This window comes from Lissotriton helveticus, chromosome 7 (assembly GCF_964261635.1).
Source record: "Lissotriton helveticus chromosome 7, aLisHel1.1, whole genome shotgun sequence".
NCBI lineage: Eukaryota > Metazoa > Chordata > Amphibia > Caudata > Salamandridae > Lissotriton > Lissotriton helveticus.
The window spans coordinates 1,468,443,409-1,468,587,587 of NC_136068.1; the positions used below are offsets into that span (position 1 = coordinate 1,468,443,409).

The window sequence follows — 144,179 nt, forward strand, 5'->3', positions numbered from 1 at the left end:
ACTTGAGTGGACTAGGATGGGTTCGGATGTAGGCAGTGGAGTTCTTTTTTGAGATAGTCCAGTGAAGTTCCTTGACTGAGGGAGACATTACTAATATAGAAGAGGGGTTAAGGACATCTCCTCAAAGAGATGTCATGATGGTTGATAGAAGGATGATGTCTTCGTAGAATTTGGCCTTGACGCATCAACGATATCAGTTATATTAGCAAACATGAGTAGGATAAAGACTGACCACTCAAGGATAGAATTTTGTGGGATACCAGGTAATGAAATGTCTTTTGTTAATATTTATTTTCCTGCTGAAGAAAGAATTTGTTGGTGATGCATTTGTTGAATAAGTTTCAGTCTATAGGGTCAGAGTCTGGGTTGATGCACAGCGTTGAGACCCTTGAAGAACGTTTTGCGTATGTTGAATGCTTCCTTGATGGTAGTTACGTAGAAGGTGGCCTTAAACAAGTGGATAAGGTATATGCAAGCTAAGTGAAGTGCTTTATATTGGACTAGGTCATCCAGGACATACATTCATCCCCATTTCTTCTCTGTTTTTCATATAGTGTTTGTTCCCAGTGAATTTCTACTAAGGAGAAGAGCTTTTAGACATGGAAGATTATGTTTGTCGTGTTTTGTTGAGTTAAATACATTTTTCATAGCCATATTGTGTAGGATTTGTAGAGTAGTGTGTTGACATCTGATGAAAATCATTTACAATTGGAGAGGCCAAGGACTGCATTCCTGACTGCTGACCTCTGTGTTTGAATGACCTCCTCCCCTAGTTCAGCCCACTGCTCTCCATGTGGCATTTACATACGCAAATCTGGTTGAGCATTTGTGAAGCCTGCCCACCTCTCAATGATATCTAGACCAGCAAAGCTCAGACTTGACATAATAGGCTTCTCATCCAAGCAAATGTTTTACTCAGAAAACACTTTTCTAAGCAGTATCGACTCACCTTGGCTTGTCACATACTTTATGTGTATATGTGTTAGCACAATTGCCATAAGTATATGAGGCCTCTAATATGCTGATATTACATATAAAAATCCTTTTAACTCTTTTGACATAATCACGTCACCATCCCCAGTTTAATATTTTTTTCTGACATCAAAAAGCACGTGGGTAGGTTGAATAAAATAGTCATAATATCCTCCTTGGTAAAGAAAATATATTTTATTTTACGCAAATAATTTTTATGCTTAGCATAATTTTTGGTTCTGTAATGCACAAGCAAATAATATGTAGACAAAAAAATGTACCATTCCAAATCTAACTGAAAAGGCAACAATCAAACATTTATGCTTACCTACTTTTACGTTATCATTTTTCCATTATTAAAGGAAAGGCATATTTTATGAAAAGGCTACAAATCATTTTAGAGCTACGCAATGCCGAAGATATTAAAGGAACGTCTTAATGTTATTGCAGAAAACAGTTGTATGCTCTAAGCGCTAGCTCCATAAAATGTCTTCATCCAATTTAACTTAAAGAACAATACCTTTTAGCCCTGATTCACAAAGGTAAACTTACACTTTGGTGTAAGTTTACACTTTCTATAGTAACTTTACTTCTGTTTTGATAAGTGTAATTTTTCCTACTTGTAATTTTAATAATAGTAACATTACACTCGCAGTTTGTGAACACCAAAATGATGTAATGTAGAGTTACGACAGCACGTTTAAACTTACACAAAATTGTACGGTTACTTTTGCAAGCCAGGCCTTTTATCAGTACTGGGCAGAGTACTGCAAGAATGAACACAACACCGTGGCCAGTATTGAACTTTGCAGTACCAGAAGATCCTCGACCATCACCAGGATTCAGCAAAGAACATTTAAGGATTGTGAGCAAAGGAATACAATTAACAACGGGAAAACTGTAGCTCTGACAACAATCCTGTAACTTTCGGGACTTCTTCACATAGTTCCTGACACTGGAGCTCGAGCTGAAATATATAGGAGTAATTTGTCATATTATTGGCAACTCCATGAGGACAAAAACATCAATAGGCTAATAATCATTTTAAATACTGCCAGAAAATACCCTTATACATTTATACAAACATAGGAAAAAATATATTTTATGTTAGTTAAAGCAGCTCCTTTTGTGTTCCAGCATGTATAAAAGTCGAATAGTGCTAGCCTGTTCACCCCCTAGTGCAGTAAGGCTTTCCTGAAAGTACATGCATGTTACATACAAACCAGGATTAACTGTATGCCAATATGAGGGACAACGTGAAGGTTAAGGCCTAGAAAACGAATATTCTGAAGATCCCCATATTATTGGAGCAGCAGGTTGATATCAGCCATGCTAAGAAAAATAAAACAAAACACAGCAGAGAGGAATCTTCCGTTCTGGTGTCCGGAGATCTACACGGAGTGATTAATAGTGTAAGGCTATCCAGAGTTTTCAAAGGAGGAATCAGAATTGCTTACATTTTCAAGCCTTTCAAATGCGTCAGACAGACACATTGTTTGGGATTTACAGTGCAGATATGACAGACTACGCAGCACCTCACCCGCCATATAATTGTAGAATTATTGGAAGATACACATAAAAAGACCCAGTAATTTAGAAGGAGCATACACAAAGACTGCTTCCTTGAGTTGACATGCAGGGCCCCATTGTAAGAGTGGTCAGCCTGACAGTTTTCCAAGACTGTGGAGATAATTACTTGGCTTTGCACCAAGTAGTTAGGGAACGTACTAATAGTTCAGCCAATATAATAATCATGGAGCAGATAGCACATAATAATTTCCATCATTCTGATACACAAGATTCATGTGCTGATTCTACATAATAATCTCTTATTTTTAAATACCATCAGCTGTGTCTGTATACTGTTTGCGAGGTCTGCGGTGAAGGTTCGCGCATATGCACATAACCACCTGCATTTACGTGTTTCTGTCAACGGATTTTCTAACTCATAACACTTTGAATCTGGATGAGCCTAACTCGTCATGAGAAGACTTTGAGACACCTGTCTCCTCTTCTTTTCTACGAAGGGTTGCCATACACATTATTCCCATGGGCCTAAGAAGATCTAGCACAGTGTTCCCCTAAATTGGGAAATTCATGACACCATCAGCTGAGTAATTGTGAAGTGGCTTTCAGAGAATGTCTCTCTGGGAAGAACAAAGGATCTCTGGTAGCAGGATACCTACCACTAATTATCTAGGAAAGCGGGAGTGGGGACTGTACTAGGCCTGACATTATGCCTGGTGAAATTTAAATTAAGTCAGCATAATTTGCATAATTTGGGGAATTTCAAGTTAAGCGTGTTACGTGAAATTCCAGAAATGACACCATTACGCCACTATGCGTAATTACTCTCCATCCACAGTAAAAGTTTACTGCAAAATGTGCCTTTGACTATAAACATTTACCTCAAATACACGCGAACAACAGAACGCAGCGGCTGATGTTCACAGTGCTATTGTGACATGCACTCCTGCACCAAAACATTGTATTTCACACTAAAATATAGCAAAAAGTGACAGATTTGCCATTTGCACAATTTGCCCAAAATTTCACATTATTACGCAAAAACAAATTAAGCGATTTTGCACTCCCTTTGAATGCACAGCTACCCAAAACAGGCAAGGAGCCTCATAACTGATTTCTATGCCCCTCATCCCTCTTTTATATGACTTAGGTTCTCAGCGTTTGGAGGACATGGCCCGTTACAGATCAGTGGCATACTGGAGGAGATTGTGGGTTACGCCTGATCTCTCCCAGTATGCACGGGCATTCCTCAAGGTTAGAAATGCCGATAAAGCACATCGAATTCCCTGGATGAGGTAGTCAAAAGCAATTTATACAGCAATGGGTCTATCCACTTTGTGGGAAGATCCAACAGCCCATACCTTCCCACCCAGGAATACATTCAGAGCACTCGATTGGAGTATGGTATCCCTAAAAAGATTTGGCAGTTGTGTTGGTCCGTCCTTGACCGCGGACTTTTTGGAACTTAAAAATTCTGCAGCAATAGAGGAATACTGGGATTGTATTACTGTTCCTGAGGACAGAAAGAGATACCACCAATTTAGGGTGGGTACTTTACCCATTAATTCCTTCACAGCCAAATGGAAAAGTGGCAATGATACTAGTTGCCCCTTTTGCCAGACCCAACGAGAAAGTATCGGGCATATTCTATTCATTTGTCCTGAATACAAAGCTCCCAGGCACAAGTGGTTAAAACCCATTTGCTGACAGCAGGGACTTAACACAGGGGCTGAGGCCTTAAGGATCCTAAAAACTAATAGTACTCAACCAGTGGTTATTGCTGTAGCTAAATTTATTCACTGGATGTGGATCATTCGAGCTCATAAATTACGTTTTTAATGAGTAATTTTTACAATCTGCCACCTTAAACCTGCATTAGGATATATATATGTATTGTACATAGAATTTAGCGTATTAACCATTTGTAAAACTTGTTTTAAAATCTGATTTTAATTAATCCTTTTAATGTGTAAATGGATGGTGTTGATTGGGTTGTGCCACACTGCTTGAAGATTATATTGGCTCGGCGCCAGATTTTAAACTGTATATTATATTACTTTGAGGGTTTCTTTTTGTGTATGAAGAAAACCCCGGTATTGCCTTTTTTTTTTTAAACTATTGTCTTTTATGATTTTTATTATCGAAATAAAGACTTCAAAAGTGAAGTGATAGATGAAGTTTTCCTTCTCCATGGACAGCCTGTTATCATTACCTGCATCAGGTGACCTGGGCCCAGAACCAATATGAGGGGGTTTCAGGCTGTGAGGGAAGAGGAGTATGACAATTTTATATACAAGCACCTTGGAGAACTGTGAGGAGCATTGCAAAGTGTGTCTGAAGTCCTGCCTTCTTGAAAGTCCGTTAGAACAGGGGTTTCTGGGTTGGTGTCCAGTAAAACAACAAGAACTGCTATAAAAATGAGGGTTAATTTGAAGTGTGGGAACCTTCTGAGGATATATTGATATCATTCAGCCGATCAGTAGGCAATGGGCACTATAAGAAATGGTCCTAAACAAGAAACTTTATAACACAACTGCACCAGGAGTAGAACAGCAGAACAAAAACATGTTTGTCTAGCCCAACCTAAGAATTAGATTGAGGCCTGGCCTGCTCTCCTCGTGCTGGTCAAAAGTCAGACCAGGTGACCTTCTGTGGTGCCAAGGGTGTAAAAGACATGAAGGAGATTTGTACATAAGAACCTGCATACCAATGCGAACCGGGACCAGTGCTTGAGCCCCAGCTGAAGAGATGGGTTGAGCCTGTCTCAAACTCCTATCCGTGCCCTGGTATCCATGAAGCTGTCCCTTGAAGTGTGAGATCTTTAAGAGTGACCAAGACTACAACTTAAAATTTTGGGAGATTTTTTGTGCACCAGCCAGCAATGTAACTAACACCGCTTTTCCGGAGACCCATCTTGTAGTCGCTGCTGCTGCAGATAAGAGCGGTGAGCTGGTGGGGCTGGCTGGGGGGATTTTGAGAGACGACTATGAGAGAAAATGAATTATTTATTTAATTTTCCCCTCATGGTCATCTCTCGAAATCCCCCCACCGCTCTTACCTGCAGGGGCCGCGGCTGCCCTCTTGTGAGTAAACATGGGGTCAGTTTCTAGTGCCTTCTTAACTGAGGGAAGACAACTGATGTCAATTTGTTTGGGAAAGGGTGAGAGTGTAAGAACTGATGACCCCTTACAAAGAACACTGTGTTGCTTAGTAATTGTGCTTACTACTCGTGTCTAATTCTCACACAGTATTACGTGATTTTGCCTTGAATAGCAAGATGTTGAATAAATACTAGGGCCCAAATGTACAAAAGAATCATGGAACACAGTGCAGCAGCCAAACATGCTGCACTGCATTGTGTGGCAGGGAGGGAGTAGGAGAGCGCTATATCTGCAGAGAAAAAGCTGTCTCCTCCCCTATCCTTAGTGCCTGCGCTGATTTTAGCTGCCCTGCGCCAGGCAGACACGTTAGAACCATAGTGCTAGTGTGCATATCTGAGCCTACCATAGGTTTTGTGCTGGAAAACTACCCCTCCACTGCAAAATACTATCAGGGCTTATTTTCAAGCCCCTTGCCCCACCGGTGCATCACCTTTTTCTTTACGCATGCGGGACGCAGTGTACTGGCCCATATTTACAAGCCCACGCAAAGCCACCCTGTGTAGCTTTTCATGGCCTTGAAAATATGGCCCCTTTTCATGCATCACTTTGTGTGAAATGGGCTTCGCCATGGGTGTTCCCATGCAACACCCATGGATTCTGCCACATTCTCGGATTTACAACATTTTGTAAACCTGGGAAGGCGTCGGAATTCCAAGCCTCCCCAAGGATGGCATAAGGAAGCGCAATGAGGAGAAATACTTTCATTTCTCCTTGTTTTTTCCACTTTCTATGCATGTTGCATTCTGGAGTACACATAGAAGGAGGAAAACACCATCAATGATTGCTTTTGTCCAGGAAGGTGTCCTTTCCTGCACAAAAACAATCATGCCCACAATGCTGGCACCCTTGCACCATAGTGCAAGGGTGCCTCATTGGCGCATGGCAGTCAATTGTGCGTCAGCGCACAGGGAAAGCACAGGGATGCATCATAGTGTTGTAAATGAGGCCTTATATGTAGAAACGCTTTAAAACTTTTCCTACTTAGCATGTGGGCTGCACAATGCAGCCGACATGCAAAGTCGGAAAAGAAATGAGGAAATAAAAACATTTCTCCTCTTTGAAATGGTATTAACTTTTGGCGCTAAACCCTGTCTACTATTGTTTGTCAATAGGGTTTTGTGTCAACAGCTATAGGTGGTAGCATGGGAATGGCCATGTACCACCTATGGAGCGCCCCCTTTGCGCTAAGTAATGCAAATCAATTAATCAATGGCAAGCGCGACTACTCACCCGTAAGGGTCTCAAGTTGCTGGGGAAGGGAGAGAGAGGCAGGACTGCCGAAGGCACTGTGGTTCAGTCGAAGAGCCGGGTCTTGAGGTCTTTCCTGAATTGAGGTAGTGACGGTGAGTGCTTCGCGCTGCTTTGCGTATGTTTAGGGTACTTTCCAGTGCAAAACAAGTTTTGCATTGAAAATTAAATTAGGAAAAAAACATTTTGTGCTGGTTAGCATCACAAATTGTGATGCTAACGCAGCGCAAAAAGTAAGTAAATCTACTCTGGAGACTCGAACCTGGTTCCGCAGTTCCAAAGTCGTCAACTTTGGCTATAATGCCCCATCCTCTTCCATGCCTTTATCCTCAAGCACTGCGAAATCACGCTTCCTGACATCACAAAGAGGCTCATTTCTGGGGCAGACTGTCCACTTCCCTCTCTTTGCATTATCGAAGGTAAACATGTCCCTAAATCTTCCCTGTGTGTTCCACCATTTGTGATACACCTTTTGAGCTCACCGGCCACCAAGTCTCCCATGTAAACAAATGCTGACACCTCAGAGGCGCTTTAACACAGCTCATGATGACAGTGTGCAGGACTAGGTGAGGGACATCCTGTTGAGACCAGAGCTTAATTGGAGCTGGTGGTTGACGGAGGGGCCCACCACACTCACTTTTGGGGGCCAGCGCATATTTAGTCATGTTAGACTTTGAACACACAACTGGGGCAGAAGTAGGAAGGGAAAGATGGAAAAACCTTGTCAAATGGAGAAAGCCGGGAATGGATAGAACCTGCAAAAGTGACATAAAGTGGCAGGAAGTGTCTGGTGGAGGAAGAAAGAGGCATGAGGTAGATTCAAGACTAAGCAGCCTTGGTATTTGGAACACCAACATTTAACATGACTGCTCCGGGCTGTCGGCTTCTGAGCAAAACTTTGGGCCCTACATTTATTCTTTTACAGATTAAGCACTGTTAGGAAGTATTAGTATACCTGAGCATGTAATAGAAACATCCTCCTTGTGGGTACAGTCATGGTAACCCCATGTGCGATGCTTGCAGTATTCCAAAGATAGCTCATCTCCTCTGCAATTAACATCATCTAGCCAGATGCGACCCTGTGCCTTGCCGGACGTGGGCCATAGTCGTTTATGTTGATGACGTTTATGTTGATGAGGGCCTTCACATGCCAGTTCTCTGCACACCACCTCTGCATCTCTGAAGTCCCAGTCATCATTGCAGACCGTGCCCCACTCATGTTTGTAGTACACCTCCAGCCTCCCAGAGCAGGCATCAGGTCCATCCACCAGCCTCACCTTCACGGGTTCTAGACAAAAAAAGATGTGAGAACTCCAAAAGACGAGGTGTTAGGCAATGTCTTCAAGCATCACTGCCAGCAAAAACAATTGCATGTATATTTAAATATTGACGGTGATGATCTCACAATGCTAACTGATTACAATTAAGTCAAATAAGGGGTAAGGATTTGATGTTGCGCCTTAAAAAATAATCACACATATCAGTGTAGATCTAGGGAATGAGAACTTTCATGATTTTAGAACAGTAAATGGCCGTCTAGTGTTCATCCAGTCCTGCATCTCTAAAAACCACCAACTAATAATATACTAAAATGTTTAATTATATATATATATTGCAGTCTTTTCATCCGTGAATCCACTCACACAGGAAAGATGAAGTACACCCTGCATCGCCGCCACGACGCGTTTCAGCCCCACCTGGGCCTTGATCACATGACGTGTTGCGTGTGTGTGAGAGAACATCTAAAGTGCTAGTGCAGTTTACAATTGTAATCAGCTGATCAGTGCAAAAGAGACAGGGAAGAAAGACTTTCTTTCTCAAATGCCAGCATGGTACACAGGCAAAAAGACTCTAGAAAAGAGTACACTCATAAATAACTGCATAAATGCATTAATGTTAAGCAATGACATTATTATACACTATAATATATATATATATATATATAATAACAGGGTAAAACATTAAGCATTTAAAATCTATAAAAACATTAAAAAACGTAAAAATGCCGATTTAAATACCACAATAGTATAAATAAATCTGTTGTACCCTGAATGTCCAATTAAAAACATTATTGAGTGCAAATAACGCTAGAGTAAACATGTACGTTTGAAAAAAAAAGAGAAAAAAAGGGACATATTGATTTTCCTCCCATGAAATACAACCCAAGTGGGCATATGTATATATTTCTAATCATGTTACACAGCTGATATTTTCAAAAATGACGAACAAAACATGTACAATCCTTGAGCCAGCCGGTCCAAGGAGTGTGCTAGTATGTGTGAAGTGTCATAAAGTTCAGTACACCAATAACCATAATAAAATGTGATGAATAAATATGTACATACAAAAGAAAGATTCAGGAGAACTCAGCGCCATATATATTAAAAATTTCATTCAGATTATGGAGGATCAAATTTAAAAGAAAGGACATCCCACATGTTGAAGGGAAGTGTATAAATCCTCGCTATCGTTGCGCCCCATCGGTGACTTTTTATTTAGCTCCAGTATGTGGCGTGTTTCTAAAAGGCGGAGGGTGCCTTCACGGTTACCACCCCTCCAAAGTGGCGTTACACAGTCAATTGCAAAGTAACTAAGATGTATTGGGTTACTTGCATGGGCCACCTCGAAATGCCTTGCCAAAGGATATGCCTGATCTTTGTTAGTAATGGCTCGTATGTGCTGGAGTATTCTTTTATGTGCTGGTAGTTTAGTGCTACCGATGTACCTTAAAGCACAGGAACACCCCAGCACATACACAGCATGATCTGTTTTGCAATTGAGTCTTTTATTACTACATACTGGATTTGGCTTGAAAGGTGTGGTATAAACCTTTCTGTTCTTGGCAAATTTACAAGCATTACAGGATACACACTTCGTAAAGCCATTCTGTGTTGACAACCCATTGGTGGGTGCTCTTATTTCTTGACTATTTTTTACCAGGCAGTTGCCCATAGATCTGGCCTTTCTGAAAGTCAATTGAGGTGTATGACATTGTCTAGACAGATCCACACCAATTACAGGGTCATTCAGTACCAGGTTCCAGTTTTTGTTTAGGATTTTCCTGATTGCTCTGTGTTGTTTGTTATATGTGAGTATGACCCTGCTACAAGGTTCTAATTTATTGAGTGGTATCTGTATGTCATCCTTTTTGGCAAGCGCCTGGTCCCTGGTGAGCAATTGTGTTTTGTTGATTGCTCTGTCTACAACCAACGGGGCATAACCTCCCGCTAGAAACCTTTGTTTGCTATTTTCCTGAGCTACTTGGCAATCAATGTCGCTGCTACATAGTGCCGTACCCAGAGCATCTCCCTGTAGGGGATGCTTTGAATTAGGTGTTGCGGGTGATGGCTCGTGGCATGTAGCAAAGAGTTACCCGCAGTAGGTTTACGATATATTTTAGTGGAGATAACTTTATCGTTTATAAATACCTCCACATCTAGAAAGACTTCTGAGGATATAGTCATGTTTGCAGTAAACTCAAGGTTAATCGGGTTTCTATTTATCTGATCAACAAAGTCTATGGCAAGTGACTCGGGACCCCTCCAAATTAAAAAAAGGTCATCAATATACCGTAGCCAAAGGGATACATGTTGGTCTATGATGTGTTTAAAGTGCCCCATGAGGACCTGCTCCTCCCACAGCCCTATATGCAAACAAGCATAGCTGGGTGAGAAGCATGCCCCCATCGCAACTCCCCTGATTTGTTGATAGATATGGTTGTCGAACGAGAAGAAATTTTGCTCCAAACAGGTAGTGACCATATTGACTAGCATTTTGTTATGCAGTAAGAGATATGCCGGCCTGCGATTTAGATAATGTTGTACTGCCTTGATGCCATCTTGATGGCGTATAGATGTAAATAATGAAGTGACGTTCATAGTTACTAAAATTAAATCATCACTCCATTGTATTCCCTGAATTTTTCTTAGGAAATCAGAAGTAACTTGGAGGTAGGATGGTAAACCTTGAACCCATTCTTGAAGAAAATAGCCTATGTATTTTGTGGTGTTTTCCATAATACTACCTATGGCCAAAATAATGGGCCTACCAGAGGGTTTGGTTTCATTTTTGTGTATTTTTGGAATTAAATATATTGAGGGGATTACTGGATGGTCATTTCTCAAAAAACGATATTCATCTTCACACAGTAACCCCCCACTTTTCCAAGCAATTAATTTACCATAATAATCATTCCAAGAAGCCTTGACAATAATGATGTTACTTTTTTTATAACATGCAATTTCATTCAACTGGAGGTGGGCTTCCTCCATATACAGCGTCCGTGGCCACAGGAAAATATCCCCCCCCTTGTCAGATTGTATCACAATCAGGTTATCATTGTCCTGCAGCTTCTTCATAAGCTGTACATAGCACTGTTGTTGATGGCTATATTTGTGCCCGGCAAAGTTTGTAGATTTATAGAGTTTTTTTTAAAATCGAGTACTACCTGCTCATGGTAAACATCAATATTGTCATGGAGCATAACTGGTTGAAACACAGATTTGGGCTTGAATGATGCTTTGACAGTCCCACCTATATTCATAGTTTCCAACCCCAAATCACTTGTGGTGGCTGTTTGCTCATTTTGGAGTGTCACCAAATCATGAAACAGGTGTACATCGCCAGCTGTAAACAAAGAAGGACTACATGTGTTTTGTTGATCAGAATCCGGTAGTTTTTTAGCCCGCAGTTTGTGATATTTCTGCAACTTAAGTTTCCTGATGAACCTAAATACATCCATCCGGGTTTCTGAATAGTTGTAGCTGCTTTCGGGGCTATAAGAAAGTCCTAGGGCCAGAATCTGGGTTTCCGCTTTCGTTAAAGTGATGTCAGTTAAATGTATTACCGTGTTTGTGGCAGCATCTGGATCTATTTTGCTTTGTGATTCCACCTTCCCCTCGCAGCATTTTTGTATGGCTGCTTTATGTTGCTGGCAGCACTTTCTTCTTTCGCTGCGCTTTTGGTTTGCTCTCCTGTTGTCTTTGGGGTTTTATGCGCACGGGGTCCCAATGTATCTCTCCTGTCCTGGCACAGGCAGTCGACCTCCTGTGCCAGGGATAGTTTTGTAAACCCCACTGTTGAAGATCTTGCCCCTTCCCCCTCCGTTTCACTCTCAGGAGCCGAACTTAAGTCGGAGGCAGAGGTAGACAGCACAATTGTTTCCCCAGTGTCATGCATGTTGCTTCCTTGCCGAGCGGCACTCACTTTCGCTTTAACAACATCATATTTACAGGCAAAGGTGAACACATTGCCATTTTGATAGTCCAGCTTATCGCGATTAAATTTGTATGCTTTGCGTCTTTTAATAGTTTCTTCATCTTTTTGCAGCCTAATTTGCATTTCATCTCTCATTTTTTAAATATTGTCAGTTACTTCCAGTTTAGCGATTTCAATGTTTAATTCTTCAACTTTGGCTTGCAATTTAATTCTATCGCTTTCAGCGTATTTAACCAGAATTCGAACCAACCTACTGGAGGACTCTAGATTACACTCAGCCCATTCAGCCAGCATGTCGGGGTCTGGGTTTTCGTAACTTGGTGCCAAAGTAATTCTCAGGCCTCTCGGAATTCTACCTACCTCCAAATAACGTGATAGAGACTTCTGCTCCCACCACTTCGCTTGCTCTGAGCGCATAAGTTTCTCCAATTTCTTAAACAAATCACATGCATTCGTGCTTCCTTGTGGCTCAATGTACTGTTGCACCACCGTACCAGACCCCCCAGCCAGGGAATCATTGAACAGTTGGTCTGCCGCTGCCTCATGGCTACGCAACGCGTCTGCAGCCATGATGCACTCATGTGGGTGAAAATGTCTTTACAACGATGTTTACGCTGAAACAATGCTCGCATCCGCACCGGGCACACTCCTCAACTGGACAATCAATGTAGCCCCCTATCTTCGCTGGATATCATCCGGCTGTAGTGCGTTACACGCACGTGCGCAAGGCCGCTGGCGCTGCGCATACAAACAGACCCGGGACACTTGTGTACTCGTCCACGTGGTCCGAACTACCTTCGGGCCACGCCTCCTTTATTCTTATATCCTACGCGGTGTGATGTCACACGCCCGCATATACGCACGTCTACGTGCGTGATAAACTAGACTGCAGATAGACAGTCTACGGACATTACATTCCTTTTAACCTTTCATTAAACAAAACTAGAAATATCACACAGGATACATTCTGCAAAAAGTTCTGCTGATGATATGAAACAAAAATGGCCGTATGGCCTGTTACCAATCCGGTGGCCGGTCACTCGGGCTTCAGTCCACAGCAAAGTCAGCCAGTTGCGAAGTGGGGGCCGGATTCCTTCTCAGTCCATAGCCGGACGCCTCTCCACGGAACAGTGCCCTCCGCGGGGCCTCCTGTTGGGGTGTCCCAGCCGGTTGGGGCTCCACCGGGTGTCGGGGGCTAGCAGTTGTTGGTGTCCCCATGGTCCGGGGGCCCGCTGGTGGGCTAATCACTTGGGTTCCGTGTTCGCTTCCTGGCATATCGTGGCGTCCCTCTGTTGAACAGGGTGGATCTTGATCTGATTCTTGATATGGGTGGTCCCCTGGTTGAGGGGTGACTCTCTTGAAGAATGATACGTTTTGTGTGAAGGTTTCACCACCCCTGTGAGCTGTCACCATTGTGCCGGTTCGACGTGTGACTGTCCAGGGCCTCGGTTCGAAGGGGAGCCTGAATTTGCTCCCAGGATATCTGTCTTTCACATAGACTTGATCTCTTTCCCGAATGGAGGGTTCCTTGGCCCTGCGTCGGAAACTAGCATAGTCATTAGATCGCCTCCTGTTGGTCAGAGCCCGTCGGGGGTTTATTCTGGCAGGAGTCCAGGTGTGGTGGTTGGGGAGCGTGTCTCGGACTATCCTTCCCATTGCTGACGGGCCTGGGGCGGCTTCAGTGGTGCGATGAGGTGTGAGCCGATACTCTCTCAGGAACGTGTAGATCGCTTTCTCCAACAGGGCTTCCTCAGCGTGGGCGATTCGGATGACTTTGTTTAGAGTGCGCGTAAACCTCTCGACTTCCCATTGGATTGAGGCCACCTGGGGGTCACTTTCCTGTGCTGGATTCCCCACTCTTCGAGGTAAGCGGCAAACTCTTGTCCCTGGAAGGGTGGCCCGTTGTCCGTCTTAACTCTTTCGAAGATGCCATGGGTGGCAATGACCTTCTCGAATTTGGTTACGACCTCTTTGGCGGTAAGTGTTGTTATTATTTCCACCTCTGGGTACTTAGTGAAGTCGTCCATTATGACTAGCATGTATCTGCCAGCTGGAAGGTGTCCGAAGTCAGCACTGACTTGTTCCCATGGCCTCTGCGGATTGTCCTCTGTGATTACCGGGGGCGGGCAGTCGGGTTGCCCGGCAGCTTGGCACCATTGACACTCTTTGATGGCTTGTTCCACTCAGGTGTCCATGTTCGGAAACCACACCTTCGCTCGGAATCTGCTCTTGGTCTTTACCACTCCTTGGTGCCCACGGTGAGCCAGTTCAATCGCTTGTTGGGTCAGGCTCGCTGGCATGACAATCCGAGGTCCTCATAGTAGACATCCTTGACTGTCCACGGACAGTTCGTCCTTTACCTTTAGAATGGTCTCTAGGGCACTCTTTGCTTGGGGCGTCCTCCTGTTCAATGATGATTGGAGGGTCTTCCATTTGTTCGCCTGCACTGCAGGGACCACCAGTTGGAGGACTCCATCGCTGCGGGTGGCTTCGATGATCATGTCCATGCTCATGGGGAGTGGTCTTGATCTTTCCAGTATCACCTGTACGTACTCTTCTGTCTCGTCAGCGTCTTCTTTTTCTTTGGTGGTTGCTGCCCTGGGATGCCTAGAGAGGTAGTCCGCCGGGTTGGTCGCTCCCGGTTTGAATTCTAGCTGGTAGTCATACTGCTGGAGCTGTAGGATCCATTTCTCTATCCTGGGTGGTGGTTTGGAGACCGACCCTCGGAATAGGGGGAGAAGGGGCTTGTGGTCTGTAGAGACGGTGAAAGGATGCCCGTATACATACACATGGAAATGTCTGCACGCCCAGTGTATGGCGATCGCCTCCCTCTCAATTTGGGAGTATCTCTGTTCGGTCTCCGTTAACGACCGGCTGGCGTAGGCGATGGGCACCCAGTCGTCGCTCCCTCTGCGTTGGGTCAGCACCGCTCCCAGACCGTAGGGGCTGGCATCCACGGCGATGTTTGTAGGTTTGGCTGGGTCAAAATATGACAAAGTCTGTTCGGCCGACAGGGCTGTTTTGGTGTTCTGGAACGCTACTTCTTGTTCCTCTCCCCATTGCCAGGGGGTGGTGGATTTGGTGAGGTCTCGGAGGGGTCTGGTGAGATTGGACAGGTCTGGGATGAACCGCCCACAGAAGTTCACCATGCCGAGGAAGCTCCGTACTTCCGATATGTTCGTCGGCGCTGGTGTCTCTTGCACATCCTTCACCTTGTCTGGGTCCGGAGCAATCCCTTGGTCCGAGAACGTGTATCCGAAGAAACTGATTCTATTCTGGAGGAACTGGCACTTCTCGCGGTGCAACGTGAGACCAGAGTCTTTGATTCTCTGCAGCACGCCCCTCAGTCTTTTGTGATGTTCCTCGACTGTGTTTGCACAGATGAGCAGATCATCGCTGACATTTAGGACTCCCGGGAGCCCGCTCAGGACCTCTCTGATAGTGTTTTGAAAGACTTCCGCGGCGCTCTAGATCCCAAAGTTGAGACGTCGGTATCGCCGGAGCTCCACATGGGTAGAGAAAGTGGTGATGTATCGGGAGTCCGGATGCAGGGGCAGCTGATGGTAGCCTGACCGGAGGTCCATTTTGGAGAACCACTTCGCTCCGTTCAGCTCACCCAGGATGTCGTCGATGGTGGGCGTCAAATGTCGTTCCCTTTTCACTGCCGCGTTGGGTAGGCGCATGTCGACACAGATGCGGACCTGTCCGGGCTGCTTGGGTTTTCGCGCCACCACGATTGGCGATACCCACGGTGTGGGCCCACTGACTTTCTCGATGATTCCTTGGTGCTCAAGAGCTTCCAGTTCTTGTTCCACTTTCTTCCTCAGGTGGAATGCTATTCTCCGGTGCCTGAGGGCTACCGGCTAGATGGATGGGTCAATGTGAAGGGCCACTTCTTTGTCTTTTAGACACCCTATGCCTTGGAACGTGTCTTCGAATTCTTCGAGGATGGTGTTGAGTTCTTCTTCCAGCACCGCCATCGCAAATGAGATCAGTTGGAGTTCTTCGGCCGCCTGTCCACTGAGAAGCATGCCACTGCCCTCTTTGGTGACAGATAGTTGTGGCGACCTTCTGGTCTTGGTGGTGTACTTCCGTTTGGAAACATCCAATCAGGGGGATCGGGGTCTTTTGTCCATATGCGAAGACTCGGGTCTTGGCTGTCTTTAGGGTCGGCTTGTCTCGTAATTGGTTGTAGACATTTGCTGCCATAAGTTCAATCGAGGCTCCCGTGTCTATCGTGGCTCTCACCTCTTGGTTGTGAATTCTTATTCGGCACTTTGGGAGGCGCCTCTTTTTCCGCAGGGGTTGGTCGATGGCGAAGACGTAGTGGACCGGGTAGTTGTTGGAGTCGTCGTCCATATCTTCACTGTCCGGACTGTCTCTGATGGCATGTGCTGCTTCGGGCTTTTGTTTGGATGACCGGCTGACTGACGCGAAATGGTTCATTCGCCCACATGAGCCACATTTCTTTCCTTGTGGTGGACAGTGTTGGGTGCGATGAGGCACGCCGCCACAGTATCCACATTCCTTTCTGCGCTCTGGTGGTCTTCTTCGTCCAAACTGGCGTTGTTTCGGTCGGACAACGTTGACCTGTTCTGCTGAGTTCACCTGTTCTACCTTGACTGGTCTATGGAGCGCCGCTTCCATGTGTGACGCTCTCGCTTGTGACAGCTCCTTGGATCGTCCAAGCTTCAAAATGTCCGCCAACGGTTTTCCATCTTCTTGGAGGATCTTCACCCTTAGATTGGAGGAGTAGCAGCCTTGTATTATCTGGCCCCGTATCTCCTCTTGCTCGTCGTGGAAACCGCAGGTGCTGGCAAGTTCTTTGAGCCTGCCATGGAAGGCGTCGAGCGATTCTTCCGCCTCTTGTCGCGCTTGCCTGAAAATAAACCGTTCATAGTCCTTACTGGCCATTGGCTCGAAGTGAGCGTTGAGCGCGTTGAGGAGCGTGACGTAGGTGTGCGGTGTGGCCTCCGCCAGAGTCTTGTAGATCATGTGTATGTCCTTCCCACCGAGATGAAGGAGAAGAGCCCTGCGCCGTTCTCTCGCCGTCCCGGCCCCTTCGAAGTAAAACTGCAGGCGCTCCGTCCAGTCCTTCCATCGCGGCGCTAGGGACGCCGGTGCGCCGTCGACCAGAAACGGCTCAATGGGGGGAATCGCCGCCATTCTCGGCACTTGGGGCCTTCCCCTGCCGTGCAGAGGTTGGTGGAGCAGTGACGCAGGCGGCGGCGACAGTCCTGACTCGCCCGTTGGTGGTCACGCAAAACGCCCTGGGACCGGAGCGGGTAGGCAGAGGCTGGGTGTCAAGGTGGGCCAACGAGCACTAGGGGGGGCAGGCCGGGTGTCAGGGTGTCTCAGGCCAGCTGCAGGCCACACGTGTTCCTACCCGGTGTCTCTGCGACGGGCAGTGACTGCCTCCAGCTCGCCTGTCTTCTGGCCCTCTGTGCTGCAACTTCAAAATCGGGCGGGAGCAGTACCGGGAGCCGCCAATGCAGAGCGCTGCCAGGCGCTACCGTCCGTGACTGGGGCAGACGGGCTGGATCAGGCCTCTCGCACACGGGCTTCCGTTGTGGTCCGCCTCCCAGCGCACTGCCGTAGGGGAGAGCGAAAACGGCAGGCGGGGCTGCGCATGGGTTCTTAAATTACCCTCGCCGCCATTGTAGTGCATTACACGCACGTGCGCAAGGCCGCTGGCGCTGCGCATACAAACGGACCCGGGACACTTGTGTACTCGTCCGCGTGGTCCGAACTACCTTCGGGCCACGCCTCCTTTATTCTTATACCCTACGCGGTGTGATGTCAGACGCCCGCATATGCGCACGTCTACGTGCGTGATAAACTAGACTGCAGACAGACAGTCTACGGACATTACACCGGCAGTCCGGTTTTAGATCTCCGGTCGCCTCGATTCCAGTCCCTCAGGCAGAAGGAAATACCCAGCGTCCAGGGGCTTCCGTGTGGTACGCTCCTCACCGGAGCATAGAGATTACAGTTCCGTAAACTAAACCAGCTGTTTCCTTCCACAACGCCCAAAACAGAGGAGGGGTTACCGCCAGTGCCGCTGAAGCAACTCGGCACCATAGAATTGCAGTCTTTTCATATATATATATATATATATAAACACATGTGATTGTTTTTACTACAGTCCCGCCGGACTGCCGCACTGTCCACCCACCAGACCACGATTTCACTCATAATTTGGCGGGTGGCGGGTGGGAGGCAGCCCTGTTTGGAAGTGTGAGAGCGGGGCCATGGCATGGCAGCCAGCTCCCGCACCGCCACTCTCGTAATCGGGCCCTTTGTGTTGTTTTACATCACTTTGCACTTAGTAATTCTGGGTTCCCATAGTTTCCAAAGGTGTAGAACATCACAAAGATGTGTGTCATTGGGCCCGACCTGCAACCACCAGCTCAAATTACTGTTAACATATATGTGAACGCGTATGTGGCCATCATGTTGCATAAATAGTAATTGTAAATAACAATTACAATTTCCTATTTCTGTATTTTGTAAGTTCTTGCCTGTGCAGTCCAACCCCTTGATTACAAAGCACATTTTTGAAGCACTTTTGCAAATGCACTTGCTCCTTACTCTGGGATTGTAATTTATTCTCAAAATCTCTATCATGAAATTAGTTGATATGATGGATCCTTTCATGACTTTGAAGCAGTTCCCTCCCCAATCCTGTTACTGAGATTGTAGGTTTTATGAAGTAACAATACAGTTAAAATGAAATGTTATGTTCCATGAAAATAACAAGTCAACAAAGACATAGGGTTACAAAGGTATACTTATTTACCCATGCATTCAATCCCGACATCCTCTCGATGTGTACAGTCGTGTACACCAAGTGCATTGGCTTTGCACTTTTCTAGACTCGTTTCCCTTCCAGTGCAGCTCACTTCGTCCAACCAGATTGGTCCAGAACCCTCTCCGAAGACTTCACACTTGTTGGCAGAGACAGGTCTTCTGCACCCCAGTTGCTTGCATGCAACCCTGGTGTCCCGCATGTCCCACTGGTCATTGCACACGGTTCCCCATTGGCCTTTGTGCTCCACCTCCAGCCGACCACTGCAGTTATTAGGGCCATTCACCATCCTGATGGAGAGCAGGGCTATTGGATCCGAAAGAGAACGTACAACAATCTGATACACATTACACATGTAAACATGCTACAACTCAAATAATACAAAGAGAAATATCCAGACCAATATTTTAAAAGATCATATGTCCACCATTACTATTTTTCCCTTTGGACAACTTTCTCTTCCTAGATTAAAGTCAGAACACTTGGAGCTACTTGGAATGTATAATACACTTTTTTATAGAATGGGTAATGAAAGGTTTCTGATTGTTGGCCAGTGTCCTAATGCTGTAAATACTCAAATAAACAAAGGCTTGAATTGATTATTTTCAAACAGTGTGACAATGTTTTGGCAAATTTGAAAGAAGTTTAAAAACTATGCACATATGTGTATTTAAAAGTACAGACAAAGAATGAACTTTATGCCTAATTGGTTTCTGGCTTGACTTGTGATCAATCAGGACGACTGATTACCGATGACCCATAACAGGTAACTCGCACCAGTAGTTTAGGTTTAACCCAGATACTGAGTAAGACACTAATGCGTAACAGAGTATTGTGCAGCTATCAAGAAACAGTACTAGCCAATCATTAAAGTCTCTGGTCCAATCACTGAGAAGGGCAACAAATACGTGGATATAGGAGATTAGCTCCATTGAAAGTAGACTGACCCTACACACGGCCACCTTTAGCACTGGTGGCGCCAGGCGGGGCACTCTTTTTTGGCATCTCCTCTCATGTCCCCCTACACAGATTCTATCACTACTATCCTTCAACAGTGCCCCCTAATCTCTCCATAATCCCTCTCTCACATGCATTTAATTTTTTATAGCACTACTCATGCCAGTGTAGGGTGTCAGAGCACTTTGCATCAAACACACATTTTACAGAGACAATGACCCTGCAGTCTATAAAAACTACCATCCCATCTCCCTTCTCCCAGCACCAGCAAAAATCCTGGAAAAATTTGAGCAGGAAAAACTTTATAATTATTTGGAATCCCAACATCGCTTCCATGATTCCCAGGCCGGGTTCAGATCCAGCTATAGTACAGAGACCGCCCCCCTTGAGGTCTCGGGGACCATCTGAGAATCCATAGACGCAGGCGAAGCAGTCATGTTGGTGTTGCTCGATTTGTCTGCAGCATTTGACACAGTCTCTCACTCCATCCTCCTTGAGAGACTTTCCCATCTTGGGATCCAGAGCATTCCCCTGTCCTGGATTCGGTCCTACCTTAGCCACCAAACTCAACAAGTATCCCTCCCCCCATTTATCTCCGATGAGAAAACTTTGAGCTGTGGAGTCCCTCAGGGTTCGGCACTGAGCCCTCTATTTTTTAATGTGTACCTTTCCCCCCTTGTGGCGCTTGTTGAATCACATGGGGTGAGAGTGATATCGTATGCTGATGACACCCACTTGGTGTTTTCCTTTGATGATCACTCGGAAGCCGCATTCACCAATTTCAGACAAAGCCTGAGTAGCATTTCTTCTTGGATGTCACTCAATAGTCTGAAGCTCAACTCAGATAAAACTGAGGTTCTTTTTTTCAATCAAACCTGCCCCCCTCCCTCGATACTGTGGTGCCCTACTGAACTGGACCCCCGTCCCGTGCCTGTGGTCACCTTGTGGAACCTTGGTTTTTGGTTTGACAATCCCCTGTCCTGCAAATCTCAAATCAATCAGGTATTCTCCTCCTGTTTTGGAAACTTCATATGCTCTGCAAATTTTTGCACTTCCTCCCCCTGGAGTCTCATAGAACTATCATCCATGCTTTAATCAGCTCCCATCTCGACCATGCTATCTTGGAGCTCCAGCTTTTTTTGACTAGGTGCCTGCAGATCATCCAGAATGCCACAGCCAGGTTGATATTTAAGATCCCTTATCGCCATTCGATTACCCCCCACCTTAGAAAGCTTCACTGGCTTCTTGTGATAGATCACACCCAGTTCAAGGCACTCCTTCTGATTTTTAGAGCTTTCCAAGGACGTGGCCCATCCTACCTTCAAGCCTGCCTTAGACACTCACAACACGGAACCTTAGATCTAACTCTCTCCGCCTTCTGACAATCCCCCGCTTCCAATGCTCTAGAATGGGAGGCAGAGCCTTTGCGGTTCTTACCACCAAAGTCTGGAATGATCTACTTTTCTCCCTCTATATGATTGAGTCAGAAACCGTCTTCTGACGTGCTCTGAAGACCTGGCTCTTCTCCAGCCCTTAGCCCTTCCTTGCTTCTTCTGCAGCCGTCTGCTACAGCGCCAGGATACCCCAGTTGGGGGTAGCTGTTGCACTTTACAAACTTCTAATAATAATAAAAAATAATATGTGTGCAAATCAGTCTATAGGAATTGTTATATAAAGCAATTAGGATTACAAGGTGTAGGAAACACATGTCAGCTATAATAGTAGGCAGTATATTTTAGAGTGTTTGGTATGAATAAGCACAGACTCTGGATTTGAAACGTACCACAGTGGTTGAGGTTGCCTTTGCTAATAAGAATGTATTTCTTCCCAAACAAGTCCTTTTTAACAACATTAGGAAAATGAAAGAATGGGAAAAAACATAAAGTTTCACCACTATGCCTTGCAGTTTGCATGCAGGATGCAGTTCTTTGATGATAGTTCATAGGTGACTGTGCTACATTAGGATTGTAACTTATGAACTGCAAGTAACAAAAGGACCTCTGTGACAAAAGCAGTAGCCCACTGAGCTATCCTAATAAAATACAGTTATGTGATCTGCATGGTACACTCTCTGTGCAGCTGATACATTAGCCGTCTATGCTACTTTAAGATCAGTCAAAACTGCAATTAGACAAAAACGTTATCCCTCTCCAGCATGAACATTAATCACCAGCGTTATCTTGACATTTTTATTGTTGTCCGAAAACTGTCCAAAACACAAAGAACTCTGCTTTAAACCCGCCCCCTCGAAAGCAGCACCAGGTGTGCTGCCCCTGTTGCACCGCCCTAGAGCCTGTCTTGACCCTACACCACTGAGAGCAACTGGTCACGTAAAAAAGTCCAACTATGTTGAATAACTGACCTATTCCAAGTTCGACTCCTATATTTTTTGTGCAGCCAGCACACCTCCCAAGCCTTCTTGCGAGTGTATTGGTCTGATAATTGTATATCATTTCTTGCCTTCTGTATGCGTTTTTCTAGTCCTTCTGCATTTCCAGCAGGCAGTTGGTTAACACAGACAGGTAATTTCTACAGTTACCTCATAAAAATGTCTGCATGTCAAGATTATGCAGAGGCAAAAACCAATGACATGCAGCTGCAAATGGAAGACAGTGGGATAGCCCCTAGGGAGGAACCAGAGACTGGTGAAAGGAGGACAATATGGACAGCTGGTTCAGAATGCCGCTGCCAAAGCTATCTGCAATAAAAGAAAATATGATTCAGCTAAAAGCTGCATTCGTGAGCTTCATTGGCTCCCAATGCGGCAACGAGCCATCTTTAAGCTGTTGTGCATTTCTCATAAGGTACTCCACGGCACAGGCCCCACCATCCTACACGACAGGGTCAGATTTCATAAACCCTCCAGACACCTACGATCTATGACGTTAGGAAGAGCAGTCATCACCCGAGCTCGTACTGTCAGGATGGGAGAGCGGGCCTTCTCTCACATTGCGGCAACAAAGTGGAACGAGCTACCCCTTAAAATTAGAACAGATGACTGCTTTGTCTCATTTAAGAAGCAATTGAAAACATTCCTCTTTCCCAGGCCAGATCAATAATTTTCAATCAGAGCTGATGTCAAATCACTTGCAACTTCTTCAGCGCCGTGATGTCCTTTCAGGATGAATGTTAGCGCTTTACAAATAAATAAATACAAATACAAATACAATATGCCAATCATTGAGAAACATGATTCATAGAATTTACACTGATCATCCTGCATCCTAGCCAAATACAAATATTTTTACTCTTTCTATCTGTCACCCATCATCCCTTCACGAGCACAGTACCGTCTCGCCTTTGATGGTTTTCATTCTGCCAGAACCGGCCCACCTACTTTTGCTGTAGATGTAAGTTGTAGTTCCTCATCTCATTTGGTACTTGAGCCAGCTTTCCTGTGTCATACATAGTCAGTACATTCCAGAATTAGATTCTGGTCAGAACTTCAGTCAATTTGTCAGCAGTTTCCTTGAGGCTTTGACTACTGTCAATCATGGATGTCAAATGCAGAGACTCTGCAAGTCCCTCCTGCTAGGATTTTGTCATTCTTGCGGCTGTTTCCGTAACAAATGCTTTTTATGTGACATGGTAGCCTTGTGCCCACCCTGGGGGACCAGTGAATTGTACATCGTCTGGTCTCTACCTTTGACCTTTCTGACTTCGGTGACTGTGCCATGTAGCTAAGCTCTTGCCAGCATAGCTCTACAGGTCACTGATACATGCAAGCCCCTTAGCCACTTCAAAGTGACAATCCTCTGAGGAGATATAGGCCATATATTGAATAGGAGCTATGTTACTGGCTTGAGTCATTCCTTATCATTTGAACACGTTTTAATTTATCATCACTTGAAAGAAACGATCACACTTGAGAAGCTCAGGGTTGGCTGTTTGTTTAAACACATTGTTAAGTGTGGCCTAGTGACAGCTGTAGCTAGTTTAGTAATAAAAACATAAAAAATAGAAAACATAAATATATACATACATAGAGGAACTTAGCATCATCTCACTTCATCCAGGTGTCTGTTCAACAGTCATTCACATTTTGCTTTTGCACACCTCAGCATACACATGAAGCAATTGGTCAGCCTACCTTGTTCATTGGCTGCCTCACTGTGAGTGGCTGCATTTTGTCTCATCATATATGCAAACCTGCCTATAAGGAAGTGCCAGGGATGGTGGGCCACTAATTTACTTTTCCAATACTTTTTTCTTTCAATGCTTTAGCCTGTTTTATGTTTTAGTCACCCTTGTGTGTTTAAACTATCTTTTCTGGTTGCAGTAATTTAGACCCACTAGTACCTCTTATGTGCACCATTATAAATAAAGTTTTTCTTTGACGTGCATTACAACTTAAAAGTGTTCCTATATATGTTTTAGGTTCACCTGCCTGCCATGAAGAACCCATACTGTTCTATTAAAATGTATGTGATTATCATTTATTTTAGTTTTTATTTTAAAGTTGTTATTGCAAGCATATAGCATCATCTTCATGTACCATATTTTTTTAATTTGTTGAGTGGGTGACAGCACGTGCTGGAGATGCTGCGCGTGTGGGAAAGTGCAGTCAGTTCAAAGGTTAGTGTCCCAGCAGGCGCGCTTAGTCAAGTCATCCGCCGCCTGATCCTGGCTCCAGCCCTGGTTGATGTTGTGCGCCTGGTGTCAATTCGTTTATGCAGAGAGTTGACTGGCTGACAGCGCGCAGGATACTGTGCAGTGATTGTCCCCGCAGGCACGATCAGTCGCGTCTGCCCCCGCCTAAGCCCCCGCAATTGCCGCGCCCTTTGGCCATGCCCCTTGCTCCCGTGCAATTGCCGCACCCATTGGCCTTGGCCAAGCCCCAGGCCCAATGCAAAGTTTGTTTTCCACATGCCCTCAAGGCACGCTTTTTTTGGGGGGGATGTGCCGTGCGATTGTTGCCGGTTGTTGTGCCCATTGGCCACACCCCTTGCTGCCACGCAATTGCAATTGCCCTGCCCATTGGCCTTGTTCACGCCCCCAGCACATGCCCCCAGCACAACGCACACGTTTAAGGAACGCTTTTTTTTGTCATATTGCCGCGCCCCGCCGACGCCCACAAGGGACTACTTTGCTGGTAAGGTTCTTTTACCTTTCAAATGTATATGGTGGGCATCTGTATAGCCTATGTCCTTCTGCTGCAATTTCCCTTTCCAATGCTGTATTGGGTGTTGTGATTGGTGCTGTGGTTCCTGAGATTACCCGCCTCAAAGGTTTGGGCTCTCTCTTTATAATATTAGTATAGCTATATATATATATATTCACTGAAAAAACCATAGGTTATAGACCATATATAGTTAGGAATTAGCATTTACAAAACCTTATTTTACTCACACAAAACCATTGAAATTCCATATATAGTTAGTTGCACTAACTATATATCGCGCACCCGCAATCCACTGCTGATGATGTCACATATTACATCATTCATGACATGGTCAGTGACATCACTGATGACATCACTGATGACATCTCAAATGACATCACTGATGACATCACTGATGACAACATCCAGTGACTGTATGTTTCTGTAAAGTTAAAATGTGTCTTACATATTGAAGAATGAGTGGAAGTATAAGTGTCTGGACAAAGGATTTAGTAGGTGCATGACTGAATGTATGAGTGAGTGATTAAATGTGTCTCACTGAGTGCATGGGTTAGTGACTAAACTGTCTTAATTTGTGCATCATTATGTCTGTTGTTCTGTAAACTGCTGCATGTGTTGATCAGTAGCTATATGATTAACTATATGGGTTACTGATTGATTGTCCAAGTATTTGTATGGGAGACTGAGTGTGTGTGTGGCTGGCTGGCTGGGAGGTGTGTGACTCTGTGCAGATCAATGTGTACTTGTATCAATGATTCTATAAGAAGGTAAGTATGTGTTAGTATATGTTTGAAAATGTAAGGTGCTCTATGTTTAACTGTATAGACAAGAAAATGGAAGTGTCATTGATTCTTTAACAGGACTGACTACGTGTGTGAGTAACTCCATGGATGAGTGGCAGACTGTGAGTGTCTGTATAGGTGTATGAGTGCATATGATAGTGTTGTAAAGATGAGTGATTGTATGTATGAATGATTGTATGGGTGAATGAGTGAATGTGTGTGTAGACATAGCAATCAGTGAGTGCGTATGTAGTAACTAGTATTGGTGTGTCAATGGTTTCAAAAATTATACTCTGTATTTAACACTGGGTGAAACAGAGGTTATATTAAAATGTGAGGAGATGCATTGTATTGTCACATGAATGATATCATCAGTGATGTGGTCATTGATGTCAAATCAGATGTCATCAGTGATGTCATCAGTGATGTCATTTGAGATGTCATCAGTGATGTCATCAGTGATGTCACTGACCATGTCATGAATGATGTAATATGTGACATCATCAGCAGTGGATTGCGGGTGCGCGATATATAGTTAGTGCAACTAACTATATATGGAATTTCAATGGTTTTGTGTGAGTAAAATAAGGTTTTGTAAATGCTAATTCCTAACTATATATGGTCTATAACCTATGGTTTTTTCAGTGAATTTTCAAGGTTTTGTAAATGCTAATTCCTAACTATATATGGTCTATAACCTATGGTTTTTTCAGTGAATTTCATTGGTTTTTTAACAGCTAATATCTGTAGCTGTAAAATGTATTCTTCTTTAAATCCAAAAATATATTTTATATGTTTATGAATAATTTTTTTTTTAAATATTTTTTTTTCTTCGTTCCCGCTTCGCGAATCGGGAAGCTTCCCGTTAGCTGACCTTGATGCCGCGAAATAGACCGCGAGCTGGTAAACGTTTCTTTACCGCAACTGCCGCGTTAAAAAACAACATCGTGACGCCTCCCGTCCGCATGACGTTTCACGTTGTCGCGTGATACGTCATATGACGTGCTACGTTAGCGAACTGGTACGCGAAGCGAGTCCCAAAGCGCAGGTTTCTGGAAGCAAACCGGGAGGCCCTGCAAAGCGCTTAACGTAAACACAGCAGGTCATGTGACTTGGTAATAACACTTTTCATTGGTTCATTTCACTTTTGGTTTCCTAATGATGTAAGACTAGGTCATATAATCTAAAATGAACACTTTTCATTGGTTGAGAACTCTTGTTTTTCCCAAATGATGAAAATCCCTCCTTCTTTCCTCACTCTGACTTTCATCATTGTGAGAGAAAGACCCTTTGTGATCACTGAGCAATGGCTTCTTTAGTAGCTTCAGCTGGTGCTTCCCCACCACCTCCACCACATCCAAGGAAGAGTGGACCACCTGCTCAAGTTATAATTCAACAAGAAGAGGAAGAAGAGGAACAGAACGACGAGCACGAAGAGAGGCAGTTTTTGCCTGAGGAGCCCAGGACGTCTCACCGGAAAGAAAACTTCATTTGGCAATTTTTTAAAATTCCCAAAGGTCAGAAAAAAGTAAATGCAAGATACGTAACTTGCCTTATATGTCAAGATAGACTGTCCAGAGGAACCGAGAAAAAATACAGTTTCGGAAACTACACAATGCATCGCCAAATGACTAGGTGGCATCCTAACAACTACAGTGCTGCACAGTTTCGGAACGACCTAGATAATCTCCCTATTATGGCCAGAAGATCTGTTGTACCGGAAGTAACGGGACCAGAGGGCAGGGAGATGGTGCCAAATATACAAATGAGATTTGGTGAAGTAAAACACATCTGCGTATATTGCGATGGATTCATTTGCTACGGAGAAAGAAGCATCACTCTGATCAACAGAGCTATTGACTATCATATGCAAGTTTGTACGAAACGCCCAAAATAATAAATACTTTTTTTTTGTTTTGTTGCTCCTGTTGAGCCCTTTACAATGAATCGTTTTCATTGCCCCCTCCAAGAAAAACCCAAAAAAATATAAAACTGTTCAGAAAAATTCAAAAAAAGTAAAAAAATGTTCCGAAAAATAATTAAAAAAATATAAAACAACAAAAACAATAAAAAAAAAAGTTCTTTTCAGAACTACCTCCCCGTTATTAAAAAATTGGTACAATATTTGGAACTGTGCCAACCTCTATTTCTCTTAGTTCGCTTCCCAGTTCGCTCGCCGGTACGCGAACCGGAAGCGAACCAAAAACAGTAAGTATAAGGGAAGGAAACAGACACTTATGTTAAAAGAAAGACAGCTATAGGGGAGTAAACTAGAGATACTATTACCCGTAATCCACTGCTGATGATGTCACATATTACATCATTCATGACATGCTCAGTGACATCATCAGCAGAGGATTGCGGGTTTTTTGGCAACGTGCCTTATCCACGGTTTAATAACGCTGCCTTTTGCTTTATATAAGTTTTCAAATTGTATGAAATATATACCAATAGGTCGTTATGAACCTTTAGGTAGTGCTTTTCTTCATGAGGTCTGGTCGCTTCCATACACATACAGATGCTTCAAAGATGATCAAGAAGTTTATCTGAATGGAGAGGAATGCACTGAGACGCCAGATCATTCACTAATGTGTAGGCACATACAGTTACACGGTTCATGCAACAAACACCGACCAAATATGGCTTGCGTGTTGCAAGGCACGCCAGTTCCTGCTATCATCCCCACGTTCAAGTTGTTGGAAAATGGTAGTTATTTGATGCTCAATAATGAAGATTGTTCTGGGTTAATTAAAAGTATTCCTTTTATCGTAACAGTAAGTGAACGGGTTATTTGCTGCAGAAATGTTCTATTTCCTCCCACACATGAACATAGGGAGTTTTCAATCTCGCCACAAATACCAACCTTGGGAGCAGATTTCAACGGCATGGCAAGAATAAGAGCTCTTTTGTCTCAGAGAGAGGTGGCCTTGAGTTCGGCCCGTGAAACTTTCGTGCTTCACATAGCGAACACCCGTACAGAGGTGCAGACCCTTTTCAATTCAGATTTGCCTTTCCATTTCAGCAAGATGGTTCGGACTATCTTTAAAGCATCCTCCACAAAGGCCCTGGCGCACTTTTTTAAAGTTGTTACCAGTGGTCTCGTGACTTCATTTGAGAAAATCTTTGGAGTCATCCCTGCTTTCTTTCATTCTATTTTTTCCACTCTGCTTCGTGGATTGCCATTTTTACTTGCATTACCAGCGGACGCTCTTGTGCTTTTTTACATTTTTAAATATGGATGTCCCTCCTATGCAACCTCCCGCCCTGCAGCTGCTGACACTGTTCCGCAATCGCATGCTAGAATATTATGGCACAATGCCGTTGGCGATATTAAGCACGGCATATGGATTATCTTTTCGATTCTCCTACTTCACCTGTGTCCAGCCTGTATTTCACTGCCTGACCTGTGATTTCGATTGGGCCATTGATTTGTGTCTCTGCGGACCGGTTTCTCCTGACGTCGACTTTAATCAGCTGATGACTCCTATCATTACTCACGAGTTGGTTTGTCCTGGCGAAAGGATTATGGCTGTGGCATTGATGCATGGACTAATTGGTCCCTGGAATTTACTGGCGGCAACACAGTCTTTCTTGGAACAGAGCTTTCTTGAAAACCCACCGAGCTGTCCTCTGATGGTGATAGAGGATCCGGTGCTGGGAGAGCACGTATGTTCTTTTCCGCTTTTAAATTGGATGGCTGAACTCTTTTCGGATGAAGACGGTGACTTCCTATTGGAGGCTGTTGCAGCTTATTTTGCATACACAGTTATGTCATAGACCTTTTTCATTTTTGATATGCTGAGTACTAGCATTTCATTGACAATTCGTTGCCTTATTTGTCAAGTTTTTATTATTTAGCTTGCCTATTGGCTTAAGACTCGATAAAGTACTTGGCTGTTTTATTTTTCTTTAGCATTAAATTTTCCTAGTTTTTAATATTTTACCTTGCGGACCGTCCACATATAAAGTTGCAATCTGCTCTCATGAGATGGCACTTCTATTATCTTATTCAGTTCGTTTCCGGATCATGGGGAGGTGTCATCTAGGTCCTGGATATCTTTACACCGTGTTAAGTTAGCATGGGCTCATTACCGGTTTAAACGCCATTTTTCCTTTTTTGCAACTTCTGCACACGACACTTAGTTGTTGCTTTAGCTTTCAACCTAATAGTTCATCGTGATTTACATGAGAATAATATGTTATTGCTCTACTATCTGCTTTACTTGTTAAACTATATCTGTACATCGACTGCTGAAGTTTCAAGAACAACACGATACAGAATTGTTATGAGGTCTGATCTCCACGACTTCATACTCATAACATAAGTGCAGCTTCTGCCAATTCTGGGCATGAGGCGGGTTTTATATTGCTTTGCCGAACACACATACACAACACTTGATGCGGTTCACATGAAGAGAGAGCTGGTGTATGCTGATGTGATTCCTTCAAATCTAAGACACTAAAGTATGGGCACGCCCTAAACCAACACAAAGAGACCTTCTTAGCAAATAATATAATATGTGTATTAGGGAGGGTGAGATATAAGCAGCCGCGGGCCGTGGAGGGAGTTACGATGGGGCAGGGAGGCGGGGAGGGGGAGGGGCAGGGTGGAGCCCTCTCCACCCTGCCCCTCCCCCTCCCCGCCTCCCTGCCCCACCGTAACTCCCTCCACGGCCCGTAGCTGCTTATAAGTGTTGATAACTCTTATTCATTTACAGCATGTTAACATACTGTCACCATTCGCTTTTTATGTACTAGTAACTATGCTGGTAATTTTGCTACTGATAATATGTGTACTTGTAATATCTAAGATACTACGCCTGAGAAGACGGCATTAGTAAATAAACATTTCAAATACACATGTGTTCTTCTTAACTCCATGTTCTGGTTTCTAAGAAATATATAACGACCGACTGTTCATGAGTTCCACGTATCCTGAGGTACTATAAGTTCATATTCTGGATTGTCTAAACATTGAGAGTTTGTTATATCCAATGTGACACTGTACCTAGCTTGCTAAGGGGTTTTTGAGTACTAAGGTGAGTTTTGGGGCACCCTAATTCGCCGAGGTTCCAATCCTCTGTCCACAGTTCTGTGTGCGAACAGAAACCCTGCAACAGGGGCACCCCCGACCCTTCCTGGAGCTTCATCACACTTGCGATACAACTCCAGCAATGCGCCACCTTTACGGCACAGTTACATCACGCATCTGTGCTGTTTTTGCCCCATGATGCGCCGCATTGTAAATGCAGCACACCATAGGTGACGGAACAGCGGCACAGAATGACTAACACATCCCTGGTGATGCGCCAGTCATCATAAATCTATCCCTATGCTTCTTATCTTGTTCGAGATGAACCGCCATATGTATCATCAGAGTTTTTTGCATTTCCTAAATAGCGAACTTTAAGGAATAAATAGCGATTCTTTACCATTCCTAGTTTGCGATTAGCTATTTGCTAATTACAAATTACCCATTCATTTCCTTCATTTCCATAGGGCGGTTGGACTCACTTTTAGCTCGAACGGCTGAATGGATTTCCACGAAACTTGGCAAAATTGTAGGGACTGGTAGCCCGATGTGCCTTTGCTATGTCTCAAGATATATGCTCCAGTGGTTTTTACGAAAATTAACTTTGAAAAATATATATTGGGCTACATTGGCCTATATATATGTTGGAGCCCAAATGTAGCCCAATGTAGCCCAATGAAGCCCAATGAAGCCCAATGTAGCCCAATGTAGCCCAAAGATGGCCGCCAGAGACAAAAAAAACAAATGTAGCCCAAATATCAGCCAGATGTAGCCCAACTATAGCCCAGTGACAGAATGACCAATCAGCTTCGCAAACCTCCGTTACGCGAAGCGGAGCGCTGTTACAGATATATTTTACAACAAGAGGTGGTGATGGACAGAGTCTCTGAATTAAGCAGAGTACTCTCACCCAGTCAAGAGATCAGGGCTAGATCCAACACCGTTTTTTAGCTCATTGCACCATCCCAGTTTCAGAACCTGGCTGTATGCAAATTAGTCTGTCCCTGGCCCAGTGCATCATGGGAACAGGGCAGATCAGACTACAAAAGCCAATTCTTACACTGGGAAGGAAACAAGCTTCCGGGGACCGGTTTCTGCCATTTCAGGCGTCTTCGGCCTGGCTTGCTTGAATCCTGATGGTGCAATGAGCAAGGGACTCACATCTGAGTATACCCTTCCACGCTTAGGGTGGACAAAATATTTTACAACAAGAGGTGGTGATGGACAGAGTCTCTGAATTAAGCAGAGTACTCTCACCCAGTCAAGAGATCAGGGCTAGATCCAACACCGTTTTTTAGCTCATTGCACCATCCCAGTTTCAGAACCTGGCTGTATGCAAATTAGTCTGTCCCTGGCCCAGTGCATCATGGGAACAGGGCAGACCAGACTACAAAAGCCAATTCTTACACTGGGAAGGAAACAAGCTTCCGGGGACCGGTTTCTGCCATTTCAGGCGTCTTCGGCCCGGCTTGCTTGAATCCTGATGGTGCAATGAGCAAGGGACTCACATCTGGATTCAAGCAAGCCGGGCCGACGACGGCTGAAATGCCAGAAACCGGTCCCCGGAAGCTTGTCTCCTTTCTGGTGAAGAATTGGCTTGGTAGTTTGGTCTGCCCTGTTCCCATGATGCACTGGGCCAGGGACAGACTAATTTGCATATAGCCAGGTTCTGAGCTGGGATGGGGCAGTGAGATAAATAACGGTGATGGATCAAGCCCTGATCTTTGGACTGGGTAAGAGTGGTCTGCTTAATTCAGACACTCTGTTCATCACCACCCCCTTTTCTGAATCGTTTTTGGCCACTATAGGTGTGGCAGGGTATACTCAGACATGAGTCCCTTTCTCACTGCTCCATCAGGATTCAAGCAAGCCGGGCCGAAGAGGCTGAAATGCCAGAAACCGGTCCCCGGTAGCTTGTCTCCTTTCTGGTGAAGAATTGGCTTGTTAGTTTGGTCTGCCCTGTTCCCATGATGCACTGGGCCAGGGACAGACTAATTTGCATATAGCCAGGTTCTGAGCTGGGATGGGGCAGTGAGATAAATAACGGTGATGGATCAAGCCCTGATCTTTGGACTGGGTAAGAGTGGTCTGCTTAATTCAGACACTCTGTTCATCACCACCCCCTTTTCTGAATCGTTTTTGGCCACTATAGGTGTGGCAGGGTATACTCAGACATGAGTCCCTTTCTCACTGCTCCATCAGGATTCAAGCAAGCCGGGCCGAAGAGGCTGAAATGCCAGAAACCGGTCCCCGGTAGCTTGTCTCCTTTCTGGTGAAGAATTGGCTTGGTAGTTTGGTCTGCCCTGTTCCCATGATGCACTGGGCCAGGGACAGACTAATTTGCATATAGCCAGGTTCTGAGCTGGGATGGGGCAGTGAGATAAATAACGGTGATGGATCAAGCCCTGATCTTTGGACTGGGTAAGAGTGGTCTGCTTAATTCAGACACTCTGTTCATCACCACCCCCTTTTCTGAATCGTTTTTGGCCACTATAGGTGTGGCAGGGTATACTCAGACATGAGTCCCTTTCTCACTGCTCCATCAGGATTCAAGCAAGCCGGGCCGAAGAGGCTGAAATGCCAGAAACCGGTCCCCGGTAGCTTGTCTCCTTTCTGGTGAAGAATTGGCTTGGTAGTTTGGTCTGCCCTGTTCCCATGATGCACTGGGCCAGGGACAGACTAATTTGCATATAGCCAGGTTCTGAGCTGGGATGGGGCAGTGAGATAAATAACGGTGATGGATCAAGCCCTGATCTTTGGACTGGGTAAGAGTGGTCTGCTTAATTCAGACACTCTGTTCATCACCACCCCCTTTTCTGAATCGTTTTTGGCCACTATAGGTGTGGCAGGGTATACTCAGACATGAGTCCCTTTCTCACTGCTCCATCAGGATTCAAGCAAGCCGGGCCGAAGAGGCTGAAATGCCAGAAACCGGTCCCCGGTAGCTTGTCTCCTTTCTGGTGAAGAATTGGCTTGGTAGTTTGGTCTGCCCTGTTCCCATGATGCACTGGGCCAGGGACAGACTAATTTGCATATAGCCAGGTTCTGAGCTGGGATGGGGCAGTGAGATAAATAACGGTGATGGATCAAGCCCTGATCTTTGGACTGGGTAAGAGTGGTCTGCTTAATTCAGACACTCTGTTCATCACCACCCCCTTTTCTGAATCGTTACAGATATATATCTTTTTTTGAACGTTAATTTCTCAAAATCCACTAGAGCACATATATTGAGACCTAGCAAAGGCACATCGGGCTACCAGTCCCTAATATTTTACCAAGTTTCGTGAAAATCCAATCAGCCGTTCGATTATTATTATTATTTATTTTTTTTAGCCCCGCGGGGCCCTTTTAAAACCTCCACATCAAACCTAGGGGGTCAGGGAGGATCTACTATTCCCCCTTATGGTCATTTGCCCCTTCGCTTTGGCCTCCTCTTGTCTCTCGATCCTACCGAGAGACAAGATGGCGGCCGCTACGGACTGTTTGGAATGTTGACAGACGCCGGAGAACCAATCAGCTTCGCTTCACAAAGCTCCGTTGCGCGAAAAGTACGCGTCCTGGAGCGCTGCCCGGTCCGCTGTTACAGATATATATCTTTTTTTAAACGTTAATTTCTCAAAATCCACTGTAGCACATATATTGAGACCTACAAAAGGCACATCGGGCTACCAGTCCCTACAATTTTGCCAAGTTTCGTGCAAATCCATTCAGCCGTTCGGGCTAAAAGTGAGGCCAACCGCCCTATGGAAAACTCAATGTTAAAAACACGTTTTGGGACCCCCCTTTTTTCTCGGCCCCCCCTTGACGAACTCCCCCCAAATTTTCAAGGGCTGCTCAGAAACAAAATGTGCCATTTTCCTGAAAATTTCAGCCAATTCCGTCCACAAACTCCAAAGTTATTAGACATAGAATTTTCAAAATTCCCATAGAGAAAAAATCCTAACTATATATACCTACTGGCGACCGCCAGTAGGTAATATATATCTAAGTGGGGATGAACTGAAATTTTTAAAAACTAATCATCCGATAATCCCGGTGTTTTATCTAATCCCAAAGATCCACAAAGATCGGATCAAGCCACCGGGGAGGCCCATCATATCCGCCAGGGGTGAGACTTTTGAAAATGTGTCCCGATATATCGACCATTTCCTCCAAGACTTTGTAAAATCCTTGCCATCTTACATAAAAGACACTATGGACTTTTTGCAGAAAATCAGGACTGTTGTGTGGGAAACTGAATATCTCGTGATCACACTAGATGTGACTGCTCTTTATACGAGTATTAACCATACTGACGGTTTAAGGGCAGTCACACATTTCTTGAACAAGAGACCAGTTTGCATGTTGGAGCACAACAAAATGATTAAGGAAATGTTGGAAATGTGTCTAACGAATAATTATTTTCTTTTTCAAAATCAAGTGTTCCAGCAGCTGAGAGGAGTGGCGATGGGGGCCTGCTTCTCCCCCAGTTACTCATGCTTACACATGGGGCTGTGGGAGGAGCAGGTCCTGGGCATCACCTTTGCAGAAGTCATGTCCAGGAAAGTAGTATCATGGTATAGGTTCATAGATGACCTCTTCATAATTTGGAGAGGGTCATCTAGAGAAGCTGAACAATTCATCTCAGACATTAACAACAATGAATTGAATCTCACATGTACTGGCACAATTAGTAACAACAAGGTTAATTTCTTGGACGTAGAAGTATATGTTGAAGGAGGCAAACTGCAAACCAAATTACACCGCAAGGAGACCGCGGGTAACACGGTTCTTCATGCATCCAGCCAGCAACCTAGTCATCTGATCCGAAGCATCCCTTATGGGGAGATGCTGAGGATCAGAAGAATCTGTAGTACAGATGAAGCCTGCTTAACAGCACAGTATAACAGCAAGTTAAGTTTTCTAGAAAGAGGCTACTCGGTGAGCTTGGTGGAAAAAGCAATGCTAAGGGCCAATAGAGCAAGTACTCTTTCCAGCGTAGAAGGCAATGCTGAGGTAAAGAATATAGCGACAACCAATGGGGGCGGCCAACCAAGACTTATTGCAGAGTATAGTCGCCAACATAAACAACTACAAAAGATTGTTAGAAAGAACTGGCCTATAGTCACAGGGGATCCAGTGATAGGTAAAACATTGGCAAATTACCCAGCGATAACATACAGTCGTGCCAGCTCGATGAATGATATGCTGGTGACAAGCAGCCCGGAAGTAGCAAGCAGAGACAATTGGCTCAAGAAGAGCAAAGGTTGCATAAAGTGCGCTATGTGCAAGGCATGCACCATAGGGAAAAATAAGACATCTTACATGTCCCCATTCAGTGAGGTATCGATCCCAATTACCCAAAAAATGACATGCAAATCAGATTATGTCATTTATGTATTGGAGTGTGTTTGTGGGCTATGCTACGTCGGTAGCACTAAGCTACAAGTTCATAAGCGTATACTCAAACACATGAGAGCGGTAAATAACAAAGACGAAGCATACCCTGTGGCGAGACATGTCACCTCTTGCCACGGAGGAGATCTGAATTGCCTCAAGTATTATGCTATTGATATGGTGCTACCACTCCATAGAGGAGGCAACAGGGAAGCACATTTAAGACTGCTGGAAACCAGATACATTCTGGAGCTCGACACCAAGACACCAAATGGCCTCAATGCGACGGAGGACTTGTACACATGTCTATAAATAGCAATAGAAAATGACAATTTGCATAGACCTGTACAAGTCATTCCAAACTAAACAGAAATAAGTGCAATATAGGTCATCAAACGTAAACAAAACAAAAGAACTGCTTTTTAGATATTGATATAATCTGGTTTATCACCGGGGGTAACTACACAATTTGTTCTTAAATTTCGAATGCACAGGGTGTAAATTGACCTTTTGCGGCAGTTTAGTAGCAGTTATCCACAACCCAACCGAGCCCACTGGGGCGTTCTCTCCATCTACCCTCCCGCTTTGCATTATGAAATCCAGACTTAATATTTCAATTTATTTTATTATGTTTTGGCTCTCGACGTGGGCCACATAAAATTCACAATACAAATTACATAACGAAAGAAAAATTCACACAAAACTAATTGCATCCATTGACAAATAGACAAAAGAGAGCAAAATCAGACCTCTCCAAAACACCTTAATAAATAGCTAAGAAACCTTTAAAGAAATTAAAAATGTGGAAGCAAAACATTTCATTTGGAGGACAGAATAGAAATTGTAGAAAAATATTCACATTAGAAATACCTAGTCGGAGACATATTGGTTTTAACCATTTAAGCCGCAATGGGCGGAGTGCAGGGCAAATCAACAAGACATGCGTACGATCCTGAATACTCAAGTTACAAAAATTGCACATAGGAGAGGTTCCATACCATTTGGACAAAAGTAAATTTAGGGGCAGTAGATCATATCGTAAAAGAAACCATAATCTGCGAACACCATGTGGCATATTCCATGTGGCATAGGGTTGGGCCAACTTCATAGAATAAGAATTAAGGAGGAGGTCACAGCCCCTTTTTTCTTGTATTGTATTCTTATCTGTTTGAAAACATAGTTACCATGATGCCTGTTTTAGCAAGAGTTTTAGCTGTGTCGATGAGTGAAGGAACAAAACACTTTCATCTAACTTTAAAAGTGACACAGCTCTTCTAAAGTTCCTCACTAATCGTGAGAACTCTTTAAAGTTGCCCAGCAATTCATTTGTAAGGAGGGCTCTCATTGACCCTGATTCGGCTCTGGCCAAGCAAACCACCCATCTTACCAGGGCACATAGTCCCTGAACCCAGCTGCTCCTAAGACCGAGATCAAGCCTACATGCGGCGAAAGGACACGCGGTGTTGAGGGTAGATAGGGATCTTAAGAGTTTCCCTTCAATTTTGTGACAAAAATCCCAGTGCTTCAGCTCTATGAGTTCTATGCCATATAATATCGTAGGAGGAATCTTTGCCCTATACACCTCAAGTAAACAGGCGAAGTGTCTTTTTCCGGTGGCAAGATAAAGGGAATTTAAACCTTTGCCATGTGCGAGGGCTTTACGTGAACTATGCTCGATATGGGGCCTCTCACTCAAATTGGCCGCAATTATTTTACCCAAAAAGGTATAGGATTTAACAACCTCTAATTTCTGGCCACCGATAAACCATCCAAAGTTTTCAGAACGGCACTTCTTTTTCCCGGCAATACACATAATTTTACTTTTAGATGTATTAATCTTCATAAAATGGGAATCAGCAAAAACATGTAGAGCTTGCAGCCGATTAGCGAGACCTTTGGGGGTTAAATCTAAAACAAGAATATCATCGGCATACATCAGACAAGAAATAGAGGACCCCCCTACCACCGGAGCTATACCCACACAAGCTGTCAAGGAAGCAGGAAGGTCTACAGTGTATAAGGAAAACAATAGTGGGGCCAAAAGACAGCCTTGTTTAAGGCCGTTCAAAGATGGAATTCTATGCGAGAGTCCCCTTTCGCCCCCTTGGAGAACACTACACCACGTTTCCATATGGAGAGCACGTAAAAGATCCAATAGATAAAGTGGTAGACCAAGGGCTGCTAACTTTCTCCAGAGCGTTCGACGATCAACTTTATCGAACGCCGTGGAGAAATCGATGAATGCAGCAAACACCACCCCCCCTCTCACACGTGTATATTTATCGGAAATCACATGTAGGGTGGTGAGATTGTCTAACGTACTGTGCCCCCTACGGAATCCAGTTTGTTCAAATGGTAAAATATTTTTCTCCTCAATCCAATTATCAAGTAAAATTAAAATACATTTAGCGAAGACATTTCCGACTGAGTCGAGGAGAGCAATCAGACGGTAGTTCATGGGGTTATCCCTAGCTCCCTTCTTAAAAATAGGGACCAATATACTTCCCCTCCAAGAGGCAGGGACCATTTTAGTGTCAAAGCAGGATTTAAACAATGGGTAAAGAATCTTACTCCATAGTAATGGTTCCTGCTTCAGAACCGTCATAGGGAGTTCGTCAGGTCCCATTGCGCCGGAGGAGCGCATGTTCTTAATGGCCATTTCTATTGTTTTCTCTGTAGGATAATTAATCGGACCCTCAGATGTTAAGTCAGGGTCACTATCTGCCGCCGATGTTACGTTCCCTGCATACAGCTTCCGGATGTAAGAGGACCATACTTCTTCAGAAATAGGGATGGGGAGAGGGCTCGTTCTAGTGCCACATCCCTTCCCATCTATGGACCAAAATTCTCTGGCTTTGCCATGTGCAACTGCTTCCCGCAAATTTATCCATACTGAGTCTTCCTTCTCCTTTTTTAGTCTCGCTTTTAATCTAGTTCTCCTTCTTTTTAACCTCGATATTTCTTTAGCTAATTCATCTGATCTACCTAAAAATTGCTCTCGCACTAATTTATTTATTTCCTTATTCAGGATGCGCAATGCACTAGGAAAAAGAACCTTTTTCCTAGAACAACTAACCTTTTTTACATCTAAAATGATCTTCCTCATAAATTTTTCAAAGTTAACAATTTCGGAACCATACCAGTCGTTTAGTTCTAATATAGTTTTGCATAAAATACCATGCACACCTATAATGGCTGTTGGGTTCCAAAAACATCTACCCGAAGATCCATGGAAAGTAACATAATTATTATTGAAGGACCAAGACTCAGTGGGCGGAGGTTTTAAAGAAAGAGTTATAATGATTATGCTGTGATCACTCAAGGATGTAGGGGCTATCGTGAGATCCTGGATACATGGGATAATGTCATAGTCTGAGATCACATAGTCAAGAATTGAGGCACTAAAAGGTGACCTATGAGTGAATTTCGCGGGCACATCAGAGGGAAATCTCCCATTTAAAATTAGCCCCTCAACTGCCGATAATTCTTCCAGCAGAATCTTCCCTCTTTTATTAGTTATTATTTTGTCTGGAAAGAGGGATTGTGGGATAAAATATGCCTCTTCTTTGGGTTTATTTCTAAATAGATTTAAACTAGCATTAGAAATTTTACAGTTCAAATCTCCAACTAGGATAACTTCGGGTGGAGTAGAAACATTTTTAATCTGTCCGATATACTGAAATACGTGCTTCAATAAAATATTAAAACGCTCTTCGGGAGGAATATACACATTAATGATTACGACAACAGACTTATTTAGAGAGTTGGGGAGATTTGCTATTGTTATAGCTTGAAAAAGATTACTTGGGTCAATATAATGCGAGAATCTCCAATGCAGTTTGTTAGATAACAAACAAGCGATTCCCCCTTTGGCATGACCTTTCTTGGATGGGGCAGCCGGCGCTTCCAATACATAGTAATCCTTCCCTACATAGATATTATCAGTACACCATGTTTCTTGGATGCAGATCACATTTGCTCCCAGCGAGAATACAAATTCAAGTTTCTCTGGATTACTATGTATCCCCGCTGCATTCCAGGAAATCATTTTCAATTGGTTATTAAAGATGATGGAATAATTTGGAGTTATCTGTGCTCTTAGTTGATAGGGCACTATGCAGCCAATTCCACCGATGATTATCCTCTGATGGCAAAGAGTTCTGGATTAGTGGAGGAGGCAATGCCTGAGAGACCGAACGTTTCCCTTTAGAGACCCAAATCTTTAGATCTCTAAAAGGAGAAGAAACCCCATCTTGCTTATCACCCTTTTGGGTCATCCTATGTGGTGAAGAGGGATTACCAGAACTAAAAATAGGCAGAACGTCAATACCTCTACATTGGAAATTCTCCGCTCTCTGTATTATCAGATTTACAATAATTTTAGAGTAAAATTTGACCCTTATACTTGATACACTATCTCCACCTAACAAAGAAACTAACTCAATATCACTTGATTGAATGAGGTGAAGACTTTCCAAGTCACTGAAACATTTAAGCAGCCATGATCTATTTAAGGGCAAATTCACATCAAATAGAGGGAAAAAGTCCAAAACCAAAGTGTCCACATAAGACATTGATATTTTTGCCTGGTAAGAGAGGAGTGGGCATACACCGACCCCATCCATAGGAGCGAAAGAAGGAGCCATAGGGTTGAGAGCGCCCAGTTCAACCGGAATAGTGCTCCCTGTCTCTACCATAGGAGGGGCCGTCAGCCCATGTCCACCCTTCTGAGGAAAGTCTTCCACAGTCGTAGGCAGAGTATTACAAATGATCTCTGGATGGCAGGACTCACTTGCCAATTTTGTGGTCACCAGGTTAGAGTCAATGGCATTCTCTTCATTATCAGTTAAAATAATAGAGTTTTGGAAGATTATCCGCCTTTGTCTTTTCTTCCTGTATTTGCGCACAGGTTTCCTTTTTTCCCTTTATCATTTCTATGTTTGCAAGTTTTTTCCTTTATTTCTTGATCATCATCTTGTTGCCCTTTTTTTTTCAGGGATAAAAATTGGAAATAGTTCCTGTGCTACTTTACAGACTGAGCCAGACAGATTTTCTTCCTCTATTTCCAGGTCAGAGTTCTTTACACAATTAGTCGCTGCAGAAACTGGCTGGGCCGTAGCAATATTTTCTTCAACTATTACTGATGGCTTTATACCAGAATTCTCTGCAGGCGCATTTGCATTCCCCATTGCCAAGCTAATATCGGCCGCGGTGGAGGAGGCACTCCTCATTTCAGGAGCCTTTTGCAGCATTGTATTCAGTATTTTAGTGACGGAATCCAAGATACAATCAGAGCTGCCCACAAATTTGCCCAAAAGACATAATATGGAGGATAACAAATGTTCCAGGGCAATCAGAGATTCCGATATAGGTTTTTCGCCAGCAGCAACAGAAGGACAAATTCCAGATAGATTGAGCTCCGGGCTCATAGAAACATTTAACAATGCGGACATGTCCTGCACATTTATAGAAGGAGTGCTACTATATAACAATAACCCAGATGGAGTGACACCCGCTGATGGCTTAGTGGCTTCTAAAGATTTCAAACTTACTGCATTCACATAACGGCCACAAAGTTCGAGGTCAATAGATGACAATGAGGGACACCACCTGACCTAACGTACGTTGTAGAGGCTTGTGGCGCTGGAGAATTGTTAGCTTGTTTTCCTTCCATAGAATGAACGTTAAGCTCAATAACACCATCAGCTTCGGGATGTACAAGGCTGGTCCTCGCAGTGGATTCTATTTGGAATGGGTCTGTCATTAATGAGAGGGGGACCGAATCATCAACCACTTGAGTTGGACCAACCTGTGCAACAGAAAGTGAGCCATCATTTTCAACAACAGATACTTTCTTATCCACTGCTTTTTCCCACAGGTCGAAAAGCTGACATTGTCCCTTTAGTAAAGGATTATTCACTAATTTATTTCTTAGGGGGTTGGATTTTGTTTTAGCACAAGTCCTTCCCCCCACTAATCTCCCAGAGCGAAGTTTCTTTGTCATCCTCTAAAATAATTTTCCAAAGGGTGTCGTTGATGGAAAAATGTATATCCACAGGAAGTGTGATTAAAAATATAAATAGATCATAAAAGAGGTTTGAATATGGAGAAAAGTAAGCGGTTGCCCTCCAGTAAGTGTCAGTGGAGCAAAAACTGTTCTTTGACTTCACGTGGTGACACTTCGTTTTAGAGACAACACGTATATTTATGAGCCAAATGAAAATAACCGGGCCCAGCCCAGCCTACCTCAGTCACCGAGGGCCACAGAGGGCCCGGCCTTTGTCCGGGCTTGGTCCGGCGTGTCCCACGCGCGTCCTCGCGGGACGAGGGACCTGCCCGTGATTTAAACGCCTCCTGGCGCGCTGTTTCCAGGCGTGCTTGTTGCCCCCTAGGGATGCTGGGGGATGTAGTCCGGCCGGCGGAGCAAAGCCTGGCCGGTCGGATGAAGAAGGAAGCTGGCGGAGCCAAGCCCGGCCGCTGTGCTGCGAGGAGAGGCTCCGTGTCAGGCAGCAGAGTCAAAAGTAAAACAAACGGGGAACTCGGCCCCTGCCCGTGATTTAAACGCCTCCTGGCGCGCTGTTTCCAGGCGTGCTCGTTGCCCCCTAGGGATGCTGGGGGATGTAGTCCGGCCGGCGGAACAAAGCCCGGCCGGTCGGATGAAGCAGGAAGCTGGCGGAGCCAAGCCCGGCCGCTGTGCTGCGAGGAGAGGCTTCGTGTCAGGCAGCAGAGTCAAAAGTAAAACAAACGGGGAACTCGGCCCCTGCCCGTGATTTAAACGCCTCCTGGCGCGCTGTTTCCAGGCGTGCTCGTTGCCCCCTAGGGATGCTGGGGGATGTGGTCCGGCCGGCGGAGCAAAGCCCGGCCGGTCGGATGAAGCAGGAAGCTGGCGGAGCCAAGCCCGGCCGCTGTGCTGCGAGGAGAGGCTTCGTGTCAGGCAGCAGAGTCAAAAGTAAAACAAAATCCAGACTTAATAGATTTTAGATTAGCGTCTACGTATACATCAGAGGCAGAGTTTGCACAAGTTTTTATCAAAATAAAAGTAATGAATTCAATATATTATATATTGCTATTCAGGTGTTTGATAATTATGAGAGTGTATATATATGATGAAATATTGGTGTAATCAATACTTTGTAATTTTGTAGTTATGTATATATATATCTATTTATCTATTTATCGTGATTTTTGCACATCGGTCTGGAGTAATGGTAATAGGGAGGTTGAGAACTATGATCATGTTGTGTTGTAAATACTTATGCAACATCATGGATTACATCGATTACGGTTTGTAGCTGTGGAATAGGCAGAAGTATGTTGTTTATTTCTATAGGCCCAGGGTCATGTGACCCCTGTTTGCACTTTAAAGTCACTAGGTGAAAATGACCACGTCATGTGATCAAGGGCTCCAGGGCCCGAAACGCGTCATGGCAGACGAGAGGTTGCACGAATAAAATAATCGCTAAATCTACCTGGTTGGGTCCGGTTCGTTTTTTACTTCCAGTGTCCTGGTGTATCAACGAAGTTCTTGGTATATATATATATATATACAAAGTACACAGCTTTCAACTTGCACCTAGCGGATCCATGCGCTTGACACCGCGAGCACTTACGGAGTGAAGGGGGCCTCGCCTTTGGATTTACAAAGTGTGCCGTCAGCTCTGTTTCACAACTTTTACCCACCTGGATTTATTTCAACAAGTACACGACCACTGGGACTGCTGGTGTACTACAGAGGCATCGAGACCCACTGGGGTAGATGGAATATCAGTAGCAGGCTCACGGACTACAACATCCATAATGCCTAGCCTGCGCACACCCACAGGGGCGGGACTGAGCAAACGAATAAAGCATTCCTAAACGCTCCGATGCCTCTGTTACCTTTCTTGCATGCCATTGAAGAAGAGCTACGGCTTGAAACGCGTCTGGCTTTCTGTGCAAGTTGAAAGCTGTGTACTTTGCTGACGGCCATGACCTTTGGTGTGAGTGCGGCCAAACCCCTCCAGGTGTGACTTCCTAAGTGGGGACACTTTGGTTTTGTGCATATAGCGGCTCGTCCGGCCGCAGGAAGTCCCGCCGCATACCTAGCGGATCCATGCGCTTGACACCGCGAGCGCTTACGGAGTGAAGGGGGCCTCGCCTTTGGATTTACAAAGTGTGCCGTCAGCTCTGTTTCACAACTTTTACCCACTTGGATTTATTTCAACAAGTACACGACCACTGGGACTGCTGGTGTACTACAGAGGCATCGAGACCCACTGGGGTAGATGGAATATCAGTAGCAGGCTCACGGACTACAACATCCATAATGCCTAGCCTGCGCACGCCCACAGGGGCGGGACTGAGCAAACGAATAAAGCATTCCTAAACGCTCCGATGCCTCTGTTACCTTTCTTGCATGCCATTGAAGAAGAGCTACGGCTTGAAACGCGTCTGGCTTTCTGTGCAAGTTGAAAGCTGTGTACTTTGCTGACGGCCATGACCTTTGGTGTGAGTGTGGCCAAACCCCTCCAGGTGTGACTTCCTAAGTGGGGACACTTTGGTTTTGTGTGTATATATATATATATTCACTGAAAAAACCATAGGTTATAGACCATATATAGTTAGGAATTAGCATTTAAAAAACCTTATTTTACTCACACAAAACCATTGAAATTCCATATATAGTTAGTTGCACTAACTATATATTGCGCACCCGCAATCCACTGCTGATCATGTCACATATTACATCATTCATGACATGGTCAGTGACATCACTGATGACATCACTGATGACATCTCAAATGACATCACTGATGACATCACTGATGACATCTCATTTGACATCAATGACCACATCACTGATGATATTATTCATGTGACAATACAATGCATCTCTTCACATTTTAATATAACCTCTGTTTCACCCAGTGTTAAAAACAGAGTATAATTTTTGAAACCATTGACACACCAATACTAGTTACTACATACGTACTCACTGATTCCTACGTCTACACACACATTCACTCATTCACCCATACAATCATTCATACATACAATCACTCATGTTTACAACACAATCATATGCACTCATACACCTATACAGACACTCACACTCTGCCACTCATCCATGGAGTTACTCACACACCTAGTCAGTCCTGTAAAGAATCAATCACACTTCCATTTTCTACTCTATACAGTTAAACATAGAGCACCTTACGTTTTCAACCATATACTAACACATACTTACTCTCTTATACAATCATTGATACAAGTACACATTGATCTGTACAGAGTCACACACCTCCCATCCAGCCACACACACACTCAGTCTCCCATGCAAATACTTGGGCAATCAATCAATAACCCATATAGTTACTCATATAGCTACTGATCAACACATGCAGCAGTTTACAGAACAACAGACATAATGATGCACAAATTAAGACAGTTTAGTCACTAACCCATGCACTCAGTGAGACACATTTAATCACTCACTCATACATTCAGTCATGCACCTACTAAATCCTTCGTCCAGACACTTATACATCCACTCATTCTTCAATATGTAAGACATATTTTAACTTTACAGAAACATAGTCACTGGATGTTGTCATCAGTGATGTCATCAGTGATGTCATTTGAGATGTCATCAGTGATGTCATCAGTGATGTCACTGACCATGTCATGAATGATGTAATATGTGACATGATCAGCAGTGGATTGCGGGTGCGCAATATATAGTTAGTGCAACTAACTATATATGGAATTTCAATGGTTTTGTGTGAGTAAAATAAGGTTTTTTAAATGCTAATTCCTAACTATATATGGTCTATAACCTATGGTTTTTTCAGTGAATTTTCAAGGTTTTGTAAATGCTAATTCCTAACTATATATGGTCTATAACCTATGGTTTTTTCAGTGAATTTCAATGGTTTTTTAATAGCAAATATCATAAGCTGTCGAATGTCAAGTACGTGGTAAGAATTTTTTTTTTCGTGTTTATGCACACTGATCTGCTTTGATTGCTGCCCCCCACCCCTCATTTCTATTAGGAGTACTCTCTCTTTGCAGATAGTGAATGGTAGTTAATGCAGCCCTTTCCCCCTTTGTAATCCGTCGTGCCTGCTTCTCTCTCCATTTGATTGATTGTTCTCTTTGGTTCATTCTCTATTTACAAACAAGCACAGAGTCGCAATACTCTGTTTAGTCTTTGCAGATAGCGAAAAATCGTGTAAAAAAACAAAAGGAATCGAGCAAAATCAGTAGGCCACTAATGGGATCTCTTTTGACCTCGCTAAAATAGAAACATTAGGAACAACCTGTTGAAAATAGCAATGCGTATGTATATAAGCGGCGTTCATTTGTGTTCACAGTACCCCTTGTTGATTGTTTCAATCGAGCATTGAATTGTTCGAAGTTAATTCTCTTAACGATCTTCTCTACCTGCAAACGAGGAAGAATAGGAATATTCTATCTCCCTTTGCAGATAGTGAAGGGTAGGTAACGCAAGCCTTTAACACGTCGTACCTATTTCATTCCTCATTGATTGATTGATTGTCCGAACATTGACTGTTTGGGAATTAGTTCTTTTTGGAGGTATTCCCTGTTTGCAAATAAACGTAGGAAAATCTTTGCAAGTAGTGAAAGGGTACGTAATGCGGACCGTTCTCCCCCGTTGTAATCTGTCATGCCTATCTACTCCCCACTGATTGATGCACCTTTTTCACCCGGACCATTTACTAGAGATACGTCATCTGGCCCGACCAGAGAGCACCCCTAGTGAAAAGGACATATGCAATAATAACGAAGTGATCACTGTATCCTGTTAACAGAAACTTTACCATGAAACAACCTGGAAAGAAAAAAATAGGAAAACGAAAATCAGTAGGCCACTGATGAACATGAACTTTTATTAAACAACGAACAAAGAAACGATAACATAACGTAATGATAAAACCTATTAATGTCCTAGAAACAAGAAAACGTTAAAATATGCCAGTGGTGAGAGACCAGAAAAACAGTAAGAGAAACCAAATCACCCCTCGCTGTCCCACCGCCTGCCACGCCAAAAAAATCGATAGACTAGGGAAAATGCAAGTCAGTAGAACATCCACCCCCACTCTGGAAACTTCCAAGGTGGGGCAGGGTTCCGGCTACGCCCAGCCGGGAGCAGCCCATATAAGGCAGGTTCTGCTGCCACGCCTCGGCCAGGAGATCCTAACGTAGGGTGTAGCCGGAGGAGAGGCCGAGACCAGCGGGACCCGGCCAGGGGATTGCCTTTACAACGCTGAACAGTTGCAGGGGGGGGGAATGTCTCCTCGACCCTCCCCTCTCTCTCCCAGTCCGGCCGCGGTGGCCCTTAAGAGTTGCAGGTAGTCCCGCCACATGCTCTTCCGGTCCGACCACCAACGGTCGGGGGGCCGAGGCCGACGGGATCCGGCTGCAGCCGATAAACCAAGAAACCCGTTCATGGGGCCAGAGCCAGGGGCGTCCGGCCGACATCCACCGGAAGCCCGGCCCGAAGACGGACGGGACACTTCTTTCTTTTATAATGGCTGCGACAACACTGGAGGGGGATGTCTTGCACATGCCTCCGACCCCCCCTCGTCCTCATCGCCTGGTCCGGCCATAACAAATCTCAAGCGAGACGCCGTGGGGTGCACTGGGAGGGAGAGACGGTGCGAACAGGCCTCTCCCGCCTCCCCAGGTGGAGGCTTCCCAGCTGCACCCTCAGCGCTCCAGGCGGTGGCATCCTAACAACTCCAGTGCTGCACAGTTTCGGAACGACCTAGATAACGGTTCTTCCACTGTGGCCATGCTGCAACGTCTCGCCCGGCAGGGTGGAGCCCGTCCGCTCATGTGACCCCGCGATCGCCGGTAGCTGCCGAACTCTCAAAATGGCGGTCGACCTGGCAAGAGCGGGCCCAACATAAAGAAATGGCCCGGTCACTTGTTGACTCCACCACCGTAGTCCTCCACGACCTTGAAGATTCTAGAGGAGCCGCGGGAGTCTCCGACCCCCGATGGGGAATGACTGCCATGATCGCCCGTGGAGTGACGAAACTGTATCCGCGGGACGTCGGCGCTCCCATGCTGGCGCCAGCCTCACTTTGAATTACTACAATCCTGCAGACCTCACTTCCGGTGAAAGCACAGTGTGACCCGGTAGGAAAAATTATTGCACCCCCTCCCCTTTTTGACTGATAGTTCAAACCACCGATCCTTTCCTTTGCCCTTTTAACGGAACTTTGGACTGCCTCCCCCTCTTTTACATTTTCTAGAGAAAACAAAACATTAACCACTACATTAGCATAGCAGTTGACACCAGAACTGTTTTCAAATTGAAAACCAACAACATCTTCAACAGAATCCTTTTTGTTTCTGCTGTGACCCTGCTACAGCACAGGCATTGTCCCCAGCAGTAATTCTGCAATGCCGGTAAGAATAGCTGTGGTGCCTACTGGACTCACTCACCCCCGCGGCGCCCCACGCCGTTATTTGCTGGGCGGCAACTTGCTAGACATCACTTTCGTGCCATCTAGATTTCAGCGCGTTCTGCTGCCTTGGAACTATTCGCACAACAGACCGCTACTGACAAGAATATTTCATTATTGGTGCTGTCAATTTCAATAAATCTATTGGATAATTAAAAAGAAATTGCCACGGTCTCTTCGTTGTTTAAATGTTTTTACTGTTTTTGTTTTGTTGTATATATTTATATGTTATTAAAGTTTTATATTCCTACTACTTTGTTGGAGTGCTATATATTTTTAATGTGACACATAATTGTAAAAACTTTGATGTACAAAGAGTCATTCCTGAAATCTTCCGCTTCAGGCTCGGTCCTCTCCCCAATCACAATACAGGATGGTTTTCAGATAGTAGGAACGCGTGTGCTGTGACGGATCACATCGGGTGTGGGCCTTGATCTACTATAACTCCTTTGAAGAGGGGTGATTCTTTACAGCTGGGGCCATAAACTACATCTGCAGGGCTAGCTGATAGCCTAGGACCGGCCTGGACATTCGGACACAGAGGAAGAGGAGTGTCAGAGGGTGCGGTAGTGAATAGGGCGAAAGGGAGGTGTCGGGCGGGCACAGAGTGTGATTCTCAGGGAAGAGCAGCGCAGATGGGGGAAGGTTTATTGCCCATGCATAAGACAGAGAGCGGTGGTGACCAGTGCCTGGGGGAGATGCTTACGAGGGTGAGGAGCCATGCTACGAATCGACAGCGTGCAGAGAGTGGGTCTGGTCAAGACATCTAAAATGGCTGCCGTGCACGACAAAAGTGTGGCATTTCAAAAAAGGCAAGATGGCGCAGACAATGTTTTTCAACACTTCCTCATTTCCTTCGAATCGAACGTTAACAGACGTTGGGGCATATTACCAAAGTTAAGCGATATTTATCGCTAACGATGCTTACCAACCAATTTTTTACCACTAAGCATCGTCAGAAATTATCGAAGATAAACCTTACTATTATCAAGGTTTATCGCAAATGCGATAATAAACGGCCGCAATGCATGAATATCGCTAAAAACTCAGCGATATTCATGCATTACCGAGCTAATACTCTTAGCCATGTTATCCACCTCCCATTGGATAACATGGCTAAGAACTGCTCAGGGCAGGTGTTACTTTTTGGAGATATTCGCGCTTAGCGCGAATATCTCCAAAAGTTGGTAATAGGAGATAGATATCTTGCATGTTGTAATGCAAGTTATTGTGGTATATGGAACTCATACCATAATCTCTCAGGAAAGCAGAAACTGATCCTTTTGGGACCGCCTAAAAAGGCCTAGGGGGTGAGGAGTACTCTACTTTGCCCCCTTTTCACGTTCCGAACTATTTTATTTTACTCTCTTCTGTAATTACACAAAATACCAGCGATAAGATGCATCGGAGACACACAGTGAGAGAAAGGAGGCCGGAGATGAAGAAGACATGTCAAATACACATTGGAGATAATATAGTGGCAGAAGGGAAGTAAATATGAGTAAACTTACCATGTAACATAAAAATGTTGCACTCTATACTATAAGTCTCATTTTATACTACAATCACTTCGCTACAACCTCATAAATTAAAAATAAAAATAAATAATGTCTCAAACAATTTTTGATTTCTAAATATAAATTTATTCTTCAGAATTTTCTAAATTTGAAACAACTACTAACATGTCCTCATCAGTAATTTCCTCTTCAATCATCTCATCTGGAATCTCCTCATTAAAAGTCTGCAATGATGATTCTTGTAACTCTATGGTCTCCAAACACTCGATAAATTCGCCATCAAGAGATTGATCAAAAAAATCATTCAAGTCATCTCCTCCTTCTGACAATATTTCATTATTGGTGCTGTCAATTTCAATCAATGTAGTGGAATCATTCAAGTCATCTCCTCGTGACAATATTTCATTATTGGTGCTCTCAATTTCAATCAATGTAGTGGAATCATTCAAGTCATCTCCTCCTTGTGACAATATTTCATTATTGGTGCTGTCCATTTCAATCAATCTAATGGAATCATACAAGCCATCTCCTCCTTGTGACAATATTTCATTATTGGTGCTCTCAATTTCAATCAAATGTAGTGGAATCATTCAAGTCATCTCCTTGTGACAATATTTCATTCTTGGTGCTGTCCATTTCAATCAATCTAATGGAATCATACAAGTCATGTCCTCCTTGTGACAATATTTCATTATTGGTGCTCTCAATTTCAATCAATGTAGTGGACAATTCAAAAGAAATTGCCACGGTCTCTTCATTGTGAGCCATTTTATTTTGAAATTGCTTGCTGTAAATTGCAGAAAAAAATAATCACTTTCATTTATCGTTTTTAGTAATACATAATATAAAACTAACTTCATCAAGTATTTAGTATAACAGAAGGACAGCAAATAAATAACAGAAAACATTTTTCAAATTATCTTCAAGTGTACAACATAGTTCCCCTTACAAATTAACAACTCACCTTTTTAAAAGTAGCAGAAGTGTTAGTACTGTGTAAATCAAACACCAGAAATTCACCACCAAAAATTCCTCACAAATGTACCTCAGACAGTAGTATCACAAAATGGCTGTGGTTTCCTCTCATTTGACATATATACATAACCAATTAACTTTCATCACACACAAATACAAAACCAAAGTAACATTTTAATTGGTTCTAAATTTCAACACTTTCAAATGTGTTTTCCCCATGCAATTTTCCATAGGACATTTACATACGTCTACAGCCTGAATGGCTGAACGGAATTACACCAAACTTGGCAAAATGGTACATCAAACCTAAGAGGTCAGGAAGGATCTACTATGCCCCCTTATGGTCATTTCCCCCTTCGCTTTGGCCTCCTCTTGTCTCTCAATCCTACCGAGGGACAAGATGGCGGCCGCTACGGACTGTTTGGAATGTTGACAGACGCCGGAGAACCAATCAGCTTCGCAAAGCTCCGTAACGCGAAAAGTACGCGAAGCGGAGCGCTGTTACAGATATATATCTTTTTTTCAACGTTAATTTCTCAAAATCCACTGGAGCACATATATTGAGACCTAGCAAAGGCACATCGGGCTACCAGTCCCTAATATTTTGCCAAGTTTCGTGCAAATCCATTCAGCCGTTCGATTATTATTATTTTGGTTTTTTTTTGCCCCGCGGGGCCCTTTTAAAACCTCCACATCAAACCTAGGGGGTCAGCGAGGATCTACTATGCCCCCTTATAGTTATTTCCCCCTTTGTTTTGACCTCCTCTTGTCTCTCGATCCTACCGAGAGACAAGATGGCGGCCGCTACGGACTGTTTGGAATGTTGACAGACGCCGGAGAACCAATCAGCTTCGCTTCACAAAGCTCCGTTGCGCGAAAAGTCCGCGAACCAGAGCGCTAACCGGTCCGCTGTTACAGATATATATCTTTTTTTAAACGTTAATTTCTCAAAATCCACTGGAGCACATATATTGAGACCTACAAAAGGCACATCGGGCTACCAGTCCCTACAATTTTGCCAAGTTTCGTGCAAATCCATTCAGCCGTTCGGGCTAAAAGTGAGGCCAACCGCCCTATGGAAAACTCAATGTTAAAAACACGTTTTGGGACCCCCCTTTTTTCTCGGCCCCCACTGGACGAACCCCCCCCAAATTTTCAAGGGCTGCTCAGAAACAAAATGTGCCATTTTCCTGAAAATTTCAGCCGATTCCGTCCACAAACGCCAAAGTTATTAGACATAGAATTTTCAAAAAACCCATAGAGAAAAAATCCTAACTATATATACCTACTGGCGACCGCCAGTAGGTAATATATATATATATATATATATATATATATATATATATATATTATAAATGTGGGTAAGTCGTTAAAAAGGTAAATGAAAAATGGCCACGAGAAGCAAAAAATGAAGCATAATATGATGCACAATATTGTTAATAACAGAGATAGTGATCTTGAATAATGATACAAAGGGCCACTGGAGGCATGAAGTTAAAAAGGTTAAAAATATAAAAAATATTTTTGTTGAAGGAGAAGTAAAACAATGAACTCGAGGGTGTTTTAAAAAAAAACAGGGTATAGTTTCAAAAATGTTTTGTAACCATGATACCATTTATAATTTACATAATCATCACACAAAGATTTATATTAGTTTAATTTGAATATTTCTTTTGTCACTTTTGTATATAATGTTGGTGATTTTATTGGATGAAATCTCACTGTAATATAGTTAGCACTACAATAACCATTATGCCCTACATGTAGGAGGAGGATGTCGATGTAACACATGAGCTTTAAAAACGAATGAGAAAATGGGGGCGGCACCGTGAACAAGATCTCAGTAAGAGATTGAAACGCGTTGGTGTTTGGAGTGTTTGGAGTTGTTGAAAAAAAAATACTTTGGATTAACTTTAACGGATTATTGGTGTGCGACCCAACTTCTTTTCATCTGAGAAGAGATTATCATATTGACGGCGGTCTGCTCGACCCCGGGATTACGCACGGCTGATAAGCAGCGCCAGGACCACGCAACGAGCATCAAGTGTTTTCGAAACGAAAGCGGACTGTAGCGATCACCGACATAACGAGAAGCAAAGGAGGTCCATTGACTTCCCCGAACCGCGAAATGAGGAGGGATACGCGAGCTGAGTCCGAGCTGAGGATGCACCCAACTGCCGGAAGGAGGAAGGGGGCGATACTCTGCGAAAACAAGGTAAGCGGACACCGTTTCTCATTAACCCTTTGGCTGCGGGGCACATTCCTCCGCTGTGATGGGGGGCAGGGGGGCGCTTACAGCGCCCCGGTGCTCATGACGAGCTGAGCTCGTCATGGTCACACCCATTCCCATGGAACGTTCAGCACAGCAGGGGAATCAGCCCAGCGTGCGAGCGTATCATGGGACGGGCGCGGTCATGACGAGCTCAGCTCATCATGAGCACCGGAGCGCCGTAGCTCATGACGAGCTGAGCTCGTCATGAGCACTCAAGGGGTTAACGGGAGGGAAGTACACGGAAGTTTCCGAATTGAATTGCAACAAGCAACATGTCGGTCAGCCCGTGACAGATCACTTATGAGAGGCATTAATAAAATCAATACCACTGCATAATGATTTCAATGTAAATCAGGTTGACAAGACGCAGAACTCCCCAAGTGAGTCACGACAATATAAATAGAGAGTCTAAAATACGGCAAATAATTCATCATTTGTAAAAACTCCAAACAGACAAATAGAATGGAATCACATGATGCGAAAAGACAAACACTGTTAGGTAAGCCGGAATTTTTCGAAACGGGAGGAACGGAAGGAGCAGAGCCCAGACTTAACAAAAAGACTGATGCAAGGACAAAATTGAAAAATTGGGAGAAAATCTCCAAAAAAGAAATCAATAAGTGGTGGGAAGTCACCACTTTAGAGAAATACATAGAGGTACAAAGAGTACCAAGAGGTCTGAGAATTCACCTAAGGCCAAGCCATCAGGACTCAAGCAACGATTTACTACAGGAATGGGGCGAATACCTGCTCAGTTCATCACTTGGCTTAATGAACATATTAATTAAGCAAATTGAAATATCACTGCAAAAAATCAAAAGCCAAGTCGAAGAAATGGAAAAGGAAATTGCAACACTTGATCTAACACCTGATTTGAAAAAATTCAAAGCAGAATTGGAAAAACAAATTGAATCTCATGAAGACTCAGTGCAAAATCGTAAGTGTATCAAGTTCATAAGAGACAAAAAGGACTACAGTGAAGGAAGAATCTTTACATATGCAAGAAAATTTGACCACCTGCAGCAACAAGATTATAGTCAAAGCAATGCGAGTACCTCTGATAGCTTATCATCAAATGTATCAATTGAACAAAGTGATGAAGAAATCACATCAGTCAGAAAGCAGTCTTTTTTGGGGGATATGCGGCTGGTCCTGAAGCAACGTCAGTGGGAACAAACAAGAGGATTTCAGCCGCAAAATCGAGGACATGGCCGTGGAAAATCATGAGGCAACAAACAAGGAAAGGAAGAAGGGGCAAGCGGCGGGGAGAGAGTGGGAACACTCACACGCAGCATGAGATTGAAGAAAACATTTTAGAGAAAGATCAGGAACTGACTGTCATCAATCTATCAAGCCGTCAGTTAACAGAATCAGAAAACACATTATTAAAAAAAGGCTTAAACTTTTGCCCAAAAGTGCACCTGGATATTGCACAAACAAGAATTGACCTATACAAGTATGTGCGTAAGATCAAATTAGCTAAGCTTTTCAAAGAGAAAGAACAAAGTCTGAATTATAAGAAGAAAACATCATTACCGAAAGGCACAACAAGAACAACTTTATTGGCCAAAGACTCTGAAAGTTACCTGACATTGATGAATCTGGATATCTGAACAAACAACATTGGAACAGACCTGTACACAACTGGGAGCCGGCTTGAGTAAAAAAAAGCGGAAGTCACGATTTTACCCGCAATTTCCACCTGGCAACAAAGTGGATATTTTTCATGAAGCCGTAATGCAGGATATTTACAAACTAAAAAAACAGTGCTATTTTGACAATCTGAAAGCAGAAGAACGAAAATCACTTACAACTTTGAGTCTGGATAAAACTATTGAAATGAAGATGGCGGATAAAGGCGCAAATGTCATCGTATGGGACAAATTGGAATAGTAGCCCATGACCAATTACAAGATAAAGTGTACTATAAGAAATTAACAGCCGATCCAACAAAGCAAATAAAAGAGTCATTGGATACAAAATTGAAATAATGGCTAGATTTAGGTTTGATTGACTTTGATGAACACAAATATCTCACAGTGTATGACCCGGTGACCGCAACTATGTATTTTTTTACCTAAAGTACATAAGAATCGAACTAGACCACCAGGGTGCCCGATTGTCTTCGCTATGGGCTCTTTGTTTGAACCAATAGCCAACTATCTGGACTTCTTCTTACTTCCGTATGTTTCAAAATTAAGTTCTTTCATACAAGACACGAGGGATATGTTAAAACCGTTGAATGGAATTTCCTGGAAATCATCGTATAGACTGATAACAATGGATGTCGTATCTTTATATACAAATATAGACTATGAGCTTGGAATTTCAGCCTGTAAATTCTTTCTCCAGGATAGAAACATGCACTATTCACGTCAAAACATCATGCTGGAAGATATGATGAGACTATGCCTGAATCATAACATTTTTCACTTTGGAGATGAAATCTACGCCCAAACTAAAGGGACGGCTATGGGTTTTTCCTTTAGCCCAAGTTTTGCCTGCCTCACCACGGGGTGGTGGGAACAGAAATGGGCGTGGCAAGCTGAAAATGACACTATGTTGAATAAAGTGATACTGTGGTTGCGCTTTATCGACGGCCTCCTCATAGTGTGGGATGGTTCAGAAGATGAATTCAAAGAATACTTTGAAATCCTCAATTTATCACCTACAAACATTATGTCATGAATGATGTAATATGTGACATCATCAGCAGTGGATTGCGGGCGCGTGAGATATAGTTAGAACAACTAAATATATCGGAGGAATTTCAATGGTTTTGTATGAGTGAAATGTCCAGCTAACTATAACACCCCTAAAATCTCCAGTTTTTTCACTGAATTTTTAAGGTTTTTTAAATGCTAATTCCTAACTATATCAGGCCTGAAACCTATGGTTTTTTCAGTGAATTTCAAAGGGTTTTAAATGCTAATTCATAACTATATCAAGCCTGAAACCTATGGTTTTTTCAGTGAATTTGCAAGGTTTTTTAAATGCTAATTCCTAACTATAACGTGACTGAAACCTATGGTTTTTTCAGTGAATTTCAAAGGTTTTTTAAATGGTAATTCCTAACTATAACGTGGCTGAAATCTATGTTTTTTTCAGTGAATTTCAATGGTTTGGTAAATGATAATCTTTAAATGTATTAATTGTTATATTTTTTATACTGATTTACTACATTATTTTAAAAAAAATTCTTTAGATATTTTATTTTTTAAATTACATTGCATATTTTTAATATAAATTGAAAGAAAATGTGTTTACACCTCTCTGCAACGCAGCCCCCTGGCGCGTTTGCAGTGGGGGAACTAATTCCCCTTGCATACTGGGGGTCCCTGGGGGCCAAGTAGCCCACCAGGAATCTCCAGTATGCACCAGAGGGCTGCATTGCAGAGAGGTGTAATGTGGCCACACCCTTTTTTACACCTCTCTGCAGCGCAGCCCCAGGGCGCGTATGCAGAGGGGGAACTAATTCCCCTTGCATACTAGGGGTCCCTGGGAGCCAACTAGCCCACCTGGAACCTCCAGTATGCGCTCGGGGGCTGCATTGCAGAGAGGTGTAATGAGGCTATGCCCCTTTTTACACCTCTCTGCAACGCAGCCCCGGGCGCATTTGCAGAGGGGGAACTAATTCCCCTTGCATACTGGGGGTCCCTGGGGGCCAACTAGCCCACCTGGAACCTCCAGTATGCGCCAGGGGGCTGCATTGCATAGAGGTGTAATGAGGCTATGCCCCTTTTTACACCTCTCTGCAACGCAGCCCCTTGGCGCGTTTGCAGAGGGTGAACTAATTCCCCTTGCATACTGGGAGTCCCTGGGGGCCAACTAGCCCACCAGTAGCCTCCAGTATGCTCCAGGGAGCTGTGTTGCTTTGCCCCGGGGGCGGCGGTCCCCCGGGGCAGTGGGGGGGGGGCATTGGTGCCCCCCTACAGTTCTTTATCACTATGCCCCCGCGATTTGGTCCCCCCGGGGGGTAATTTGTAAAAAAACAGACCAGGTTTTTAAAAAACATTTCTGGAGCCTTGGGGGTCCTTGTGGGACCACCTGGGCAGGCCTAGGGGGTCATGGTGTTTCTACCCTGCCCCCTTTTTGTGTTCTACACGTTTGTTTTTCTGATTTCTTGTGCCTCGGTCTACCGAGCACAAGATGGCTGCCAACATTTCCTGGTTTGAATGACTCAGGCTTTGAGACCAGCAGTGGTACAGGCAAATGTGCACAATGTATACGGTCCCCTAACCGCTTGCAGACTACTGAGTCAGTCAGCAAAAGTCCAGGTAATAGTCATGCTTCTCTGCACTCACACTGTGAGTCTGTGTTCACTGCTACAATTATCCTGACAGAAGCATGTCCTTATCTAATGACTCTGCTGAAACAGAAGTGCTTATAAACATATCCTGCTGTCAACTACTAGCACTCTACGAACCCAGTCACTGTCTATGCACTTGCAGAATGACTCACGCATTCAGACTAGCAGTGGTACAGTCAAATGTGCATAATGTGTGTGGTCCCCTAACCCCTTGCAGACTACGAATTCAGTCCTGCAAAAGTTCAGGTAATAGTTATGCTTCTCTGGAACCACACTTTGGTCTGTGTCCACTGCTACAATTATCCTGACAGAAGCATATCCTTATCTAATGATTCTGCGGAAACATAAGCGCTTATAAACTTAGCCTGTTGTCAATTACTAGCACTTAGGAAACAGTCACTGTCTATGCACTTGTAGAATGACTCGGGCATTGAGACAAGCAGCGGTACAGTCAAATGTGCACATTGTATGCGGTCCCCTAACCCCTTGCAGACTACTGAGTCTGTCCTGCAAAAATACAGGTAATAGTGATGGTTGTCTGCAATCACACTGTGAGTCTGTGTCCACTCCTACAATCATGTTGACAGAAGCATGTCCTTATCTAATGAATCTGCTAAAAACATAAGCGCTTATAAACTTATCCTGCTGTCAACTACTATCACTTTAGGTACTCATTTACTGTCTATGCATTTCTATAACACTTATTCATTCCAATAATTATTCAATTAGGATCTGTGTACTTTAGTAAATTGTGATTTCAAAAGGAAGTGTTTAAATGTTTTTTATGTATAATGTGTTTGTTTAGTAATAGAATAGTATATTTTATAGATTCGTTTAAATAATATTATATTTTGTTTTTAACAGATATTGTTTTTTTTTAATTAATATTTGTATTTGCATTTTGTTCATAACTCAACAGTACAGTCATGTAATTAGCAACATTTATCCCCCTACTCCCTCTCCCGCCCCTCCACAATTATATTTTTCTGTTATATTTCATATAATACAGGTGCAGTGTCCAGTCATCCGATAAACAGGTATCTCTCTGCGTCCCCTCCCAGGCCCTCCCTCCAGCGCCCATGTGGACTTGTAGCTTGGTAATGAGCTCATCTCTCTCCCAGCCCCCCATCCAGACCATGATAGTGTCTCCATCTGGACCAGACCTTTCAAAACTATCTAGGACACCCTCTAGATTTATAGGTCACTCTCTCGGCAGCCATGTAGAGTAAGGTCCAGCCCTCTTCTCCATTCCTCCAACTCCGGGGGAGTCGGTGACCCCCAATGTTTCGCTATGTCTCTTTTGGCTACCACTAAAGCCAAGACCAGGAAAATTAGGAGAAGGCGTGGAAGGTCCACATCATTAGTCATTCCCAGTAAAGCCAGTTTGGGCTCTTGTGCTAGCGGAACCTCCAATATCTCTCTCAGTTCCATAAATATGTGGTTCCAGTAGGTTTGAATCACCTCACATGTCCATAGTATGTGATAAAAATCTCCGCCTTCCCTATGGCATCGGAGGCATCTAGTGTCTTCTCTTTTCCCCATTTTATAGAGTCTCACCCTGTCATAATAGGTTCTGTGGAGAACGTTGTATTGGATGAGGCGGAGCCTAGACTTAATCGCCACCTCTCGGGTATGCATTAACACCATGTCCCAATCTAGGTCATCAAATGCTCCCACTTCACCTTCCCAAGTATTTCTGAGTTTCGCCAGATCCCCTAGCATATTGTTGGTGAAAGTTTTGTAAGTGAGTGAGACTGCCTTCCCCTGAGTCTGTTCCTGCAAGAGCCTACCCTCCAATGGTGCATATTCCGGAAGCCCTGACAAGTGTATGTTCTGTGCTCTCCAGGCATGGCACAGCCGGGTGTATTTGAAGATCTGTGAGTGGTGGAGCCAAAACTCTGACTTCAGGACCTGAAAGGATTTTAGCTCCCTCTTAGCGATCACATCTCCAATAGTGGAGATCCCAATGTCGTCCCACCGTTTAAATCCTTTGAGTTTATGAAGTTCAGTTAGGCACGTGCAATGCCATAGTGGCATTTGCCGGGTGGGTGTCTTCTCCCAGCCTGTATGGGTCGTGGCCTTGTTCCATGCCCGTAATGTTATAAGAGTCCCTGGAAGCAGTGGCTTCCGTACTGAGCCTCCGTATAAATATTATAGTAGATTGTGCGGGGACAGTTTATGTCGTTCTAGGGCATATGTGGGATGGTCTGCCCGGGTATGTAGCCATTCATTAATTGGAATCATGTGTTCCGCCCAGTAGTAGGCTTCTAGGTTCGGGAGTGAGATACCTCCACTATATTGGTGCCTTTGGAGAGTGGTCCGCGCAATTCTGGGTTGTTTACCTAGCCAGAGGAAGGCCCTAAGATCTGAGTGGATTTTATGCAGCAATGTCTCCGGGAGTGCATAGTATTCGTTTTGCAGGGCGTATAGATATTTGGGGAGAATAATCATTTTGTACATGGCCGCTCAGCCTAGGAGTGTAAGTGGTAGCTTTCTGCAACGCTCCATATCAGCATTGGAATTCAGCATGATCCTCTCTATATTTTTCTGTAGCGAGAGTTTCTTATCAAGGGTGATGTAAATCCCGAGATATTGAAAGCCCTCCGTCGTTTTAATCAGTTGCTCTGGTAACGTCGTCCAGCGGTCGCCGCCCCCGGGTCGTATAGGATCGATTTATGCCAGTTTATTTTATATCCGGAGCATCTACCGTAGCATTCCAGTTCCAGGAACAGCTCCGGGACAGTGGTTTCCGGATTGGTGATGTACAGGAGTACATCATCCGCGTAAAGGGATAGCTTCTCCTGGGCCAATTCCGTATCGGTTCTTCTGAATCCAGTGATCCCTGGATATTGCCGGACCCTAGCTGCTAGGATCTCGATGGTGAGTGTGAATAAGAGGGGCGACAGAGGGCAGCCCTGGTGTCCCTCCCGCTGGATCTGGAATTCACGTGACAGTCTCCCATTTACCTTTACTTTAGCTCGCGGCATGGTGTATAGGAGCTGAACCCAGGTCTGAAACCTAGGACCAAAGCCAAATTTTTGTAGGACCCCCTCCAGGAACGGCCAGTGGACCGCATCGAAGGCTTTTTCTGTGTCCAGGGAGAGAAACCAGTGCGGTGTGTCTCTATCTCTCACCTCCTGCAGCCAGTTGTGGGTGCATCTAAGGTTTAGCTTGGTGGCCCTGTCTGGTAGGAAGCCGGTTTGATCCAGATGTATCAGATCCGGGATCACCGCCCTCAATCGTAGCGCCAAGAAAGTCGCCAGTAGCTTCACCTCAGTATTTAGGAGGGAGATGGGTCGGTAGGACTCGCATTCCTCCCGTGGTTTGCCTTCTTTATAAATCGGGACAATTGTCACCATGGAGAGGTCCGAGGGGAGCCTCCCCTCCTGAAATGCCCCTAGGAAGAGGTTCCTCAAGTGGGGAGCCAAAATGTCCACCGTGCATTTGAAAAATTCTGCCGGGAAACCATTTGGTCCCGGCATCCTCCCAGACCTTAGTCTAGCAATGGCTACAGAGATCTCATCTACCGTGATGTCAGTCTCGAGCATCGTAAGGGGCTCAGGATCTAATGAGGGAAGATCCGTCTGTTCCATGTATTGGAGAGCAGCTTCGCATGTGCCTAAGTCTCTGGCTGTGTAGAAGCGTTCATAGTGGTTAGCAAAGGCCTCGGCAATATGTAAATCTGTGCTAACAAGCACCCCTTCCGCATCTCTTACCCGTTCCACCCATCGCTCCGCCTGCTCCTTCCTACTGAGCCACGCCAGGAGTTTGCCTGACTTATCCCCAACGTCGTACAGGCGGTGGAGGGTGGCCAGGTTCTGAGTCTTTGCCTCATCAGTCACTAGTTCCCTATATTATATCCACCAGTCTCCGTAGAGTCTCGAGACTTCTTGTATTCAGATGTTCTCTCTCTAAATCTACTATGGCCCGTTCGACTGCAGCCACTTCCCTCTGGAGTTTTTTCTTTTCCTCTCCCAGTCTATTTTGTATTCTGTCTCTCATCACAGGTTTCAAGGCTTCCCAGAGGGTTACCCCTGAGTCAACTGATCCCTCGTTCTCGGCTATGTACACCCTTGTATCTGCTCTCACACCTCTCAGCATCGTTGGATTTTTGAGGTCCCATGCATCGAGGCGCCAGGAGGCCCCGCCAGCACCGCGATTCTGACCCACCCTCACCAACAGCGGTGAGTGATCCGATATTCCCCTCGCCTTGTACTCCGCTGCAGCATCTACGGTAAAGTACTGTCTGGTCATGAAGATGTAGTCCAGTCTTGAGAACACCTTATGTGCAGCTGAGTAGAAAGAGTAGGCCGATGGGCCCGGGTGCAGCCATCTCCAGACATCAATGAGGCCTATAGTGGTAATCATCTGGGCCAGGGGGGTCTGGGTCTCCCTCGTGGGTGGCACCCCGGATCAGTCCATCCCTCTATCTATAACATCGTTGAAGTCTCCACCTACTATTTGAATGGTGGTTGCAGTGTCGAGAAGTATGTTGGCCAATGTCTTAAGTGTGTTTGTCTGTAGTTTGGGGGGTGCGTATACTGATATCAGCGTGTATGTGCATCTACGCCATGTCCCCTGAACCCCTACACAGGTCCCCAGTGGATCCACCCAAGTACGTGTAATACAGAACGTGGAGGTGTTCTTTATAATGATTGCTACCCCTCTGGAGTCAGTTGTGTACCCCGCATGTGCCAGAACTTTATGGTGTCCCCTGGCTATGAAGGGGCAGTTGGTACCCTTAAGATGGGTTTCCTGTAGGAAAGTTATATCTGGGTCTATTCTTTTAAGGTAGGCGCTTACTAATCCTCTTTTAATCTTATTACCAAGACCGTTCACATTCCATGTCAGGACACTGAGTTTCCCGTGGTCTGCAGGTTGTGTTGCTAATGCACTTGCCATTCTAGGGTACAATCGAGACAGTGTGGACGGTCCCTGGTATAGGAGTGTATTGTGTCGCGCTCATGTACATGACTGTTTTCAACCAACTGTTTCCCCTCCGCTCCCCCCAACTTCCCTTCAGTAAAACTGTTCGAAAATCCCCAACCCCCACCTCCCCCTCCCCACCTTTTCCTCCCCTCCATCCCATCTGTGTAACAATTGGCTTACAGGACTTTCAGGCGGTAAAGGTCTGTCGCCCTCCCACTAACAACCCCAACTAGGTTATCTCAAGGGCTTTGACTAAGGCTTCCACCGGGTCCCGTGGGACTTAACCGTCCAGCTACAGCGGAGCAGGTCTATCCTTGCCGCGTGGGCCACCAAAGGTGCCAACAAACCAACCACCTAACAATGGTGTAAGTCAAATCAGGAAGAAAAAGTGTTTGTAACTTGCGTGCCCCCATCAGCGGTGTACTGCCGTTTTGGATATCAGTTCCATACTTCCTCAGGAGTGGGAATCTTGAGTTTCCATGTCATGATCTTCCGCTGTGCCAGTCGCTCCTTGCTCCATTTCTCGTATCGCTACGGCTAGAGGGTGTAGCGAAGGGTCCGTCGATTCTTCCACGTCAGACATATGTTCGCTTTCCACGTTTTCCACCTCTGCTCCAGTATGATGTGCCAGACTGCTGAACCTGGACCCCGGTGCCGGATTCTCCTCTACAGATGCATTCCGGCCAAGCTCCCCCCGGCCCATCGCGGGTCACTCCGGGCTGGGCGACGAGTGCGAGTATCTTCTCATTCTCGGGATTTGAGACCGTTGCGCCTTGGGCAGGCTCCTTCGGAAGTTGGCTGCCGCCATTTCGGATCGGATTCTGCGACCTTCCTCCTCGGCCTCGTTGACCAAGGGACGTTCCTCTAACCACTGCCAGGCCTCCTCAGGTCGATTGAAGAAGTGGGACCTGCCTTTGAAGAGTACTTTCAATTTTGCCGGGAAGAGCAGCATGTATGATATATGGAGATCTCGCAGTTTTGCCTTTACTGAATCATAAGAGCATCGTTGTTTCTGTACATCCTGGCTATAGTCCGGGAAAATCATGATATTTGTGTTTTCCATTCTAAGTTACCCTTTTTTTCTGGCTTCTCGCAGGATGAGGTCCCTATCCGCAAAGTTAAGGAAGCGTGCAATGATCGGTCTCGGTCGTGCCCCCTCCGGCGTTTTCACCAGCAGAGCCCTATGCGCTCTTTTAATGACGAAGCAGTTCGAAAATTGGGCCTGCGGAAAGGTCGACGTTAGCCAGGTACGTTTAACAGATATTGTTCATCATCATTAAAAGAAACTCACCATGGCTAGAAAAACAGAAAAAACGAAACAACAGAAAAAAGACTATTATTTGGAGAAAATTCAACAGCAAGTATTAGATGAACAACAATATGCGGGGGAAAAGAAAAAGTCTTGAGGAAAGAGAACAAAAGAATTTATTAAAAAACTTTCAAAGCCTAGAAACTGTGTACAGATTGTGGAAAGTACAAAGAATGCCTCAACAATAAAAAAGAATAAGAAGAAAAGAAACGTAAAAAATGGGAAATCACATTTAAAAGACACAATGTATGGTAAAAGGAGGCAGAGTCTGTATGAAGACATAAGAAAGAAAATGTTTTACAATAGAGCTATCTTTAATTTGTTGACAGGTGTGAAGAAATACAAAAGAAGAGCAGCATTTTATAAAAAGAAGAAAACAATTTAAACTATTGTTGAGAAGGTTTTGAATTAAAAACAAAATTATTCATTTTAGTTTTAAACAGAATTCGAATGCTAGATAAGCCAATACTTTTTATGAAGGCCAAAAGTAAGAGGAAAAGAGTAATTAACAGAACTAACTTTTGTTATTTTTTTTTTGCTTGATTGGAAACACAGTTCAAGTTCAGAGCCTTTTTTTAACGAAGAGAGTTATTTTCAGACCAATACTTATTGCTTGCAGTTGATACCAGTGGTCGAGCTTATGAGGTCAGAAATGGTTATCCTATTGAGAGTGAGAAGATGGTTCCTAGAAATGTAGAAGAACTAATAGCTGATGAAGTTCTAGGGAGATGTCCTAAAGCCCCAGTGTATACTTGGGATTGTAGTAGTATTTGTAGTATACAACAGGAATCTATTGATATTTTACGCAATTTTTTATGACAGTATAGTAAAAAAAGTCTTAAACAAAAGATTAAGATATTGCAAGGACTAGATCCTTGCAGAGTGAGAAAAAATACTGGTTTGCAAGGTCATTCTCTGGCTTGTCTTTCAAGGAAAGCATGTCAAAGTGTTTTTCATCATTTTAAAATGTTAGCAGTACATCATTCTCAAATGCGGAAGTTAGTCAGAAGATTGTATTATGCAAAAAGTCCAGCAATAATTTTAAATGAGTTGAACAGTGCTCTTTTGCGTGGGTCAGTATCAGATGTAAAAAAGTTTTGTGATGAAATAGATGTTCTTAACTGGAAAAGGTGGACGATATGACGAACAATCAGTGCAGATTCCTGCATCAGAATATCGGTCAACAAGATTGTATGCAGAAGATCCAAGATTTCAACAATGTATCCCATATATATTTCATCTTTTGTTTGAGAGTGACTTGTCTGGACTTTCATATGCAGTCAATATATTGAAAACAGGAATACATCTTCAAAATGTTTCTGCAAAGGAATTTATGGATAAAGTACATCAGAGAGACAACCATTTAGAATCTCAACTGATTAATTTGATGGCATGTCAAAAAAAGTATTGAATACAAGACACCTGGAGCTCTTTCGATCCTGTAAATGTATACAGATATTTTAATCATAGGTTTGAAGCTATGATGTCTTTTATCTGCAATAAAAAGAATCCTCCTCTTGGAGAAGTTAGTGATTTCTTTTGGAGAAAGGAGTATCAAGCTAGAGGTGCTCCTCATATACATTTGATGTTATGGATCAAGGATACACCCACATTTGGAACTGATTCGGATGAAAGTGTTTTATCTTTTATTGAAGACTATGTCACATGTGTTATACCAAAAAGAACAGAATAAATCACCTTAAGGCAACAAGTGTTACGATTTCAAAGTCATCGATGTGGCAAATACTATCGACGAAAGTACAAGTCTAAAGAAAAGTTTATATTAAATGTTGTTTTTGATTTCCACGTCCAGTAATATCCAAAGGAAGAGTAAACAGTTTCATGTCAGCTGTGAGACATACCATCATTGGAAAATCTCCCAAAATACGTACAACTTGAGAAGAAGTAAAGAATCGAAGTATATTAATGATTATAATCCAAGTATTCTCTCAATGTGGAGTGCTAATATGGATGCCAGTATGTTGAAGATAATTCCATTACTCTTGCCCGGTATGCAACATCTTACATAACAAAATCGGAAAAGGTGGAATTGAAAGAAATGTGAGAAGAATTTTCCCATGAGACGAGTCTTAGTAAGAAATTGTACTGTTTCAGTTTGAAGATGTTATCTCATCGAGAAATTGGAGCAGACGAATGCTCAGATCGGTTGTCATCTGCAAACTTATACTTAAAGTCTAGAAGAATCATTTGGGTGAGTCTAGGTCTTGCTGCAACAAGAAATCGAGTACTTAAACCTATACAAGAAATCGAATATTTAGCAGAAAATGAACCAGAAAGCACAGATATTGTCAAAACAAATATGTTGGACACGTATTTTCCAAATAGAAGTCATCATCTTGAAAACATATGTCTCTATGAAGTGTTGCAATATTACACTTTTAAGAGGAATACTACAGAAAACATAAATGAAGAATAATATGCAGTAATTGGTTCAGAAGTATGTTTGGTGAAACAAAGGAAAGGAAATATGATTAATCACAGAAAATTGAGGTGTGATACTCCTGATAAAAGAGAATTTTACTATTTAGCACGTTTGCAAATCTTCAAACCTTGGCATACAGAATTGGAATTAACTGAAGACAGTTAAAGAACCAGAAACACGTTTCTAGAGATCAGCACTATCTGCGCCAACTGTGGCGAAACACTCAAACACTCTTGAAGCAAGCAAGTAATTGAAACTGCATTTACCACAATGCCAGGGGCGAACCTTGCTGGGAGGTGAAGCAGTGTGCTCCCACCCCTGTTCCTGTTCAATAGTACTCCCATGAGTCATTGAGCTGACCCGCATGCTGGTGAGTGGTACCTGACCTGACAAAGATGTTGGCAGCCTACTCAGCAAACCCCAAATTTAAAAGACTGCAATCTCTACTGATGACGGGTAAAGAACCAGAAACACGTGTCTAGAGATCAGCACTATCTGCGCCAACTGTGGCGAAACACTCGATCACTCTTGAAGCAAGCAAGTAACTGAAACTGCATTTACCACAATGCCAGGGATGAACCTTGCTGGGAGGTGAATCTGTGTGGTCCCACCCCTGTTCCTGTGTACAGAATTGGAATTACTTGGAGATTTTCAGTACTATAAAGATTCCTTCGATGCTTGTAAAGATAGAATAGACATGTACAGTTTTTGCAAATGATATCAAACTGTTGAATGATGAAATCAATCAAGAAGCGACTACTGCAGCTGAGATTGCTAGAGACAGTTCTCAAGATAGCCACAGTTCTGCTCCACTGAGTGAAGATCCACTAGGACAACCAATTCTTGAAAATGAAGTGGCAATCACCATAAATGAAGTGGAAATAGCAATGCATCAAGCTCAAGAAGATATTATGGACTTAGGAAACTTGGAAGAACAACTAAATGTCGAACAGAAAGAAATGTATCAGCAGGTAAGACAACAGATCGACCATGGTTTTCTTCTTAAAAAGAAAGAATGCACATCATTTGAACTTATCCGAATGTACAGTGGTGAAGCTGGTACAGGAAAAAGTTTCTTAATTAAAGTATTGACCAGTTATCTACAGAAAACAACTGACTTACATTTGTCTTGTGTTGTAACTGCTCCAACTGGGTTGGCAGCACATAACATTAAAGGAATTACATTACATCGTTTACTAATGCTATCAGTAGAGCATGAAAACAAATTGGAATATAACAAGCTATCTGGAGAAGCTTGTTATGAAGTTTCAAGAGTGCGAAAGAAAATGAAACTTCTGATTATTGATGAGGTGAGCATGGTCTCAAGCGTAATGCTTGCCTTTGTGCACTTAAGAATGCAGCAAATTCTAAAGACAGAATACGATGTCTTATTTGGAGGAAAATATGTGATAGTTTTCAGAGATCTACTGCAACTCACTCCCGTAAAAGGACAACCAGTATTTAAAACACTTGTACATGAAGATACCAAAAAGTCTTTGGGAAGTGTTGGAAATGTTAATATTTGGTCATATTTTGAATACAAAGAACTAATTGAAAAATACGACAGGCAAATGATGTTGAATATGGAACTATTCTTCAAGATATAAGAATTGGAGTATTGACAGGACACGGCAAACAAGCTTTGCAAAGTCACCTACTTACAAACAAATGAAAATATAGTTCCAGAAAAAATATATAAAAAAATTGCAGAAAATAAATCTATAGTCTGCTTAATGCCAACACGGCGCGAGTGTTCTATATTCAATGAAGAACTTTTGGAGCTGGAAAATGAACAAATAATAAAAATGGAAGCCATTGATAAAATAGAGCATGAAGGAATCCCTATTATTTTGACGGAAAATTTAAAAACAAAATTGGATTCTTTAGAAAAATCGACATCTAAAACTGCTGGTTTAGAAAAGAATTTATATCTATGTGTAAACTGTCGGGTAATTTTATGACGTAATTTGGATGTGGAAAAAGGTTTAGTAAATGGAGCAATGGGTAGAGTTGTTGATTTAGTTAATTATCAAAATAGAGATGGACTTATATTTTTGAAAATCAAATTTGATCAAATTGAAGAAGTAAAACAAATTGGTCGCTGTTTGGTTCGTTTTTTGCTTGTTAAAGATTTGTATGTTCGTAGAAAACAGTTTCCTCTTTCTCTGGCATATGCGTGGACTATTCATAAATATCAAGGTTTAAGTGTAGACAGTGCTTTGGTAAACATTGGAAGTACAATATTTAAAGAGGGTATGGCATATGTTGCTTTGTCCAGAGTCAGAACTTTAACCAGATTGCATTTGATTGATTTTGATGAGAGAAAGATTAGTGCAGATCCAAATTGTGTAAGAGAGTGTAATTGGTTAAGAAGATTGTATGCTCCCAATTTAGGTGAATATCCTGTATATGAAAAGCGTGTAGTAGGTTGAAAAAGAAGATATGAGAATATCTGTAGTGAAGAAAAAATCAAGATAATGTTGAGATTGCAAGCAAAAAGAAAAAGAACACTATTGAAGAGATTGTTGGATATCAGTTAGAAAACAGTACAGATATCAACTGCTATGTTAATGTAGTGGTCAATGCTGTTTTCTTTCTAGAAAGTCTGCAACAGCAAATTATGGAGAATCAAGAAAAAAGATTTTGGGCCAGATGTAGGTAATTCATATTTACCGACTCTTAAATACCGAATTTTACCGATTCGGTATTTAAGAGTCGGTAAATGTGAAGGGGGGAGATGTAGGTATTTCCAGATGTTGAAATACCGAATCTTTAGAATTCGGTATTTACCAATTCGGTAAATACCAAATCGGTATTCCCTATTGATTCCTATGGGCTGTGAAGCCCATAGGAATCAATGGGAAATACCGATTTGGTAATTACCGAATTGGTAAATACCGAATTCTGCAAGGGTGCAGGGGGTGTCACTTTTACACCCTCTGGCACCCCAAAAATAGGCATGTGCGCCATGTGGCACACAGACATGCCCTAAGGGCATGTCTGTCTGTCACATGGCTAGGTGTGCATGCACACATGTGCATGCACACCTGATTTCGGTATTTTAACACCCAATTGGATTGTGTGTTAAAATACCGATTTTGTAGGGCCTTTGGGACTCAGAAGAGTCCCACCTACATCTGGGATTTACAGATTCGGTACAAATACCGAATCGGTATTTTACAGAATCGGTAAATTTACCGAATTGGTAAATTTACCGATTCTGTAAAAATACGCCCCTACATACCAATTCTTCAATACCGGTCGGTAACGGCCGAAAATACCGATTTTCGGCCGTTACCGACCAACCTACATCTGGCCCTTTGTTCCTTGTTGCATTGTATTTAGGAAAAATTGAGAACCAATAAAAGTAAAATACCAAGTGTTTCTGATATTTGCAATCTTTTGGATATATGTTCTGGTTCTTTGCAATTTACACAGAATGTCCAACAAGATGCTCAGGAATTTCTAATGTTTATGCTTGCTGTATTGGAAAATGAAGGAATAGAAATTGAAAATCTTTTTGGACTTCGTTAGAAATGGAAAGATGAATGTGAAAATTGTTGTTTACTTCTACCACTAACATAGACACTGAAAGATTCATATATTCGACAATACCAGACTGTAAAACTGTGTCTTTCAACAAACTAATTAAAGCAGCAAATCAAAACATGGAGTGTAGCCAATGCAAATCAGAAATGTTATCAACATTATTTAAACAGAGATTTGGACAATATATAATTTTAATGATACAACGTTGTACAGCTGTTGGATGAAAATTGGAAACTTTAATTAAACATTTTGTAGCAAGTCAACTATCAATATCAGAAAGAACGTTTGTAGCAGTAGCAATTATTTTCCAGGATGGTCCTTCTATAACATCTGGACATTACACGGTCTATTTAAAATGCAATAAAGGATGGACATATTGTAATGATGCTCATTTGGTTTTTAGACATTGTTTGCCTTACGAATTACCAAATTCCTATCTTATATTTTTAAAGCCAAAGTTCTAAGAACATAATTCATCCTATTGGGAATATGTTAAAATGTATTAATACGTTTTCTATTAGACAATTTCTGTATAAAGGATTTCAGGAAGAATATTTGTCCTTGAGGAAAGATATTTATATCAATTAAGTACTTTTTCTTGGCTATTCTGACAGCATTCTTTTTTAAAGACCATCATTTACAGTATATGGAAATTTTAAAGAATTGTTGATTGATTTATTGTTTCAGTTCTTTCATATTGTAGTAACAAAATTATCTTAGAAAGAAGCATTTTATATATGTGTGATTTGTATTATATGGTATGTTATTGAGGACAGTTGACTATATTGAAAATATTTTTGACACAGATTTGGGGGTTTTAAAACAATCTTATTGTTGCCCGCTGTTATTTGATGAGTAACATTGAAATCACTATTTTTAGTGAAATTCAATATATTCTGAGAACAGCAAAAAATTTAAACTAAATATTTTATATTATGCTTAAATTATGTTGTGCTTATAAAATTTTAATATTATGCATTTTAACTGTATTTTGTATTCTCTTTTACAGATCATAATTCTAATGTTCGAATTTTTTAAAGATATAAATTATAGAAAACAACTTTAAAAATTGTTTAGAATATTTTAATATCCATTACTGAAAAGGTAAGATTAAGTCATTCAAACACTATCCACATTCGTGTCTTAACGAAGCTGGGGTCGTTGGTCCCGCGCTGTACTGGTTGCAGTCATTTCTAACAGGAAGATGCTTCCAGGTACAACAAGGGGAATGTCGTTCGGTAGAGATGCCACTAGATCAGGGAGTGCCTCAGGGCTCAGCTTTGAGCCCTACTCTTTTTAATTTGTACATGGCCTCCCTGGCGAAGGTGGTACAGTCGTTCGGGGTGGAACTGGTATCATACGCCGACGACACCCAGCTGCTGATCTCTCTATCGCAGAACTCCTCCAATACCGCCACGAACTTTAGATCTTGCATGCAGGCGCTAGCTGAGTGGATGGACTCCCACTGCCTAAAGCTTAACGGCTCTAAGACAGAGGTTTTGGTAGTGGGGGGAAAAGCAATAGCTGGTCAGCCGAGTGGTGGCCTTCGTGCCTTGGCCCTACTCCAACACCTTGTGAGGAGGCGAAGAATCTAGGAGTCTGGATCAACCCCACCCTCTCCTGTGAAGGCCATATAAGGCGTCTTGTGGGCAAGTGTTTTGGGGTACTAAAGACCCTAAATAAAACCTTGGACCTATTACCTCTTGCAGCTAGAAGGACACTGACGCAGGCACTGGTGACCTCTCGGTTGGACTATGGAAACATCCTGTTCCTAGGGTCCAACGATGGCAGCCTTGGTCGCCTGCAAGTTATCCAGAATTCCGCCGCTAGACTGGTGCTAAGAAGACCCAGGAGAGCTAACTCTCAGAAGGCTTTGGATGCGCTTCATTGGTTACCTGTGAAGAAACGCGTGCTGTTCAAATGCCTCCTCTTCTGTCATCGAATTGTCTGGGGCAGGTCGCCCGCCTACCTTAGGGACTTAGTCAGCCGCTATGAACAAACAAGGACCCTCCGGTCTGAGGGTACTGGGCTGCTGATAGTGCCCAGGGTCAGGAAGGCCAGAATGGGCGGACGATCTTTTGCGTTCCAAGCAGCTCAACACTGGAACAAGCTTCCTCCTGCCTTGAGATTGGAGTGTAGTGAAAAGCTGTTCAGGGCTAAACTTAAAACACTGCTCTACACAGTGTAGGGATAGAGGCTCTAATTTGGTGCTTGGTAGTAGCTCTTAGAGCGGGGACACGCCGAGATGGCGTTACTGTGCGCTCTATAAGCTCTTTATTATTATTATTATTATTATTATTAAAGTATCTATATAAACCTTTAGCCAGCTACTTACTAAGTTACTACCCATGTAGCCTAGTAATCCTGCTGTTGCCCATGTGCTTTTCTAATCACCCATCCAGCACTATCTACTTGTCTTATTACTCCACCAATACCGAACACTTATAAAATCACCTTGCAGTCTGTTTGCAGCACAGTAATCTTTCCAATTATTAGAGATATACTTATGGAATGTCCTAGGTATCAAGAGAAGTATACATACAACATTCTACACACTGTGCATGCAGACTTTTAACCACATACATACTATTGGTACAGTCTTGTAAATACTAAGGTACTAACCATGCTGCCTAGGAATTCTCTTCTCAGTCACATGTACTTCTCTAATCATCCACCCAACACTATGTACTTATATAATCACAATAACAATATCTATCCATTTATAAATTCACCAGACACCCTGTTTGTTGCACTGCAATTATTCAACTAATTAGTCATGTACTTATGCAATGATCTCGCTACTAAGACAAATATACCTACAATATTCTGTGCAGAATGTACGTAGACATCTAACTACAAATATACTATTGCTGTACTGCACCAAATACCAAGTAGTACCTATGTACTGTACGAATCTTCCTGTCAATTTCATGCACTTCTCCAATCACCTATCAAGGACTATCTACTTATCTTATCATTCCACCAATAACTAACCTCTTAAAAATGGAGTACAAACTTTGTTTGCAGCACTGTAATCATTCCAGTTACTAGTCATGTACTTAAGGAATGGCCTAGCTAGTAACACTAGTACAGCTACAATATTCTCTGCACTATGCATGCAGACTTCTAACCAGATACATACTATTCATACACTCTTGTAAATGCAGTGTACAAATCCTCCTGTGAGTCTCATGCACTTTTCAAATCAGTCATCCAGCACTATCTACTTATCCTATCACTCTGCCAATACCTAAGCAGTTATACATTTACTATATACTCTTTTTGCAGTACTGTAAACATTCTAGTTACTAGTCATGAACTTATTGAATGGCTTAGCTAGTAACACAACTACAGCTACAATATGTTCTGCACTATCCATGGACACCTCTAACTAGCTAATTACTTTTGATACACTCTTCTAAATACCTAGTTATTACCTGTTATGTTATTGGATGTTTTATAAAGCGCGCAGCTACTCGAAAGAGAATCCCGGCGCTGAGACAGAAGAAAGTTGCAGAGGCAGAGTAGGAAGAAAAGCATCGACCCTAAAAATAGAGCGCTCAGCCTGCTTGTTGGAACAGCTAGGTTTTCAGTTTCTTTCTAAAAGCCAGAATATTTGTAGTTTGCCTAAGCGGAAGAGCCTATGCAGTCTAAGGATCGTTCAGCCTGTCCGAAGCACTTCTTTAATCACTTATCTACCACTATCTACTTATCCTATTACTCTGCCAATACCTAAGCTCATATAAATTAATTGTGCACTCTGTTTGCAGCACTAGTTTAATAGAAAAGTGGTTCTGTTGGGTCGGACCAATTACTTTTGGGAACATTCATTAAATGAGAACAAAAAGACTCTCGGATACAAGTCCAACAATTTGAGAAACAAATGCTCAAAAGCTTGAAGTCATGTGATCAATCAATTGTATTAAAAGAAATTCCAAAACATTTGGTATCTGAATTGTAATCATTCCTAGATAACATTCAATGCTTATGGTGACTGTCAAGTGTAAGGTGACCTTCAGTGGAGAGTGCTCAGTGAATGGCAAAATATACAGTGCAATTTATGTACAAGTATTTACAAATGTCTTCATTGGCCAGATAATGTTTTTGAACCAAGGAATCCTAGAGATCCTATCCAGATCCTGGTCTTTCTGGGCCTATGGTGTTCGTCGACGTTTCGACCCTAGTGCGCCCCGGTTGGTGGTCGCGGCGGGTCTTTATCAAAATGGGAGGAGGACAGTTTGGGGGACAGGCCGGGAAACTACAGCCTGAAACCGATGTGGCAACAATGCCAATTCACTCTTGTAGAGAACTTCTTCAAGACAAACGGAGGTGCTTCGTTCCTCCCGCATTGGCGCTGAGTCTGATTGCAGCACTGTCATCATTCCAATTACTGGTGGTGTACTTATGGAGTGGCCTAGCCACCAACACAAGTACACGTACAATATTCTGTGGACAATTCTTACAAATCTCTAAGCACATACCTACTACTATTGGTACACTCCACTAAATACTGAACTATTACTCATATAGCCTAGGATATTTCCTGTCAGTGTCATGCATTTTGTCAATCACACATCCAGCACTATGTTCTTATTGTATCACTCCACCAATATCTAAGCAATTATGGGGCCGATTTACAAGCCCCCTGTGCCACCAGTATGTCACTTTCTGTGACTTAGTGATGGCGCCAGGAGTCTTCTATATGTACAAGGACAGAAAAACCACCCTCTATGGCTTTTCCTCTCCTTGAAAATATGGCCCATTGAAATGCAGTACTTTGTGTTGAACAGGCGTTCCATGAGTGTTGCTGTGTATGTTTCCACACAACACCCATGGAACAAGTCAACATCTCAAGATTTATGAGAAATTGTAAATCTGGAGATACATGTGAATTCTGTGCCACCCTAGAAGTGGTGTACTGAAGCACAATAAGGAGAAATGTTTTCATTTCTCATCGTTTTTTCCTCTTTCAATGTGTGCTGCATTCCACAGCACACATTGAAGGAGGAAAATGCCTTTAGTGATGGTTTTTGTGTAGGAAGGTGTCCCTTCCTGCAAAAAAAGCAATCTCCCCATGACACAGACATCCTTGCACCATGGTGCAAGGGTGCCTGTGTCAGTGCATGGCTGAGGTTTGTGCACCAGTGCAGAGGGAAGCACAGAGTTGTGACATATTCATGTAAATATGTCATATCCCTGCGCTTCAGAAGTGCCGCAGCGCAGTGCAGCTAAAGGGCTTGTACTTTCACGCTGCAGCACTTTCTCATAGATCTGCCCCTATAAATTTACCATACACTACTAAAGCATTCTTTCAATCAATCATGCTCTACACATATATTCAACCAAACCTTCAGACATTAACATGCAATTTTAGTTCTTTTTTAACCAGATAAGGTAGTTCTGATAAGAACATTCTTTTTCTTCTTTTTTCATTTGTATTTTTTAAATTTTGCATTTTTTTAATGTTTTTTCAAAAACTGAACAAAAAAAGGAAAAAATTAAACAGGAAACTTTTGGAATTAGTTATCATTCCAAATATAACAAAAATAAATTAACAACAATGATTGTGTTGGGCAGCACAAACTGCATCTACCGACTGCTCACGAAGCATATAACTTTTTTACACTTGACGCAGTGTTGTTCCAGAAAATTCTGGTCTAATGTCCATTGCTGGTGTTCCTGAGGATGCTCCAGATGTACTTACCACAGCAGGTGATGGGTTCAGAGCAGCTCGCCTCATTTCCTCTCGAGCAAGATTGAGAGGATAGATAGTCCGGAGATGCTTGTACATGCTCGCAGTGCCACATGAATACTTTTTCACAATGTCTCTTGAAAGCACTCTCTTGCATATTTTGCAGATTGCCATTCTCACATTTACTTTGTTCTCCAGCTGGAAAAGTGGAGAATTTCCACAGTACAGATTCTGGCCACTGTGGACATGGTGCCTCCTCCAGGAATTCTTCATCCAAAGATTGTTCCACCTGCTGCTGTCCTGATGCAATTTTATTGGATAGTTTTTAAAAACTCCAAAAAAAGTCAAAAGGGTTCTTGCAGGAAAGGAAATGCCTCTCTGAAGATGCTCCGACAAGAATGATTAAAATGAGTGGGGTCCTTCAATAGTTACAGTGGGAAATGTTATGAACCGATCAAATATTTTTTTTTTAGGTCACATGGGATCCACGCACCGTGCGCTCACAAAGCGCGCACCTGACGTGACGTTGAAAAAATATATTTAACATTAATATAAGTTTATTACAAGTAGAAATATATTATTTAAATGAATACCTTAGATATTCTCTTACTCTAATATGTACATGAAAGACGCATACATATCATTTTACAACATAAAAAACCACGCAAGCATCGCGTACCATAATGCTCATGTGTTGCAAATGCGTGGGAGCAGGAGTCGCCGACCGGTCGTATACCAGTCGGCCACACTTCGTAACATTGTACGTATATGACGTCACAGAAAAAAACACGCACCTGTCGCTCACCATAGGCGGATCCTTCATGACTTTTTTAAAATGGCGGGTAGAATACGTGGACCCGATGCGGTAGGTACGATTTGGGTGCACAACTCCAAAAAAAATTTGAAAAAAAGAAAATTATATTAATATATTAAAATACGAATATAAAAGAAAATAATTAATAATATTTCAGTTTCAATTTGTTTTCATTTTTTTTGCAATTTTCTGAAAAAATATATAATGTTGTATAATAAATGAAATAGTTATATTTAAACAGTTAAAACATTTTAGAAATTCAGTACAAAACAATAGGTATAACTACTATTACACTTAAAATTAGCATTTAAAAAACCTTTGAAATTCACTGACAAAACCATAGGTTTCAGAGACTTTATAGTTAGAAATTGGCTTTTAAAAAACCTTTGAAATTCACTGAAAAAAACATAGGTTTCACAGACGTTATAGTTAGGAATTAGCATTTAAAAAACCTTAGAAATTCACTGAAAAAACCATAGGTTTCAGGGGCGTTATAGTTAGCTGGACATTTTACTCATACAGAACCATAGAAATTCCCCCGTTATAGTTAGTTCAGCTAACTATACCCCGCACGCCCGCAATGCACTGCTGATGACGTCACATAGAAATTCCCCCGTTATAGTTAGTTCAGCTAACTATACCCCGCACGCCCGCAATGCACTGCTGATGACGTCACATATAACATCACTCATTACATGGTCAGTGACATCACTCATGACATCACTGAGGACATCTCAAATGACATCACTGATGACATCACTGATTACATCATCCTTATGATATAGTGGCAGACCTCCTCTCACCCTAATATAACCTTTGATACACACACTCAAAAATACAAACTAACATTTTCAAAACAATAGACATGCCAATACCAGTTACAACACACCCATTCAGTTCCTGTATAAATAAGTATGTGTTTCTATAAGTGATTGTTTAAGAGGATGTGTGTGTAGGTCTTGGAATTACAGAATAGGTGTGCTGTAACTAGTATTGGTATGTCCATTGTTTTGAAAATGTTAGTTTGTATTTTGGACTGTGTGTTTCAAAGGTTATATTAGGGTGAGAGGAGGTCTGCCACTCTATCACAAGGATGATGTCATTAGTGATGTCATGAGTGATGTCATGAGTGATGTCACTGACTGAGGGGTGTAATATGTGACGTCATCAGCAGTGCATTGCGGGCGCGCGAGTTATAGTTAGCTGAACTAACTATAACGGGGGAATTTGTATGGTTTTGTACGAGTGAAATGTCCAACTAACTATAAGGCCCCTGAAACCTATGTTTTTTTTCATTGAATTTCTAAGGTGTTTTAAATGCTAATTTTTAACTATAAGGTGCCTAAAACCTATGGTTTTTTCAGTGAATTTCAAAGGTTTTTTGAATGCTCATTTCTAACTATGAGGTATCTGAAACCTATGTTTTTTTCAGTGAATTTCAAAGGTTTTTTAAATGCTAATTTCAAACTATAACGGGCCTGGAACCTATGGTTTTTTAAGTGAATTTCTAAGGTTTTTTAAATGCTAGTTTCTAGCTATGCCTACAGAGGTTGGACATGTGAAGAAAGAAGAATAAATACACAGAAAGAAGCAAAAGAAATGCAGAAAGAGGCAACCGAAGTCCACGAAGTCGAAGAAAAGTGCAGGAAGAAGCAAGACATGTGCAGAAAGAACCAATAGAGGAGCAGCAAAAGTCTGTCTTGCAAAATAATCCTGTACCCACAACTTTTACAGACGGGTACTGGTGGTAACTGACTCTGACTAACTAGGCCTAGAGCCAGTGCTATGCTAAAAGACACTTAGAATACAGTGAAAACACCTACATACACTAGGGAATACTATGCGTTGGGATACCCCTGTGATTAGCTTGACCTCCTCTGTAAGGCCCTAGTATATAATAGGGCAGGGGGATTAAAACTATCTCTTAAAACGTGCCACAGGGCGCGTTTGTACAGTGGTGAAGGGAGGGGTGGCCTGAGGTGACGTGTGCAAACTCGCCCTGTGGCCGTTTTAAGTTGGGAGATTAAGTCCCCTTGAATCCTGAGGGTACCTGGGGTCCAACTAGCTCACTAGGTACCTCCAGTAAGCGCCACAGAGCTGCGTTGCACAGAGGTGCAAACAGGGGTGTGGCATGAACCATCTCTCATTAGTGCACGCCTGTGGTGCTTACTGGAGGTACCTTGTGGACTGGTTGGCCCCCAAAGGCCCTCAGGATTAAAGGGGACTTAATTCCCCAACTTAAAACGCGCCACAGGGCTTGTTTGCACATGTTACCTTTGGCCCCGCCCCCTCCCTTTACCACTGTGCAAAGGCACCGTGTGGCTCATTGTAAGGTGGGGGATTAAGTCCCCTTGCATCCTGAGAGTCCCTGGGTCCAACTAGCCCTCCGTGTACCTCCAGTTAGCACCACAGAGCTGCGTCACAGAGAGGTGGTCCGAGGCCATGCCCCATTTTACACCTCTCTATAATGCAACTCTGTGGCACTTACTGGACGTACCTGGTGGTTTAGTTGGCCCACAGGAATCCTTAGGATTCAAGGGGACTTAATTCCCTAACTTAAAACACGTCACAGGGTGTGTTTGCACACTTGTAACATCAGGCCACACCCCATCCCTGCACCACTATGCAAACGCATCCCCTGGTGCATTGTAAATTGGGGGATTAAGTCCCCTTGAGTCCTGAGGGTCCCTGGGTGCCAACTAGCCCACCACTTACCTCCAGTAAGCACCACAAAGCTGCATTGCAGAGTGGTGTAAAAAGGGGCTTGGCCTGGGCCACCTCTCTGCAACGCAGCACAGTGATGCTTACTGGAGGTAAGTGGTGGGCTAGTTGGCCCCCAGGGACCCTCAGGATTGAAGAAGAATTAATTCCCCAACTTAAAATGTGCCACAGGGTGTGTTTGCACACATGTCCCCTCAGGCCCCGCCCCCTCCCTTCACCACTGTGCAAACGCACCCTGTGGTGCATTTTGAGTTGGGGGATAAAGTCCCCTTTAATCCTGAGGGTCCCTGGGGTCCAACTAGCTCACCCGGGGGCATATTATCAAGGGGGTTATCTCCGCTTTTTTGGCTTTAAAAGCCAAGAAAGCGGAGATAAAATTATCTCCCTATTACCTAGCTATCGCTAACACCAGTTAGCGACAGCTAGTAGGAGATAGCGACCATCTTGGGCCCCACTTTGCATGTCAGTGAGATTTATCACTAATGACATGCAAAGTGGGCGTGCCAAGATGTTAGCGACTGGAAACAGTTGCTAACATCGCTATCTTCTATTACCAACTTTTGGAGATATTCGCGCTAAGCGCGAATATCTCCAAAAGCTAACACCTGCCCTGAGCACTTCTTAGCCATGTTATCCAATGGGAGGTGGATAACATGGCTAAGAGCATTAGCTCGGTAATGCATGAATATCGCTGACTTTTCAGCGATATTCATGCATTACGGCCGTTTTTTATCGCATTTGCGATAAACCTTGGTAATACCAAGGTTTATCTGCGATAAAAATCGCCGCAGCTCAGCGGTAAATTTTTGTCTCTAACCAAGCAATAGCGATAATTATCGCTATTGCTTGGTAATATGCCCCCAGGTACCTCCAGTAAGCGCCACAGAGCCACGTTGCAGAGAGGTGTAAAAAGGGGCGTGGCCTCTGAACACCTCTCTGCAACGCATCTCCCTGGCACATACTGGAGGTACATGGTGGGTTAGTTGGCCCCCATGGACCTCAAGGGGAATTAATTCCCCAAATGACAACTCGCCAGGGGACGCTTTTGCACAGTGGTGAAGGAAGAGGGTGGGGCCTGAGGTGACATGTGTGCAAACGCGCCCTGTGGCGTGTTTTAAGTTGGGGAATTAATTCCTCTCCAATTCTGGCCACGGGGACCCCATCCCTCGGGGCATGGCCACACATTGGGTTTTTTTAGGAAGAGGGGGCTGCATGCCCCCCTCCTAAGTGTGAAGAGAATCCCAGGACGTCTACTGTACACTGTGAACAATCGGGACGGATCAGTAATCAATTAGGAAAATCAAACAATTTAACACTATATAAAATATAATTCTTTAATGAATTTTGGTTAAAAAACAACATTTAAAATATGACCACGAGGTCGAACCACATAATAAGAATAAAAATAATTCGATGACATACAGTTCTAATAATCAAACAACATAAAATTCATAATCAATACATGAAAATTGGACACAAAAATACATTTAGTCCGTCAAATATTAAAAAGAAGCATAAGAACTCGACGCGCGTTTCGGCAGTAACCCGCCTTCTTCAGGAGACATAGAATAAATCAAATATTGGACGCTCTATCCATACAGTAACAATATTGAGAGGTGACACTTTCGTAGTCTTCTAAGGCCTCTATTAGCGCTGGGGACCACATCCCCCAGGGCCCACCTTTATTTTTAATATTTTTGAGGAGGGGGGCTGTGTGGCCCCCCTCCCGGGCCATTTCTGTGGGCCAGGCCATCCTTTTTTTTTATTTGGGTGGGCTGCCTGGCCCCCCTCCTCAGGCCATTTATGGCCCCTGCGACTCTATCCCCAGGGGCCGGCCTTTGCTTTTTTTTTTATAATGGGGGAGGGGGGCTGGTGGGCCCCCCTTCCGGGCCACTTCTGGCATAGCAAACAGCAGTGTCCAGGGGTGGGCACCCTAGGACACTGCAGGAGCTGGCCCTTGGGGGTGGTGGTCCCTAGGGCCATCACAGGCTCCAGAAGGGGGGCAACAGTAGTTTTCTGCCGCTATAGTGGCGATAATTTTAACTCCGTGCTTGATAATATGACCCTAAGTCTGCATGGTGATTTGTTGGTGAAACAGGATCTGCCGGGGGGAACCACCCTCCAGGTCAAGCAGCAGTGTGTCCTCTACAGGTCTGTCCCCAAAGGAGCTGGAGGACAGATGGGGAGCTAGAAAGCCCCAGCAGAAAGTTCTAAATAGAGCATGAAAATGAGCTCAAGTTGTAACTAGCTAAACTCAAATTGGAGACAGAAAAGGATAATGTGGCCATAGAGAAAGAGATGTTGGCCATGGAAGAGAGAAAAAATATTTTAACTCAAGAGCTGAGCTTGAAGGAGCTGGATTTGAAGGCCAAGTCCTGCACAGGTAGTGGCATTAATTCTTTGGTGCACTCAGAAGGAAAATTACAAATACCCAAGGATGATATTGATCAATGGTTTAAGAGCTATGAAGCATGTTTAAGGATGCACAGAGTGCCTGAGAGGGATTGGGGTGGTGGCAGGCCTGTGGAAGCCCTTCACAGTGGGAGGGACACCTTATTGGCACTAGCACCAGAAGACAAATGAGGTTGCCACCAGGAAAGATGCTCTAGTTAGGAGGCATGATCTCACACCAGAGAGTTACAGGGTGAATTTTAGGGAGAGTACTAAACTTGGTTCTCAAACCTGGGTTGAGTGTGTTGTTTCCACTTCAGAGCACTGGATGGTTGGGTGAAGAGCAGTGAAGTAACAGACTATCAGGGGCTGTAGAATTTAATTGCATGGGAGCACTTGTCTAGTCATTGTTTTCCAGAGCGGCGCTATCACTTGATTGACAGTAAGCTTACTGACCCCTGAAAGCTTGCTCAGGAGGCAGACTGCTGGCTCAGCACCAGTGTCCAAAAGAAGCTGTATGTGGGAGACTCAGACAAGAGTGGGCAGGGTCCTCAACAGAAAAAGAAGGAGGGACGATAAAAGAAAAGAGTTCTCTAAAGAAACCCAAAATAGTTCCCAGGGTAAGGATTCCCAACCCCCTTTTGATAAGAAGAAAAGTTGGTTCCCATCAGGAAAGCCTGGTGGGAAGGGACCTCTGAAGTGTTTTGACTGTAGCCAGGAAGGAAACTTTAGGGGGAGTCCCAAGTGTCCCAAACAGGCACAGCCCCCCACCTGTGGGCTGTCACTGTGGATGGCCAGTATAGCAGCTGGGGAGGAGTTGGTCCCAGTAAGTCATGAGGAGTCAGCTGAGATGACCCTAGTCTTCCTGGGTGAGGGTGAGGTGGTCCAGAGAAACCTCATGCCTGACAATTCTATGAAGAACAGGCAGGGGACGATCAATGAAATGCGGCTGGAGGCTCTTAGAGACACAGGAGCAAGTATGACAACTATACGGTGTCATGTGGTGTCTGAAGAGCAGGTAGTCCCTAAGGTGGTCTACCAAGATGCAGTTGTAGACAACAGTGAGTGTCAATGTGTGGTGGCTCAGTTTCCCTTTGTGTGAGGTTCCGTGAGGCTAGTTGTGAGTCCATCCATGTCAGTTGATTGTCTGCTGGGCAACGGCCTGGAGCATATCGCCTGGAAGGAGGAGGAGCTCAGGTTCCAATTGGAGATGTTGAGATTGCCAGAATGGTTGTGCCTGACCACACAGTCCATGCTAGCCAGATACAGTGAAGGACCTGGAGTCTTAAACAGTGGTCCAGGTGCCTACCAGGAAGAGAAGGGGCAAGAGGCATGGGAAACCCACTTATGAAATTCCCACAGTCCGGTAGGAGGCTAAACCTGAGAGTGACACCCTGGAACCTAAAGAGGAAATGTGACTGAACTGGGGGACCTACCTGAGCTGACCCATTTGCAGCAGGAAGGAGGCCACGCCAGGGAGGAATTCTGTGCAGTGCAGAAAGAGTGCCCCATTCTTGTAGGTCTTCAGAAACAGGCCGAGTACCAGGCAGCTGCGAACCCCTTAGGATCTCACCTGATCTATTGGGAGAATATTCTCTTGTATAGCGAGCCTAACGTTCTGAGCCCGGGTCAGCTCTTGTGCTGGTGGCACCCCAATGCCTCAGAGCCTTCCGATTAAGTTTGGCTCAATATGTGCCTATGGCAGGTCATTTGGGCAGGAAAAGACCTTTGACAGGCTTGTCACCCACTTTTATTGGCCCCAAATGACGAAGAGATAAGATGCGTTCTGTAGGTCCTATCAAACCTGCCAGGTGAGTGGCAAATCTGGGAGGAGATGCAAGGCTCCTCCCCAAAGGTTTTCTGCTGTGAGCACCTCTTTTGAGCGGTTTGGCATTGACAGTTTGGGGGCCTCTGGGTTCCAGACAGCCAAGGGCAACAGATTTGTCTTGGTCCTGGTGGATCATGCAGCCCAAGATTATGAAAAAGCTGTGACTCTAAGGTTGGTGACAGCACCCACTGTGACCAGGGCACTGATTGGGATCTTTACCCACTTGGGTTTCCCCAAGGAGGTGGTATTTGACCGGGATACCAGCTTCATGTCTTTGTACATGAAGGCCATGTGGAAGGTGTATGATGTTACCTGCAAGTTCACCACTCCTTACTAGCGCGGGGCAATGGGTTGGTTGAATGGTTCAACCATACCCTGGAGGGCAATATTATGGGTCTCTCAGAACCCATGAGGCATAAGCAGGACATCCTCTTACCATGCCTTCTGTTCGCCTACAGACAGGTACCATAGAAAGGGGTTGACTCCCGCCCTTTTGAACTTCAGTATGGGCACCCTGTGAAACAGGGGTCTTCAATTTCTTTTAAATGAAAGCTGCTTCTGTTCAGTGAAAATCGACGTGAGCTACTGAAGGCTAAGTAACTCACCCATTGTTACCAGACGCCCCTCGCCAAGCTTTCCTGACTTTAAATCTAATGCCCATGGAGCCCGATGCTATGGTTTGAACAAAATACTGTGACAAAGGTTACTATGATGCGTTACGTGCGTCAGTGAGTGCATGGTCTGTAAGAATGTAGGAACATGCATTTGAATGAATGGGATATGCGTGTATGGGTGACTGCGAGCCTGTGTCATATGTACTTGTGACACAGGACATACCTTTCGCCATATGTAGCACCACTACATGTACAACATAAACATACAACCATTTTTGTTTTAAATGGGAGAAATTTAAAGTGCAGAAAAATGTTCTGCTAAAAATCAAACATTTCCATAATAAGGAAAAATTTTCTGCACTTTATATTTCTCCTATTTCAAAACTATGGCTGTATTTTTCATTTATAAATGTGTCAGCGTGTCTGCCTGCTACTCAGAACAAAGTGCCTGCTTTGTGTAAATGTGACACTTTGAAATGGGAGTAAATTCAACTGAAGAGTTAATTTTATGTTTAAATGCAATACATAAAATTCATCATTTTAATTTTCGCCCCTGTCAAAGACTTTTTAAAAACAGCAGGCATATAACTCCCAGTGATCTGTAGAAATGGTGCCATATTTATAACAGAAAAATAGTCATTTGATTAATTGTGAGGAATTTAAAGTAGAAAAACATGCTTCATGAAACTTTAGAACTTAATTGGCCTAATCTAAAATAGAGAAAAAACATAAGGCAATGTTTTATAGAAACATATTTCTTTGCTTTACAGAAAATACCCATTTTTCAATTATGAATACAGCACTGTGGCTACCAGACAAAGTAAAGCAAGATGCCTTCAGTTTATAAATGCAGCACTTTGGAAAGGTAAAAAACTAAAATGAAGAGTTAACTTAATCATTAAGTTAACTCTTCATGTTAATTTTCTCTCATTTAAAATCATACATAAATATCATTTTGTTCTCAAAATATTAAGTTGAGAACAACTTTTATGTAAGAGTAGTTAAATGCCTCAGATCTTCAGTCTGGATCTCTGTGACCCACATGGTTCATATATCTGAGTGGAGCACTGCTCATTATCAGGCTCTGCTAACTGCAGCCTGATAATAATGTAAAATAAACATATCCTTTCCTGAACTTTAAAAGGAAAACACAACATTAATTTATTGCTGTTCTTAGTTAAAAATTAACTCAAGGTTGGTAGCTGCTCTGATGTTTCTGCCAGCTACTGGTAGCTCCCGTTCGACTACTTGGAGACACCTGCTGTGAGAGGACCTCTCCATTTGGTAAAGGAGGACTGGGAGCAAGCACCTAGGAAGCTCCCCAGGATGTATTCAGCTACATGATGGTCTTCTAGAACCAGACAGCCTGTGTTAAACCTGGCACCTTGGTGTGGGTCTCCCTTCGCTTTTTTGCTGTTGCCTCATGTTTTTTTGCTGGTGTTAGATGCTTTGGGCACTGTGCCACTGCTGTCCAGTGCCACAGTGCAAGTGCTCCCTATTGTAAATTGATGTGTGGATTGGTGATTCCATGATTGGTTGATTTGGTTTACTGGTCAGACCCTAGTGCAGTGACTGAGGGTGCCCAGGGCTTGTAAACTAAATGCTGCTGGTGGGATTGCTGCACTGGTTGTGCCACCCACAGGAGCAGCCTGTAAAAGTGTATGTCAGGTCTGCCATTGCAGAGCCTGGGTGCAGTCTGGTACTGCCATTTTGACTGGGCAAGTGCACCCACTTGCCAGTCCCTAAACCTTCCCTTTTCTGCAAGGCTACCTGTTCCCCATACGTGAACCGCCTCAAACCACATTTTGAGAGGTCTGAGTGGACCATGCTCTTGGTCATGGATGATGGGATGGAAGAGAAGAGTGAACCTCTCTCCAAACTCCTAGCCTCCAAAGAGCAGGATGGAACAATAGAGGGTGTGATCCTCTCTCCTAAACTGACCCTAGAACATCAGAGACTGTCGCCAGTTGCTGGGCCTGTTTTCCTCTCTGTTCTCATTCATCCCTGGAGTCACCGAATGGTACACCCATAACATTGAGAACAACAAACATTTAAAGAGGGTCAAAGGGGATTTTAAAGACCAGGCTATGATGTGGCCCCTGCATATACTACAAGATAAAGAGCATCAGAGGGTCTGGGATAACAAGAACAAGAACGCCGGATATGCACCTACAGAGGACTCTATTAGCATGCCATGTGTATACTATAGAGATATAGGTCAGCCTTACATTCAACCCACCAAGTGGTCAGATGAGGATGCCCATCAGTCACCACACGGAACCGCCCTTCATCATTTGGGTTCCTCTTAAGACCACCATTGGTGTTATCTATTATCTTTCACACGCAAGTTATGCCTTTTAGGTTGAAGAACACTCCTACCATATTCCAGAGGTTGGTCAACAAGGGCCTGGCTGGGATGGAGAACTTCAGTGTGCCTACCTTGATGACATTGCAGTCCTCAGCCCCAGTTGGGAGGACTATTTGTATCACCTTCAGGAGGTGTTCAAGGTCCGTATGGCAGCAGGTAGGACAGGGGTCTGTGGTGTACTTTGGACACCAGGTACAGAACAGCAAGGTGTAGCCCCCTACAGCCTAAGATTGATACTATTCTGGCTTTGGGAGCCCCTAAGACCCAGACTGAGGTGAGAACCTTTTTAGGTCTCACCAGGTACTACAGGAGATTTGTCAACGGGTATGGCACCATTCTTGCCCCCTTGACGGAGCTGACTTTCAAGAAGCAGCCCCACCAGGTGATCTGGACAGAGGTGTTCCGGACCATATTTGACACCCTGAAGGAAGCCATGTGCACGGCCCCATGGCTTGGTTCCTGATTTCTCCAAGGAATTAGTGGTGCAGACTGATGCCTCAGAGCATGGTGTAGGGAGCTGTGCTTTTACCGCTAAATGAAGAGGGCATGGATCAACCTGTAGCCTTCATTAGTATGAGGTTACTTCCCAGGGAACAGAGGAGGAGGACAATGGAAAGGGAAGATTTTGCTGTAGTCTGGGTGCTGAAGAAGATAAAGCCCTACTTGTTTGGGACTCACGTCCGGGTTCAGACAGACCACAGACCCCTCAGATGGTTAATGCAGATATTGGGCGAGAATCCTAAACTGTTCAGATGGTCCATCTATCCAAAGGGAATTAACTTTATGGTGAAACACCGCCCTGAAACAGAACACGCCAACACTAATGGTCTTTCCAGGTAATTCAACCTTAGTGATGAGAACTCCCAAGAGCTTTGGTAGCTCTCCCCACTTTCAGCTAGGGGGGGACACATGTTAAACCTGTCATCTTTTGGCATGGTTTCCCCTATCTTTTTGCCTCTGACATCTTGTTATTGACTGTGTGCTGTGTTTTGTTTTTACTGTTGTTAGGGATCTGGGCACTTCACCACTGCTGACCAGTGCTAAAGTGCAAGTGGTCCCTGTCTATAATGTAAATTGCTCCAGGTGTGCCCAGGGCCTGTAAATCAGATGCTACTAGTATGCCAACCACATGAGTAGCCTTGCAAAGCTGCCTCAGACCTGCCACTGCAGTGTCTTTGTGTGCAAATTTAAAGTACACTCATTTGCCAGGCCAAACCTTCCCTTTTATTACATGTAAGGAAATCCTAAGGTAGGCCCAAGATAGCTCCATGGCGAGGGTGCAGTGTATTTAAAAGATAGGACATGTACTGTTGTGTTTTACATGTCTTGGTGGTGAAATACTGCAAATTTTGTTTTTCACTACAGTAAAGCCTATCTCTCCCATAAGTTAGCATTGGAGCTGCCTCGCAACATCTTACAGGTGTATCAGCTATTTGGGAGCTGATAGAAAATTGGAGTTTAGAGTCTCTGGGCTCCCAATTTAAAAGCACATATTTTAGAAAGTTGGCATTTTCTTATTTTACCATTCTGTGCCTCTGCCTGTCTCTGAATAAAGGTCTGGGTCAGGATGACAGTTGGGCTGTTTGTGCATTCACTCTAGACATTCACACAAAGGGAGCTGACTTGTGCCCTGCATATCCTGATTACCTATCCTATCATCAGGGTATGGGCCTTCCTGAGCTAGAGTGTTTTGAGAAGTTGACACTGATACCTGGATAGCGCTGTGCCTGTCCTCACACAAAAAAGTCTCAACCCCCTGTAGTGTGACTGGAGCTAGGGCAGGGAAAGGCAAGGTCTTGTGCACTACAAATACTTTTCTTTGAAGTTTGTCTACTTCAAATGCTGAAATAGGTATAAGTACTGGACCTGTGACACCATATGCTCAGAACACATCTGAGTTGAGGACATTCTGCCAGGGAGAAGAGCTGGGCTGCTGTCAGGAGGGACTGCCAGGTTGCTGTTTGATTTGCTGTGCTGACCTGCGCTTGATGCTTCTGTCCTGGAAGTGAAAGGACTGGACATTGCTTTCTACATCCTGCTTCCCTTGTTCTTCAAGGGCTTGAATTGAGCTCGCCTCCTGTTAAGAAGTTTCAGGGCCATCAGAGATTTAACCTGCACTCACCTGAATTCTGCTGCTGTGATACTCTGCTAAGTGGTGCCAAATCCAGTTGCTGGACTTTGGAAGTGAGTTCTGGTGATACAAAGAAGAAAATCCATGCATCCACTCCAGGTATCATTTGGAATCCGCACAGCACCGCCATAATTCAAAGAGCGACTTGACTTTTGATGCATCGAGCCTAGACACTGATTTCTTCATTGACATTGTGCCACGTTAAGGAACCGAGGCATCATGACCAACAACAGTGCATCACCTCCCCTTTAGCAGTAAAGAACGGACTCATCACCTGCTTTTTGATGCTGCACCTCCCCTGCACCTCACATCATCTTTGATTTTTGATGCATCTAGGGTACTTTGTCTTGATCAAGCACAACCATTGAATTTTAAGAACTACAACTTTTTTAATCTTTTAAAATTCATATCTTGACGTGGGTATGCTGGATTTTTGTAGTTTTGAACTTTTTTATTCAGATAAATATTGGCTATTTCTATAAACCCACGTCGAGTCCTTTTGTAGTGTTTTCACTGTGTTACTATGTGTGTACAAATACTTTACACATTGCTTCTAAGATAAGCCTGACTGCTCTCTGTCAAGCCACAAAGGGTATGAGCAGTGTTTATCTTAGGTGTGTAACTTATCCTGACTAGATGAGGCTCCCTACACACTCTAGTCAAAATACGGCTTTCTTTATGCACTGGTCCAACTTATCAAATGTGTTGACTTTGTATGAAATCTTAAAATCAAGTAAACGCTTGAGATACGCAGACAGCAGAGCATCCCTGGGACGAGGCCAGAAACCTCTCAGTCACCTACACTGATTTGGTAATTTGAGGGAGAAGTAATACCAGAGAGACTAAAAGATGACCCGGGCCTCAGCATTGCCTTTGACTGCCTTATATCAGTTATCTAGCAACAGGTCGCCTGAAACTCAAGATTTAAATAAACAGGGCCAGATTCACAGAACTAACTTAAGACAAAATTATAAACTAACTACCATTTTGGTATTCACAGAAGGCACTTACTCATTTCAGTATTCACAGAAGTTAGGAGTCCTAACTTTAGGCCTCCTAAATGCCTTCTGTGAATACCGAAAGTCTTAAAGTTAGGATTTTTCTCCGTTTAGGAGTAGTAAAGTTAAGACTGCTAACTTTAGGACTACTAAATGCCTTCTGTGAATACCGAAAGTCTTAAAGTTAGAATTTTTCTCAGTTTAGGAGTCCTACAGTTTAACTTTACTACTCCTAAACTGAGAAAAAATTAAATGCACTGAAATATTAAATAACAAATAAACAGCAGCCATTGGATTGCTAGATGATAGTAGGCAATGAGGAAGCGTTGATCAGACACGCTTGACTCACTAAGCGCCGAGGTGCTGCTTGAGAAGTGTGCTTTTGGTGCGATTTGTATTTTTTAAACCTGTAACTCATGGGCTTTTTTAAACTATTGTGACTTGTGCTTATTCAATACTTCTCTGCTCCTACCTGCTGTTCTTCCGGTCGGCGCCTCGTTCCACCGCGGCAAGTGCCGTTTGTTGTGGAGGGCGTACACGACCTTGGGCCCACCCCCGGAGGGTGTTATTCTTTGCCAGAGGTGGGGACGGTGCCTATTAAGTCAGCTTCACTTCTCCCCGCGCAGCGGACGTGCGCGGCGCATAGCCGGTGGGTCGCCTAAGGCGAGCCCGTCTGCGCCCGTCCGCGCCGGGCCGACGCTAGACGCCAGGAGGCCTGGTTGATCAACATATTAAATGGCAATTTATACGCGAGAGGAGTTATTTCTCCTCCGCGGGAAACATGCCTGCACGTCTGAGCTATGGCATCCGGGCACTGTAAATTGCGATTCTCCTATTAACATGACCAGAGAATCTGGATTTCATTAAAGACACGGAGGCTAACATTATGCATTAATCCTTTTAATGCAGCTCACACAGCCGCCTACATCACAAAGGTTTAGAATAATAACAAGGTGACATCACACTATCCATAAAAGGCGTGTGCCAGGAGAGATCAGCCTCTTTTAAATGTCTTGAACGACAGAAGGGACGAAGAGTGCATCTCAGAACTTGAAGGAGGTACTGAAGAAACTTGGAAGATCCCTGGAGAGACCTGGGGAATCCTTGGAGATTCGTCAATTAGAATTGTCTGAAAGAAAACAGAGGGAGTCAAAAAGGACACAAGGTAACCTTCAGAAGCAGTAACAAGGAAAGCATGAGGTTAGAAGGCATGAATCAATAAAGACAAAATAAAGCAAGTCAATTCTCCATATCCCTCAAGGGAGGGACGGGAGGGATAATGTTAGCCTCCGTGTCTTTAATGAAATCCAGATTCTCTGGTCATGTTAATAGGAGAATCGCAATTTCATTACAAGACAGGAGGCTACATTATGCATGTTGGTAGCCCTGAAGAACAGCATCTGAGACGTGTTCTATGGGTTTGCAGTAATGGTGTGCAAAGGTAGAAGCATTAGACCAGTCAGCACAGTTCAGAATTACATTCAACTTACCACCAGACCAAAAGGACTTGCTGGACATAGCGCTCCTTAGGGAGTGAGCTTGGAATTTAGAGAGGTCAATACCAGCAAGGCTCATAGCCAACTTAACCCATCTAGCGATGGAGCAAGATGAAATAGGTCTAAAAGGTTTGACGTAGGAGATAAGGAGCTGGTTCGCATCAGGTGGGCGAAGGTCCTTCATTCTAGAATCATATTCTTTCATGCAATTAACAACGCAAAGTTTTTGGCAGAAATCAAAGCGAGGGTAGGAAATGGAATCAGACATAGTCTTGGTTCTCCTATGAATCTCGAATTTAACACCAAACATGTCATAACATCTATAAGAAATATCCAAGGCTTTGACATCGGAAACCCTGCGACAAGAAATCAGGCACAGGAGAGTGGCAAGTTTAATAGAAAGACATTTCCTATCAAGAAAGGAGTTATCAGGCCAGGAGGAAAAAAGGTCAAGCAAAAGTTTGACATCCCAAACAGATTGATATTTAGGTCTAGGAGGTCTCTTAAGTCTGATACTTTTGAGAACTCTACAAATGATAACATTTTTACCTACCGTCTTATGATTGACGAGAGAGTGTCCAGCTGAAATTGCAGATCTAAAACAGTTAATAGATCTATAGGAGAGACCACTGTCGAAGAGTTCCACCAGAAAATTGACTATGCTGGGGATAGGAGCTTCCACGGGATCCAAGTCCCTTTCCAAGCACCAACTAGACCATTTCTTCCAGATATTATTATATCTGTAGTGTGTTCCAGGTGCCCAAGATTCTCCAAGGAGGGTGAGAGCCGAAGACGAAAGTCCAGACAATTGGTTAGATTGCCTGACACTTTCCAGGCAAGAAGGTTCAGGTTCCCTGAGAGAACCAGGTGGTGATCTTCTCCGCTTGCGTTTAGGAGGAGTCCCTGAGTAGCCGGAATCAGGAAGGGAACGTCGCAAGAAAGTTCCAGAGCAGTGGGGAACCATGCTTGAGACGGCCAGAAGGGGGTAATCAGGACCAAGGAGCATTGTTCCTGTCTCACCTTCTGCAGAACCCTTTGGATCATCGCAAAGGGGGGGAAGGCGTAAGGGCAGAGGGGAGCCCAAGGCTGGAGGAAAGCGTTCACAGCCAGAGCACCCGGGTCTGGCATCCAGCTGAAGTATTGGGGAAGTTGAAAGGTCAAACGGCTTGCGAAGAGGTCCACGTCGAAGGGACCCCAGAAGTGGAAAAGGGAGTTGAAAACGGAGGTATCGAGTTTCCAGTCGCTGAAGTCTAGAAGGAATCTCGAGTTCCAGTCTGCTGAAATGTTGGATTTCCCTGGGAGATATTCTGCCCTCAGGGAGATTTTGTGTTCTAGGCAGAACATCCAAAGTTTCTTGGCCAGGTCTGATAGGTCGGCAGACCTCGTGCCACCGAGACGATTGATATAAGAGACTGCAGAGATGTTGTCCATTTTCAGGAGAACGGATCTGCCCTGGAGAGAGTGTCTGAAGCTCATCAGAGCGTAGAGCCCAGCTGTCAGCTCTAAGAAATTTATATGGTGAGAAGATTCTGAGGGGGTCCAGACACCACCGGTGTCCTGGTCGAGGAGGCGTGCTCCCCAGCCGTGGAGGCTGGCGTCTGACTCCAGAACGAAGTCCGGAGTTGAACCGAAGATAGCCCTTCCGTTCCACGCGTCCAAATTGTCCAGCCACCAAGAGAGTTCCAGTCTGGCTTGTTGGTCCAGGGAGACGTGGTCTCCGTACCAGAGGCCGGATCTGAGAGCATTGGCTTTCACTCTCTGAAGGGCACGGTAGTTCAGCGGGCCTGGGAAGATAGCTTGGATCGAGGAAGAGAGGAGACCAAGAAGTCTGGCCAGTTCTCGGAGGGAGAGAGATTGTTGTCTCAGAACGAATCTGATTTCCTTGCGGATTTTGGCAATTTTCTTCTTTGGGAGTAGGAGGAGACAGCTGGAGGTGTCCACAGTGAAGCCTAGGAACTCCAGAGAAGTGGAGGGTGAAAGAATGGACTTTTCCCTGTTTATAATGAATCCGAGGTCCTCTATGAGATTCATGGAGGTCTGGAGATCTTTTAGTAACTGCGAATGAGATTGGGACATGATGAGGATGTCGTCTAGGTAAATAATGAGACGGATACCTCTGGTTCTCAGGGTGGAGACGATCGTTCTCATGACCTTGGTGAAGCACCAAGGTGCGGATGAAAGGCCGAAAGGAAGGGCCTGGAACTGAAAAAGGCGATTGTCCCAGATGAATTGGAGAAAGGGTTGATGTTCTGCAGCCATGGGTATGGTGAAATAGGCATCCTTTAAGTCCAATTTGACTAGCCAGTCTCCTTGGAGGAGGAGATCCCTGAGAAGATGGATGCCCTCCATCTTGAAGTGTCGGTAGACGAGGTATTTGTTTACCTCCCGAAGATTTATTACTGGGCGCCAACCCTTGTCCTTCTTCTCGACAAGGAAGAGGGTGCTTACGAAGTTTTTCTGAGACCAAGGAACCTCTATTATGGCGCCTTTCTTTAACATAGAAGAGACCTCTTCTTTGACGATTTCTAGGTGTTCTGGAGGAAGAGCTAGAGGGTTCGGAGTAACATATTGATGTGGAATCTCTAGGAATTCTATTTTGAACCCTTGAACTGTTTCTAGGACCCAGGGGTCTTGCGTCAAGGACTCCCAAACGTGAAGGAAATGTTTGAGCCTGCCCCCGACCTTGGGAGTGGAAGATGAAGGAGAAGCACTTACTTTGAGCAGCGTTGTTGGAGGCACCACGGGGGGGGAAGCCTCTTCCTCGCGAACCTCTTCCTCTTGGCGGGTAGTATTGCCTGTTGTTGGAGGGGTAGAAGCCTCTGCCGGTAGAACCCCTTCCTCTTCCGGATGAGAAGGGCCGAAAATTTCCACGGCCGGAGGAGCGGCCCCTTCTTCCGGCCTGGCCAAAAAGGTTTGTAGGGAAAACCCTTTTCATATTAACTTGAGCTCTGTCCAGAGCGGTAAAGGTCGCGACATATTTACCCATTGTCTTAATCATGTCCTCTCCGAAGAGGAGGCCATTAGGCTTGGAGGAAGGCTCTTTCTCTGCGAGATCGCCAAGTTTGGGGTTTATTCTATTGAGGACAGTCCTCCTCCTTTCGATGTTAAGCGAGGAGTTCGCATTGCCAAGGAGTACTATTGCCCTTTGGCTCCATCCCCTGATTAGGTTGGTGTCGAGGGGGGTGTTAGAGATGTGGGATTCCTCGGCTAGGTCGAGGATTTTAGTAAGGGGGCCTAAAAGGTCGAGGAGGCGGTCCTGACAGGCTTTAAGAGCCCTTTCAAGGCCTTTCCTGGGGTCCTTACCTAATTTGAACAGAAACTTTATAAGGTCAGGGTCTAGGTTAGGGGTTTGACACACCTTATCCTCTATGTAAGGCCTGGGGCATTCAGACCTCATAGTGTTGCGAGACTGTAACTCGAGGGAGTTTCTGAGCCATTTAGTCACAAATTTTGCGACATGGTCATGTGGGTACCACCTTGAACTGTTAGGGTGAGATATGTTGGTTGGGGAGAACATTTCTCCACCTAGGGGGTCAAGGATCGCGTCCTTTGAGGAGGGTGAGGAATCTGCCTCTGATAGCGTGTTGAGATCCAAGTCGTCCAAGTCTCCCTCATCGAGGTCGAGGACGAATTCATCGTCTGGTTCGTTGAAGAACTCGTCTTCATCGGAGCTAGGATCCACACGAGCACTGTCAGTGTATGTGCCGCTTAGGACACCTGTCAGTTTTGTGCCGCTAGGGACACCCAGTCTAAGTGTGCCGCGAGGGGCAACCTTACCATTTGAGGCGCTAGGGCCTCCCAAACCTTGTGAGGTGCTTGGACCTCCCGTAACGTGCGAGGTATCGCGACCTCCATCAGTGCTTGGGCAGTGTCTGGATTTTTTCTGTGGTTTTGAGTAACCAGAATCACGTGGAGTGTCATCAAGCAGAAGCGATCTTTTATTGGAAATGACCTCCCTGAAGGTATCCAGCATACAAGTCCTCATTTCCCTCTGCAAGAAGGTTTTAAATGCATCGCTATTGTGGTTGGGGGAACTAGCCATTGCGTCGTCTGATTCTAGATCAGACATAGTAGGTAAGTGGGGGTAAGTTAAATTAGTATTAGACCTATGGGTAGGTATGTATTTAATATATTAGTATGAGGCTTAGTTAGGCTAAAGGAAGAGTCTACATAAGCTATAGGCAGTTTGAGTAGGGTAAGTACACGATGCTTTCAAAGTACTTATTTCTCCCTTTTTTTTTTTTTTTTTTTTTATGTTCAGAGCCTTATAGATTGGTCAAATTAAAACCAGCGTGGAGTTAAGCCTACTAATTGTAGCGAAAAACGGAGGGGCTCAAGGGCTCTGGAGTTGGATATCTCGGGGTCGCAACCGGCAGGCAACTGACGCGCTCGGGCAGTTGTTGAGGAAAGGACCCTAGGGAGCGTACCGCGTTGCGCCGCCGTTGCTAGGGTGCTTTCCTCGGCATCGAGTCGGAGGGCCGGAGCGGCTCCGGAGCAGCTCGCGCTAGGAAAAGCGCTTAAATCAGAGGTGAATGCGTGCTACGGGGGTCGTGGCGGGACGAAGCGGGAGGGGTAGCAAAGGGACTGAGGCCATCGGGTTCGAGTTTGGGGCGCGCTGAGGCCGAGATCGCGGTTAAACGATGTCCCACGGACTCGGGGTGGGGTCAGAGGGAGGGGGGAGGGAGAGACAACCATACATTGGAAGTCGGGGGGCGAGAAGGAATGAAAGGACAGGGTGAGCGCTGTCATAAAGGAGGTACATGGGGAAAACTGTAGTCATGACAAACATAAGGCAGATGCCATCGAGTTATTAGGTAACAGTGAACAAATCCAGTAACTCAACAAATGTAACAGTGAACAAATTCAGTAACTCAATAAATCATAGAATATATGTAACAGACTCAATAATTCAATAAATCATACAAATAAAGTAGAGAGTAGAGAGGCTACTTATCTGTTGTGAGCCGCATTTAAAAGAGGCTGATCTCTCCTGGCACACGCCTTTTATGGATAGTGTGATGTCACCTTGTTATTATTCTAAACCTTTGTGATGTAGGCGGCTGTGTGAGCTGCATTAAAAGGATTAATGCATAATGTAGCCTCCTGTCTTGTAATGAAATCTGTGGTGTAAGCAATGTGGCCTAGAGGCTACTGAGGCACCTGTGTCATCTCCAGTATTAAATTGTACATCAAAGAAAATTGAGAAACTTAAGATCCTTAGTTTAAACTGTAGGTCCATGGTTAAGCATCACAAGGATATTTTTGACCTTTTAGTGGATCACCATCCCGATATATTATGCCTTACAGAAACGTGGTTGACCGAAGACTCAGGTACTATTTTAGCCCTGGCTCTACCTCCAGACTACTCTAAATCCATGCATCCACTCCAGGTATCATTTGGAATCATTTGGAATCCGCACAGCACCGCCATAATTCAAAGAGCGACTTGACTTTTGATGCATCGAGCCTAGACACTGATTTCTTCATTGACATTGTGCCACGTTAAGGAACCGAGGCATCATGACCAACAACAGTGCATCACCTCCCCTTTAGCAGTAAAGAACGGACTCATCACCTGCTTTTTGATGCTGCACCTCCCCTGCACCTCACATCATCTTTGATTTTTGATGCATCTAGGGTACTTTGTCTTGATCAAGCACAACCATTGAATTTTAAGAACTACAACTTTTTTAATCTTTTAAAATTCATATCTTGACGTGGGTATGCTGGATTTTTGTAGTTTTGAACTTTTTTATTCAGATAAATATTGGCTATTTCTATAAACCCACGTCGAGTCCTTTTGTAGTGTTTTCACTGTGTTACTATGTGTGTACAAATACTTTACACATTGCTTCTAAGATAAGCCTGACTGCTCTCTGTCAAGCCACAAAGGGTATGAGCAGTGTTTATCTTAGGTGTGTAACTTATCCTGACTAGATGAGGCTCCCTACACACTCTAGTCAAAATACGGCTTTCTTTATGCACTGGTCCAACTTATCAAATGTGTTGACTTTGTATGAAATCTTAAAATCAAGTAAACGCTTGAGATACGCAGACAGCAGAGCATCCCTGGGACGAGGCCAGAAACCTCTCAGTCACCTACACTGATTTGGTAATTTGAGGGAGAAGTAATACCAGAGAGACTAAAAGATGACCCGGGCCTCAGCATTGCCTTTGACTGCCTTATATCAGTTATCTAGCAACAGGTCGCCTGAAACTCAAGATTTAAATAAACAGGGCCAGATTCACAGAACTAACTTAAGACAAAATTATAAACTAACTACCATTTTGGTATTCACAGAAGGCACTTACTCATTTCAGTATTCACAGAAGTTAGGAGTCCTAACTTTAGGCCTCCTAAATGCCTTCTGTGAATACCGAAAGTCTTAAAGTTAGGATTTTTCTCCGTTTAGGAGTAGTAAAGTTAAGACTGCTAACTTTAGGACTACTAAATGCCTTCTGTGAATACCGAAAGTCTTAAAGTTAGAATTTTTCTCAGTTTAGGAGTCCTACAGTTTAACTTTACTACTCCTAAACTGAGAAAAAATTAAATGCACTGAAATATTAAATAACAAATAAACAGCAGCCATTGGATTGCTAGATGATAGTAGGCAATGAGGAAGCGTTGATCAGACACGCTTGACTCACTAAGCGCCGAGGTGCTGCTTGAGAAGTGTGCTTTTGGTGCGATTTGTATTTTTTAAACCTGTAACTCATGGGCTTTTTTAAACTATTGTGACTTGTGCTTATTCAATACTTCTCTGCTCCTACCTGCTGTTCTTCCGGTCGGCGCCTCGTTCCACCGCGGCAAGTGCCGTTTGTTGTGGAGGGCGTACACGACCTTGGGCCCACCCCCGGAGGGTGTTATTCTTTGCCAGAGGTGGGGACGGTGCCTATTAAGTCAGCTTCACTTCTCCCCGCGCAGCGGACGTGCGCGGCGCATAGCCGGTGGGTCGCCTAAGGCGAGCCCGTCTGCGCCCGTCCGCGCCGGGCCGACGCTAGACGCCAGGAGGCCTGGTTGATCAACATATTAAATGGCAATTTATACGCGAGAGGAGTTATTTCTCCTCCGCGGGAAACATGCCTGCACGTCTGAGCTATGGCATCCGGGCACTGTAAATCTGTGGTGTAAGCAATGTGGCCTAGAGGCTACTGAGGCACCTGTGTCATCTCCAGTATTAAATTGTACATCAAAGAAAATTGAGAAACTTAAGATCCTTAGTTTAAACTGTAGGTCCATGGTTAAGCATCACAAGGATATTTTTGACCTTTTAGTGGATCACCATCCCGATATATTATGCCTTACAGAAACGTGGTTGACCGAAGACTCAGGTACTATTTTAGCCCTGGCTCTACCTCCAGACTACTCTTTTAGGTGTCAGAACAGGTCGAAAGGGAGGGGTGGTGGACTGGCTATAATTTCAAAATCAAGCCTCTCCTGCTCCCTATCCCCTGCCAACATAGTTGATTGCGAAAGTGCCCTATTTAAAATCTGGATTTCTGACATCTTTACCCTTTCAGGCCTCTTAATATATCGCCCTCCCGGGTACATCTGGCGCTTTCCAAGACTCCCTGGCTTTGACTATTTCCACTCTTACCCTACAATCAGCCAACTTTAGTGTCCTAGGAGACCTAAATCTCCATCTTGAAAGTCTTGATTCTGCCGCCATTCTGAATTTCTTGGCCGATTTAGAAGCCTGCCAACTAATTCAGCTGGCTAAGGGATCTTCCCACTCTGCGGGACATTTATTAGACCCCGTATTTTCCAACATTTGTGACATAACGGTACACACACCTCTTCCGTTAACCTGGACGGACCACCATCTTATTCTCATTACCATAGGGATACCTCCCGGCCCTGGACTCAAGCCCCTCCCTCCCCTTTTACCACGCCCATGGCACAAACTTGACAGTGCCCTATTTGAAGCTAGACTGAAAATTACACGCCCGGTATGGTCTAGCAATTTGGAGGAGGCTGATAAAATCTACAGGAAATGGATCACTGATGCACTGGACCACTTCATTCCCAAGACGCTGTCTAGGCCTTACCGCGACCAGTCCAATCCCTGGTACTCGGAGGAACTCGTTAAGGAGAAAAAGCAATGTAAACTCCTTGAGCGCAAGTGGAGGCGCTCATATGACCCCGTAGTAAAAGCTAGCTATAGATCTGCCACTAAATTGTACCATAAACAGATAAAAAAGGCCAAGGCCATGTATTACACCAATTTGATCAATTCTAGCACTAATCGATCAAAAACCATCTTCTCCTTGATAAAGGATTTGTCCAAAGCCCCTGAGGCCACTGATAGCACAATAGAATCTAATACGCAGTGTGAAGAGCTAGCTTGTTTTTTCATAGGAAAGGTCAAAGGTATCTATAATGCCTTAAATTCCAATGCTCGGGCCACACCCCCCCCGCCCGACACTAAAGGCTCATCTGTTCGATCTCACTCCCTTTTAACCCTCCCCTTGCTTTCCCAGGAAGCTTTGGAACTTCTTGCCAGTAAAGTAAAATCCGGCTCTCCAGATGATCCGGTCAAACCTGATATGTTTAGACTGCATCATGACTCTATCTTGCGGGAGGGTCATGAGCTGATTAATCAATCTCTCCTATCAGCTACGGTGTCCTGTTCTTGAAAGCATGCTAAGGTGGTTCCCTTGTTGAAAAAGCCTACCTTGGATCCTCTAAGGCCAGAAAGTTATAGACCTATATCGTTATTGCCTTACCTAGCCAATGTTACGGAATCCCACGTGAATGCTATTTTGACTAAATATATGGAAACTAATGATATCTTAGCTGACTCCCAAAATGGCTTTCGAGCCAACCACAGCACGGAGTCAGCCCTCCTGGCAGTCTGGGCAATACCTCCGCCCTTATTCTTCTGGATTTGAGTGCGGCCTTCGACATGGTCTCCCACAGGATTTTGCTTGAACGTCTTGGGGAGATCGGGGTCGGGGGCAGCGCCCAGGATTGGTTTGCGTCATTTCTATCAGACCGTTCCTTGCAGGTGCTTGCCGCTCCGCACTCGTCCGGCAGACACCCCCTCAGCTGTGGGGTCCCTCAGGGGTCATCTCTCAGCCCTACGCTGTTTAACGCTTATGTTAGACCCCTGGCCATACTAGCCAAAGAACGGGAGATAAAATTAACTTCCTATGCTGATGATACTCAGCTTATTTTCAACTTTTCTAACAACGCTGAGCTAGACCAAGCTAAATTTGGAGAGGATCTTATGGCCATTGCCAACTGGCTATCCAACAACTGTTTACAACTTAATGCTTCTAAATCAGAGCTGCTCATAGTTGGCCGGAATCCAACGGCTGGAACACTGGTGGCCTCCTATATTGGGCTTGTCTCCAACCCCGAATCTGGAAGTAAAAAATCTTGGAGTTCTGCTGGATAATGATCTTTCTTTAGACTCCCTTGCAAAAAAAGTGGCAGGCACCTGCTTTGGGCGCCTTCGCTCCCTTAGGCCCATTCTGGGATTCTTTGAACCTCCGACCCGGCAGATAATTGTCCAAGCTATGGTCCTTTCACATCTGGACTATTGCAATGTTCTGTTTCTGGGCTCTAATCTGACGGTCATTAAGAGACTTCAAAGGGCTCAGAATGCGGCAGCTCGTACTCTGCTTGCCCTGCCAAAACATTACTCTGCCTCACAGGCTCTCGCCCGGCTGCATTGGCTACCTGTTAAACAGAGAGTCCAATTTAAAACCCTATGTGTAGCCCACAAAGTCCTCCACGGACGCGGCCCTCAAATTCTGCAGGGACTTTGCACCCCTTACACCCCGACTCGCGCTCCCTGCTCTGCAGATCTCCATCTGGCCTGCACCACGAGAGTTCGCAGGAGCAGAGCGGGTGGACGCTCATTTAAACACATGGCCCCACTTCTATGGAACGCTCTTCCATTACAAGTATGTGCTACCACGAACCATCAGCACTTCCGCAAACTAATTAAAACTTGGTTATTTTCTACCATCTAATTTGTATGGCAGTGGTATGGCAGTGGCAGCCACCATCACACTCTCTCTTTTCATGCAATTGATTTGTTATGTTCGTCCGCAGCGCGGGGACGCCCCATTGCTGGGGTAGCCATGCGCTATACAAACTAACCTAACATAACATAACTTCAGTTGTAAGGTACATTTTGAAGGGCGAGGTATCTGGGACCCTCAAGATATGAGTGCAAATAGGAGTTGAGGTAGAAGGGGGGAGGCAGGCAAAGCTCAAGGCAGGAGAGAGAAGCTATAGTGTGTGATACATACCTGATGAGGTCTCTCCTAACCAGGAAGCTGAAAAACAAAGAAGCAACATTGAAAGCACAACTAGATTGTGGAAGGAGACAAAAAAGATGCTAATTGATGCAACCCTAGGTCATGGCAGTTCTACACTGTTAAATGTGGGTTTTGGCAAAGAATAGGCAAAATCACTCAAATCATTCGCAGCTGCTAACTACTCTTGTGTTCAGTGTCGTGAGTTGATGTTCTTTGCCGTCCACCTGTTTCTCTAAAACATAACATTCCACACATGCTAACAGTCTCGCTAGAGAAGCGATGGGTTCAATAGACCCAGAGCCCGAAGTTCCTGGGGGCATATTACCAAGGCAGGCGAAATTAAATTATCGCCGCTTTTACGGCCGTTTTCGGCCGCAAACGGCGATAATTTCATCGCCCTATTAGCAAGCTGTCCCTAACATCAGTTAGCGACAGCTTTTAGGTGATAGCGAGCAGTTTGGGGCCTGCTTTGAATGTCAGCGATATTTATCGCTAATGACATGCAAAGTGGGCGTACCCAACCTGTTAGCGACTGAAAGCAGTCGCTAACATCGCTATCCCCTATTATCAACACAGGCGTAGCGATTAAAATATTCACGCTGATCGCGAATATCACCAAATCCTAACGCCTGCTCAGACCACTTCTTAGCCTATATATATCCAATGGGAGGTGGATATTCAGGTTAAGTCCCTATTAGCGATAATGACTGAATATCGCTGAATTTCCAGCGATATTCACGCATTTCGCCGCTATCGCCGGATATTTTATCGCTTTGGAGATAAACGTTGCTAATAGCACGTTATTTTTGTGATAAAATCCGGCGGTGCGCGGCGATAAAAAAAAAAGTCGCTAAGCTCATTTAGCGATAAATATCGCTAGTTGTTGATAATATGCCCCCTGGTCCTTCTTGTAAGCAAGGACCCTCTTGGAGACTGCCTAGACGCGTTTACAGGGGAGAGCGTGGGAGTGCTCAGTCCCAGTCCTTACCCAAGCTAATTATGTATAAACAGAAGGCTTTGCAAACCAGGGCTCTCAACTCTCTGGGTGTTGTAGACTGGCTCAACCCTTAAGAAACTAGTTCAGACTGACCCCTCGCTCGTGCCTCCTTCCTAAAACTCTCCAAGCATTACACCCGCACATATTCACACACTCAAACATGAGCACAGCATTGTTATGACAAAAAGAAAGTGAAGCTGCATATTCACGTTTCCACTCACACAGCTAACATTTCAAGAATAACATTAATTAAATACGATTTATAATCTCTTTTGATAGATAAATGAATATATTTTCCACACAAAGGTCCCACTCACCGAGGAGAAGAGTTAGAAACATGGCTGCACTAGTCAGTCTTCAGCGCTCTTTGTCTGTGGTGCGCGAGATGCAGTGTTCCCTCAAGCACTCTCCCAGAAAATCGTGGTAACCAAAAGAAAGTAAGATTGTCACTTTGTCAGCAAGAATGGTTTCCGATCCGTCGCAGTGGTTCCTGGAACAGTGTCAAAAACGAATGTTGTAGCATTGGGGAATTGTCTAGTGTGACTTCGGAGAAATCAAGCGAGTGGGAGTCATTTGCGAGTAGCACCAGTCACAGATGAATTGAGGCATGGGCAAAGTGGGCAATTGCCCAGGTCCCCATCTTTCAAGGGGCACCATTGGAAAGTGAACCTTCTTTCTATGAGACATCTGTCTAGTCTAATTATTTATCTAAACCTCTCTCCCTCTCTACCTACATTTGTCTGCAAAAGTAATCTTAACGATTTTCAGAGTCCTGGCAATACATATTTAAACTGTTTTATTGTGACCCTGTTAAAATTTAACATATCATGTTGTATTTTTTGGCATCGTGCAGGCTTGAATTGCCAGTAAACGAGTAATAAAATGATAATTTGTTCCCGAACTAGGGCCCCCAAAATATGTCTTGCCCATGGCCCCAAAAATCCTTACGATGACACTAGCACCAGTGTACACAAGTGTAAAATGAAAAAGCAGCTAGTGGATAAGAGTTAGCTAATTGGCATTTTTTCAATTCTCTCGAGGGTTTCAGGTTTTATGTGGATTACACCAGGGCAGTCACCCACCTAGAAGCTCTTCGCATGGCATTCTTCACATTCAAATAATTTCAATGTGTTGTCCATAGAGTGTAAAAAAAAGTCATGTCGTGAACATTGCTAGCACAGCGTGTGCAGCTGGATCATACATTCAGTTTCCTGCAGGACATTTTACGCTCGAACCCAAGCCCCTGTTGGAAAATATTAAACCAATTCTGAAAAAGCAGAAATCACACAAAATATTGTTAACTCAATAGTTTGGGGTTTATTTAAGTTTTCGCTCGTGTAGTAGCTCCTTTGCTTCAAGCTTAGTAATGGCATCTATTTCAGAGCTTATTTTAACTCCTTCTGCTCCTACCATATTCCCACTCCAGCATCAGTAAATCTTTGGCCAATGTAGCCATCAAGCGCACCACAGAGACCACGGTCATTGCTTTATGCACTGGGAGAAAGCATCCAGGTCATAAGGGACATTTCTTTATTTCTTTCAAAACAAACTCCTAGCTTAAGGGTTTGGCTTAAATTGTTGTTTTAAAAAGTCAGCCAGTCCACTGCGTGGACATAGAATGGCAGGCTAAAAGCCAATCTTTTTTGGCTGAGAGGGCTTCTGTCATAGTGGCTGAAGCACTTTTGGAAAAAAAAATGCCCACCCATTATGCAGGGTACTTTAGATAGAGCTTCTGACTGCCCTGGGTACCCCTTTTACCGAAGTCCTTAGCTTAGAGAAAATTATTTTACCAGATTAATAGTGTACAGAGGAATCATTGTGAGAAGATGGAACAGGAAAATGTACAGAAAATACTGGGTTTGTTGGCAATGGAGTGGGCTTACATGATAAATTGCATGCTCCTGTCATGAAGGTGTGGCCATGTATGTACCCACGGCATGAGTCAGAGGAAGATAGTTTGGAAATAGAAATATAAAAACCCTAGAAATTCACTGAAAAACCAAAGGCTAAAGGGGCATTATAGGTAGGAAATAAAAAAAACGTAGAAATTAACTAAACAAAACAAAGGTTACAAGGGTGTTATAGTTAAAAATATAATTTAAGAAACTTAAAAATTCACTTAAAAAAGCAAATGTTACATGGATGTCACAGTTAGGCTTAGATTTCAGTCATACAAAACCAGTGAAGTTCAGCAGTTATAGTTACCTGAGCTAACTATCCCTTCACAATCCTGCAATGCACTGCTTATGACCTCACATATCTAATCACTCGTGACACAGTCAGTGACATCACTGATGACATCTCAAATGACATAATTGATGACATTGCTAATAACATCCTCAGAGCCATTCACACGCAGTTCACACACTCACAAAACCCCTCACACATCCACTTACTCATCCATAGAGCCACTCACACATACAGCCACTACCACAGCCACTCACTTACCCATACACCTACTCACACAGCCACTAACTTATCCATACAGTCACTTAGACAACCATTCAGTCACCCATACAGTCACTCAAATGCCCACTCACTCACTAGTGCAGCTCCTCACACACTCTCAGAGCCACCCACACCCTCACTCACTCACTCACCCATACAACCTCTCAACAAAATGACTCTCTCACCCATATAACCCCTCATGCAGCACTTACACACCGGCACAACCACTTATACACCCATTCACAAATCCATAGAAGCACTGACACAACCACTCACTCACCCATACAGGCACTCACACAGCCAGTCACTCACCCTTAATCCCACTCACACACCCACTCACTCACCAATACAGCCACTGACACAGCCACACACTCACCCACACAGTTATCCACACACCCACCTATTCACCCAAACAACCACTCACACATTGAAACACACAGTCTCAAAACTACTCAGTTGACATACATTTGAAATAGTTTCACTCATTAGTGATACTCATTAGTAGTGCAGAAAGAATAGTATTTTGACTTATTCAGTAGCTTAGTATCTATCTTTAAGTCTCACAAATGTTTACAAAACATTTACACTAACTGATGATGTCATCAGTGATGTAATTTGAGATTACTGATAACATCTTCCACAGATCCACTCACACCCCTACACAACTTCTCATACACCCACTCACATACCCACCCAACCTCTCATATACCCATTCACAGACCCACACAAGTAATGAAACAACCACTCACTCATCCATTGAGCCACTCACACACACATACAAAGACTCATGCAGCCAGTAACTCACCCATACAGCCACTCAAACAGCCACACACTCACTCATATAACTACTCACACACGTATTCACCTGTACAGCCACCACTCACACAACCACTCACTCACCCATACACCTCTCAACACCCACATATGCCCTCACATACTCACTCACACACCCACACACACACTTACATACCAATGCACACATCCATACCAGCACTCCCACATTTGCTCACTCTCCAATACAGCCACTGACACACCACCTCACTTAACCAAACACCCACTCAAATAGCCACTCACTCACCCATCTTGGAATCAGGCAGTAGTCGCATAAGATTATTTTTAGAACCCTTAACTTGTTGCCTAGATTGTTTCACTTAAACCAAAGCAGTGATAAAACTACTTCGTTAAACTTTGCGTATATTTTAGTTTGTTAAAAAAACATTTTGTGAGGGATTTCTTCCACACCAGTTTCAGTCACAAAAAACTACTACATGTCGTCGGAAGTCAATGAAAAGAAGGCTATAGGATATCTGTACCTTAGTCACATGCAGCCAACCAAACCTTAAAAACGGGCATAGGCAGCACACCCTGAGTTCAGTTGTGACACTTTGAAAGCGTACTAGTTTGCTTAGATGGCGAAGGGGTGGCGGTGACTGCAAGAGCCAGCGTGCTTTGACATCCGTTCACTCCTTTTGTAATCGCACAGAGGGAGCAAAGCCATTCACAAAGACCAGATTAATCAATTCTGGATATTGTCCCTGGCATTCACTTTTCACATACTTGTGCTTTTTGCCTTGGTCTGCAGCAATTGGCAGCAAAACGAGGGTGCTTCTTCACAAAGATCCCTAAAACGCAGCTCCTTTAACTATTGTGACCCTATTCACGCTTAGGATGTGCTTTGAGGACATTCAGTATATGACGATTTGCCTGGTATGTCTTCTCACCCTTATTCACTTTGACTGCTGGTGCATCATGCTGTCTGCAACAAGGGATTGCAGAGATGGACACCAGCCCTGCACTACCTTTCCCAGCCTCATATTGTCAGAGACCATACTTGAATGGTCACTCAGTGCTGAGTAGGATTCACCCTGTAAGCTAACTTCTTGCTAGTCAGCTATTTCCCTGAAACTTATTAGATGATAATGTTTCTGTTTTGAATATCCCTACATAATATATCTCTTGCATTGAGACCCCATTGGTACCCTTTTAATGAACTCAGAGTGGCACAACAACACACACTTGATTCCACACGCTTCTTTTTAAGGTGTCCTTACATTTCAGTCAGTCAATAATCTTTAATTCGGCCACTAGGCCATAAAAACACATACGATAAAAACACATTGTGTACAAAGTATACAAAATATACAAAATGTAGCATCATCGTGTGGAGTATAAGTCTTGAGCGGAACGTTTTGCATACATTTGCGTCTGATATCTTGTATACCAAGTCCATCTCTTCTGAACGCCCTCAGGACAAGGGTGGTACACTGTTCAGACAGAACTTGTCCATTATATTAACCACACAAAAAGGAGAAAGGAGTGCACGTGAGAAAAGGACAATTTCATTCATGTATTTGCAAGGGACGCATAGATAATTCATTTTATATTAGCCATCTAGATATAGAATAAAAAAAACTGACTCTTTTAAAATGTGGTGGCTATGCCAAGATAAAAATAACAAAGTAAAAATGTATTATATTGTAAAATACCTTTGCCAATAAATAATTTAAGAAAACCGATACATCAGCAAAACTATTTTTACATTCAATCAATTTAAAAGTGATGGTACCTATATAAGAGTACCTAGTAGTTATTGTTTAGCCTGTGGTTGACCTATGGTGTCTTCTTTAGAATAGCTCTGCGTATGCACCACATTGAATACAGATAGCGCAAGATGGAAAATACAGTGGGTGTATCAGTGTCTACTTGCGGAGCCTAAAGGCCTCAGAGCAGTGTCTAGACCCCATATTCCTACACAGCTGTAGCAACCAGTGAGGCCTTGACCTCCTATACGCGGGACAGAAAACAAGCACATGCATTTCCGTTTCCTCTTTGTGCTCACACACTGGGCAATCCAGGCTACGGGTGCCCGACCACTTATTGGTAAAAGATCGGAGCGGGAGCACCCCGTGTATGAATTGGAGGAAAGGCTTCTTTGCTAGGAAAGGCTGTATATAGTCTAGGCCCGGTTCTAGTCTGTATTGGGATTTTACTTTCATAAACCTAAGGGTTAGGTACCCAGACTTAGACCCCCTCCACCGCTGAGTCAGTTTGTGTCCTCTATGGGTCTCAAGGAGTACCTTTCTAGGGATCGTAGAACAAATTACTTCAGGAGAGGTCCACAAGTTTGGCCTCCACAGGGCCTGGCAGATGTTCCTAATGTACACTAGCCAAGGGAGTTTCCCTGCTGCATGTAGACTCATGACTTCTCTCAGCTCATCTCTATTTGAGACTAGTTTGGGAGTGCACCAAAGGCGTCTCCAATATAAGAGGGGTCTAGAGGAGATTGCATCTGCAATAGAACTGATCCCTAAATCCATTCTGAGGGGTTTTAATTGAGAGCTAGAGGGAAGGCCCAAGAGTTGCCTTTTAAACAAGTTCTCTATGAGCGATACAGGAGTGGTTGAACAATGACCCCATAGTTCTGCTCCATACAAAGCAGCACCCCTGGCCTGTATCTTGTAGAGTTCAGCTAAAGGGTCAATCACTTTATGCATGCAGCTCTTGTATACCTTAGCAATTCCCATTCGTGGGATGGGCCAACTTTAAGCTAACTTTCTTTATTTGTGCCCCTAATCCATTTTTTTCAGTTAAAGTAATCCCCAAATATTCGATGATGTATACCCTCTCTACGGCCCTACCGTCTAAGCAAGGGTTTGGGTGATTGGTAGTATTTGCATTGAAGACCATATACTTAGTTTTCTGAAGATTGATCTCCATGCCCCTACTCCTGCAGAAGACACTAAATTCATCGAGAACCCTTTGTATACCCACAGGGTATTTCGAAAGTAAGAGGGTATCATCCGCGAACATTAAAGCAGGTATTCTGTGTTTCGCTAGCTTGGGGGCATCTATATCTTTTCCAGACAGCAGGGACTCTATTAGGCCATTTACGAAGAGGGAAAAAAATGTTGGAGCCAAGACGCAACCTTGGCGTACCCCTTTTCCTACAGGGAAAGGGGCCAAAAGTTCTTCATTTTTCCCATATCTGATTTGAGCAAAGTTGTCTTGGTATAGGTGTCTCAGCTGATAACAAAGATACTCCAGAGCTCCTAGTATAGCCCACAGCTTATCCCTTGGAACTAAATCAAATGCAGATTTGAGATCCATGAATGTGAGATAGAGGTTGCCACCCTCTAATAACATTACATTTCAAAAGGATTCATTCGATGGGCATGGTTCTTAAGTTTCCCAGGTTCATGTGTGCCTCGCCCATCCAGAACAGGTTTTTGTTGTGCATTCTAGGACTTGTAGTCCTAGTTTTATAGCAGGACAACATAACTTGTTAATATAACTAACATGGAGTATTGTTTCCTGGGCCAGTAGCTCTTTTAGAACTTACAGTCCATGAATTAAACAATCTGAATGCTCAAAGGGATGGCTCTAAGTGTTAAAAAGCCAGGTTTCCACAACTTTAACTCTTGTGACGCAATAACATTGCACTAGTCAATCAGGATGTGACTCTTCAGACATATTCTTCCATTGCTTTGCACCTACGTGAGTCACTATGATGATTCTGTTAGAAGGTACATTAGGCAAAATCACCCATTCATGTGCACATTCTTAAAGTACCCGTCATGATGTTTAGAAAATGGCTGCTCTCAGCAAGACATTCCAATAATTAATAAAAGTTCTAGAGGACATTAACTTCCACACTTATGTGTATCTCCTTTAGCACCATGTGCAGGCATTTATCTAATGGCAATACTGGCTACAACGGTTATTAACGCTACCCTGAATAAAGTGGTGACAATTTAAGCAGACTTTGGTCTGTTGGGTTTAGGGATTACATTTTTGGCCATTTTATTTAAGCCATTTTAAAAGGTTCCGTTTGCAGGAGTTACCTGAACTGCAGCTTGGGAGAAGAGGTTCTGGGCTGAAGACATTCCATAGTCTTGGACACTGGACACTTGTGTCTCTTCTTCCTTGATTCAGTCTTGTGAAGGGACATTGCAGAATTAGATAAACTAGAGTGGACCAGAGGTTCTGCGGTTGCACATATTAGGGAGCTCGTTTCTGGAGGTAGCTAGGCCCTGTTTTCTTTATTAAGCTTTATGCTCCATGCACAACATTTTAAAATTGTTTTGGGGTTCCATGGGAGGCCAGTGGAGGGCTTCTGTGCCAAGCCTCACCTGGTCTTGTAAAATGACTTGCGACTGTGAAATACCAAGCAGGTGGTGAGCCATATCTCCAGTTGCAATTGGCGACGATTGGCATGAACATGGGTTTCTGGATATGAGACATGCAAGCGATTATTTACATGTAGTGAGCACACGCAAAGCTGCAACATTTTGGGTAGTCTCAAAGTTTTTGCAAACTACTTAACCCCCTAAATACACATCTAAACATATACTGAAAAAGGCAGGGGTAAGTGTTGGGAAAGGACATGGAATACCCTGATGTTTTGTGGGGGATTGGTGTTAGTTATTTGTCCCACTGCAAACGCTGTTCCCTTGAGAAAAAGGGAAAAAAATGCTTTGTGACACATACTTCCTGCTAGGAAGTTGCATTACTGCTGATAGGCCTACACCTATGGAACTACAAAACTTGTAGTTTTCCCACTCATTTTTCTTTCCCTTTAAAAAAACCACAACAATGTACAACACTCCACATATCAAAGACACACACCTATTATTTTGTTGTATTCCTCAAAAGATTTGGTCCCTTGATCTCTCTGTGCCACACTTTCCATATATTTTGAAATTGAGAGTTCTTAGAAGTGGTCTGACACCCGGAATTAAACTCTAAAAATCTATTGCACATATTTAATCTCGTTATAATTGATCCCTCTTGTCTACAAATAAATGTATAAAACACAAAGCAATGTTAGAATTGAATACTACTTGATGTGTTTTAGGGTGTCGCCTGCACAGCACTTGCATCTATTATATTTAATATGAATCTTAAAAGGGTCTTACATCCCACCCCTTGCTTTTCATTGGTTCCTGTGCTTTCCACTTACTTTTCCTCCATTTCTATTGGCTGTAGCATCTGGCTCCTCATGCGCTTCTCTTATCAGTTTCCCGTCACTTAAGTACTGTTTCCATCAGCTTTTCTGGAACTACTTTTTTAAGGTCTTTACCTACACAGACTGCTCACATATAAATTGTTCTTTCTTTGATTTCTTTTTTTAAAACTTTTTAATCATACATTTCAGGCATGCTTGTGAGCCAACTCCGAGACTCAAACCCGGCTCCCCAGCTACACGGTCGGAACTTCTGGCTGTTACGCCACATCCTCTGTCCTGCCCCTTCTCTCTATTTTTTCCATTTAAACTGTAGCACTTCAAACGGGTGTATGTTTTTGCAGACTGTTCTCCCCTCATCCCCAACGTTGCTGGCATTCGCTTCCATCCCCATCATTGCTTGTTCTTCTTTTGTATCTTCTCCTGATTATATGTAGCACCCCATAACACACAGCTCTGAGACCCTCACTGGATCATTTAAATGAGTATCTCACACCTGTTAGCACCACGCCAGGACATTCTTGCCTGTTCCATCATTTCTCACATTTATTTGACATTCACCAGTCATCAGCACTTCTAAAGAGTTTTCAACACACATAAAATCAAATCAAATCCATGAGCATTTTCCCGCCATGTGACCCCGTCTCCTGGGGACCCAACCATTATTTACTTATTTATTTTTGCCCAGTATTTTAAACTAATATGGTCATTATATACATAGTTAGGATGTGTGTTTAGATCCTCTCACCATGGTAGGGTAGTGTTTCTTCTAGTTCCATTGTAGTTCCTACAAATATTAGAACTATGATGTGATCAATCCTCAATACAACATTTGTACTATGCCCAAAACACTACTGTAGCACTTCTGCACTATTGTTCACTGGCACGTAACAATGATATGCCCATGTGAGCTTTTTAAAGAAGCTGCAAAACATGCAGCGCTCTTGATCACAACTAGTGAAAAATGGCAGTCAGAGCGCACAGACTCACTCACAGCCCTGTTTATGATACGCATTCCCAGCACTCAGTACGTTTAATTGATTTCAGGAGCCTGCAGCTCTTTCACGAGATGGCAGTCTGCCACCATTGAAGATCATTTTGTGACAGTTTCTTTTTGTTTATATTTTCAGTCTAAAGCATCAGGTTGAGTTTAGGTACCCTTTTCACACAATGCTGTTCAGCACGCTGCTGGGTGGCCCATACCAATGGTTGACTTACCCCCACACTTTTCTCTTCATAGTCAGGGTTAATCACCCATTACTTGGGTCATTTTTCCCAGAGACACAGCATCTCCCAAAAAGCAGAGATCTCTGATTGTGTTACTTTTTTACTGGATGAGTTATTAACACCTTGCATTCCATTTCTTGGCATGGTCCAGGTCTAGAAGGGTGTTACTGGGAACACTGAGAGCCTAACGAAGTGCTCTTCCAGTGGTTCGAATCATACCCCCACACCGATTACGGTATGGGGGGTATGATTCCAACATGTTTGATACCAAATATTTTAGGATTTGTTGCAGCCAGTTTCGAGATGGTCATTCCGTAATTACTCAGTGCCCCTCTATGTAGTATATTGCTGCTTCACTTACAACCCAGGAGAATGGACTCCATAGGCTGTAGGGGTGTGCTGCTCATGCAGGGTCACCCTCACACTTAGAACCAAGCACCCTGCCTTCAGGATTGCAAAGGCCTACTATGGGGTGACTTATAGGTTTTAAGTGCAGTGACCCTAGATATAGGAAACCTATATCTTTAGTAAGTGAAGCTAGCACCAGCGTACAAAGGCTGCAATGGCAGGCCTGTAGTTCCATTTTGAATGGTGTTCCATAGGTGGCATAATGCATGATTCAGACCCTGGGGACCCCAGGCGTACTCATGACCTGGGTACCTTAGTACCATATACTAGGGAGTGATAAGGGTACCCCAGTATCCAACTTAGGATGTACTTAAGTACTGAACATGCTAATTTATGGGAGAAAGCCTGGGGTCCTGATTAGTAGGATACTAGTCAAAAACAGCTTAGCAGCAGGCACAAAGTGGGGGTTAGCATGCAGAAGCATCCTAACTTCCTACATATATGTTCTCAGTAGTTCCATAAAAGTGAGCGGGAAAGGATACAAGTAAGTTAAATCAAAATGATAGTAAATAGGCTTAACTCTGGGGTGGAACAAACACAAGAAGAGGAAGGCAGTCTATCAATTAAGAAGCAAGCAAATGAGTGGCAAAACCAACCAGTTGTAAGCAATGGGTGGGTGGTGTGCCTACAGTAAGTTTTTGTAAGCCCACAAAAGGTCTTGTGCAACCAGATAGTTTACACTGTTAGGGCCATATTATCAAGAACGGCGATAATGGGTTTGATAATATTCTCTTGTGAATTCCCATAGAAGCCAGGTTCTGGTGTGTACCTGGGCTTCTTTGGGAATTCACAAGGGTGTATTATCAAGCCCATTATCGCCGTTTTAGCTACAGTTTCCTGCCTCTAAAGCGGTGGTAACATTACCGCTGGCCTTGATAATATGGCCCTTTGTTAGGCGAAACCTAAAATGCTGAGGAAAAGCATTGGAATCTAGATGCAAGTTCTTTAGAAGGAACTATGACAATATTGCAGACATTGTGCAGTTTCTTTTGGGGGGGGGGGGTAAAGGAGGGGGTTCTCAGTGGAAAGTGCTGACCACAGTGAAAAATTGTAAACATCAACAAAATCCTAACTGTGATTATTCATGGACGTACCAAAAGGCTTATTGCACTTGTGGCGAATAAACATCAGACTTTCCATGTGGAGATTGAAAAATACGTCAATGCACATTTCTGCCATACTAATTGCTGTGGACTGTTGGTATTACTGATGACCTGTAAGCTTCACTAGTGGAGAGTAGGTGCATTGTTGGGTGTACAGCTTGTGTAGATTTTCGAGATCTACACCCTGGCATTCAGTGAATTTCGAAAAGAGGAGGAAATCTACAAAGATATCTGAAAAGTACATTCCATTGTGTCAGTGAAACTATTGCCGAGTTTTTGTAACTTTCTTGAGCCTCTTAAATATGCTCAGGGTACTTCAGAGTAACCAGTGAAGTGCGAATGTTTGCTACACGGTCGGAACTTCTGGCTGTTACGCCACATCCTCTGTCCTGCCCCTTCTCTCTATTTTTTCCATTTAAACTGTAGCACTTCAAACGGGTGTATGTTTTTGCAGACTGTTCTCCCCTCATCCCCAACGTTGCTGGCATTCGCTTCCATCCCCATCATTGCTTGTTCTTCTTTTGTATCTTCTCCTGATTATATGTAGCACCCCATAACACACAGCTCTGAGACCCTCACTGGATCATTTAAATGAGTATCTCACACCTGTTAGCACCACGCCAGGACATTCTTGCCTGTTCCATCATTTCTCACATTTATTTGACATTCACCAGTCATCAGCACTTCTAAAGAGTTTTCAACACACATAAAATCAAATCAAATCCATGAGCATTTTCCCGCCATGTGACCCCGTCTCCTGGGGACCCAACCATTATTTACTTATTTATTTTTGCCCAGTATTTTAAACTAATATGGTCATTATATACATAGTTAGGATGTGTGTTTAGATCCTCTCACCATGGTAGGGTAGTGTTTCTTCTAGTTCCATTGTAGTTCCTACAAATATTAGAACTATGATGTGATCAATCCTCAATACAACATTTGTACTATGCCCAAAACACTACTGTAGCACTTCTGCACTATTGTTCACTGGCACGTAACAATGATATGCCCATGTGAGCTTTTTAAAGAAGCTGCAAAACATGCAGCGCTCTTGATCACAACTAGTGAAAAATGGCAGTCAGAGCGCACAGACTCACTCACAGCCCTGTTTATGATACGCATTCCCAGCACTCAGTACGTTTAATTGATTTCAGGAGCCTGCAGCTCTTTCACGAGATGGCAGTCTGCCACCATTGAAGATCATTTTGTGACAGTTTCTTTTTGTTTATATTTTCAGTCTAAAGCATCAGGTTGAGTTTAGGTACCCTTTTCACACAATGCTGTTCAGCACGCTGCTGGGTGGCCCATACCAATGGTTGACTTACCCCCACACTTTTCTCTTCATAGTCAGGGTTAATCACCCATTACTTGGGTCATTTTTCCCAGAGACACAGCATCTCCCAAAAAGCAGAGATCTCTGATTGTGTTACTTTTTTACTGGATGAGTTATTAACACCTTGCATTCCATTTCTTGGCATGGTCCAGGTCTAGAAGGGTGTTACTGGGAACACTGAGAGCCTAACGAAGTGCTCTTCCAGTGGTTCGAATCATACCCCCACACCGATTACGGTATGGGGGGTATGATTCCAACATGTTTGATACCAAATATTTTAGGATTTGTTGCAGCCAGTTTCGAGATGGTCATTCCGTAATTACTCAGTGCCCCTCTATGTAGTATATTGCTGCTTCACTTACAACCCAGGAGAATGGACTCCATAGGCTGTAGGGGTGTGCTGCTCATGCAGGGTCACCCTCACACTTAGAACCAAGCACCCTGCCTTCAGGATTGCAAAGGCCTACTATGGGGTGACTTATAGGTTTTAAGTGCAGTGACCCTAGATATAGGAAACCTATATCTTTAGTAAGTGAAGCTAGCACCAGCGTACAAAGGCTGCAATGGCAGGCCTGTAGTTCCATTTTGAATGGTGTTCCATAGGTGGCATAATGCATGATTCAGACCCTGGGGACCCCAGGCGTACTCATGACCTGGGTACCTTAGTACCATATACTAGGGAGTGATAAGGGTACCCCAGTATCCAACTTAGGATGTACTTAAGTACTGAACATGCTAATTTATGGGAGAAAGCCTGGGGTCCTGATTAGTAGGATACTAGTCAAAAACAGCTTAGCAGCAGGCACAAAGTGGGGGTTAGCATGCAGAAGCATCCTAACTTCCTACATATATGTTCTCAGTAGTTCCATAAAAGTGAGCGGGAAAGGATACAAGTAAGTTAAATCAAAATGATAGTAAATAGGCTTAACTCTGGGGTGGAACAAACACAAGAAGAGGAAGGCAGTCTATCAATTAAGAAGCAAGCAAATGAGTGGCAAAACCAACCAGTTGTAAGCAATGGGTGGGTGGTGTGCCTACAGTAAGTTTTTGTAAGCCCACAAAAGGTCTTGTGCAACCAGATAGTTTACACTGTTAGGGCCATATTATCAAGAACGGCGATAATGGGTTTGATAATATTCTCTTGTGAATTCCCATAGAAGCCAGGTTCTGGTGTGTACCTGGGCTTCTTTGGGAATTCACAAGGGTGTATTATCAAGCCCATTATCGCCGTTTTAGCTACAGTTTCCTGCCTCTAAAGCGGTGGTAACATTACCGCTGGCCTTGATAATATGGCCCTTTGTTAGGCGAAACCTAAAATGCTGAGGAAAAGCATTGGAATCTAGATGCAAGTTCTTTAGAAGGAACTATGACAATATTGCAGACATTGTGCAGTTTCTTTTGGGGGGGGGGGGTAAAGGAGGGGGTTCTCAGTGGAAAGTGCTGACCACAGTGAAAAATTGTAAACATCAACAAAATCCTAACTGTGATTATTCATGGACGTACCAAAAGGCTTATTGCACTTGTGGCGAATAAACATCAGACTTTCCATGTGGAGATTGAAAAATACGTCAATGCACATTTCTGCCATACTAATTGCTGTGGACTGTTGGTATTACTGATGACCTGTAAGCTTCACTAGTGGAGAGTAGGTGCATTGTTGGGTGTACAGCTTGTGTAGATTTTCGAGATCTACACCCTGGCATTCAGTGAATTTCGAAAAGAGGAGGAAATCTACAAAGATATCTGAAAAGTACATTCCATTGTGTCAGTGAAACTATTGCCGAGTTTTTGTAACTTTCTTGAGCCTCTTAAATATGCTCAGGGTACTTCAGAGTAACCAGTGAAGTGCGAATGTTTGCAAACTTTATTAAAAAAGAAACAACACGCATCATCATTTTTGATTTGCTCTTTTCTTTAAAATCAGGAACCACCTGAAAAGTCAGTTTGTCAGGAACACACATTAAGTTTAATTTGGTAAGATTGTTTTATTTTCTTAGGATAACAAGAAGTAATAAAAAATTAAATCCCTGCCCTCAGGTTGGAAATATTTGGGACTGGGTACGGATTTCAGGAAGGAAGGTATTTCTCCCAACTCCCCCATAAGGGGGAGCACTGGAGCTGCCATCAGTCAGTGATGTGGACAGGAGGGGAAGGGAATGCTCAGAGAGAAGCGCTTGGTTGCTGATACAAACCAAATGCCATTCTTTATTTCAGCAAAGCTCCCGCCCCGTGAAAGGTAGTGCTCTGCACCGTAAGCATTGGATACTGGGCCAGATCGATGTTTTGGCTCCCAGCCCCATTATAATCTGGCCAAACCTGGTCATTAGGCACCTTCCCAGCAGCCTTCAAGCTGACAGCCATGAAATCAAAAGTCATAGCAGAGACAAACAATCCGGCTCATGCATACAAAATAAAATATAAATGTTAAAAGGGAATGAGAGATGGGATAGCAACAAGCAGGGGCACAGAAGACGTGAGCTAGATTCTACTGCAGGCAAGGGCAGCAGTAGAAAATAAGAAAAAAAAGGCATGCCCGCAGCGTGCATGTCCCTGCTCACTCCCGCAGTAATACTACATGGGAGTGAACTTGCCAGAAAAGGTGGGACATGCACCCACCAGTAGCCATTTGCAGGCTACGATTTTTAAAGGACACAAACGAAAGCCAATCCAAAGTGTGGGAGGAGTCAGACCCAACAAAGTACAGACAACAGAAGCAAAAGCACTATTTAGACGCAACCTAATAAGGCAGGTCTAAAATCAAGTATGAAAGGAAAAAAACTAAATGGGATTAAAAGTAATAAATCTTATAAGAAAGCAGATAGTTTAACAAGAAGACAGATGTAATGTAATGTAATGTAAAAAGGATTTGTAGAGCGCTGCGTTCACCGGACGGTTTCTTGGCGCTGATCACTAACCCATGAAGAGGCAGAGAGGGGAGAAAGGAGAGCATTATGTATAGACACCACGGAAAAGGTGAGTTTTTAGGAGAGACCGAAAGTGAAGGTAAGAAGAGGAGAGTCTGAGGTCTAGAGGTAGAGAGTTCCAGAGTGAGGGGGCCAGGAAGGAGAATCTAAGGCCTCCGTGCTTAGGCAGTTTAAAGAAATTAGGGGCATATTCTCAAGGACTTATCACAGAGTTATCGTACCTTTAGCACCGCAGAAGTGGCGAAATAGTCATCGCCCCATTCTCAAGCTGGTGCAAACCACCAAAATCGCCAGTTTTCCAGCAATAGCTTACGCAAAAAACATCGCCACGGATGAGAGCAACAACCAATGCTAATGATATGCAGAGTAGGCGTTCCCGTGAATAAACACATGAAAATATCACTTAGCAACATTCTCAACGATCAGCCAGATCGGCGAAGCGATCCAAAAACAGGCGATAAGGCGCATTAGTAGCAGGGAATGAACACCTGTCTGTTACTGGTGTTAAGCAGGACGACAACCTGCAGTATAAAAGGGAGCCCAGCCCAGAGCCACAGCAGCAGACCACCACATGTCATGGAGCTACTGATCATGCAGTTCGGAGACCCAAGAGGTCCACAACCCCCCCCTGCCACCCACCCATGCCCCCGGGACACCCACCCCTGGACTACCACCAAGGCAGTGCAGAATAAGATAGCAGTCCATCCGAAAACGCACCAGCCTCACAGACTTAACACCAGAGGAAGTCACTGCCCACTATAGGCTCAATAGGACACCCATCCTCCGCATCCTGACCCCCCTTGCCCATAGGCTGATGGTACCTACACAGCGGACAACCAACATCCCTCTGCAGACAAAGCTGCTGGCTGTGCTGCAACTTTTGGCCTCTGGTACCTTCCAACTAACAACCACCAGAGTTGGAGGAGTCTCACAGCCAGTACTATCAAAGTTCATCACAACTGTCTTGGATGCCATCATTAGCTTGGTACCCCAGCACCTTCACTTCCCCCACACTGTGCAGGAACAGCTGGATCCCAAGAAAGGCATCTACACCATAGCTGGCTTCCCACAAGTGTTGGGGCAATTGACTACACACATGTCCTACTTGTGCCCCTTGCCAACACTGCACACAATTACCGCAACAGAAAGCACACGCATTCCATCAATGTGCAGGCAGTTGTGGACCACCGGGGACACTTCACCAACGTCGTTGCCTTCTACCCAGGCATTGTGCATGATTCCTACATCTTCCGACAGTCCATCATCAACCAGAGCTTCCAGGATTGCACCTACGGAAATGCACTGCTCGTTGGTAAGTACCAAATGAACACACCACACAACTCAACTCCGCAATCATGTAACTCACAACTGGGGAATGCACACATTACAACATCACATAAAACATGCCCAACAACATGCCGACAAACCTGACATGACAACACAAGGAACTGTGGTAACAGGGGCCAGCCATGTAGACAAACCATCGATGTCATGGCACCTCTGCCACACAATAGCAGGATGTGGTGAGAGGTGGGAACCAAGTATGTGCGAAGGAGGCAGGTGACCCATGAATCAAAATGAACATAATGCCAAGTGATGCAGTGATGTGCTGGACAGACTCAAGTATGCAGAGCACAGACATGTCCATATGGAAATATACTGCTGGTGTATGTAGTGTCGTAGACAGTGGATGCACCCATGTTATCTCAGACAGTGGGGTAGACCTTGGACATGTAGCTATGTCCCCCCCCCCGTAAGCATAAGCGGAGTCGGCTGGGCCAGCGTAGGAGTGGAAATTAATATTGCGGGGCTCAGGGCGTGGTTCACCTCTGGGATGGCCACCAAAGCAACCACTGTGTGTGTCTCTGTGTCTGCCATATCCTCACCATAGGCCTACACACCCGTGGCCGACCACCTTTAACAGCCAATCTCACAGTGTCATTGTCAGGCTTGTGGTCATGCGCAGATAGTCATGACAATGGTGTGTCTTAGGAGTGCAAGTGATGCAACCGCGCAGCGCTCACAAGTAAATAGGCTCGGGGGAGTGAGGAGCAGCTGTGAGGCAATGTAATACACATGGATGCCGCTCATTTGCCACATGCAAGCATTGTCAAATATGAATCCCAAAGTCCCACACATCACCAATGTACTAATAAGCAGGCCAACACAAAATGTAGAACCACCGATTGACACATCTCTCTTCCCTATCACAGGTGATCAAGGACATGCATTCTGCTCGTGGATGATGACACCCCTCCAACCTCCGTACACCCAGGCCCGGTGGCAGTACAATGCGGCCCACAAACGCACCAGGGGCATTGTGGAGTACTCATCTGGCGTGTTGAAATCACGTTTCAGGTGCCTGGATATCACAGGTGGAAGACTCCTCTACAGCCCGCAAATAGTCTGCAAGATGATCATTGCATGATGTGTGTTGCACAACATATGTGTACGCACCAATATCCCATGGATCAATGTGCCAGATGCACCAGACGATGATGATGATGAGGCAGGTGGACCACACCCCAGTGCACCAGCAGCAGGAATAGCCCGAAGGGACACGATAATTAACAATTTCTTCACATGAGCACGTCACTTTGGGACTGTCCTTAGCAATCATGGAACAGGACAGAATGACCACAGGCACAGCATGTGCAAATAAATTCATTCCAAGACACATTCCCTGTGTGCATGTCACTCCTCTGCATTAGCAGATCACTTAGACAAGTGTAAGTGCAACATTTAGTGCTGACAATTTCACCAATGGCAATTAGTTGGTGGCAGTGTCACCTCCGTTATCGGGATCCTGCTTTCCTGCAGACTGAACCGCATCTCCCTCTTCTTCTTCTCCTTGCCCTTCTCTCACCCCGGTCTCCCAAGCTGGTCCTCCGTGGGGCTTCTGGGTCTTATGGTTGTCCTCCACACATGCTCCGGCTACCTCCATGGTGCTTCGTAGTTGTATGTGTTCTGTTTGTGTTTTTAGTTACTGTTTTTGTACTGATTTTGGCAGCCTGACTTGTGGGACTTGCATGCCTGGCGCTGCTTATCGCTAACTTTTCTACTACATTTGGGCCCAACACAACTTTTTTCGTGTTCAGGTTTGGATTTGTATCGCCATCCCGGTAACGTTATCGCAGACATTTGACGCGTTATGGGGAAATTATTGCATGTTACCGCCGTGTTGAGAATGTGAAATTGACACAGAGTTATTTTCCCTCAATATGTGACAATGCTTTAACCTATTTTGGCAAAGATTATCGCACGTTCCTGTGAATATCCCCCTCAGAATCAGAATGTTAAGTAGTAGGGTAATTCAGACTCTCATACAAACTATGAAACAGTATAAAAGAAGAAGAGAAGCAGTGAAATAAAGGAACGTGTTGAGGCTGAAGTTGATCAGGCATTTGCCCCGAAGAGGAAGTTAATCATTTTGATTCTGAGCAGAATGAGAACATTGGATAAAAAAAAGTATTGTCTATGAAGTGATGCAGCCAAAAAAGGACTTGAGATTAGAAGTAATTTCTTGAAAATTTTCCAAGGTGAATGGACTCCTACATCCAGTACCGGGCCTTTCTTTAATGAACAAAGCTACTTTCAAGAGACCACACACATTAGTCCATGTAGTTAAAACAACTGGTCAATGTTATCAACATAAAGATTGTACTCCCATTGTAAAAGAGGAGATGGTTCCTAGGAATGTTGAAGAATTGATAGCTGAAGAGGCACAATGAAGACATCAACAGGCTCCCATATACAATTGGAACTGTAGTAGTATTTGCAGTGCTTGTCAGGAATCAATCAATATATTGAGAACTTTCCTTCATGAGTTTCCAGGCAGAAGTTGAAAACTGAAAATTGCAATTTACGAGGATTATATCCACGCAAAGTGAGGAAGAATAGTCATTTACATGAACATTCACAAACAAGTCGATCAAAGAAAGTGTGCTGAAGCACCTTTCCTCAATTTAGAATGTTAGCTATTCATCACTCTAGAAGGTAACATTCAGTTGGAAGACTTTACTATGTGAAAACTACTGCCCTATGTTTAGGAGACAGGAATACAGCTCTTTGCATGGTACAGTGGCAGAGGTAGAAAATGTTTGTGAAGATTTTCACTTTTCTTTCTTTGGTCCAGATTAAGAGTCTAGGAAAAATGGGAGATTTGTATGTGCAGGGGTAAAGCAACAGGACACAGTATCAGTATTGATAACATTATACAACAGATTACAAAGTTTAACACTGTTTCTTCAGAGAAACCAAACTGTGTTTGTATTTTTTGTCGACGTACTCACAGGAGAACAGAATTAAGTGGCAAGAATTTGCTGTATATTTATTTGTAGAGGAACATTTTGATTTGTCAATACAGATTATATGTAATTATTGTTATGGTGTGTTACAGATTAACAAGATGCCAGGTAGAGCAGTACATAAGTTAGAATGTGCATACATTCCAGAAGGACTTTGAGAATTAAATGTTTATGTATCTATTCTTATACATTGTAAACACTCATTTTAGGCTATAGTTCATATGGTGCCGAAGACAGAGAAACTGCCACCAACTGAGCAACCAAAAGGCCTAAAAGTAAGGGTTATCTACTTACATTTAGATGTTAAATAGAATATTGAAATTATAGGGGTAGAGAGAGCCATTGGCGAACCACTTATCAGTCTAGTGAAGGGTGCCTACCAGAACAAAAAAAATCTGGAAAGGGTTAGGGAATGTTAATGAAATAAAAAATGTGACATTATAAATGGCACAAAATGGTATTTAATATAAAAATGTTGATGCTGTTCACAATGTAACTTATATGGAGGATGAAACATTACCATCAAGTGGACATATTGAAATGTGGATTTATTCAGATCAGAAGAAATTATTAACACTACAGCATCCATCCACTGCATTTAAAGAAGTTGTTGGTGATACTATTGACCTCTTTCAAATCAAACAAGAAAGAGGAGCTTCCATGAGTATGTGGGAGAACAGTTTAGAGGCTTGCTGTTTTCCCCAAATAGTTCCCACTGGAGCAGGAGAACACTATGATGACCGTTCTGTCCAAATACCAGCAGCTGAATACCGATCAACCAGATTGTATTCATAGGATCCTGGATTTTAACAGTGTATTCCTCAATTATTCCATCTTCTATTTGAGAGTGATTTGTCTGGACTATCATATACTGTTAACTACATACTGAAGGCAGGAGTTAACCTACAAAATCTCTCTGCAAAGGAATTCATTGATAAAGTTTGTGGCGAGGACGAAAACTTGGAGTACGACTATTAATTTGAGGGTGTGCCAACACGCAATCAATGTGTATTGATATTGTCGTCATGGAGAACTGAAATGTATGTTGAGAAATCTAGGTGCATCTACTTGTTTTGTGACACTGGGTTGTGCAAAGTACGAATGGGATGACTTGCTTGAATTTTTGAGAGGAGCAGGACATCAATGTTAAGACAGCAAGAAAACTTTGCTCTTTGGATGCTGCTAATGCTTGTAGACATTTCAACCACAGGTATCTAGACATGCTGTCTTCCATCTGCAACAAAACAAATTTTCCTCATGGCTAAGTAACTGATTTTTTTTTGTATAATGGGTACTAATGCAAGAGGTGCTCTGCATATTCACATGCTGTTATGGATAAAAGATACGTTGAAATTTGAAACAAACAATGATGAGCCTGTACTAACTTTAATAGAACAGAATGTAATGTGACATGCATATTCCAAAAGACCATGATTAAACAGGCCACAGAAAACAAGTTTTGTGCTTTCAAACACATAGATTTGGCAAGTACTACAGTTGAAAATACAGAGGTAAAGGGAACTTTTACACAAGATGTTGTTTTAGATTTTCATGACCTGTCATTACCCAAGAAAGAATGAAGAGCTTTTTATCTGCAGTCAGACATACACTGACACAAAAATCACTGACAAACACCTACAATCACAGAAGAACATAGGTCTCCAAGCATTTCAATGAGGGTAACCATGTGATTCTCAAAATGTGGAATGCTAATATGGATATACAACTTTCTGCATAAAGCCCTACCACTGTTGCACATTACGTCACTTCACATATTTAAAAAAATCAGAGAAGACAGAGATGAAGGAGATGTGGTAGAAAATTGTAGCAGAAAAGACTTTAACCAAGAAATTGTGCAGCTTCAGCTTAAAAATGCTCTCCCATTGAGATACACTCCTATGAGTGCTGTGATTGATTGAGCTCGGCCAGTGCATTCACAATGTCAAGGGGAATTGTTTGGGTAAGTCTAGGCCTAGCAAGCACGCGAAAAAGAAGGTTGTAGTCTTTTTCCGGAAATTCAGTACCAGCAGAGTTCGACCTGGATAGCACAGTCATTGTGAAATCAAATATTTTGGACACATACTATCCAAGAAAGAGTCCACATCTAGAAAGCATGTGCCTTTATGAAGTACTTCAAAACTATAGATATAAAAGTAATGTTACAGAAAACATAAATGTAGGGAAATATGTAGTAGTTGGATATGACGATTGTTTGGTCCGACACTCAAAAGAAAATCTAATAAACCATAGCAAACATAGTTGCCAAACTCCAGACAAAAGGTAGTTTTATATTTAGCATTTCTACAGCTCTTCAAGCCTTGGTGTGCTGAATCAAAATTACTCAGAGACTATGACTGTTATGAAGATTCTTTCAACACTGTGAAAAACCATATTCAGTGCTCAGTCTTTCCAAACTATTTGCAAATTTTAAATGATGAGATTGAACAGGAAGAAACAATTGCTGCTGAGATAGCTAAAGAAACATCACAAGGCAGCCAAATTCCTCGACCATTCAGTCACGATCCTCTTGGATAACCAATTATTGAAAATGAATCTACAAAAGCCATGAATAAGGGAGAAAGTGCAATGGAACAAGCGAGACAGGAAAGTGTTCATTTGGAACAGTTAGTTGGAGAACTGAACAGCAAATAGAAAGACATTTATATGGAAATAAAAGAGAAAATAAAGCATGGATTGCTTCATGACAGGTAACAGTGTACATCCACATCATTTAAGCCTATAGTTTTACATGTCTGTGGTTAGGCTTGTACCGGGAAAAGCTTTTTAATTAAAGTTCTCACCACTTACCTACAGAAGGCTACAGAATTAACTTTATTCTGTGTAGTAACAGCACCAACTGGATTAGCTGCACACAACATTAACGGAATTACTTTACATCAACTAGTTTTGCTACCTGTTGAACATGACAATAAACTGGAATACCAGAAGTTTTCCAGTGAATCTAGTCATGAAGTCTCAAAATTACTGAAGAAACAAAAGCTTTTTATCATTGATGAGAAGAGTATGATGTACTATTTGGAGGAAAGTATTTAATTGTCTTTGGTAACCGCAACTTACCCCCATCAAAAAGACATCCTGTTTTTAAGACACTTGTCCATGATGAAACTCTGAATTATTTGGGACGTGTTGGCAATGTAAACATTTTGGCTAAACTTCCAACACAAGCACTACTTAAAAATATGCTTCAAGCATCAGACATGGAATACAGAAATATTCTGAAAGACATTAGAGTTGGAGTTCTGACAAACAAGGGGAAACGTTCCTTAGCAAGTCCCTTATCAAGAAACTATTTTCCTCTAACAACACAGCAGCACAGTTTATGTTTAACTTCACACTAGAAACAGAGGGCTGTGGTAAAAATTAATAGTTAGCACCTCTGTTTAGTTTGCAAGTATCCGATGATTAATGCCATAACGTGCTCAATGAAAAACACTATGCCATCAAATTAGTGTTGCTCTGTATAAGGACAAAGACTTTTCCACATATCACACAATAGAAAATACAATTCAGAGCACAGCACCAAGATAATTTGAAACCGACTCTGTTGTCAGTTTGATTTTAATTTCAACAACACACCAAGAAAAACAAAATGGACAATAAGATAGAGTCCACATGTAACACAATAATAAATAGGTTCTTAATTTGTGGACACGTAAGTAGAGTGTAGATGCAGACAGCAAACACGTATTGCGTCGCTTTCTCAAGGCTTCATATGTAACTATTTTGTTTGTTATTTGCAAGCCCCAGGCATTTTCCAGTCCCCTTGGTGTACTGGTTGATTGTGTATAAAGAAAAGAGAGGTACACCTTAATCAAATCAAGGGAATTGAGGTTCAAACACCTAAAACTGATCGATCCCCTTGATCAAGCTTTACACTATGGCACAAGTATACATAAATCATAAATGACCAACTATATTTAAAAAGACTGGTATTTTATTTAATCAAAGGATTGGTTTCGTATCAGATTATAAACACAATATAATACACATTACAAAATAAGAACCAATTGAATCATACAAAAGCAATACAGTAAAATCAGATTAATACATCATCGATTATGACCCGCATAATCACAAAGACAGACAAAAGCCACTACCACTACTAGATTGATAGCAAGGTGTGAAAATTCTTATTGACCCCGCTTACTTGACAGAAAAAGATTAAGTCTTGGAAAAGATGGTGTAAATCACTGTATTCCATCGAAACGCGTCAACGCACTTTTCATGTACAATTCCGGATTCCAGCACTTTAGTACAGTTACAGATTTAATCTTTGTATAATACGAAGTGTGATTATAGGAAATTGAGTGTACTAATTGTATTGCACAAATCCCATGTCTTACATGCTTCTGTCTGTCTTTGTGATTATGCGGGTCATGATCGATGATGTATTAATCTGATTTTACTGTATTGCTTTTGTATGATTTAATTGGTTCTAATTTTGTATTGTGTTTATAATCTGATACGAAACCAATCCTTTGATTAAATAAAATACTAGTCTTTTTAAATATAGTTGGTCATTTATGATTTATGTATACTTGTGCCATAGTGTAAAGCTTGATCAAGGGGATCTATCTGTTTTAGGTACTGGTGGATTGGACAGTACAAACTTCTAGAGTATGCTAGGTACAGCGTATATTATTCCAGATTTAAAGGTTACCCCTCAAATAAGAGAGTCAGACTCATGAAAGCTAGGGTCTGAAATTCTTGTTACGATAGATAAGAAAGCAAACCTGTTGCTCCATAAATAGGATGATAAATCCAATGTTCGTGCTGGGTGGCCTGTATCTGTAATGCTCCTGGCTTAATGGACTTATATTGAGGGAAGCCGGGAGCATTACATTACATTAAAAGGGCATTGTACACTCTGATCAGAGAGGTTTTATTCCAAGGAGGCAGCTAAAGGAGCTTACATATCTGATGATGGGGGTAATTGACATGGCGGAAGCTCAAAAAATGCCTCTAACTGTAGTGGCCGTAGACACGGCTAAAGCTTTTGATAGAGTACACTGGGTGTATCTCTAGGAAACCCTTAAATGCTTTGGATTCCCACAGAACGTAGTGACAGTCGTGCAGAACCTCTATAGCCTGCAAAAAGCTAGGGTGCTAGGTAATGGGTTGTCCCCTGTCTCTTCTTCTTTTTAACTTATATATTGAGCCCCTTGCACATCAGATAACAGCGGACCCCCCTATAATCCCCTTTAAGTCAGCTGGGCTAGTGGCGAAACTAGCTTTGTATGCCGATGACCTGATGCTATATATATCACCAACCCGCAGGTTGCAATACCCAACCTGATGGCAAAGGCACAGAATTTTGGTGAGATATTGGGATATAAGGTGAATGTTGATAAAACTGAAGTCATGGATTGGAACCAGGGAAATAGCAGCCGGGGGTAAAACGCTCAAATGAGCTACATCGGTATCTTAATAACACAGAAGCTCGTTGAAATTCCTAGATTTAACTGGAAAAAAGTGAGTTAGGAGGTGGGAATACTTCTAGTAAGGTGGGCCAATTTACCATTTAATATCTATGGTAGAGTTAAGCTCCAGGAAAAAAATTGTAGTTTTAGTTGGGCGTCAAAAGGACCCATAATTGCTTGGAAAAAACTGAAGAGGAGGCTGGAGGGGGACTTGCTCTCCCGGATCTGTTCATATATTGTTGTGCTTTCCACTTTAAGAATTTTCATATGTTATCAAATAAGCCACATAGTTCACCAATGGGGAGGCTTTTTGAGGCAATGCCTGGAGATTTAAGTCAGTGCCATTTTCTGTTTAAATATGGGGACCCGAATTATTTCAAAAAGGTGAGGTTGAAGGTTTTGAAAACTGCCCTAAGGACATGGATATATTTCTTGAGGAGGTTGGGTATACCATAATATTCGTCCTTCCCACCAACTTGGGACTCCCGGGCACCCCTGATTGTTCATAGACCAGCTTAGTCAACTCTTAAGATTTGCGGGTTTAGGCTAGTGGGAGGATCTCAGAATGGGATCAAGTTTAGTGGGCTGAGAGGTCTTAAGAAACTGTACCAAGGGCCAACTAACAAGATTTGAGTACTCAGTTACGTTCATGGTGGGCCGCCCAAGAGTGGGCTGAAGAGGCAGATGATCTATGGCTAGAACAGGCAATGAGAACTGGTCTCCCTTTTGGCAGCAGATGATAAGAGCTTGTCAGACAGTACCAATATGTGGGAAGAGGGGTATATGAAGGAACCTAAAGCAAGTATGGTGAGTATCCTTCTCTATTTTACAGGCAGTGGTGAAACCCACCTCACTCAAGATAAACCATCTGTTTACCACCTACAGGGTATACTGGTCTCCGGGCAAGCTTTCAAGAGTAACCAGGAAAGCATATGGGTGTCTGAAGTGTATGTCCTCATCGGCAGATGATCTGCATATGTTCATGCTGTGTCCGAAGATTGCTCTTTTCTGGATATCGGTATGTAACTTCATAATGGAGGGGATTGCACAACAGATAGAGGTAGGCCCTCAGCTTATATGTTTTGGCCTGCATCCAGAAGCATGTGTACTAGCAAACTCTATTATAAAATTATAAAAAAAATTGTCATCTATGTGATTCTGTTGGAGAGGCATAAGATATGCAGGCTTTGGAAATCAGAAACTCCCCGACTCATTGTTGATTGTCTTAAAAGTATCAAATGTACGAGCCAGGATGTTATTTCCTGCAATGTCAAAAGTTTGGAGAGGGTCTGGGCAACAAACTGTAGACAACAAATAAGTGGTTCCAATGATTAGGCCATATTTGCTGGAGGTACCATCTCTCCTCCTCCTCTGTTTCTATAGGAGGACGATGAATGTGGAAACAGCAGTGTTCCTTGCGGATCTACATTTTTTTGGGGGATGAGAGCTATACCAGCAAGAAAGTTAGTGAAATGAGGACAAAAAAAAAACAAAAGCGTTTGTGCACAATTACACACCACTAAAGTCAATAGGGAAAAGCAGAAAAATGCAAAGAAAATCAGGAAATGCTTTCAAGAAGTTCACCTCCTCATTTTCGGTCATAGCTTGACCAGGTCCAAAGTTCCAGAAGCAGAAGATCGGTAGCGTCCTGGATTTGGCAGGAAGCTGCGTGCTGAAGGTGTTGGTAGTTGGTGTGCCACGACGAAGGGGTCCACCTGGAAAGACATTGCATAGGAGGACATAGAGGTAAGTCCGGTGGGTCCCCCTGGAGAGAGATGGTTGCACAGGTTGCAGGACCACAGGAGCATGGCTGGTTCATCATTACTGGGGCCAGTGGGCCGGGTGCAGAGCTGATAGGTCAGCCGGGCATCAGGAAGTCCTTGCGGTCAGGAGCAGGGAACTTGGAGAGGCAGTTTGGAACGGCTGGGCCACTCAGGATGTGGGTAACAGGGATCATGATATCCCTCAATGAGTGCTTACTTCTGGTCTCATTGCAGTCCGCCAAAGACTATTTGTTTTGCTGTTTGCTGTAGGAGGTCTGGTACCCCGGCATTGGTATGGTGCGGCTCAGTAGTTCCTGGTGTCTCCAAACTTGGTAAGGGAGACAGAGCTGACCCCCTGAAGCTGGTGTACCACTTTTGGTGCATGTGCTCCATCGAAGTCGCTGGGGAGAAGCACTTTGACAAACCGGACTTAGAGCGTCAGTGCCTGATGTGTGTAGGGGAATGATACCTTCAACCTAAGGGAGTGTCTTGGTAATTTTGTGAAGGCTGGAGGAGCTCTGGGGTTCTTGGAGTCTTCACAGGTTCAGGATGACACGACTCACCATAATTGTTGAAGTTCCAGAGGCAGCAGGTAGGGTTTGGAGGAAATTTTCTTCTGCAGCAGGGGCTCAGTTCTCGGGCATTGAGTCTTCTTTGTCCTGGTCTTCTTCTTTTCCATTGAATCTAGGTTCCAGGTCTAGGGATGCCGTCTAAAAACGGAATTTAGGGGCTTTATGGGGTGATACATGTGGTAGCCAATGGGCTACCTACCTTTAGTGTACCTACGCCCTGTAAGTAACCACTTCCTATGGGAAGGGACACTACCTCAGCCCTGATAGGTTGTTTCTCCACCATCCCAAGATGGTGAATTTTCAGGACAGGAGTTCACATCGCCTGCTCCACAATAGTGGGGGTGCTGGCTGAGTGTGGACCTTCCTCCTAATCTACCAAATTTCCCCACCTGTCCTCTCACCAAATGTGGAGCAGGACAGAAGGGTTGTTATCACCCACTATCTGGGGAAGCCTGGAATGTACTTCAAAGGCAGCAACAGCTTTGAATCTTACCACTCTGGACGTTTGAAGCACCTCTGCCCAGCGCATATTTTTTCTCTGGCCCCTGAGAGTTCAGGTTCTCACCTTATAAGGTCAGAAACATGTCTGGTTTTGGCAGGCTGGCTATGTTATTAACACTTAAAACGCGCCCAGCTACTCGAAGAGTGTCCCGGCATGAGCAAAGTAGGGGCGGAAGTAAGCGTATAATTTTCCTGAAGAGCTTAGATTCCTGTGTACTGCGAAGGTCCTGAGGAAGCAAATTCTAGGCCAAAGCTGCCTTGTATGCCAGAGAACTTTCCCCAATTCTCTTGAGGCGAAAGCGTGAAATGACAGTAAGAAGCTGGGCCGCTGACCGCAGCTGTCTCACAGGGATGTAGAACCTGGAACGTTTCCTTAGGTGGACTGGACCAAGACCGTCCAGCGCTGAATGAGCCAAAACAAGGGCTTTACATTTTACTCTTTCAGTCACAGGTAGCCAGTGAAGATCCCGCAGGTGTTCCCTTATGCTAGTTCTAATAGGAATATTAAGAAGAGCTCTTGCTTCAGCTTTCCGGGCCACCTGCAGCCTCTTCAAAAGATAACAAGGCAGGCCAATGTACAGGGCAGTCGCATAATCCATGTGTGAAAGGATTAAGACACGGGTAACCGTTTCCTTTGGTGCCCTAGGGAGGAGGGGGGGAAATGTTCTGAGTGACTTAAGAGTGCCAAAGCTAAGATCAGTCAGAGACCACACCAGTGATCGGTAGGCTTTTGAGGGGACCCTCTAATGGGTCTACTGTGTGCCTTTATTAATAAATCTCTCACTGGCATCAGTGAGGACTTATTAAGGCAAGATGTTTGGTACCAAACATCTTAGTGTGCAGTGAGGCCATCATGGAGCTTGGAAAGTCATAATGACAAGTATCCAGCAGATGTACTCTTTATGGCTACTCTGTGCCCTTACAACATCCAAGAATGACTCTGATGTTGCAGGGTCATACCTGCTCCTGCGGTTATACCCATACATGGGATACAGTGCACCCTGCCTTATGGCTCTAAGGCCTACAGTAGGGGTAGTCCACCTATATCTCATGCAGTGTGGGAGGGCATGGCACACAGGGCTGTGTGCCATGTCGACTTTTCGGTTTTCTCTGCACCAAGACACACAGCCTGCAGTGGCAGTTTGCATGGTCTTAGTGAGGGGTTTCTCGGGTGGCACAATTTGTTCTGTAGCCCCAGTGGACCCTCTTCAGGACCCATGCCCTAGGTATGAGGGATACCATTTACCAGGGACTTATAAGGGGGCTGAAGTTGTGCCAATGGTGGTACAGTTTTGGGAAGGAGATCTGGCATTGGGAGCCTCATTAGCAGGGACCCAGTACACTTACAGTTCAAAATCACATTAGGCATCAAGCAAAAAGTGGGTGCTATCTATGTCAAAAGAGACATTTCCTACAAGAAGATATGGCATAATTTGCATTGTCTCGAGTAAGAACATTTTCCTGTTTGTTTTTGGTTGACTTTGACGACAGAAAAGTTAGTGCCAATGCAAGTTGTCTCAAAGCAACTGCACAAAGCAGAAGCTAACAAAATAATCTACAGATGTAGCTGAAAACAAGGAAACGAACAGAAACAAGGAAAGTGTTAAGAAGAAAAAACTAGAAAATGAAGGAAATAATATTAGTTACCAGTTGTCAAACTCTTCTGGTGTCAACTGCTATGCAAATTATTGTTGTCAATGTACTCTTTCATTTACCACATTGAATAAAAATATTTGAACATAAACCACAGAAGAGATTATGTTCTTCACTGTGTTGTTTGCTGCAATGTTTGCATAGTGTACGACTGTAATACATTGTGCTTCAGGCATTCAAGATGGTGTTGATATATGTAGTGGATCAGTATTATTTACTCAGAACACACAACAAGATGCATATGAGTTTATAATTGTCATCCTTGGAGCTTTAGAAGAAGAAGAAGTAAATCAGTATTAATGACTTATTTCAAGTCAGTTACACATGGAACCATGGGTGTGAAGATTGCGCTTTTCGCCTACCACTCAGCCAAATTCTGAGCGATTTCTGTACTTAACACTACCAAATTCCAAAACTAAGGGGGATATTCTCGAGAACATGTGATAACTTCCGCAAAAGTAGCTTAACGCAACTCTTCACATCGCAGTCTATCGTGGGAAAATAACACTGTGTTAACGTGGTATTCTCAACACGGCGGCACCATGCGATAGATCCACCACATCATGTCAAATGAACAAGTTAAAAAAATGGAAATACAAACGCGAAAAAAGCGCCGATGATGCCAACAGCGATACCAAAATCAGCAAAAACCAGCCACAGGCCTGCAATCCCCACGAGACATGCAGGAAAATGCACTATAATAGTTGGGGGAAAAACACTTACAAAAGCCAAACAACAGCGAAGCACAAAGGAGTCAGTAGGAGCACATGCAGAGGACAACCATAACCCCACAATCCCCATGGAGGACCAGCTTGGGACCTCGGGTCAGGGAAGGGCAAGGACAAGAAGAGTAGGAAGAAGCGGTTTCAGTCCGCAGGAAAACAGGATCCTGATAACAGAGGTGATAGAACACCATCAACTACTGTTCATCACCTCCACTGTGACACTGGCTACTAAAAATGGAATATGGCAGACCATCGTGGACAAGGGGAATGCAGTCGGAGTGCTGAAGACGACAATGGAAGAGGTCAAGAGGCGCTGGAATTATGTCAAGCGCAAAACCAAGCAGAAAGCAGCAATGCAGACTGGAGGTGGGAGCACAGTGCCACAGGAGGAGCTGGACGAGATGGAGGAAATGGTGTCCACAGTAATCAGTGGGGAGACGGTGGCATGAGTTGGGGGACTGGACACTGCTCAACATGACCGTACAGAACAGCAACAGGGTGAGTAACGACCAGGAACTGGGTGGACTGGGGGAGATGGGCACAATGGCACTCATGCACAAGTAAGCATAGCACATCTGCTGACAAACCATGCCCCACACCTGCAACTCCCACCAAGAGACCAATGCACCCAAATATGCGACTTCTCAGCACTATATAAGCACAGATGTCAGAGGCACACCGTATTTAAGGGATAAGGGTCAACCAAATCGGAGCTGCAGGGGTGACTCACCCAAAATGCAGCACATAACATACAGAGCACATCAACATTGATAATGATGTGGTACAAACCGCAACACGTCCACAACAGAACAGAGGACACAACTGGTGCCGCTTGTGTGCAGAAACAGGCCAATCACATATGGCATCGCAGGGAAATGTGAGTTGACAATGTACAAGTACAAACACACATCCGTGATGTTGTCGAAATGTCCACTGTCCCGCATCATATAGGTGGCTCCCCACAAACAGTCACAATGTATACTGTCATTCAGTTTGAATGTAAACGTACAATGCGTCAACATACATGTGAACTCAATGTTAAACTGCATCTCCCCTTCACATTGCAGAGGGAAATTCAACACCTCCTGCAAAGCAGTCCCAACCTCTCTTCTCTGATGACGAAGAGGACCACCACAGCTTCGACTACGACGCTTTCCAACAGCTCGTGAAGAGCCTCTGCAGCCAACTTCTAAGAGCAGCACACCCCAGCTGCAATGAGGAGAACCCACCCCCTGCACAGAACAAACTGCAGGCAGCACCCACCACCACAGCTGCCTCCCAGGACCCCTGCGATGAACAAATGGCCTTCCAATGCCGTGTATTGGGGTGCCAGGAGATGCTGGCTGAACAGGTGCAGAGCGGGTTCGATTGCATGGCAGACAAACTAGATGCCATACATGGGTGTGTAAGCCCCATCAGGGACCACTCACAGTCCCTAACGGGCACCCACAGTCCGCTCCATGCCCTCCAACGAACCGTGGCTGGCATCGCCAGAGTCCTGACTCTGCGAGAAGCACGACTGTCTTGTCAGAGTGGCTCCAGCGAGCTCGACCGGGAGTTGGGACTCATGCGAAGGCTCATGGAGAACATAAAGCAGACGCGTGCGGAAAGAGCGGCTGCCGCGGCTACACACCAGCGAGAGGTAGCTGGGTCCCTCAATGCCATAAAGACCCTCCTCATGGCATTGCTGCCACAACGCCTGGAGCTGATGCATGCTGCTGCTACCACTCCATCCACATCTCCGGCCCCTGATTTCTCAGTGCCACACAGTGCAGCGGACATTCCACTAACGGCACCTGAGGTGTCACTGCCACACAGTGTTGGAGACAGAACACCAGCACCCACGTGTGAGGCACATGAAACAACAATGGACGAAGATGCAGAGGAATCTGCCCCCGTGGTCAGAAGGAAGCGGTAGCATTCATCTCCGCCATATGGCCTGTTTCTGCTCGGTTCTGCCCTTTGCATCATCACCTTCCACTGTCCCCCGATGCACTCTGCGACACTCACCTTAGTCCTCGACATGGACTGCCATATTCTGTTTGGTCACCAATGACACAGCTATCAGACTACAGATGGAACTCCTCCTCTGCTGATGTACTTGCCATTCCCTACAGGACTCTAGCTGGCCCTCCACGGGCTAACAATGTAAAGTGGGGTTTGCATGACCCTGTAGTGCTCTAGCTGCAACACTCCACTGAATGTGCATTTTCACACCGATGTGTCATGTCTATTATCTTGCAAGTGTGGAGATATGGATGCATGTAGGGTCAATGATTTTGCCTTATGTCCATGTTACTCATGTTGTAGGACTTTAGTCACAGGGTGACACATTGCTGATTTCAAGCCGGGTGGCGCCGACACTAGAATGGAGACATACGCACTAGTTACTTCCTTGTCCAGCCATGGACGGAACCATGCCCACTGCACTGAGGTAGCGGCACCTTAAAAGTGCTGAGCGGGTGTGCAGCTTGCGATGATACGCCATCCAGGTGGTCTGGAATGGTGGCATTAGTGGGAGCCCTCTGGACCGCAGTGTAGTCCTGAGCCAGCAGGGAGTGTGGGTCTACCGACACATGGCGTCGTCTGGTGGTTCAGAGAGTTAGTGGAACCTCTAGGGCTGAGCGGGTGTGAAACCTGCGATGAGGCCGTGTGCACTGATATGTTCTCTGCCATAGAGAAATAAAGACCCTGAATCAAGTGTGTGACCTGGTGGCCTGCGGTGCAGGGCTGCATGATTTGGAGGCTGCCATGGTTGCGGGCCCCGGGCTTGGAGCTCCCACCGGCACGTGGTGGGCCCTCTTTGAGACAAGCCGGTGGCGAAAGGTGAGCAGTGAGTCTTGGTTGCGCAGTGGGGGGCAATCTCTGGTGGGTGGCGGGAGGGGCTAGGGTGCATCAGCCTGTGTGCGCATGGGTGCCAAGTGATGATGGCGTGTGCTACTGTATTGACTCTGCCATTCATGTCTCTGGCAACTATTTAAGAGGAGGGACTTGGGGGACTGCAGTGTGTACCAGCACATGGTTGGAGACATACCGGTGGCTGTAGGTGAGCAGTGAGGCCTGGGTCTGCAGGGCCGGCACTCTCTCTCACCCTCTCTTTCTTTATCCCTCCCTCTCTTTATCTCTCCCTATATCTCCCTCTCTTTCTCTTTCTCTGTCTCTTTCTCTCCCCCTCTCTCTCTCTTCCTATCTCCCTCTCTCTCTCTCTTTCATTCTCTCTCTCTTTCATTCTCCCTCTCTTTCTCTCTCCCCCTCTCCCCTTCTCTCTCTCTCTCTCTCTTTCACTCTCTCTCTCTCTCTGTACTTTTATGGGCGCATGACACACCTTCTTATCTGTATTTCCGTCTTGCAGGCTCTGACTTACAGAATGCCCTGAGAAGACCCGCCGTGCCTCTCCAAGATTGTTGTTTTTTTATATGAAATGAAGGGTGATTTCCATTTTTCTGGCCACACCTGTATGTTAGGTGTTGTGATTTTGCGACTTCAGGCAATTTGTTTGGTTCATGGTTTCGTGGAGTTGATATGCATTCTTTTTGTCCAAAGGGAGGGGGGTGGCAACCCGGGTGATGGCGGTGGCTGTTGTTTCCCTATTGGGACTCCAGTCTGCATGTTCAGTTGCTCTGGGGCATCTGTTGTTTTTCATGTTTGGATATGGGCTGTGCTCCCTTAGGTGCTGCCGGTTGTCGTCCGACTTTACACCAGGTCAGAGCAGGTGTTAAAATCCTGCTGCTAACGCACCTTATCGCATGTTTTGTGAACTTATCGCCTATCTGGCTGGTCGTTGAGATTGTTGTGAAGTGATGTTGTGGCTTTTTGCTCAGGAATGTCTACTCTGCTTCTCATTAGCGAAAATTCCCGGGTCAAACGTGGCGATGTTTTTGGAGGATGCTATCACCGGAAATCAGGTGATATCGGCTGTTTGCACCAGCTTGTGAATGGGGCGATAAATTTAGCTCGACTTTGGCTGCGATAAGGTGCCGATAACTCGGTGATAGGTCCTTGAGAATATGCCCCTGTGTCTTTTCACAGACTGATCAAAATAGTTAACCAAAATATGACCTGCCTAAATTGTAGATTAGTTGTTGTCTACATTGCATATACAAAAAAGTGGAAAATAACTTATATTAATGCTACAACGATGCAGAGCAGGTAGATCAAATTTGGAAACTTAAATCAAAAACTTCAAAGCAGGACAAATATCAATTTCTGGAAGAGCTTATACTACTATGTCTATCATCTTTCACAAAGGACCTAATGTAACATCTTAACACTATACGGTCTATAGTGGAGAAGTGTGGCTCAATGGTTAGAGCGGCAGACCCTGATGCAGAGGTATAGCCCGGGACCAGGGTTCAATTCCCCGCCTCGGCGGGTCTTGGGCTCAAAAATTCCACGGACCTGATAATTCTCGCCTCGGTGCCTATTCCAATCATGGAGTCCCACTCTGCAACTCTGGGCAATAGCTTGCTTAATCTCCACAACGCTAAGGATGCCTGGCCTCCACCTTAGGGGTGCCAGGAGTGGACACCTCACAGGGAAAGTCAGGATGGGTTCCACAGCGGTATTCGTACAAGCGCCTTGAGACCCTTGCGGGTGAGTAGTGCGCTATACAAGTATCAATTTACAATTCACATATTTATTTAAAGAGTGAAACTAGATGGACATAATGCAATGACAGCAACCTTAAATTCAAACAAAATCTGCCTTTCAAACATCTAAATTCATACCTCTTGTTTCTTCAACCAAAGTTCTAGCGAGGATTTCTGATGAAAAAAAAGTGGTGTACGGTATTTCTTCTACATCATCGTCAGTGTTTACGACATCATTTGGCATGCCAGGGGTGATGTTTCAAGTGATCTCAACATTTCAAGTGTGCTTTATATCTATTAGTAGTTATGTACCAGTTATAATAATATATTAGTTATTTTTAACATATTTGTTTTAGATTAGTTCAGTAACTATAGGTAAAACAATAGATTATATAATTGTAGTGAGTGCAATGCACAGTTTCACTTATAGTTAGTGATACAATCTATGCAATTGTTTTTTCCCAACTGTTTAAGGTTAATCTTCTTTATACAGTACATTGTTAATGGTATATGAAAGCTTAGAACAGTTCAAAAGGGAAAATGAAATGGTTTACTATAATATGATATACCTCCACAGCATAAGCAATGTATACTGTTTTGCTTCTGAAATGTTGTAAATATAATACTAACTTATATTTATGTTCTTTGTTTTTCATCAGTGGTTGGAGTTATACATATTTAGATGGGTCAACATACTTGCAGTGCCACACAAATACACAAATATTTCTTTGATTTACCCCTGAAGAAAGCTTTGACATATAAAGAGCACTTAAGAATTGTGTGTTCAACAGGGTGTGGCAACTGAACCTCACTACCACCAGATGCCATTAATTTGGAAAGTAAAAAGCACTAAAATTGAATTTAGAAAAAGAAAAGAACAGGTGCTGAATTGAAAAGAAGAATTTTACAATCTTTATGATTACTCTTTCCCCACTGTTCAAGGATGAATCTTTATACAGTTGTACAAGTACAGAAGCTGAAAACAGAAGAAAAGTAAATGTTTTGCTATAGTGTGAAGTCTGCAACAGCAGAAACAAGTAGCCTGTTTTGTTTGCACTCTGAAGTTATGCTTTGCAGAAACTAAACAATTATTGTAGATTTTGGTTAGAAGTAATATTAACTTATATCTATGCTCTTTTTGTTTTGAACTGATGATCTACACCATCTATTAGAGTGAAAGTGCACTTCAAGATAGACTGTCATACAGCCACTCATGTACCCAGTCACTCACCCATATAGTCACACATACATCCACTCAGGCACCCACACTATCAGTAAAACACTGCCATACTTATCAATACAGATTCTTCCAGATGCACTCACTTATCCATCCAGATTCTCACATACCCACTCACTCATTCATGCAGCCTCTAACATATGTATTTACTCACCAATACAACCACTCATACACCCGCTCAGTCATCCATGCAATCACTAACCTACCCATTCACTCGCCCATGTACCCACTGACACACCCAATCACTCACACATAGTTACAAACATATCCACTCATTTGAGATGTCATCAGTGATGTCATGAGTGATGTCACTGTGACCATGTCATGAGAGATGTAATATGTGACGCCATCAGCAGTGCATTGCAGGCGTGCAAGTTATAGTTAGCTAAACTAACTATAACGGGGGAATTTCAATGGTTTTGTATGAGTGAAATGTCCAGCACACTATAACATGTGTGAAACCTATGTTTTTTTCAGTGAATTTCTAAGGTTTTTTAAATGCTAATTCCTAACTATAACGTGGCTGAAACCTATGGTTTTTTCAGTGAATTTCAAAGGTTTTGTAAATGATAATTTTAAAATGTATTAATTGTTATATTTTTTATACTGATTTACTACATTGTTTTAAAGTATTTATTTTTAGATATTTTATTTTTTAAATTACACTACATATTTTTAATATAAATTGGAAAAAAAATGTTATTAAAAATATTGAGATTGTAATATATATATATATATTTTTTTTACATTTATATATATTTTATATAGCAGGCAATGATATCCTATGGAAGGAAATTCAAGTTACTGGTAAGTACGGTTAAAATTACTTTTCAGGATCAGTATGAGCTGAAAGATTCAGCACTGAGGTCTCTCCTGATAACAGGTGAGTAAATCTGAATTCGTAGTTCGGCTGATTTTAGAGGAATTTTTTAAAGTTCCTAAACTCCACACTTAAACGAATTTCCAAGTGAAACCAGTCAATGTTAGCCTATGGAAGGAAATTCAAGTTACTGTAAGTATGGTTAGAATTACTTTCCAGGATCAGTAGTGGGCTGAAAAATGCAGCACTGAGGTCACTCCTGAGAACAGGTGAGTAAATATGAATGCGTAGTTCGGCTGATTATTGGAGGACTTTCTTAAAGTTCCAAAACTCCACACTTAGAAGAATTTCCAAGTGAAACCAGTCAATGTTAGCCTATGGAAGGAAATTCAAGTTACTGTAACTACGGTTAGAATTACTTTACAGGATCAGTAGTGGGCTGAAAGATGCAGCACTGAGGTCTCTCCTGATAACAGGTGAGTAAATCGGAATTCGTAGTCCTACTGATTTTAGAGGAATATTTGTACATTTCAAAAATAGACACAGAAACTTTTCTGGTGAAAACCACACAATAGATTCCTATAGAAGGAAATACAAGTTACTGGTAAGTACGCTTAGATTGACTTTTCAGGGTCCATAGGAATATTTTGCTCAATAGTGAAGTAAGGGGGCGGGGCCTGAGATGACATGTGTGCAAACACCCCCTGTGGCGCGTTTTAAGTTGGGGAATTAATTCCTCTTCAATCCTGAGGTCCCCTGTGGGCCAACTAGCCCACCAGGTACCTCCAGAATGCGTCAGGGAGCTTCGTTGCAGAGAGGTGTTCAAAGGTCACGCCCCCTTTTTACAACACTCTGCAACGCAGCTCCATGGATATTACTGGAGGTACCTGTTGGGCTAGTTGGGCCCTAGGGGACCTCTGGATTGAAGAGGAATTAATTCCCCAACTTAAAACGCGCAACTGGGCATGTTTGCACACATATCACCTCAAATCCTGCCCCCTACCTTCACCACTGTACAAACGCACCCCGTAGCGCGTTCTAAGTTGGGGGATTAAGTCCCCTTGCATACTGGAGGTCCCTGGGGGCCAATTAGCCAACCAGGAGCCTCCAGTATGCGCCAAGGGGCTGCGTTGCAGAGAGGTGTAAAAAGGAGCGTGGCCTCATTACACCTCTCTGCAACGGGGCGCATTTGCTGAGTGGTGCAGGGAGGGGGTGTGGCCTCCTCCCCATCCCGTTTAATTTTTTTTTTTTTTAAGAAGGGGCCTTCTTTTTCTTTTTTTTGGGCCCTGGGGACCCAATCCCCAGGGGCCTGACCGCCAATATTTATTTTTTTAACGGGAAGGGGGTCGCGTGGCCCCCCTCCCATGCCTAATTCGAGGCCCTGGGGACCACATCCCCCGGGGCATGGCCACATTTTTTAAATATTTTTACGGAGGGGGCTCCATATCCCCCTCCTCAGGCCACTTCTGGCCCCGGGGACCCCATCCCCGGGCCCAGGCCCTCTCGGTTGGGGACCGTGGGGGGTGCCCGAGTCCCCCACGGTCCCTGCCGGCTCCCCGCATCCTGCGGGAGCCGGCATTGCTTTTCTGCATGGGGAGCAGCTAACCTGCTACTCCCCATGCAGAAAAGCAATCGGCTTTGGTTTTTGAAAGAGAGAGCAGGTTTTCTGCTCTCTCTTTCAAAAACCAAAATAGTTTGCTATGGTACGGCGGGAGCCACGAGGCTCCCGCCCTACCATAGCAAACTACAGTGTCCCCAGGGTGGGCACCCCGGGACACTGCAGGAGCTGGCCCTGGGGGTCGCGATCCCCAGGGCCACCACAAGGCTCCAGGAGGGGGGCCGAGTGGCCCCCTCCCAACATTTAAAAGCCCCGGGGGTTATGGTGCCCGGCGCTGGGGGGTCCATCACGGACCCCCCTATTGAAAAATGTGCCCCGGGGAGGTGGCGGTCCCCAGGGCGCGTGGGAGAGGTTTGAGCCCCCCCACACAGGTATTTTTAATTTTTTTTAAAAAGAAGCCCCGGGGGGTGTGGGGTGGCGGTCCCCACGGCTGTGGGAGGCCATGAGCCCCCCGCACACTTAATGTTAAAGCCTCGGGGTGGCGGTCCCCGGGGCTGGGGGACCCATCTGGGCCCCCCATTAATATAATAAAAAAGAAGCCCCGGGGGTGGCGGTCTCCGGGGCCCCCATTGTAATTATCAACATTTCCACGGGGATTTGCCCCCCCCCGGGGGCTAGTTTCAAACTTATCAGGCTTCGTTTTTTTTGCGGGATACACGTATCTCACAATTTTTTAAAAACAAAAAAAACTTTTTGGGGGGGCCTTGGGTGTCCTTGTGGGACCCCCTGAGCAGGCCTAGTGGGTCAGGGTGTTTCTACCCTGCCCCCTTTGCGCCTTTTGCGCACTTGTTTTTCTGTTTTCTTGTGCCTCGGTTCTACCGAGACACAAGATGGCTGCCAACACTTCCTGGTTTGGAGTGTTGACAGACAGTTGACAACCAATTAGCATGCAGCTCGTGCTCGTAATGGTACGCGTATAGTCCTCGGAAGGTATGTGTACCAAACTTTGTCCATAGATATATCTATGATTATACTTTTGATTTTCTCAGGAACTCCTGCACAGATTTACACCATTAAACAAAAAGCATAATCTGCTAACCAAACTCTACCTTTTTGCCAAATTTGGTCTAATTAGTAGTTCGGGCTGTAGCCGTGTCTAAAGGTCCCTAAGGAAAATTGCATGGGGAAAACACATTTTGGGGACCCCCTTTTTTCTTGGCCCCTGCTTGACGAATCACCCCGACACTTTCAGGATAGAAGCAGAGCAGAGCGCCCCATCTTCTTGGAGAATTTTGTGAAGATTCGTCAACCGACGGCAAAGTTATTCCAAATAGAATGTTGTGGATTTCCTATGAAAACTAGGTCCTAACCATAACTACCTACTGGCGACCGCCAGTAGGTAATATATATATATATATATATATATATTACCTACTGGCGGTCGCCAGTAGGTATATATAGTTAGGATTTTTTCTCTATGGGTTTTTTGAAAATTCTATGTCTAATAACTTTGGCGTTTGTGGATGGAATTGGCTGAAATTTTCAGGAAAATGGCACATGTTGTTTCTGAGCAGCCCCTGAAAATTTTGGGGGGGTTCGTCAAGGGGGGGCCGAGAAAAAAGGGGGGTCCCAAAACACGTTTTTCCCATGTTAATTTCCATAGGGCGGTTGGCCTCACTTTTAGCCCGAACGGCTGAATGGATTTGCACGAAACTTGGCAAAATTGTAGGGACTGGTAGCCCGATGTGCCTTTTGTAGGTCTCAATATATGTGCTCCAGTGGATTTTGAGAAATTAACGTTTAAAAAAAGATATATATCTGTAACAGCGGACCGGGCAGCGCTCTGGTTCGCGGACTTTTCGCGCAACGGAGCTTTGTGAAGCGAAGCTGATTGGTTCTCCGGCGTCTGTCAACATTCCAAACAGTCCGTAGCGGCCGCCATCTTGTCTCTCGGTAGGATCGAGAGACAAGAGGAGGTCAAAACAAAGGGGGAAATAACTATAAGGGGGCATAGTAGATCCTCGCTGACCCCCTAGGTTTGATGTGGAGGTTTTAAAAGGGCCCCGCGGGGCAAAAAAAAATAATAATAATAATAATCGAACGGCTGAATGGATTTGCACGAAACTTGGCAAAATATTAGGGACTGGTAGCCCGATGTGCCTTTGCTAGGTCTCAATATATGTGCTCCAGTGGATTTTGAGAAATTAACGTTCAAAAAAAGATATATATCTGTAACAGCGCTCCGCTTCGCGTAACGGAGGTTTGCGAAGCTGATTGGTCATTCTGTCACTGGGCTATAGTTGGGCTACATCTGGCTGATATTTGGGCTACATTTGTTTTTTTGTGTGTCTGGCGGCCATCTTTGGGCTACATTGGGCTACATTGGGCTTCATTGGGCTACATTCGGCTAATTAGCAAATAGCTCATCGCAAACTAGGAATGGTAAAGAATCACTATTTATTCCTTAAAGTTCGCTATTTAGGAAATGCAAAAAACTTTGATGATACATATGGCGGTTCATCTCTAACAAGATAAGAAGCATAGGGATACATTTATGATGACTGGCGCATCACCAGGGATGTGTTAGTCATTCTGTGCCGCTGTTCCGTCACCTATGGTGTGCTGCATTTACAATGCGGCGCATCATGGGGCAAAAACAGCACAGATGCGTGATGTATCTGTGCCGTAAAGGTGGCGCATTGCTGGAGTTGTATCGCAAGTGTGATGAAGCTCCAGCAAGGGTCGGGGGTGCCCCTGTCGCAGGGTTTCTGTTCTCACACAGAACTGTGGACAGAGGATTGGAACCTCGGCGAATGCATTGCTGGAGTTGTATCGCAAGTGTGATGAAGCTCCAGCAAGGGTCGGGGGTGCCCCTGTCGCAGGGTTTCTGTTCTCACACAGAACTGTGGACAGAGGATTGGAACCTCGGCGAATTAGGGTGTCCCAAAACTCACGTTAGTAATCAAAAACTCCTTAGCAAGCTAGGTACAGTGTCACATTGGATATAACAAACTCTCAATGTTTAGACAATCCAGAATATGAACTTATAGTACCTCAGGATACGTGGAACTCATGAACAGTCGGTCGTTATAGATTTCTTAGAAACCAGAACATGGAGTTAAGAAGAACAGATGTGTATTTGAAATGTTTATTTACTAATGCCGTCTTCTCAGGCGTAGTACCTTAGATAATAAAAGTACACATATTATCAGTAGCAAAATTACCAGCATAGTTACTAGTACATAAAAAGTGAATGGTGATAGTATGTTAACATGCTGTAAATGAATAAGAGTTAGCAACACTTA

General features: G+C 43.8%; 1 protein-coding gene across 3 annotated transcripts; it reads right to left on the minus strand.

Annotated features, from left to right (window-relative positions):
* Positions 1 to 1,148: 1,148 nt before the first annotated feature.
* On the minus strand, positions 1,149 to 102,809 carry LOC144770377 (CD5 antigen-like). Of its 3 annotated transcripts, XM_078654847.1 has the most exons (5): positions 102,618 to 102,809; positions 101,295 to 101,321; positions 18,925 to 19,239; positions 7,864 to 8,196; positions 1,149 to 1,939 (listed from the first exon to the last, which is right to left on the minus strand). In XM_078654847.1, exons 1-5 carry the CDS (start codon positions 102,637 to 102,639, stop codon positions 1,911 to 1,913), a joined length of 726 nt encoding a protein of 241 aa, XP_078510973.1. In that variant the 5' UTR covers positions 102,640 to 102,809; the 3' UTR covers positions 1,149 to 1,910. The 3 variants fall into 3 exon arrangements, with proteins under 3 accessions (XP_078510973.1, XP_078510974.1, XP_078510975.1); XM_078654848.1 differs by lacking the exon at positions 101,295 to 101,321 and having other exon boundaries at positions 102,618 to 102,808; XM_078654849.1 differs by lacking the exons at positions 101,295 to 101,321; positions 102,618 to 102,809 and adding an exon at positions 76,465 to 76,544.
* Positions 102,810 to 144,179: the final 41,370 nt, after the last annotated feature.

Coding starts and splice junctions, on each gene's coding strand:
- LOC144770377 (XM_078654847.1), bottom strand. CDS start 102,639: ATGTTTCTAACTCTTCTCCTCG. Junction 101,322..102,617: donor GTTTCTAACTCTTCTCCTCG/GTGAGTGGGACC, acceptor TTTGTTTTTCAG/CTTCCTGGTTAGGAGAGACC. Junction 1,940..7,863: donor TGTTTCTATTACATGCTCAG/GTATACTAATAC, acceptor TATATATTTCAG/CTCGAGCTCCAGTGTCAGGA.